Consider the following 123503-nt stretch of genomic DNA (forward strand, 5'->3'; position numbering starts at 1 on the left):
GAAACTTAGGATAGCAGTGCCATTAATCAGTGCAAATCCTGAAGCAGATGACATGGTTCTTAGGCCTCCCTCTCCCTCCCCAACCTTCCCCCTCAATCCCCCAGCTCCTGTGTTATCCGAAGTCTGTGCCAAATAGTTCAAAAAGACAGGAGACTCATTGTCTGCCCCGGATGAGCAGGAACACCCATTTCACAAGGAGCTGCGAGCACTGACTGTACACGGCAAGAGGGTGGCCCAGACTGCACGGTTCCCAGCAGCCTCAGAGCACTGAAAGCGCCAAGAGGAGCTGCGATTTTTGTGACAGTCACACGGGGTCTTCCTGAGGACCTGCAGACAACAGCAGAATACACCTTGTGTGGAGATGCATCTCCTTATGTGGGGATGTCCCTGCCCGTGGAGGAAGCTTGGACACCTTAACTTTACTCCCTGTATGTGACACGGCAGGTCAGGGGTTATCAGCGAATCAGAATGGTTTGGGTTGGAAGGAACCTTAATGATCATTTAGATTTCCAAGCCCCCCTGCCCTGGGCAGGGTCACCTCCCACTAGACCAGGACGCTGAGAGCCCCATCCAGCCTGGCCTTGAACACCACCAGGAACGGGGCATCCACAACTTGACGCGTTATGGGCAGATTATGAGGGTGGCATGTTCTGAAACTTCTTCACGGTCTGTCACGAACAGCGACCCGCGCACTTACCGGGCAAGAGCAGGCTCAGAGAGCTCCAGCTCAGCCGGGGGGCGGCACCTCTGGGCATGTCCGCGGAGCTGGGCGCCCGGACACACACCTGGGGCAACCCCGCCAGCCCCGAGACCCTTCCCCGGTCCCGTCCCGTCCCGCCCCGTCCAGCGCACCCTCACGCCCCGGGGGACGGGGCTGCGCCTCGTCCCGCCCCAGCCCGCAGAGCGCAGCGCAGGCGGGACGCGAGAGAGGTGCAGCAGCCCCCAGCCTGCTCCTTCTCCTCCTCCTCAGTCGCCGTTCCTTCTCCTGCCCGCTGCCGCCCGCCCTTCGCCGCGGCAGTGCCCGGGGGCAGCGCCCGGCGCGGGATGGCCGCGCCGCCGGGCTCCGGGGCGCTCTGGGCGCTGCTGCCGCCGCTCCTCGCCCTCTGCGCCGCGCAGCCGGGCCCTGCCGGGGCTCAGCCGGGGCTCAGCCTCCACCCGCCCTACTTCAACCTGGCGGCGGCCGCCCGCATCTGGGCCACGGCCACCTGCGGGGAGGCGGCGGGCGGCGGCGGGCGGCCGCAGCTCTTCTGCAAGCTGGTGGGGGGCCCGGCCGCCGCCCCGCTGGGACGCGCCATCCAGGTAACCGGGCGGCGGGACCCCTTCCCCGCCAGCACTTCCCCATCCCCGGGGTGTGCGTGGGAGTGTGTGGCTTTTTGGGGGGGTCTGATGTGACCCTGCTGTGCGCTGTCTCGTTTCCTCCTCGCTGAGCGTGTGCCACGGGCATAGGAAGGGGAGTGTGGAGCGGCGGGAGCCCAGGCAGGGAAGCGCCGGGAAGGATGGGTGGCAGCGGGCAGCGGCGCCTCCGCCCGCGCACCTGCCCTCCCTCAGGTGTCCCGGCGCCTCCCGGAGCCGCGCAGCGGCACACCGCCCCCGCCGCGGGGAGCGCAGCCGGCCCTCGGCCGCGGGGCTGCGGCTGCTGCCGGGCGGGTGTGAGCTGCTCCTGGAGTGCCTCGGGGCGGTGTTTCGTGGCCTCAGCGCCTCGCCCGGGTCTGCGGTGGGCAGCGAGATACTGCTGGGGGTAAACCAGCGAGCTTGGGGGAGTGCATGGGACCGGGCTTCACTGGCAGCTGCTGACTGGGCAGCGGGCATCTCTCTGCAGGCGGTGGGAAAAGAGTCCTGGCTTTAGTCAAGTATTTTGTGGTGTTTTAGAAGTACTAAATGTGAGGCTTATCGTTTGTGCCTTGCATTGCTTGTGGGAGGAAGCCAGAGACTTCTTGGGACTCCGACAGGGAGTATAAGTGCAGAGGGCAGCAAGGATCATGCTGTTCTTTCCTAGCATAGCTCAAGATTACTACACACGTTTTGTGCCAGTCACAAGAAAGATAAACTGCAAAACTTCTGAAAAAGGATTAATGGAAGTATATCTTTCCTTTAGAAGAAACATGTATTTCCACATTCGTTAGAGGATAAGGGAGGAGTAACAAATGCACCAAACTGTTGTACTGCGATAGATGCTTGATATCTGTTTGATCAGAGCTTTGTTAAAAGAAGGGACTTTCCTGAAGCCTCAGACCTTCCAAAGTTATTTTAATTGTGTTCTCTCTTGGTGGGAGGAGAACCAGAAAGAAACTGCAATTTGAAAGGGATTTTGAAAGTTTAAAGGTCCACTGTCTGACTTTAGGCAATACAGAGAGCATACAAGTAAATTTTTAGCATCTTGGAAGAGCTAGTGTTTCAAAGTCTTATGTAAGTTTTATAGTGAAATAATCCTTAAGATATGGTTTCAGAAGGGGTTGCAATGGATAACAGAGTTGTTCCTCTCATTTTTTAATGAGCATAGGCACTCAAGAGAGGGGGAGAGGACGAAGAAGGTGCAGCATGTGTATTGCCGTGTGCCAGAAGGGAGCGTGCACCGTCATGCAACCTGTCCTCACAGTTCATTGGGCAGCCACAGACAGCAGTGTGCTTTGCTCTGGACTTCCCTCTGCCATAATTGCCTGCTTCACAATGAAATCTTCTTATATCTCTCTCTCTCTCTTTATATTACCTTATAATCTCTGTAGTGCTTTCAGTCATAAAAAAAGCTCAAAGTACTTTGGAGATGGCTGAGTAGTATACAATTCTGGGACACACGTATTACATGCTTAAACTGAGGTTACAAAAAAAGGTTGTGGTGATGAGGAAACTGCTTGGTTTGCTGTTTCTAACACACCTCTAAAGTTTAGGCTCCCATCCTTCCATACTGAATGCAATACCCATGTTTAAAGTTGCCTGGGACAATCGTGCCACCAGGTAAAATTGTAAACCCAGCAATCTCTCAGCAACTCGCTACAGCCCACTGCTACAAAAAAATCTCAAACCAACATGCCTTGAAATATCAGAAATCACAGGGTAATAAAAATCAGCCAAAGCAAACATCAGATAAACTTGTCAAGCAAGCGGAACGAAGCCTGCGTGCTGCCTCTGATGGTTTTTGTAGTTGTTTCCTTTATATACTAACACTCAACTGGAAATGAGGGTTTGCTGTGTAAAGGAAGAGGGAGTCTAGAAAGGGGGGGGTGTTTCTTCTTAAATGTTTGAATTGCAGGTCCTAGGTTAGAGGGCTGTTATGGTTCGTGCCTGACTAAAGTTCCCAGAAGGACTGCTGATAGCTCCGCCCTGGCACGAGGAAGCGTGTTGTGCCTCTCAGAGCATTTGTGTAAAGACAGATACTGCAGCAGCTCTTTCCACTTTTAACAAAGCCCCATTGAGATACATAACATGAGTGCTTCTGTGGTTTACCAGTAGTTGTTGTGTTTCAAGAAGTGCTGGAAAGTCTTTCAAAAGGCCAGGGAAATCCAGACAAATCCAGACATGGAAAACGCACAATGTGTGTACTCTCAAACCACTTCACCTCTCAAATTAAAAGACACTGTAAGTAAGAGAATTTCTTCTTTCATGGAAAATTGGAGAGAATTGCATTAAACTTTTACAGAACATGAGCTTACATAGAAGGATTTTAAATCAGCAATTTAAAATCAAATGGTGTTTCTTGAGAGTCGTGAGGGAAGGTCATGTGGCTTTTACAGTGATAGGTGTAATAGCCATTGTGTTGTGCTGGTTCAAGTTCAAGTGATACCACACACTTGAGTCACGCTCTTTTGGACTCTCTACCATGCTGGATTGCAGGAGTTGGTCTATGAAGAGGGAAATTGGAAAGGAGGAGCAGAATGTAATCCTCATTCTGGCAAAGGGAGCAGACAGCTCTGTTGCCAGTGCTATCTGAAAATAAGGCAAAGAGGAAGAGCAGCCCCAGCATAATTTCCATTGCTCTGCCTTTGCTTGTTCTCATTCAGCTTGTCATTTAGTGATGTGTCTTTTAATGAAGCCTGTAATATCCAGCAAATCCAGAAAGAGCATTTGGATGTTGTTTAAAGGTGGTCAGTGGGGTGGCCAGTCCCTTTGTGGGCAACTCAACCAAGGCTCTTAAGGCAGTGCTGGACATACACTGTGGAAAGAGGTGGGTTTCCCTTAGGTACCACGCTGGCATGTAGGAAATGACTTAATGAGAACAGTGTTGAGTGAAGAAATGCACAACAGTATAAAATATTTCAGCAGCTGATAGATAAGTGGCATGCCTGGTTTTGCCTGCCAGTCTGTCCACAGTGGTGTGCGGGCGTGAGTTAAGGTCTAACTGCATACCTGTCCTGCCCTGCCAGTGGCACAGAGCTGCTGGGTATGAAAGAGTGAACAAATCCTTCATTGTTGTCACTTTCTATAACTTGCAGGCAAGACATTTTCATCCCCGTGTGTCCCTGGTCCACACTAGCATATTTCAGCAAACTCTTTCATGCAGTTCCAGGTCTCTCTTTTGCTCAGGAGAAGCAGGGGAAAGGAGGGTAACAAGGTCACCAGCAAATGCACACCTGCCTGTCTGATGAATTGCAGCCAAAATCAAACCAAGTTTCAAGGCCCAGTCTTCTAGAATGGAGACGTGTCCTGTAACAACCAGGCTGAGCACAATGTGCCTGAGATACTGCCAGAGAGAAGGAAGGAAGGCTGCTCTGTCCAATAATTTTTTTTCTTTCATTTTTGTTTTGCTGCCTAGTTGGCAGGGTTGCTGGAATGTAATTTAAATAACTGAAACTCCAGCTGTTGCAATGAAATTCTTTGAATTATGTGCCCAAAAAGAGAAAGATGGTATCTTGAGTTCAGATCAAGTGATCTGGTATACTGAAATCACATAAGTGCATGTAAATTAAACTCTTGTGTTTAATACTCCCCATTGTTTTCTTCTCATTCAACCTTTCTTTGAGGTTGTTTCCAGATCAGAGCTGAAACTGCTGTAACAGCAACTGTTTCCTGTGTACTTCCAGCCTGATCATTGTGAATGTAATTTAGATCTAAAGACTATGTTTCAAGCCCATTATAAAGCTATTTAGGGAAGCTTGCCCTGTTGTAACATATATGTCAGAACTCAGGTATGCATTTGTCAGGGAGGATGCTCTGATGTGGTAGTAACTGCAGTTGCCAGTGCATAGACTGATTTCTCAGGGTATGGATTTTTGCAGATAGTGACATGATGTTCTTTGTCATCGCTGCAGAAACTGGCAGCGTTGCCTGTAGCTAACATGGGCTGATGTGTATCTGCTGCAGCAAACCACCTGAATCAGAGTCCTGGCCTGTTGTAGTTTGTATTAAAGTCAGCCAAACCATCTTCTCTAACAGAGCTGGAGGAGAATCGTGTTATAACATGACCCCAGCTGTAGTTAACCAACTTGTGTGTGTGAGTATTTAGTCTCTTTGAATTGAGTTAACCCCCAGCCAGACTGGCCCTGGCTGTGCTAAATCAGAACAGCTAATGGTAGCCATGTCTTCTGGAAACTGCATCATATTCTGGGCTTTCTGGAAGGACAGGATGAGGATGCAACTACTGCTAGATGCAGATGCTGGAATCACTGCTATTGATGCAGAAATATTCAATTCAGTCAACATCTATTTCAGTTTCAAATATGAATTTTCTATTCAGTGACACAGGATGGTCTATTCATATCACATGAGATTGATGAAGTATTTTCCAATCCGTTAGTTACTGTGGTGGATGTTAAATACATTCTGCTAAACATCTTAAACTCACCAAGCTCGCAAGACTGCACCCAGCAAGAGTGAGAGAGCTCTTCTGTTACTTCTCTGTAAAAAGTGGACAAGTGTGATTGCTCCAGTTACTTTGCACTGGTTAGTCTGACAGGAGAGACAAACAAAACAGTGCCGCTTATGTGGGAGTCTGTTAATTCTTAAAAGGTAGGAATGTGCTTCATGCCCAGCAGTGCAGATTGTGGAAACAACAAAAGGTTTGTCACATGCTTTTGATGATAACATGCGCTTAGTTGACAAGGTAACGTTTGCCCCGTTCCCTTTATTTTAAACAGGAGTCCAACACAGTGTCAGCAACTCACAGACTGATGGATTAAGCAACTGTCCTACTGAAGTAGCCATGGGGGGTGTACTGCCATTCAATGAAAATGTTATTTTTCTACAGAGACATGTAGCTGGCACAGTTTAGCATTTCACTGATTATCTCCACCTAGTGCTGGAATAAGAAGTGAATGGGACGCTGAAAAGATCCCTTAATAACTAACTTCAGCAGTTCAGCACTAATCTTAGTCGACTGTAAAATGTGTTTTCTTGGAGATAAAAATAGCTTGTGGGGCAAGCCAAGATATGAAATCAAAAGACAATTAATTTTCCTGAAGTTGATTCATCATTATTGTACAAAGATCTTAAGAGACTCTCAAAGGGCATCTCTGGATTGTGGCTTTAGTTGTGGACTGGAAATTGGGCAGTAACTTCTTGAAATGAAGGTACAATGCCATTCTTTAAAGGGAAGCTTCAAGGGAACAGTCTGATTCATTTTCCACCAGTACATATTGTTTAGAAAACTCGGGTTCAGAATGTATTTTCATGGCACGAAAAAAATGAAAACAGTGTTATAAAATTCTAATACCAAACTTAGAGCCAAGTAACAGAGCTTTTTTTGTTATGGTTTTATTTATATCAGGTTATGTGCATATGTGGATATTTAATGGTGTTTTAGAAGAATTGAGGATATTTTGTTTGTCGTTCCTAATGCAGTTCTAAGACTCTTTATTTCACCAATTTTCTGCAGATTTCTGCAGACACCACTGTAAAAGTAATATAGGTAATTTCATCAAAATGTCAATAAGTTAATAAAGATTTACAGTAGCTCCCTTATTGAGATTTCTGAAGTTTAATTTGTAACATAAAAGTTAGTGTGTTTCAGTTGGTAATTTAATTACCAAAGAATTTATACATTAAAAGTTATGGTGTATAAAGGAACAAAATTTACCCACATTTTTAGTCAACACCCTAGTTCAGAATCTCCATTAACAACTACGTATTATCAATCTGTAAGGTGTTGTCTGAGACCATGTTTTTGATTGATTGTGTTTCAGGGCCAGTTTTGTGATTACTGCAATGCTGCTGATCCCAGCAAAGCTCATCCCATAACCAATGCCATTGATGGCACTGAGAGCTGGTGGCAAAGTCCCCCTCTTTCCATGGGCTTGAAGTACAACGAAGTCAATGTCACCTTAGATCTGGGACAGGTGAGTGCCTGAGCTATGGGGTGAGGTGTGGTCATTTCTTACATTTGTGCATATGCTTTGCAGTTGGGAGAGATGTTTGAGCTGTTGATTTTTATTTCCTGATGTCACTTCCAGCTTTTTTGTCTCGTTTATGTTCTTGCATTATTTGACTGTATACTGTATGAAGTGATTGTTTTCCTTTAGGAATTTTGATGATGGAGGTTCTTGCCACTGGGATCATACAGATGTAGTGATGGTGTACTTTTTTTCACAGACACTGTAACTGATTCATTTGAAATGGCATGGGGGGACCTCTCAGTTGAAACTCAAGCTCTGCCTTCTGTTTAATATTCCCCTTTTTCATGAGCTCAGAGACAGAGGCTTCATGATCTCTGTGCACATATTTTGATAATGTTGGGAGTCTGCTTTTGCCTCAGGGGTCCTTCTGGTTTCTCTGTCATCCAGCAAGATCTTCAAGATAGACAGAAAAATACTCATAAGGTGGTCTAAAAGGGAAGGGACAGCAAAACCAGTGTAATATGAATTAGTAATGAGACAGTAACAAGAACACCCTTATTTCCCCTGCAAGCGATAGGCAAGTAGCTAAGAGTGAAGCCTCTGTATCTGTTTTTTAAGTCACAGGGATGAATTCTCAGCTGCCATGATTGGGTGCTGATCCAGTTAAATTAGTTACACTTTGCAACTTCACACAATGTGAAAACACATGTTTATAAATATATGTGTGGGCCTGCAAAATATATGTATCCACATGCATATGTATTTTGGACTGCAGTAATTGTTTATTGACTGATTATATAGGACAGGATTTTTTGAGTAGACTTTCAGTTTAGTTGACAGCAAGGTGGGGGATAACTGAGAAAGTATTTCTCTGTGACTCTTAGCTGCCATTTTGCTGGGGATTCAGGTGCAACTTATTTTACATCTTGTCTTACGTGGTGTTCTAATACTCTTGTATTCCGTGGGTGGAATGGTTCTCATTTTGAGGCTATCCTCAGTGTTTCTGTATCCAGCAGAGCTGCCATGCGGAAAGGCCATACTAAGCTTATTTTCCTGCTGTGTGCTTTTTACCTTCCTTGGAGGACCTCCTGACAGACACCTTACTTTTTATGTGCTGAATAAAGTTCTGAGAAACCTCTTTCCTTGAGAGGAGAGATATGAGTCTTTTCATGGGACTCCTTAGACACCAGTAGCTATGTGCTAAGATTTCTGTAGCTGTTAAAGGATTTCTTAGTGAGGTTGCATGTTTCTGATTACTCTGGTACTACTTGGAAATGAAGGTAATCAAAGGCAAAAGTGAAAATCACTCCATGTCCTGTGATCAGGAATGAATAATTTTAGCTGGTGGATGGTACTTGGAAAGATGACTCTGAATCCCATGTCTTGGAAATGAAGGTAATCAAAGGCAAAAATGAAAATCACTCCATGTCCTGTGATCAGGAATGAATCATTTTAGCTGGTGGATGGATGAGGGTTTGGTAAGATTCATATGATTTTTTTTTCCCCACTTCACAGACTTTCATCATTTAACTGCTTTCATCCCATTAAACCTTAACCTCAGGATTTGTTTAAACTTGAGATTCACTTTTGACATTTTGTTTAGTATTTTTACTCCCAAATTTATACAGTAGCACACAGTACTGATAATGAAGAGCATTAAGTACTGTCACAGAGTAAGTCTGCTCAAGTGAACAGGTAAGCACTGAGACCCCAATTCACCTTACCTTATTTCCTGGTCCTAAATATTAAGAGCTTGGTGTGTCTTAATGATGCAGGCTTTCTTAGTAATTGACAATTTTTCAGAGCGCAATTCCCCCTCAGCTGAGCTGAGATGGAGGTTTTGGGTTTTAAGGAAAAATACACCTTAAAGTTAGATATGTATCTAAATACATAACCACATACTGTAATATTAAAAAGATAACATGGATGTAGTTTTCCTCATAATTATTTGTCCTTTTTGTTTGTTTGTTTGTTTTGTTGTTTTGTTTCTTTTTAATACAAATTACTTTTTTCTGCAAACAAAAAATGGAAAAGTTTTTTGGTACTCAGAACGTGACAAAGCGTAAGGTACAAATGCGTGCAGGGAAGCAATGACTGAGTGTGAGCTGCTCATCAAGTATCCACAATTAGAGGAAGCAGGACATAGTGCGAAGTCAAAAGCTTTTATTTTCTGCATTCCTGCCATTATACCTTTATGACTGAGAGCAGAGTCCCAGTGGAGCCTCCTGCCATGGTCTCACGACATTATTTAATTGAATAGTTGCACCATGATGGAAGTCTTAGTGCTCACTACAGTGAAGTTGGAACGAACACCCACCTGGTGCTGCTTCTGTTTCACAAGGGCTTGGGTGATTTTGAAAGTCAAAATGCCTTCAGGCTGTTCAATCTGTTTGCAAGAAGAATGATCATTTTGCTGTACTTCGTAACATGAGAAAAAGCAAAAACCTGAAAGCAAAACCCCTGCTCTACTTCCCTTTCTGACTTTCTGTACTATAGTTACATTTCTAATCAATCACGGTCCTTCCAAATAATAATTAAAATGTTGACTCCTGAGGCAGTCTCTCCGTTCTGTTAACTTACCTGCTTACACTGTGGCTATTCCTGACTTGTTTGAAATATTTGGATCAAATGAAGTCTCAGTTATTCCTCTAATTGGTTATGTTTTTCCCAATATAGTTTTCAACAACTTTTAAACTTCTGAATCCAGTAGGTCTGAATTTCATTGCCCTTCCCCTGACTCTTTGGATTGCCTAATTTCAGCAGGTGTGTCTTCATCTTTGGCTTGCTTAATGCTCTGCAGATATTACTGTAACACTGCCCCAGGTATTTTTCTGAACTCTCTCTTAAGAAGAAATGAAAGTTCAGGATAGCATGATAGCGTATGATGAAAAAGAAATGTCCAACTACAAAAAGTAGTTCAAAGAAGTATAGCCCATATCTTTTATTGTTGCTTTTAGTTATGTATTTTTTTTTGTTGTTGTTGTACATTTTGGCAAAAATATAGTGCTGAAAGAATCAGATTCAGTCTTGTGCACTAATATATTGAATAGTTTTTATGTAGTGATACTGTTAGTCACTGTTGTAAATTAAAAGTACACAGTGGAATGCAGTGTCCAAGTTAGTACTTTTACAAGGGAGGGAGGACAACTCAACCATAAATTTAAGCTAAGTTGTGGAGGACTTTATGCTTTTATGTTTTCTACTAGTTAAAGCATAGAAACATTTTGTAAATAGCCTCACAGTTTGGCAAATCTTCTGAGTTGCTTTTATATGGTAGAGGTCTAACTTTTATATTTGGTAGCAGTCCTTTGATTTACAAACAATATTTGTTGCTTGGAATATTATTCAGCTTTGGATAAATTGTTGAGAACTAAAACCAATTGTTCTTAACTTACAAAAGACTGACATGGTAACTTAAAATGTTTCTGAAGTTACAGTTAATTTAATTGTCATTCTGTAAAATAGTGTCCTGTACTCACTACTTCTGTAGGGAGATTTATCACAAACTGCATTGAACTGAGCTCCCAAAAATAGCCATTGCACTCATTGTGCTTGGCTTTTGAATACTTTGTATTATCACTGACCCTGAAATCAGACCCAGCTCTAGCCTGAAGTTGCATAACCTCTATGATAACACTGGGAAGTCCTACAGATTAGGGCATGAGAGCCACTGCACGAGGCTTCTGCAGTGCTACAGAGCTGTGCCTGCAGCGAGACAAAGCCCTTCCTCTGGAACCCCTCCACAGCTCTGAATCCACAGCAGCACCAAGCCCTCCTCTGCTATTCGGGCTCACACCGGGGAGAAGAGGGGCTCTTAAGCCTGGGAAGGTGCGATACTGTCCCTACAGTATGCAAAGATGGGATGCTAGCAGCACAGAAGTGTTCCTTTGTATTAGACAACTCTGTTTCTGAGTGTTTCAGTTTGTGCAGGAAGCTGATTTGGGATCGTGCTGTAGAACAGTATGCTTTGAAGTTGGTTGTGATTTTTGGCTCATACCACAGGAAGATGCATCTAGTTGTGAACTCTAGGGTAACACAACTTCATCTGATGAAGTTTCGTCTGTCTGACAGAATCATCTTAAAGTTGGATCACATAATACATGTTTCATTTATTCCTAGGTCACACTACAAGCGACTCATCCAGAGTTGAACTACCAGCCATAATAAGGGAAATACCTTAAAATACATTCTTTCTTGCTCATATGTTTTCTTTAAAGTTGTAGTGAAGGTGTTGTATTTTTTTTAAAGTTTTAATTAAGGACCTCTTCAATGGCTCAGCATTTTTTTCTTATGTTTGCATTAGTTGCACATCACTGTTTTAAAATGCATTTCTGATACTAATTTGATATTAGTCTGAAAATATACAGGAGAAAACCTCACAAGTCTTGTTCTCCTGTCCTTTTCTGACTCTGTCTTCCTTTGGCTCTTCTTCAGCATCCCTTTAGGAAGGTCTTGGTTTCCACTCTCTGATCTCACTTCCCTCTCTTCATGTCTATACTTCTGCTTCACCCATCTTCCTTTCCATGCTCATTCCTATATGTAACTTGAATTTTGTGATATGTTGTTCTAAATACCTCAGTTTTAACCCAGCTTAGTAAAAGCAGAACCTCTGCTGGTTGCCTCTAATCCTTTGCACTTCCCTGGGTTTCTTCCCAGTGTTGACAGTCCTACTGTGTTCCTTCTACTTTGGACTGCAGCCCTCATAAGGAGACATTTTTCTTCTGGACAACTGAGGGCTGAATCGTACAAGTCCTTTCCCGTATCAATAGCTTCAGTGTTCTGTGAAGAAATAGGCCATATGTAAGAAATAATTATAAGCATTGAGTTGGTCTTTGTCCAAATCCTAATGGAAAAGTGGCTGCATGAAAAATGTCAGGAAAATAACCAAGACTCATTGATGTAGGAGCCTGCAGCCTTGGCAAAAAGACCAAAGACTGGTTGGATGTGGAGAAAGGACTATCGTTTTGTCTCTGGATGCAGTTCTTCCTTCTAGAGCCCTTGCTATTTAGGGAGAGCTTCTCCCTTCTGGTCCTGCCATCAACTGGGTCGGAACAAAGAACTCCAGATGTGTCTATGAGGCCTTTTCAGAGGCACTGACTCACCTAACTAAAGACATTTTTCAGCATCAGTGGCTGGTTAAAGGAAAGCATGATGTGAATGCAGTATGGCCAGGGATAACTGAACAACATTGGAAATCCTGTGCTTATTCCTGGCTTCTGCACCCCAGACTAGGAAGCTGGAACACAGGGAATGACTTCAGCATGCTGTGCAGTGGGAGCCTCTGCAGCCACTGTCACTGTTTGTGCAGTGTAGTCATTGCTGTGTCTATGTGCACTCAGTTAAGCTGCATGGAACACACTCAGGAGGTCTGACGCCTCTCAGGTACTAGCCACACATGATTTTCTCTGCCCCTCTGCCACAGCTATTTTTCCACATACCCTGAAGAGTAGCTGGCAACTCCAGAAATGCTGGCTCATCTCTCTCTAGTTGGCATGTTTTTGTATTACCATCTATGTTACAAAATACGTGGTTGGGCATGGATGAATACTGACTGTCAGGAGTGTTTTATACAGTACCTGAATTTGCCACGGTGCCTCAAGTCCTACTGAGATGTTTGAATGAAAGGACTGCTTCCCTCTTTGCAGCATCAAGAAATCAAAGCCTTTACTTTTAGCCAGAGTTTGCAGGATTTTATTTCATTTGGACAGATTGATGCTTCTGTGGCTTGGTCTCTGAGAGGAAACAATGCTCAAGACCTTATGGCTTCGTTACAGCAGAAAACCAGTGGGCATGGACACACCAACCCTATGCAGTCAGTGACACTAAGGTGTGTTCTGGAGCAGGTGCTGAGCACAGTTCACACCCCTTGAATCCCTCTCCTGCATCAGCCTCCCTTTGAAAAGTTTAATTTTTGTACTGAGTCATATTGGATTTCTGTCTCTTCTAAGCAGTCTGCAACACCGACCACATTATTCAAGACAATGAAAGAAACGTACAATGACAACCATACCAAGCTGAGGGAAGTTTTGGTCGTGCAGCTGTATCTGCCAATAATAGTCTGAGGAAATTTCACCCTGCTGGAAATAGATTCAAATTACATGAAGAAAGATTGCTGTGGTATCTTCTTGAATGCATCTAAAGATCCACACAATGCCTCAGATAGACCTAAATCTAGGTCTACCTAGATTTTGTTGGATTCTTGCTACTGCCACATTCCAGGACATTTTATTCTTTATGAGCCAAAAAGGAAGAACAATCTCTTCCTACAGAAGCAACACACAACATCATGATTGTTTGGAACATAGTGTATTTTCTTCTTTTGTGCTAGTTTATGTCCAGCACTCATCTAACAAGTCATCTCAGTGTTTTAGTATTCTGGTTTGAGTTTGTGTCAGGAATGGAGGAAAATGTGCTATACCTTTATATATGCATATCTAGCTTTTATCCATTTTTTATGCTTTCTAGAATTCAAAAATATCTTGGAAATTTTGCTATGTAAAGAGTTGTTTAAACTTTTAAGAAGAAAATAGAGAAAACATTTTAAACTAATATTATTGAGAATTTTAGCATTCTCATGAGAATGCAGTGGGTAACCGGAAGCTTTCTTTCTGTTGGTTTAAAATAAGCAGTGTGTATCATATATTGTATCATTAACAATAATGGTACAATGTAGCTCTCAATCAATTTAAATGACCTTTTTTAATATCATCTTAAGGTCACCTGAAAAAGCTTTTATAGAAATCTCTCTCTTTATAATATAATATTGTTAATGCATAATAATGAATTTTAATTTTCATTCTCAGATGAGGAGGGCATTTTGTTCGTTCTACTTGATGAGTTTTAAAAAAAATTTCTGGGTTTTTGTGATTCTTTAAGACCATTGGCTTCTAGAACATTTTAAATCTGAACAAACCTGAGTGAACAGAAAAAAGGTCACAACAATGTGGAATTGATTAAATTCCAGCTGCTGATAATCCATCAGGTTTGACCTGTGGTGCTGGATTACAGCAGGATGTGATGCTGGACTCTTACAGTATTACATCCTCTTTTGAGCATGCCTTTCCAGAGTGCATTGTTTCCATTACTGGAAATAAAATGCTGTTTCCACTTTTAAATTCAGTTCTTTATTAATATAAGAAAATGGTCAGAATTTTGATTGTCATATTTCTGGGACTTTTTCTGAAATTTTTTTACTATTATATAACTATACCAAAATGTTGACTTACAGTTTTAACATTCCTTTTGAGAGATTGTTGTTGTTTATGAAGCAAATTTGGCTTAAAAGCAACCAAATAAACTTTTTTTACAAAAATTAAGGCACTTTATTTTTTTTTCTGAAGGAGAACATTACTTTGAGTTTAGTCTGCCTTTTTTCAGGGTAGGTCTTCGGTCAGGACCAAGATTTAAAGTATTGAAATGCTAGCTTAGAATATGTGATTAAAATTGGCTTTAATCGTTGTTTTTCTAGGTCTTATGTCAGCAAGGTTACTCTTTTATCTTCAGATGGGGTTTATTTGCTAAGCCAAGGATTATTTTTCTTCTGTTGTTCTCTCATCAGATCTGGAGAGAGACCATTCATCAGCTGGGTCAGTATTTAATCTTAGTGGAAGTTTAGATGTTCAAGTGCCATTCTACATCCTTGATCCAGGCCAAAACCAGATCATAGACACTCATGTCAAGTCAGAAGCAGGGCAGGTGATAGGTGTGGTGACTATGTTTTGCTGCTATGTTGTCATTCACTGACACTAATTTAATTTTTATCAGACCTGTCCCTTTTCCCTTTCTGAATGTGCCTGTAGAGACCTGAGCAGTGTTTCAAACTGAGAGATGTAAGGAGAGCATAATGCAAATAGAAGGTTTTCATATACAGCATGTACTGTGAAGTTGCCATACTTCTTTTTTTTCCTTCCATTTTTTATTTGCATGGAAATATGGAAGGAGTGGTGCTGGGTAGCAGTTCTTTAAGCATTGGCTGACTTGCAGAGTTCCTGATATAATACACATTTTGATAAATAGGTATAAGGCCATTGTTGTAATTGCTCCACAATGTGACTACAAGCAGTGGAGCTCTGGAAAAGGCAGGACATTGTCTATATGCTTCCTTTATTTCCTCTTGAGCTTTCTAAACCACTTGTCTTGGCTGAATCTGTATCAGTCAACACACGGAATGTTACCAGCACTTGCTAAACGCATGACAAGATGGGACTTCCAAGGATCTTAAGACATAGGGGAAGAAAGACAATGTATTAATGTTGTCTGCCAGTGCAAACCTGGTTTGAACAGGTAAATGACCCTTGAGAGATTCAGCTGAACAAAAGTGAGAACAGGAAGCACTTTTTTTTTTTTTTTTTTAGGAGTTTCAGAACTATTATGCTTTTCTAGAAGGATACTAATCTTTGCACTGAGTGGCCATACCAGATGTGATACATGTAATGTCTGTATGGCCAATATCTCTACTCTGGAACTTGACAGTGAAGTAGCAGGAGTTACTCAGACAAAGAGTATCAGAAACTCAGTAAGAGCAAATCTTGCCACTGTCCCCAAAGTATTCACCTATTTCTGACAATGGCTAAAATCAGACTTTCTATCAGCATTTTGAGGGCGCTACTCCCCATGTGCAGTCATAGAGCATAGGTCTGGGTTTTTCCCTGGCTCTGTCAACAGAATGTTGACTGTGCTCAGTGTTGTTGTCTAATAAGTAATTTTTCCTATGGAGATAATGTCTGTTCGCTAATTTAATATCTCCAGAGGTAAAGCTGGTGCTTTTCAGGCTGTGTTAAACAGTGGGTGAAATTTCAGCACTAACAGAAAAGTTGAGTTATTTTCCTGCTGGTTCTCTCTGCACTGATCTAAGTCAGCATCATTCAGCAAAGCAAAAGTTTCTGAAATAGGTTGCAAGGTGCAATACCTGCTGCAGTGATGCCTTGGTGTGTGTAGAACAGGGGCTAGCCCTGGAAAGTAGTTGTACATACTACATAAATGAATGCACAACAAAAAATTTTCATTTTTTTTCTTCTGTGATGTGAGTTATTATCATGAGAACATGCTCCATGAAGTGCCTGAATTCCTCCCATTTCTCCTTGAGGTTTTACTTTCTACTGTGAATACAGTACACAGGTATTCAGAAACTGATGTCTGAAATAGATGTGTGAGCATGGAGGCTGCGTGTAGCCGTGGGATTGTCATGTGCAGAGCTGCTTAGGGACAAGTGTTTCCAGGTATCTGTTTCACTGCATTATTCGCCATTTGCATCTGCCTCTTGGTGGTCCCAGTTGGTGTGACAGCCATTGAATTGCTCCTGGCTGACAGCTGAATGGGCCAGGCATGCCAAAAGATGCTGTTCCCAGTTCATGGTTGAGAGCTTGTAAGCACTTGCGGTTTGGAGTCTAATAAACTTTGCAAAGTATTAGCTTCAGGGTTATGACATTTATGAGGTATGAGCAAAGATAAACTGCTTGGGTGTATTTGATGTGGGGGCTCTGGCAGCAGTTCCTTGACAAACTGCTGACTGCAGTCTCCCCCATCAAAGTGAGAATCTCCTGCCAGCAGATGATTCTCAGTTGAGGTTGTTGAGGGGGAAATTCCAGCGCAGCTTCACTTTAATATTGAGTGTACCTCAGTATTGGTTCACTTTTATTGACAGCTCCATCCACGGTTTAATTTTTAAATGGCCTTTAGAATCAATCTGTGTTTAGCTGTTTGTGTAAAGGTAATTTTTATTGATGTTCTGGTTTTCAGACAGACTGTGAACTATTCCAAGATGCACACAGTAAGACTTCCTGTCTTTTAAGACCCATTTCTTCTCCAGTGTTTGGGAGCCCTCTGTGTGGTACACAATGAGCACCTAAAGAAGCCAGATGAAACTCTTGGCCTTGGGAACCTTGAGCTGATGGAGCTCTTTGAGCTGTTTCAGACACTGAATGAGCTACCAGTTACAACAATCTCTCCTGTGCTATTTGATCCCCACAAACTCTGGGGTGGCTTGCTTCCATTACTTGGAAGGTCTGTCAAGTAGTAAATTCATCTGGAAATAATCCTAAATGAGGGAGTGGGTGGCTGGGATTATTATCAGCCATTGGAGTCCCAGTGTAAAGGTATTTGCATTTTCTTTTCCATGATTTTTATATACCTTAGCTACATGTTTGGAATGCATCATCAATATACCAGGGTGCTGCAAAAGCAGCTTAGTTGAGTGATACAACTTTTCCATGTTGAGTACTGTACCCTTAACACACCCAGGCAGTCAATCAGCTGCACAACAGACCTGTTCTGAAATGTGGGAGATGGCATTTAACACAGTCCTCTTGCAGATGTCTTAATGTTCTTGAGCACATTGCCAGGTGAAGTAGCCAGCTGAGAATCTGGCCTCTGATTTTAGTGGGAATGAAACTGCAGAGAATAACCTTTTCCGTGTTCACTACAGAAAAAATGTTTATTTGTATTAGTTTTTTTATTGCTGTGCTTTTATAGAGTTCACAAAAAAAGCTCCTGACAAGGTCTATGTATATTCTGTTACCAGCTCTTCCATGTTGCCTATATCCTTATCAAGTTTGCAAATTCTCCTCGTCCAGATCTCTGGGTCTTGGAAAGATCTGTGGACTTTGGAAAAACTTACACTCCCTGGCAATATTTTGCTTGTAAGTATCAATCCTTGTGTCGCTGGTCTTTTGGGGCAGGTTTCTTTAATCATTTCCTCAGTAGCAGCAAATCAAACCATCAGGCTTACTGAAGATTTCACCTGCAGAGAAGACAGTGAATGTTAAATCGTTTATCTTTTCTTATTTAGCCACAATAAATTAGTGGTAGGAGTATATGAGTATGATATTTTGAAAGTGTATCTCAGTGCATGGATATCTTTCACTTTCTTATAAGTTTCTGATTTGTTTTGTTTCTTTTGAGTTTTGGGAATGTCAGAACTTCAGTGTCCTTCGTCCCTTGGGACCCTGGGATTTCCTGCAAAAATCAAAGTGAAATACAAATGCAAAATCTTGGAGTAGCTTTTTTTTTTTCTGGTGATGATATGAGAAATACTGTGCCATGTCTTGTCAGGCACCACTGAATTGCTTAGGAAGACAGATTATTGTTTTGAGAAATGTCTGTTACTTTGTGCTGAGTGACACAATCACTGTTATTACTCTATTATTGGGAGAATTTACCTGAAAGCATAGGGGACGCCTCTCTGGTAATTTAAATTAGAACAATAGTGTCTATTTTATATAAAATTAATTTTGTTCTTGCTTGGCTAGACTCGAGAGCAGATTGCTTGGAGCGCTTTGGAAAGGAAGCAAATCTTCCCGTGAGGAGGGACAGCGATGTCCTGTGCACCACCGAGTACTCTCGCATTCTGCCTCTTGAAAATGGAGAGGTGGGTGCTTTCAGGAAAGCATGTGTGATGCTGTAAGCAAACATCACTGGTTTCAGAAGTTCGTAGTGCTTCAGTTGGAAGCAAATTTTTAGCTATGGCTGCTTGAATCTCCATCAATAAGTCCATAACCTAAACCTCAGTGAGATTTTGGAAGCGTGACCTGACTCCTAATTTTCACCATTCCCTGTGGGGTTAGGGGCTGCTCAGGGAAACCTGTGTTGATATTTTTCATAATTTGTGTACCTTACTATGGCCATGTGCATTTGAAGGTGTTGACTGCATTTTCTGGGTTTTCCAATGTGCATGGCCAAACTTGGTACAGCAGAATTGCTCATGTGAGTAAAGGCTGTAGAAACAGCTATTTACCATTCAAGAAATAGTAGCTGTTAAAAAAAAAAGTGTTTATATATATATATATATGAAATCTACATGTTTATAATATAATAAAAGTATTTGGAAAACATTGCTTTGATTTTAGCCATTGTTCCTTGCTAGGCAGAACTGTGACTTGTATTCTTGCGTTGCTTGAATGAATGTTAAACTCCTGAATTTGCTATGGCTCCTCCTGCATTCTGCTCTAATGCCTAATGTTGTTAGAATCCAGATCTGAACTCCTCAAGAGTTATTCAGAGTTTTGAGCAGATGGATTTAGAGTTTCCTATTAAAATAGAACTTATTTGTTAAAGTATCTGTAAAATTTTCCTAATCAGATGTTGTAAAGAATAATTTCCACAGAAGAACACTGCTGGTGCCATTCCCTATTACATGCTCTATGATTTTTCCTAAAGGAATTGTGCTGCAATTGGAACAATCATCATACCCTTGTTATGTGCTTCAGAATATAGGAGCCATTTGAAAATAGAAATCTGTTATCTGGATGGTTATTAATGAATTCAAGTCTTTTACTGAGCCCTGTACATACAAACTAGGTTTTTCATTCAGTAGAGATTCATGACTGCTGAGCTGCTGGCAGCTGTATCTTTAAAAAATAAAAAAAGTATTGGATCCCTTGTTTTGGAAGTCAGAGAAACCTGCTTTCATGTGAGGGGATTTTCTAAAGCAGCACTGTGTACTTTCTTCCAGAAGACCATTAATATCCTTGCAGGCACTGGACCTGTTAACAATAATATTTTCCAGGAATGTTTATGCCTTGACCCAAAAATAAATGTGCTTTGGGAAAGAGCCAAAATCTGATGTTTTTAATCAGGGTAAACTTCCATTGACACTGTCAACTGTTGAAACAACTACTTGCAACTATTCCTATTGTTTTTTCCTATTAAAATGTACTTTTTGCATGCTGTACCTGCTGTTTTCAAAACAGATAGAGGCACTTTTTTTTTTTTCTGATTTGTTATATATATAGTAAGAATACAGGAGTCTCTAATGCTAACACTATTTTTCCCAATATCCTGACTTCAGTATGAAATGCCTAATTGTTATTGCAAATATGTTCAGAAACAATAGTAAGTTTTTGGATTCTTCTATTAAGTCTTCTTTATGCTGCTATTGGCACTTGGAGTTGATATATTTTAACAAGAATGTGCTTACTTCTTTTTTAGATTGTAGTATCTTTGGTAAATGGCCGCCCAGGAGCAAAAAACTTCACTTATTCCCCTGGCCTTCAAGAATTCACAAAGGCAACAAACATCCGCCTGCGTTTTCTCAGAACTAATACTCTTCTTGGACACTTGATATCCAAAGCTCAGCGGGACCCCACTGTAACTCGCAGAGTAAGTGCTGTTGCCACTGAGGTGTAAATACCCAACAATCATACCCAGCGTGCTAGGGACCAAAAAATGGTCTGAATGTTTTAAGTTTGCATCATCCAGACAATGAGATTTGCGTTGACCCACCTTGAAATCCCCGTATTTTTCTTCAGGTTTGTTTGAGACAAGAAGGTAACTGGGCCAGCGTGGATTTATGGAGGGGCAGTAATGATTAATGATTTTGTAACAGACCATTTTCATTCCCTGCTTTCCAGTGTGGGAGGAACCTGAGTGCATCATGGGAGCTATAAAGAGCCAAAGCGAAATTATTCTAAACTATCTTATGCAGAACTGAGGAACTAAATCTCTTCAACTTTATTTGGCACTACTTTCTGATATTTATTCACAGAAGGTTTTCAAAAAATAGTACCTGAGTTTATGAGGGAATGGAAATCAAAGGCTGTGCTTGAAAGTTGCTCTCTTTCCACAAATCATTTGAGATGCCTAGGTGTTTTCCATGCATTTTGGGCTATCCAAGAGCTTGAAGGCCAGAGTTCCACTCCCATTCAGTGGGTAAATATAAGGAAATACAGGGAACACCACACAGAAATTCATATACTCACAGAGATTTCAGACTTCATATTGTATTGCTATTTTTAACATTTTCATTTAAAATGAAGATTCAGTAACAATTGGAGGAAACCCTGGGGTGAGGCACCACACAAATGCCTGCACTGAAAAACATAAAGCTATTCCAGTTATGTGACAGCACTCCCGTCAAGCACCCTTGCTGCCTTAAGTAAATTTTAAGACGTTGCTCACAGGCAGAGGTGAATGCAGAAGGCAGTTTACTTGGCAAGCAGCACAGCTTTAGTGTGAGGAACTTCTGGTGTTATCCTGGCCATGGGCTGTAGAATAGATGAATGAAATCTCAAGTGTTTTATTAAATTCCTAAAGGAGAGTGCAAATTTTTGAGACCTTCCAAATCTAGCAAACCTGATGTTGATATTTCTGACAAAATATAAGCAAGGAAAGATCTCTAGATATTTCTTGTGTTTGTTCCACAGTATTACTACAGTATAAAGGACATCAGTATTGGTGGTCGATGTGTTTGTCATGGCCATGCTGAAGTATGTAATGCAAAGAGTGCTGAAAATCAATACCAGTAAGTAAATGGAGCCTGACATTTATCTGAGAAAAACAATACATGAGTGCTTTCAAATGACCTTTTCTTATTATAGAATTACGTAGTTTTACAGGGATTTTTGTTTTTATATTAAAAAAAAATAGAACCTGTTAATGATTAGCAAGAGAACATGTCAAGAGTGATTGTATGTGAAAGATAATAATAGAAAATTTTTAGGTTTTTTTTTTTTTAGGTTAGGTTTTTCATTTTAATTGAAATACAAGTTCCGCAGATTGAATAATTTCTTAGAAATCCCTAGTTCTTTGAGTTGAACATCACCTTCTGATGATGATATCATCAGACATGAGTTGATGGCACCTTCTTACATCAGGAATTAGAAATTCAACTCAGGAACAAAATTGTGGGGGGATAGAATGTAAGAGAATAGAGACAGTGCAGAAGGCAATCTCACCCCTGAGGAGTTGCAGCTGGGCCAATTACCAAAGATTAGGAACAGGCCTGCCCTTAACAGGCCACAGCTGTGTCCAATAAGGATGAGTGCTATAAAAATAGTGGGCTCGCTGGGTGAGAGGAGAGCGGGAATGTGTTGGCTGTGCTGCGAGGAAGAAGGAGTCAGTGCTGCAAGGAGCTGCCCATGAGAAATCACTGAGAAGGTATGGAAGTAAATGATAAGATAACAACACAAAATCAGTTGACTTTGTGGAGATATTGAGCACTATAACTGAGCTCATGCAAAATCCAATGGCTTTAGGTCACTACTGTAAAAACATCAAAGCAAACTGAATGGGGTATTCCCTTTCCCTGTCAAGTTTGTGACCTTTATGTTGATTTCACAAGGAGTTAGATCAGGCTTCTTGGCTTGCCTGCTGCAGGGAAGTAGCTATGAATAAGCACCCTGTTTCATACATATTTTAAAAACCTGCTTTAAACCAGCTGTTGCTCTTATCTGTGATGGCATTAAAACAAAGTTTTATCAGGATGATGCCATATTTTCAGTTATGTTTTAATGAAGATTAAGTGGGGGAGATGGGTGCTTCCATTCCATGTGTCTGTGCTACAGAAAAATAAGTAAAGAAAGTGAGAAATCTATGCAAATAGGATGATTATGCTGGAAAGTTTTATTGCCCTTGTGTTACATACATACGTAAAACATGTGTTATTACATACATAAAACAAGAATGTTGTAAAAGGCCTTCTGAGTCCCAAGGCCTTTGTTCCTCCTGGTATTCAGTTACTGTGCAGGAGGATGGTAAGACCTAGCTCATAATTAGACCCTGCCTTTTAAGTAGGCTATTCAGCTAAATAAATCAAAAATCTTCCTACATTTTGTTGGTGAATTGTGTGCACTGTCTTAAAAATAACAAGATCAAGTTATAATCTTGGTTTACAAAAAACACTGATAATATTATTGTAAGTGAAGCATAATGGAAAAATTAGGAAGGTATGCATTTAAAGGTGATAAATATTTTGATTACTGTAGGCCAACAAGCTTGAGCCTTGGAACAAAGTTAAAACAAGATACATCCTAAACTATTGTGTGTCAACTTGCTTTAATATTCTACAATAGTTTCATAACCAAGTCTATGGAATCCAATTATAAACATTTTCTATAAGTAATGTGTTCTAATAAAGTCATAATCACATTATTAAAGTAATCAATCTTGAAGAATTTTAGGAAAATTCCAAAGCATTCTAGTCTTACTGATTGACTTCTCTGCATGTGAGGTTTATGTCCTATCTTTTTCCTACTCTATGTAAGTCTTGGACTGCAGTAAAATGAAGAAAAAGTTATTTTTTATTTAGAAACTTAAGAGATAAATTTTAAGCCCAGCTTCATTAAGAGGCTTTTATTTCTGTAGGTTTCAATGTGAATGTCAGCATAATACTTGTGGGGAAACCTGTGATCACTGCTGCCCTGGATATAATCAGAAACAGTGGCAACCTGCAACAGCTGGGAGCACAAACATATGTGAACGTGAGTAGCCAAAAAGATGGTGGCTTAAAAGAGATACTGACAAGAGCGTGGGAATTAGGTGTAGCACACATGTTCATGGAACATAACCAGCATGCTTTAACACTTTTTTATTTGTGTAGAGAAAATGCTTTCCACACAGGAATAAAGAATCAAAAATGCAGTGAATATTATTTATGTTCTTCTTTCTTATTAAACAGTGAAAGTAATAAGTTGTGTGAGAATATGACCTGAGAAAAGTAGAAGACTTTTTGTGGAGCACTGAGTCAACGTTTCTCCCCAGTCATACCTGTCTGGTGACAGACTCCAGGTCTCCAAGCAGAGCAGAGACTGTAGGCACCTTGTAAAGCTCCAAAATGTTCCTTTACATCACCTGGCCTCTTGGTGTTTGGATTGCAGAGAGGTTGCTTGAGGCTGCCACTGCTTATGCGTGCTTGAGCTGCCCTCCCTTCTCAGGGCGAGAGCTGCCCCTCACTGTGCCAGTGGCACAAAGGTGTTTGTAGTGGGGGATCCTGGTGGTTCCACAATTGTACGTCTTCCCATCCTTGTGTTTGGGCGTTTGGAGGACGTTAGCCCTACAGACTGAGTAGTCAAGCTGGAGAAGCCCATTCGTTTGCCTTTCTCCCACTCTCCCTGTGTTTCATTCTTAAAGGAAGTGACAACAGGGACCCTGTTTTGGTGATGGGTTTGTACTGTCACATGTGGGCATTTTTTATCCCCTGGGTAGAAGCCAGGTGTGGCGGTGCAGAGCATTGCAATCTCTGTGCACAACCATTCCCTTTGTGTCTGGCCTGATGTATTTTTCTCATCTGCCTTTCCTGAGAGCAGTATAGCCAGTGGGTACAAACTCTTTAACAGGAGAACCTTATTTGAAAGCCAGAGATGTACCTATATAATTACTCTGAGGGATAAAGAGATGACTTGTTTAATTAAAACTGCAGTACTACGACTTGGGAGGGGGGAAGGGGGTTTTGTGTGATTAAAATGCTTGATAGGAGGTAGGCATGTTGGGACACAGTTTTTGAAAACCTCATTCAAGTCCCCTTCTTTAGAAGGAAAACTTTTTTTGCCAGAAAAGAGACAAAGAGCATAAATAATGTCATGGTTTTTGAAGAATGAGTGTATAGAAGATCACCTACAAGATTCTGAGCCAAAACCGCTTCATTTCTAACAATCTCTGAAAAAAAAATCCTTTTTAGTATGGATTGCTCCTAGCGGTTTGAGGTGATTTGTTGAGAGCATTTGCCAGGTGCAGGCCTCTTCAGCTGGCAGCCAGAAGTGAAGGAATTAAAACAACCTTATTCAACTTTCCAGAGGCCTGAGGTTCTGTGAGAGAAACTGGTAAAAGAGGTTGGTGGGAGCTTTTAGGGATCAGCCCAGCATTTTGCTGTGAGCTTCCCAGTACATATGGATCAGCAAATGGCTCAAAGAGGTGAAAAGGTGTTTTATGAGGTAGAAGAGGTTTCTATTCCCATATAAGTGAAAGTGCCGCTACTGTAATCAGAGCAAATAATTTCCCATTGCTGTTAGAAGACATAGCTGAGCTGTAGCTCACAGGTGGTTTGACCCTAGAGGCAAGGGAGGTTTTATTTACATTGCAATTATACATATATATATATATATAATATTATCCTTTTTTTCCTTTTCTGACTTAATATCTTGAGCCGGCATCTAATTTGTGTAATGTTTTATTTTCTTGAGGAATTTTATGGTTAAGAAAACCCAAAGATCTTCATAGGCTGTTGCATCCTGGCTAGGGAACCCAGTCTTGAAACCTGTCCAGGTCTTGTCAACAGACCATAAGGGAGCCTGATGGCAGGGCACCTCCTCAACTGTGTGGTGGGTAATTTCTGGGAAAAGTCTTCCTTCTCCACAACTCTTCTGATAAAAAGGCACAGGGAGAATGCAGAGAATGATCCAGTTTCTCTTTTCTTGTCTGTATGATTGTGTAGCAAGACACAGAAAATCCCTGAATTATGCTCCCAGTTGTGCCAGGAACTTGGAATAGAGTTTGGAAGGATTGCCTCCCATGTGCTTCCCTCATCCTGAAGAAGGGGCAGAGCCCTTAGCTTCTGTAACTCGTTGTCTTCCAGAGTATTGTGTCCCCTGGTCCAGATGAAGGGAGGGTTTCCCTAAGCATGAAGTAATAGCTTTATCAAGTCATATCTTCAGGAATTTCCTGTAATTAAAAGATCACCTAGCACCCAGATGCTTGGGGAAGCCTGTTTTTGCTACCTGCATTCTTTCAAAATTATTCCCATTTGCCTCTCCAGCAAAGAAGGAAGATCAAATCAGAAAAAAAAAAAAAAAAGAGGACACTGAATGAATTTATGGCCCTTTGGTTTATTCTGTTTGTTTGTTGTTATGGTTGGTTTCTACTCAGAATTATATTGGAGCCAAGTTTGCTGGTGTATCTTTGGCTACAGCTGAATATGAGAGTTCTTTGGTGTGTCTTTTTTATTGAAATGTGTGTATCTTATCTATAATTGTTAATTTTAAATAAAGGTTGAGTGCACATAGCATTGGTCCAGATGTATTTTTGAGACATGGCAAAATAAACATTTGCGTATGTTTTTGGTAATTAAAAAAACTGCTGTGGCCATTCTTCTAGAGCTTCCTAGTTCTGCATTTATGCATTGCTATATAGTTTTGAGGTGGTACAACTGTTGCCTTCTCTGGTAAGACTAGCTGCACAGTTTCTTCATGTCCATATCATTGTACTATATTTCTGATATGAAAATCCAGTTGTTTATAGGGAAATATGCACATTTGGGTGTACTCTAGCATGCCTGAGTGTATGTACACATTAAAAAAAAATCTAATCCACTTTTACACCTCTGCTGGAGGTAAATGCTGGAGATTGCTAAATTCCAGCGTTATAAAGAAAGCTGACTTGGAACATTACTTTTTCAGCCTGCAATTGCCATGGACATGCCACTGATTGCTACTATGATGCTGATGTTGATTGGCGCCGAGCAAGCTTAAACATCCATGGGCGTTATGAAGGTGGAGGAGTCTGCATTAACTGCCAGGTAAAAAGGTCATTTTGATCAGTTCAAAAAAATGTTCACACCAGTAGTTTTGGGTCTGACCAGTCCAGATAGGCCCATTTCTCTGATGGTGTTACTACTTGTACTCCAAGTGTGGAAAAAGGTGTGTGAAAATAATCTACCTTGTTCAACATTGCTTGGTAATGTGTAAAAGGCAAATAAAAATTATATTTATACTCAGTCCTGTGTGATCAAAATAAAACCACACAATCAAAGCAAACAATTTTATCAGCTATAAAGATTCTCTTTTCCTGTTGTTACAAAGTCTGCCATTTCCCTCCTTAACAGAAGGAAGTAAAATTAACCAAATAAAATGCCAGCTCAAGCCAGCTGGTTCCTTACTGCAGCAAAACACAGAGGACTCTCTCTCATCAGCAGAAATAAAGGAGGATCTAGACTACACCAAGGTGGAAAATTATAGATATTGGGAAATCACAGAATCATAGAAGTGCCCTCTGGAATCCTTTTGGACTAGTGCTCCGCTCAAACCAAGGCTGGATGCAAATTGTATCCAGTTGCACTGAGAAACACACAGTTGAATTCTGCTAGTTTCTGAGAATGCACTTTACACACACTCTGGGTAATCTTTAACAGCACTTAATCACGCTCCTGTTCAGCAGGAATTTTCCCAATTGCAGCTTGTGATAGTTGGCTTTTGGGCTTGTGCTGTGCTGATGTGAGAAGAGTTGGTTCTGTCTTTTGTGTAGAGGAAAACTCCATTAGGCACCTTCCCCCTCTGTGCCAACCAAAGTCATTCCCTCAGTTTCCCCTGAATACTGAGGGGATGAGTTCCATAACTATCTTAGAGGCTCCACTGGATTGAATCAAAAGTTGTAAATTTGGAATCAGAGACTTTACACTGTGTCTGTCACAAATAGATAACGCATTCTTGGAAAGAACAAGAATTTCTTTCGTTCTGATTTTGTTCTACTCTGGCAACATCTATGAGGAAAGATCAAATAAGACTCTGATAAAGATCTAATCTTGGCCTTGTCTCTGCAGGACTGAGCTACTTGACCTCCTGAGGTCCCTTACAACCTGAGTCATTCATTGGTTCAGTGATCTCATGGTTAAATAAATCCAGACTTACGTGGGAGTCTGTCTTCCTTTTGTTGTCAAGTCATCTGATATATGACAAGCAGCTGACCAGAATTTTGCATTGCAGGAAAATTATCATCAGTTCTATGTTCCTGTGAAATGCATGCATCATGATTTATGTATTACCATGTTGTGCATTTTAAAATACAGCTGTATTCAAGCAACAAAAAAGGAAAATATCCAGAGTAGATTGTATTGTGGCAAGAATATGGAAAACAATCAGATATTGTCCAAAAGGCAGACAGAAGATTAGCATTATTTTTACTAACATGAGTAGAAGAAATGCTCTTTGTCTTCCCATTAACATTTCTGTGCAGGACTTTGTTCATACAGTCTAGATGATTTGCCATGTTGGTCCTTTCTATCAGCTCTTTGTTCATGAAAGAACATTTCTTTTAATACTGCTTCAAAGATAGAAAATAGCAAAATTACTCTAAATCTACAAATCCTTGTTATATGACTGATATGAATTGTTTGTAATTAATTTTGTGGAAGTTAAGTTGGATTAAATGAGTTTAAATCCAATTATAGCTTTCTTTTTTTTTTTTTTTTTTTGTTGACAATGGGCATGAATTCTAGTTTGCTTTTTCTGTTTCTGTCAGGGAAAAGCAAAGTCTTAGGAATGGATGCCTGCATGAAGAAGTGATATACATGAAGTGTTGCATACAGAGAGAGAATCAGTTTCTTTAGAGTATGATGACAAAGGAGCTCTGAAAACCCCACAATCCTACTCAGAGTAGGTCTAATTAGATTAGGTTGCTCAGGAACTCGTTCCTCCAAGCTTTGAACACCTCTAAAGATTGGAATGCCACAGTTAATCATGGCAACCTGTTTCAGTGTTTGACTGCCTGCGTGACATATTTTGTCCCTAAAATCTAATTGAAATTTTCCATGTTCCAATCTGTGCCTGTTGCCTCTCATCCTTTTTCTGTGCACCTCTGATAGGGGTCTGGGTCCGCCCCCTCTGTATTCTCTGATCCAGTAGTAGTAGGTAGCAATAAATTCACCCTTCTCTGCTAAAGAAGCCCAACCATCTTCTTGGACGTCATGTGCGTCAGTCCCTCACCATCTGTGTGGGTCTGCCCACAGCACCTCTTGTATCACAGAGGTCCATGAGGTTGATTTGGGAATATTTTGCCCTGTGTAAATGATGCTGGTTATGTCACATCACCTTCCTGTCCTTTGTGTGTTCTAAATTTTTTCACTGGCTCTCCTTCCCCTTCTGAACAATGGGCCTGTACGCTCATTGGCTTTTCTTTTGCTACTCCTCTACTCTTGGAGTCTTTCTTTTTGCACTTCACCTTCCTTGCTAGTTTTAACTCTGCTAAGCTTTGGCTTTCTTAACTCCATTACTGCATATTTGGGCAATGTCTTTGTGTTGCCACCAAGTAGCCTGCCCTGCTTCTACTTTCCATGCACTTTCTTTTTGAGTTTGAGATGTGTTTATCAGTGCTGACCTTCTGCCATGCTTGCATGTTGGAAAGAACTGTTCTAGTTCTAAGGAGGCTGTCCATGAGAATCAATTCTCTTGGTCCCCTTTCCCACCCAGGACACTTTCACACAGGATCTTGTCAAGCAGCTCTCTGAGCAAGGACAAATCTGCTTTTCAGAAGCCTAGAACTGTAATTCTGCTGTTTGACTTGTTTGCTTGTCTTTCATACATTGAATATAACTTCTGGATTACTTGCATCCTGCTGCATTGTCCTTCTGGCATCTTCCCAAAGCTCTGTCTGGGCTGGGGCCGCTGATGTGCCACTGGAGTGAGTTCCAGTAGCCACTGAAGAACATGCAGAGTCCTGAGTGCCCTGCTCATGGGCTGCTCACCAGTCCATCCAGGAAATGCTGTGTCCCTGCTCAGTCCTGAATTGCAACACCCCCTAATGAGGAACTAAACAGAGAGTGGGAGCTGGGGGAAATGTTTTGGTTGCTCCAGGGCAGAGCTTCCTGTTCTGGTTCCCTGGCTCTTATGTCTGTGAACTCATCAGTGTGCCTTGTGACCATGATTTACTCAACTTCCACTTGCCATCACTGTTCTAGTTCAAATTACTTAGGATTTTTTGTTGTTGGTTGGTTGGGGTTTTTTTGTTTGTTTTTTTTTTTTTTGTTGTTTGGTTTGGTTTTTTTTTTTTTTTTTTGGTTGTTTTTTTTTTTTTTTTTTTTTGTTTGGTTTGGTTTTTTTTTCTTCTTCTGGTGTGCCTAAACCACATATTTATAGGGACATATACTTTTCTAGTGGAAAATTTATTTTGTGCTGGCTGGACTGTTCAGTTTTTGGTTTCTTCTGGTCTTGCTGATCTTTGACACAAGATATTCAGAAAATTAATACGTAGTATAAGAAAAAATTAATGTTGCAGTTTCTTAAACAATATATACATGGTGAAAAGAAAGTAGCCTAAAAAGAGATATTTTATGATGTAAAGAGATGTTTTTTCAAAGGTTTTTTTTTTAGTTGGAGGAGGGATTTATAGTGCTTTAAATAAAAGATTCAGCTGCTGTATGTGAGAATACCATGATCCAGAACCCTGTAGAGAACAGGTGGTTAAAGAACACTACATGATGATTGATTCTTTATTGCAGTCATACTCAATTTCTTCCCCTTCTTAGCTGTATGTAGAAACAGTATAAAGGATGTTGTTGTTTCTTACTTCTTCCAGGTTCCTCTCTTTATCTTGTACTATCCTTTTGTTTTGTTTGGCACAGCATAACACAGCTGGGATTAACTGTGAGAAGTGTGCAAAAGGTTACTATCGTCCTTACGGTGTTCCAGTGAGAGCTCCCGATGGTTGCATACGTGAGTCCTTCTCTGTGGAGTATCTTCTCCTGGTGGCTTGAGGGCTTTGGGCTGTAATCAAGGCACAAGATGTGTCTTTTAGGGAAGAAAAAATGAAAGGGTGGGCAAAAGATGTTGGAGAAGAGCTACAAATGAGTTTCTGTGTTGCTTTCAACCTTTTAAATTATATTCTTATCAACTTATGTGTCATATGAGCATATTGAGAACAGCAGAAAGATAGAAAATAGGCCATAAAAGGGTACAGAGGAGACAGGATCATGGAAACCTGGGATGCTGCTACACACCCCAGAGGGAGAGGATCTCAGGACCCCTGGGAAGCCGTTTCTCATCTGCCGTTCTCGTGATCGTGTTTCGCTTAGCTCTCTGCCGTACCCATGAGCTAGCCTTTGACCCTTGGTCACTTGAAAATTTTATTCTATAGCTCAAAAGGTCACAAGGATCACTACTCTGATCTCACGCAGTGCTTATCGACTAATAAGTGGTGCAATAGGGTAATTACTCATAGAACATTTGAAAAAGAGCTGAGTATAGGTAAGTGGAAAGTGCTGGATTACAAAGAGGCTGAAGGAGACATGAGACAGGCAGGAGGAAACTACAGTTAAGTTGTGTTTGAGGATTGAAAGGAGTGCAAAGTCAGCAGAGCTGTGGTAATGGTGTTGCATGTAGTGTGTAAATGAAGGTGAATAGTGTGGTCCTTAGCCGAGACCATGGAGAGAGATGAGTGGTTGCCACAGAAAAATTGCTGTGGAGGAACAACATGCAGCTTTTGGAATTAAAAACTCCTGAACGCTCTAAGAAAATAATATGGGTTTTGCTTTTAAGGGATACATTGGAGATATGCAAGTACTTGGGAAATGTTAACTCTTTAAATAATGAGTCATTCACATCTGCAGGTTTGTTGTTCCAATGCCGTTGTGCACTGCTGTAAAAGGCAAATTGATTGTTTTCCAAAGAATGCCTAATTGCTGGTACTTTTACTTAGCCTGCAGCTGTAACTTGGAGCATGCAGATGGCTGCGAGGAAGGGTCTGGCCGCTGCTTCTGTAAGCAGAATTTCCAGGGAGACCACTGTGAACTCTGTGCTGATGGATTCTATGGTTACCCATTTTGTGTCTGTAAGTATACAAGTAAAATTGCCGCTTTTTCTGTATTTTAAATGTGCATTAAAGAACTAATGGTGTTCATTGCTCTGAACTTGGTTAAAAAGCATCTGGTATTGCAGCTTCACGTATTTGTGTTCTGATAAATCAGTTGTTACAATAATGAAGAGAGTTGGGTTATTTAACAAAAAGACAGTGACTTGAAAAACAGAGATTGTGCTGTATTCTCATAATTCTGAGGTCTGATTAGAAGAAAGGTACCACAATAGAAGCACAAGAAGAGGGAAAACAATACAAAACACAGGAAAAAAAAGCCCTATGAAAATAGAATGTTGTTTGAATTGAATGGCTGTGATAGAACCCTCTCTGTACACTGCATTCTAGATTATCACATCTCATACATCTTGATTGAAATCTGACATTTTAAAATTAGTTCAGCTCAGGGAGATATTGATCTGAGTCCCACTGATATGTGTAGCTCATTGACTTTGGATCCCATCTCAATGCAAGAAAATTTAAGAATGGGAAAGACAGTCTGGAGGACTCTCAAATAAAAGCTCCTAAGAAGTACACATCACAAATTATGGCAGTTCGTGTAGCAGGTGGTAATGCCACCTGGAAGGAGATGGACCTTCAGCTAGAAGCAGGAAATGTGAAATAAATACGAACATCTTTAGATAATTCTCAATGATGTCTAGTGTAACAAAGACTGCACAAAAGGATAAGGAGCAGGAAAACAACCCAGTGGCATTTCCAAATGGAGTCTGGCCTTTCATACTGCTTTTTTGAGAAGGGAACCTTTTATCTGGATTGGGAATCAAATTGCAATGTTTTTTACCTCTTTCCTAAGAAAACTAAGCTGAAGTTGGTTACTAGAGTTATATGAATATCATGCTCTCTGTATCAATGGTAGATAACTTTATTGTTTGTCGAGATTTTTAATTAATTTAATGTGTTTGTTTCCAATGATCCTTGTTGTTTCTTTTGTTTTAAAGATACTCCTGTGTATCCTTCTACTTCTTCAATTCCAAGTGATGCTGTGGCTGGTGACATAATAGGCAAGTTCTTCGTAGTTTTTCCCCAGTTTTTCCCCCATGTTGCTATTTTTCACTGTTTCAGTGGTGCCTGCTCTTTTGTAGAATAATAGAATTATTTAGTTGATTTGTAGTTAGTAATTTTGCCTCTTGGTATTTATCTTTCGAGACAACCTTTGTTCTTGCCAAAAGTTTATCATACTGTCATGTTTATACCAAACAGTTAGGTGGGCTAGCTCCAGAAGGAGTTATGGATCAAAATAACTTTGGCAAGCCTCTGGCCAACATCTGCAGGAGGAGCTGACCATCTTGTTTGACGCACTTAAGAATAGATCCATCAAGACTTTCTGACACGTACAACTTTCTGACATGACAACCACTGCTTTGTGGTGTAAATCTCTTTTTTGAGGTTGGCTAGCCTTGTTGTCTCACACCTGGCAAATAGTACGTTGCCCTTGGCAGTGAAGGACTTTGATTTCTAAGAAAGCTTTGTATTTCTTGTTAGCCCTGCTGCCTGAAATCCATAGAATGGTTCTCTTGGTGGGCTTATGTTTTTTAACCTATATTATCATTCTGCACAACAGAGACATCATCACAGCTAGTGCTTAATCACTAGCACACATATAATGCATTTTGCCTTGGTACAGCATCCAAAATAATTGCCCTGGTAGGCCTCTGGGTATTCTTTGTTGCATATCCCCTTCTCACACAAATTTTTTAAAGGATGAGGAAAAATATCCCAAGGCAAGTGAATAAATATAACAGGAGAAAACGGATCTTGAGCTCTTTACCCTTTCAATGAGCAGCATCTGAATTTGAAGGCATAAGAAAGGCAGCTGCCTCTAAGTGGAAGTTTTAGTAGAAGTTGTAAATTTTTGCTTTCAGACTAAGCACAATCACAGATTGTGAGTTTTTTGAATGAGATTTTGCATGTAAGACTCATACAAATAGAGTATTTTTGTTCAAGAGTAATATTTACTAAGTACTGATTTATTTTTCTCTGCAAAATGACAAGGAATTCTGGGATTATATGCACTCACTTCATTGTTTTTTCTTTTCCTTTCCTGTTTGAACTAGAAGGAGGCTGCAAACCAGGGTATTTTGGCCCCCAGTGTCTAAGTGGCGTAGTTTCTTTGACACTTGGAGCCTGGAGTACTCCAGGATAAATGCCAACATTTGGCTTCCAAGGGAAATAAGAACTTTAAGATCATAATACTGCAAATGTTTTCTTTACAAATGTGTTCTTCAGCATGCCAGTGCCACGGTGCAGGAGTGCTGGGCAGTGACTGCGATAGAAGTACTGGGCAGTGCAGATGTCGAACTGGATTTGGGGGTTTTTCCTGTGATACCTGTGCAGCTGGCTATTTTCAGTATCCCTTCTGCCAGGGTAAGCCAAACATTCCCTTCTGGCAAGCATATCCAAACCACCAAGTTTTATACTGAAGGATGAAGTTATTTTGCCATGGAGATGTATTCATAACAGGCTCTCCCAAAACTCACAAAAGTCAAAGAAGAATAATGTGATGAGGGGAGATTTTCATCTAAAAATTCCCGTTTCCTTGGTTGCTGTCTGCTGTTTGATGCAGCTGCCAGACTCTAGTTTGTGTTTGGATTTAGTAACATTAATTAAACTTAGAATGAATTTGGAAATATTTCTGTTACATATCCTTGGAGGTTTTTTTTTAAAAAAAAATGTGCTTAATATGAGTTTGCAACCTCGCTTTGATGCACAAAGCTACCCTATCTAATCAATACTATAAAACTGACTGGGTTCAGAACTTTAATAGCTGTCTCTGTACTATCTTTTTAGACCATTTATTGACCACTCCCACCCGAGATTGTAAATCTAAACCATGAATTGTTTCGCTTCAGTCCCAGAAGTGATGGAACTACTCTCAATTGTTGGCAAACCACTTGGAATTGATAAATCAGACTCTCAGTGGAGCCAGTCCAAATGTAGTGCTTTGACACCGATAATTGAACTTTGAGCCACCTTCCTTGCTCTTTCATTAATGTTTTCCTTGTTCCTGAATTGTTATAGATGTGAGCAGTCAATAAAAGCTGTTATGAATCCATATAAATCTGATGGGAAAATTGTCATCCTGTTGAGCATCAGGGAACAGGAAGTTGCTTTTACTGCTATTTTTTTCAAATGTGTTTTTATTTCAAGAAATATGAAAGGAGAGCCTGTGCAGAGGCTGCCTCTGAAATATCTTTTCTCATTGGCAGTGTGTGAATGTAACTTGATGGGTACCGAGCCTGAAGTCTGTGATTTTCTTGGGAGGTGTCTTTGTCGCTCAGGGGTCGCTGGACTTCAGTGTGACAGCTGCCAGCCTGGCCACCACTCGTTCCCTGCCTGTCAAGGTAAGGCTGCTGATTGCAGGTACAGCATCAAGCAGGGCCCTGAAAAGGCAGACAGCAGTCCTTTCCAGGACAGCAGCCACAGCAGCATTCACAGCAGCAAATGGGCAACTCCCTCTTGCACTCTACAGTGAAATCCTCATATATTTTAATTTCCTAATTTCAGGCCTTTTTTTTTTGCCTTGTAGTCAGACTGAAGTACCCTCAGTCAGCATAGCTGTCTTACTAATAACCAAAGCTTTTGAGAGTTGTTCTCACGTGGAGGCCCACAGCAACAGGGCAGAGTTGACTGCTGAGGAACAAGCATAGCAGAACTGTGAAGCACTGATCTGCTTTTGCAGAGAGTCTTTGGGACCTTGTTTGGCATCCAAGTTTGGTACCTTGTAAAAGGTGTGTTCTGTAAATCTGAAGCTCTCATTTTGCCCGTCATGGTGGTTTCTCACTCGTTTTAAGATCATCTGACAGGAGCTAACCCAACCTGTGTCCATGTAGCCATGAAACATGAAAGATCTCTATGGAGTTTCCCACCAAGCACTAGCCTGCTTTTTTACAAGACAGGGAAATTAATGGAGTATAACTTTCGAGTGTTGTAATGGTCTTGTGTGTGTAAGAAGACTCCCATCACTGGGTCCTACTTGGCCCTAAGTTTTGTCTGTCTTTAAAGTGAATGAGAGAGGGGGCCCTTAATCCTTAGTGATTTTTCCATTGAGAAGGAATTTAGAATATTGCAGAGTTCTGGTATGTGTTTGCCTGTGATGATTAACAAGATTTATGTATAAAATTATGATTCGCTTTCTTCTCTCATTTTTGGCTGTTGACTTTGACAGTCTTCTTCCTTTGGGCTTATAGAGTTGTTTGTCTCCTATAAAGGGACAGCAGAATTCTTTATGCCTTCATGCCCTGGTTTCAGCTAGGGTAGAGTTAATTTCACTCCTAGTGCTGTGTACGGTGCTATGTTTTACCTTTTTTCCCAATTCTTCTCCCCATCCCATGGGTGGGTGTGAGTGGCTGTGTGTACCTATTTGCCAGCTGGAGTTAAACTGTGGCACCTTGGAAAGATGGACTGTGTTGTGTTACCAAATACAATGGGTGGAATAAAGAAACACCATGTGACTGTGGGTTTTATGGTTTGGAGTAGATGAACATTTTTAATGAAAAACATAAAATCAGAATTCTGCATTGGTACACACTGTTCAGTGGTTTTAAAATAACCTTTTTTATTTTCCTAGAGCAAAATCAAGTAGCGATCTTAAAGCAAATCAAACCCATATTGAATGTGTTTGATCTTTGAACACCAAAAGCTGAAAAGAGACATAAAAGCTTAAAAGAGCATGCAAAAACAAATTGTAAAAGACAGATAAAAATAGTTGAAAACACAATCAGTGCGATTACTCAGAACTGCTGCAGTTCACAGTTTGTTGAGTTAAAATGAGCTGCCATGGGTTTAAACATAAATTAACACAGTATGCTGCAAGCTGTGGGGGAAAGTGAGCAGCCCAGCCTGCTATTCCTGTAAGGAATTGCCATCTTCAAAAGAGAGACAGATCTATATTTTTTGGGCTGCTGTGACTAGAACTAATCTTTCTGGTTGTGACTTGTTGAACTCAATAGAAGCTTTATTCAAATAAAGTGATATCAAAACAAAGCCTTTAAGCAAAACACTAATATTTAAAATTACGAGAGAATGCAATATGATAGTCAAATGATGGAGGACTCTAGTGCAGGTATTGTTCTTGGAAGCTTCAGTGTTTGTATTTCTCTTACACTAACTTCCTAGCAAGCCCTGTGTCTTTCCAAGCATCTTTAAAGTAAATACAGCCAAGTCAGATGTCTTTGACTGCAGCAGAAAGAGGAACCAAAAGGGGGAACCAGAAACATGAACATGTAACAGGAAGACAATGTTTGCTTTGTATTTCTGTCAGCCAGCCATTTCTGGCAGTTATAACATCCAAGTGGTGAACTGTAGCACTTCATCTTTTACCTGGGACAACTGGGATGCCCAAATGGGGTCCCATTCCTGTACCTGTGAAGTGTGACCGTGTGGAACATTCCAGCATCCACTCAAGAAAATAGCAGGTCTTGTCTTTAGCTGTTAGCCCAAAATGGTGGTAACTCCATGAGAAGTTTGCTGTTACGGTTGACAACATGCTTTGAATATATTTTTAAAAGATTTTTTAATGTCTTTCTTTCATGGGACATTCTTCCCAAATATAAGATGGATTCATGTCCCTTACATGTGTTTTGCAAGGCATCAAACCAAATCTCTCAGCTGTGAGTTACAGAACTGCACGAACCAAGATTATCAGTGGTTGAGGACACAATTGCAGAATAACCATCTGTTTTGGGATATTTATTTTTGCTGGTAAAATTATGGTTTGTCTGGTTTCCTGAATGTAAATTATTGATTTACATTCAAATATAAGTTTCTTGGCAAATTCTAGATTTTGATGTGTATCTGTTATTTTTTTTTTCTCCTCTGTGCAGCATGCAATTGTGATGGTGTTGGCTCATTGGGGAATACCTGTGGTCCTGGAGGGCAGTGTCTGTGCCGTGGTAACTATGCTGGGCTGAGATGTGACCAGTGTGCTCCAGGATATTACAGCTACCCCAACTGCTTGCGTGAGTAAAAGCCTTCCCTACTTTTACTGGGCTTTTCCTTCTTATTTCTGCAACATGGAAGAAAATAAATCTTCTCAAATATATTTCCATTTAAAAGATTTCCATTTTGATGGCACAGGAATTTTAAGAAAATATCTGTCAGTTCCATAGGTTAGGGCTCTATTTTTCCAAGTGACTGCTTTGCATACAAACCCAAATACTATAAATCAGGCTAGATACACATTTAAAAAATCATTATTAAAGGCTTCTGCTGTCTTGGAGTTTAAAGTATTTGAGTCTCTTCAAGGTAACTGTATTAAAAAGCCCTTTGGAGTTCACACCGGCTACATTGTGCTTCTGCACTACTACATTCCACAGCCTCTGTTTTCAAAAGATCTTTCAATGTGTTTGTTTTATAAAGGTGTCAGCAGCGAGTGTGACCCTGCAGGTAGCGTTGGTTCTCACTTTGTAAGTATTCTGCCACTGCAGCTAACAGTGCATGTTAATCATTCATGTGTCTTTGCTGAACGCATCCAGCTCATTGCTCAAGCCCTGAAGCCTGCTCTTAGGCTCTAAAAGAATTGCAGGAGCTTGTCTGAAGAGTAGGAGTAGAAATAAACTTTGTGTTTTGCTCTTTGATCATACCAGTGCAAAACCTTGTCAAGGATGGGGGTTTTTTATCTTTTATTTATAGAATATGCAATCTGTTTGTCTTTTTGATATACTCTTAACACTAACATATGCATGAAGATATAAGTTTGCATGTCTCAAAGAGCTTCTGGGTCTGGGTTGCAACAGGCCTTTCAGCATCAAATTATTCTTGAAAAACCATTACATCTTTGTTGCCATTCCACTATTATTGTTATTGATACAATGATGGTCATTAGTAATTGCATATTACCAGAAATCACAGGCATTGTTAAATGTGTGGCAAAGACCACCTAGAGGGTGAGTCTGATGGGTGTAGGGGTACCTATGTAGGCTTTTGCATAGAGCTCTGTGTGTCTTCCACCAATAAAGAAAAGATTAAATATGAAAATGAATTAGTATTTTTAAGGAAATATGGGGGTTTATTCTTTGTACAAACCAGTTAATACTTTAGAGCAGTTATAATAAAGCTATGAAAGAATTGGAAAGTATGTCCTTTGGGACCCTTAGAATAAATTAGATACATAAAAAATACGCTGGGTGGAACAATCCTGTGCTGGTAGTATGAGACAGAAAAATCTAAGATGTCTGAACCAGCCTGAGGTCCATGTGTCTGTAAAAGTCAGTGAACTGCATGAGCTCTTAACAATAATAGGTTTTTCTTAGTACTAGAGATCAGTAAGTTTTTTATGAAGCAGGTGAACCCATATTAGCTCCTTTCTGTTGTTAGGGATATTGTCAATGTCTCCAGCATGTTGAAGGTCCTACCTGCAGTAAATGCAAACCCTTGTACTGGAACCTGGCCAAAGAAAACCCCGAGGGATGCACAGGTGTGGCTTCGTGGCGTATTTCTTTGGCTTTTGAAATGTAGGCATCTCTATTCTCTGACACTGTCTGTGGTGCTCTTTGTGACTTTCACAACTTTTGTTAACAGCATGTTTCTCATGCAGCTTCATTGTGACACCAAACTACCCATGATACCAGCAGTTACCTTCAGAAACCAAGCCATAATTCCATGGGTGTTTGCCTAGTGCTGAACCAGGGTGTGCTCTGAAGTTCCAGTGATGTCCAATTCATGTGGCCCTATGGCAGGTCTACTGGAGCAAGACAGGATTTTTACCTGTAAACCCTGCAATCAGAATTTGGCTCATTGTTTTGAGAAAAAAAGTGCTTTTTCTCTTTGTTATTTCCTAGCCTTTTTGTGGCTTCAGGGTGTGACAGATCTCTTATGGTTTATATCTGTATAATAACCTGTGATTGTCAATGTTTTCCAACAGGGAGTGTGTGTTTTTAAGGCAGAATAATAATAATTAATGAAGATTAAAAAGGGTAAAGATAAAATCTTTAAAGTTTTCTCCAGCTGTTTCCTCTGGAACAGATTCCACCACAACAGCCACTTAGGATGAGTACATTTAGACCTGATAATAGCATCATTACATTTTTTACTTTAGATCTCTAAATACTAAACAACTCCTCAAATATTAAGTACTGCACTTTGCATGTAATTTTCTGCTTTCAGTCACAAAGTCGATCCTGGGTTTGTCGAAACTTCTGGCTCGTCATAGTTCCTCCCTGCACTATATTCTCCATTTCTATTTCATGTGAAGAGTTGATTTGATCCCAGAGTAGCATTGCAGAATAGAAGGTGCCAGTCAGGCTGGAAGACACTGTTTTGTATCAATTGTCTGAATGTTTCTGAGAAAGAAAACAATTGAAATTCAAACTCATTACTGTGTTTTGTCAAATACAAGTTAAATCACTTTAAAACATACCAGTAATCCACACATACTTAGAAGTCCTCATTCTTTCCCCTTTTTCTTCTCACCTCATACCAGTTCTCAATCTTCCAGAATAAAATTCACCTTGTGGCACATTGACTCAAAATTGCAGATTCTGGGTGGTGGGGGTTTTCCCTGTAAAGTATCATGAAAAGATGAAATGCAGGTGTCTTTTTTTTTTTTAATCTGTGCAGCATGTCAGTGTGATGTGAGTGGAACACTAAGTGGAGTTGCAGAATGTCAGCAGGTAAAGAGAAATTAAAAGAAAGATATTAATTCAATTGGTTATTGTTAAGATAGGTTATTGTAACATTTGCTAAAGTAGAAATCCCAGCACTGTTTATTGCTTTTGAAGATAAAATACCTAGTTTTAGACATCAAAGGATCAATTTTATGCATCCTAGGGATGTATCAAGTTTTAAATTTTTTTTTTTCTTCTTGAGTTTATATATTTTGTAGTCTATTTATGAAGATAATAAATGACAGATAATGTCCAGATAATGTTTTGGGGTTTTTTGTTTTGTGTTTGGGGTTTTTTTGCTTTGTTTGGTTGATGGTTTTTTGTTTTGCTTTTTGAGATTAGAAATTTTTTCCTCTTAAGAAGTAGAGGGAATTCAGATTATTGAGAGACTGAAGTTCTGGAAAGGTACTGAAACATTTTTGATGAAATTTATTTTCTTCACAGGAAAATGGGCAATGCTACTGCAAATCTAATGTTTGTGGAGATTCCTGTGACACTTGTGAAGCTGGTTATTATGCTCTTGAAAAAAAGAATTATTTTGGCTGCCAAGGTAAAAAGAATAAAGGACATCTATAGTGGAACATTTGCACTTAGCACTGAGATCTTTAGAATTCCCTAGGCTGTACTTTTAGAAAGGGGATGTTTGAATTACTCATGTGCACAGCATTTTGTGCTGGTGCTGTAACCTTGCTTGTGTCTCTTCTTTTGCCTTTCAGCAGGAGAAGGAGCAAGGCCTGTGTTACCACCGTGCTTCCCAGTCATTTTGTGCATGTCTTAGAAAACAGGGTGCATAAATTTATGCATGGCATAAATCTTGTTTAGGAACACTTATCCTTTCAATCCAGCTTGAAAGTTTTAGCCTTGACATGCTTGTTCCTTAGTGCAGCATTTTATACTTCATTACTACAGGTGTCCTTTAGTTTGTGCCACAAGTCCTGTCTCCTCTAGAAAGTAATTCAATATTGTTGTCCAGTGTCTGTTGAAAATATGTATATTATATGAACACATACACTGCAATTTTGTCAGATTAAATATTGGGGTACCAGGCTTCAAAAAATTAACATCTTGCAATTTTTTTAAGTTAGGTTTTAGATTTTGTTGTTAGTGGTTTTTTTTAACATAATTAGTCTTTGTGATATTGCTGCAGAAATTCTGACTTGCTAGGAAAACATTTGAATAGCAAATAGGGCTGCAAAACTGCAGCCCTGCATTTAGCAACGTGCCAGGTAGTATTATTTGAGGTTTTTTGAAAAGTGGCTTTTTTCACATTCTGAGGAGAAATTAAAAAGGAAACAGGCACAAACACAGGAAGCTCAAAATAATTGCAGCTTATGCACGTGTATTAAGTTGATTTTGAAAGAGTCTAAAAGGCTCTGGGAGGGGGAAGCAAGTCATTAATGGTGTTTAATTAGGTGAAGCCATGGTGTGTTTGCTGATAACTTTCATCTCTCTTTTTTCTGGTTGGCTTCTGCTCTTGGCGTGCCAGGCTGCAGGTGTGATGTTGGAGGATCCCTCAGCCCAGCCTGCTCCCAGCCCTGGGGCAGCTGCCGGTGCAGGGCGCACGTCGTGGGCACCACCTGTGGGGAGTGAGTCCAGCTGGGCTCCTGGCACAGCTTCAGCACCGTCCCTTGTTAGGCTTTCATGTGACATTCTGGGTTTGTTGGTTAATTAACTTGGTAAATTGCACTGGTTATTGATATTAATTTTTTCCTGGGAAGTTTCCTTCTTATGTTTTGCTAAGATTTTCTGACTTGTTTCCTTAAATAACCAATACCAGTTTTGCAGTTATCTAATCTGTACCAGTTGTCTATCAAGAGTTGTATAGGAAAATGTATGGAAGCTGTAAAAGCTTCTGGAAAGAAAATTCTCATGGCATCCCTCTAACCAGCTGTCTTGAATCTCTGAGCTGGTGTCAGAATTCCTCAGTTGCCAGTAGAGCACCTCCCTCCCACTGCTTTTTGCCCTTAGATGTAGATGATAAATGACTGGTAACTCTTTGCTGATTTGTTGCGGGATTTTTCCCTTCTTGAAAGGCCTGAAGAAAACTATTTTTTTCCTGATCTGCACCACATGAAGTTTGAGATTGAAGATGGTGCTACTGTCCAAGGAGAGAAAATTCAGTTTGGCTATGATCCTCAGGAATTTCCTAGCTTCAGTTGGAGAGGATATGTGCAGATGTCCTCTATACAAGTAAGCTGGTATTTCACTCAAGACTTTGGGGTGGAAATGAAAACAAAAGTGCATTGCACATATGTTTTGTAATACTCCTATGTGTGTGGAAGGTCGTGGAAAAAAAGACAAAAAAGGACAGGATCTGACTAATCCAAACCCTTTGGCACTATGTTGCTGTTTGGGTTAGTGAGTGTTGGTATTTTTGTCAGGTCATTTGCATGTTGCTTGTGCAAATACACCTTCTCAGAAATGTTCTTTGAGGTTGGTTTTTTTGTGAGGCAGCTGTAAAGAGGGAACTTATGGCTTTAAAATATATAATACTAGGTGCAGAAATTCATGTCATGCCAAGAACAGTGGGTACAGCAGAAGATTAATGCTTGGCTAAGTAATTTGAATTGCACAGGTCCATGACAGTCTGTATCCACAAGATTTTCAGGAAAATTCTTAAGTGCTGTCACTGAAGTCATCTTACACTTGAACTCTACGTTGGGTAGAGAAGAGAGAGGTGCCAGCTTTTATTACGAATGATACCTTCACAATACAGCAAACAGGAAAATGTGTGGTTCAGTAAAGAAGCTGTGAGCAGGGACATATTGGCAACATTTATTTTAGTTTCATGACAGACTGTGAATAAACTAAACAACAGCTGAGGGAATAAGTAAACCACAGGTAGAAAGTCACCATAATTTCTCTGAGGAGGACCCTTCTGACTTTGAAATGAACTGCTGATCAAATGAAGCACAAATTTAAAACAGTAAATTTGAGCAATAAATGGGATTTGTTCACTCATCTTGAAAGTAGTTCTTTGGTATAGTCCAGCATTTGTTTGTCCAGGGACTAATGAATCACTATAGCATGGGACAAAAGCACATAATCATTGATAACCATTGCACAATGATTTCCTTTGTTTTTCATTTTTCAGTCTTTCTTCCTTTGTTGTTTTGGTCTTAGGTTTTTTAAATCCCAGATAATTGCTGAATTTTCAGTATTATTCCACATTTGTAAATGAAGGCAACTCTTTGGTATCTGTGATTTCTTAATGCCTGCTTTCTAATTCACCTGCTTTTTGCATTTCTTTTCCGTGGGCATTTTGTACAAACTTTTTGTTCTGTTCTCAGATGTGGGAAACAGAAAAAACATTTGCATTTGAGAAAGCAGAGTGGACCACAGTGGTGGGGAGGTCACTGTACACCAAGTAGCTTGGAAAGGGACAGCAGGTGGATTGAGATGGGTGAACGGGTGGGAACTGGATAGCGAGGGGAGCTTTAGGATTTTGGATGGAAATAAAGAAGTCAAACCCCTGAGATTGCACCAATCCTGTTTTTTCCTAATCCACCACTGACTCTTAATGTCTCTTAGTTTTTCTGAAAACTAAATAATGGGGCTGTGTGAATGCAGAGAATTCTGTGGGTTTGAGAGGTGTCAGTTCGGCCCCAGGTCAAGGACAGCATTCCTGGTATTGCAGCTCTAAGCAACTGTAGGATCTGGTAGAGGATCAGCAGTTTCAGTGACAGTCTAAGGTGTCTGCATGCTGTGGGATCTCAGACTAGGATCAATGATTGTGGCCTGTTCCTTGGAAAGGCAGGGATATCAACAGCCATATGCCTCCTTTATGGCATGAGTGGGGAGAATAACAGTAAAGTACTGTTGCTATATCACACTAGCACACATGTTAGTTGAGCCATTCTGTGTCCTTCTGGATCAGCTGGTATTCAACAAGAGTTTTATTTCACAGGAGATTTTGTTCTATGCTCTTTTGTAAGCTGCCCATGCCTTTTTGTCTTTGCCAAGTGGTTTTTCTTTCTCTGGGTGATAGTAACAAGTAATGTACTTTCCATTCCTCCTTTTTCCCTTTCTTTTTTATTTTTCCCAGCCAGAGGTGGTTATGCCTATCACTGTGGCTTCCCCTAAGCTCTTCCACCTAGTCCTCCACTATGTCAGCCTGGGCTCAAAAAGCTCTAAAGGGAAGATCTCAGTTGCTGAGGGAAAACATATTGGCACTAATTATACTTGTAAGTGAATTAATTTTCTCACTAGGCTTCCCTGTCTTCCTCTGTCATACGCCAGCATTGCCATTCCAGTATATACTTTTCTGCATGCGCCTCTTTCTTGTAGGACTTTAGTCTGGTGCTTGCATGGCTTCTGACTGTTCCTCAATTGAGCACTTTATGGCTGTTTTTGTTTATTAACTTCCATTTTTCAGAGTGAAGTGAGGATAACTTTGAATGTGGAAAAATCAAACTTGTATCGCATTATCCTGAGGTACATTAACCCTGGAGGGGAAACATTATCTGCTCGCATATCTGCTTGTCAATCTCAGCCTGGAGCAGGTAGGTGTAACTCAGCAGTGCAACAGCTCAGGTGAATGCTAGATCAGAGAAGGCTTTCCAAGGTGCACTCAAGTCAAATCTTTAATGTTGCTTAAAAGGCATCACTTTTAACAGAGTCAGTGCTTTTGGGCTTCTCCTCGTACATTTTGGCTGTGTAATTGATGTGGCTGTGTTTGCATGAAACTCCTGCTTGCAGTAGTAATCAGCACTTGTTTCTTCAAATGTTTGCCACACTTAGTACTTTCAGTCCTGTACTTGGAAGCTCTGAACTGTGGGTTTTATTAAACTTTTAAAGAAGAGGTAACAACACCTTTGTTACAAACAACAATATTGTTTGTTTTACTTGCCTTTAATATTCAAGTTTTAAATGTGGCTTTTGCCTTCATTCAGTGATTAGGGTTTGTTTAAAATTGAGCCCAGTCTACCAAGTTAGTTCTGATTACAGGGCTCAAAGACACGTGATGCCTTTCAGGCCCTGATGAAAGGTAATTACTCTATATCCTTTGAATGGTAGGGGCATACCACACTGATGTGCAGAATTATGTTTTACTTTTCCTGCCTTATTGAGAGGAGTAAAATTAGAGATCCTTTTAGAAATTCAAGACAAAACTCAAGATTTCACAGACACCATTCAGCAGAGTGGCAGAAATTTGTGATCATCACTGGCTTCTAATGGCTGGGAGACAGATTCTGTGTCCAGGGTCTTCAAAGAGGAAACCTTTAATATTCATAACAGCTGATCCTTATGACTTCTATTTGACAAAGCATACCACAGCTTTATTTCTGTAGTACATAGAATCACAGAATTATCTGGGTAGAAGGGGTCTTAAAAATCATCCAGTTCCAGCCCCCTACCACGGGCAGGGACACCTTCCACTAGACCACACTGCTCAGAGCCCCATCCAACTTGGCCTTGAACACTGCCAAGGATGGGGCATCCACAACTGGCCCATCATCTCTGCCTAGAAGTTATCTGTCTGTAAGTAAACATTTTAGATGGTGCTGAGAACCTCCAACACCTGAAGTATTTGACTTAAAGTCACACAAGAATATGGAATGTGTCAGTTGAATATATTGGGAGTCAGTGCAGAGAGAGGTTGAATGGAAAATTATGGAAGGGGAAACTGAAAAACTGACCATTTCAGATATTGCTAAATTGGCCATTGCAGGGGCAGAACTCTGCTTTTCTGTACCAGTTTGCTCAAGAGTAATAAGAATGAAAACAACGACCACTGCATAGCTCTGTGTCTGGTCAAGTGCATTGCTAATGCATGTTGACTGAAAATCATTGATCAACTCCTGTCAAACAAAGTTTAATGGATCAAATTATCAGTCCAGCCCACTAAGTAAGTAGAGACATTTTACACAGTCATGTATGTTTTTTGCTTGATTTTTTTTTTTTTTTCTGGCAGGGGCTGCTCAGAGCAAAGAGTTTGTCTTCCCACCCAGCAAGGAGCCAGCTTTTATCACAATCCCAGGAAAAAGCTCCACAGAGCCTTTCTCACTGGCTCCAGGCACGTGGACTGTCAATATAATTGCAGAGGAAGTCCTCTTGGTAAGAAAACAATTGAGGAAAACAACTGCTTGAAGGTTGTCATGAAGTTACTGCTGTGGAGCTGTGTGCTGGGAAGAACCCTGCAAGCAAGTGACAGCACTAGTGAAAGGAACAGAATACAATTACAAAAATTTACACTTCTGCCTCTTATTTCTTCTTTCTCCTGCTCTAATATTTCTTCTCCTTACAGACTTTAAGTCTGTCTGGAATCTGTACCTTCAAATGATAAGGTATTATTAATATACAGCACAAAGCATAACTGCTCATAAAAATTAGTAATATCAGATTGTGTCTAGAGCTTAGCTCAGACAAGGCTTTAGTTTCTTGACAAAAAATGTTCATAAGAATATTGTAAGATGGGCTGCATTATGAGCAGGTCAATTTCTGACTGCTTTTATCCTCCTGTCTTTTCTCTGCTTTCATTCACTGAAAAACTGAAAAATTTTCTAGCAGCAGTTCTAAGAAATTGCTAAAGAAAGAGGAATTGTTTGAGATGATCATTTATGAAGAACCTTAAATATGTATGATCACCAAGGTGGCATACTGAAATTCTTACGTATTTTGTGCAGGGATTAAAAAGCAGTGTCTCTAGTCATTAAGCCTGGGGCTGTGTTAAATTTGTGGAATACCACATGAAGTGTTAGTAAAGAGCTTGCAAACATATTTCTTGCTGCAAATGACAGTGTTATCGTGCTGGGTTTTTTCACTAATACCTTTGAAAAGGTACAGGTTAATAATCTTAGCCCATTATGTTCTCACACTAACAGTTGTTGTACTTAAGCTCTAATATATTAATTTAAGTAAGCAAGGCAGAACAAAAACTCACCCAGAGTTCAATTGTGTGCTTGTGGGTTGCACTCATGGATGAAAATTGCAGGGATCTGGCTGTGTGTTACTGAGCTTCAGTGCACTGTCTTGTACAGCACATGAGGGGAGAGTGGATTCAGAGTTTCCCTGATCACAGGGCAGCTGCCTTCATGCCATCTTTCTGCAACCACAGAGAAACACATTCTGATGTTATTGGCCCAAGCAGTAACAGAAAACTCCCACCCTGTTGTGCAGATACCTGCTGTACGAATTGTTTACGTGATTGGTTTCATTCATTGTTACATTGTGAAAGCCTGGAGATGTTCTTTTTACCGTTGTTTGAATGCTTTGGCATTTGTTGTGTTCTTTGTTCTTAGGATTATCTGGTGCTGTTACCTAGTGATTACTACGAGGCATCCCTGTTGCAGATCCGCGTTACGGAGCCTTGCATGCATCCCGGGCCTGCATCAGCAGAACAGTCAGTAGATATGCTACAGCCTAAACCAGTGCCTTGGTTTATTTTGGTATTATCCTGCTGCACTTGAAAACAATAATAATCCTGTGTTTTGTTTGGTTTTTTGTTCGTTTTTTTGGTGTAAGCTGCTTGCTCTATCAGCATTTGCCCCTGGGCAGATTTTCCTGTGTCCTTGGTTCAGAGGCAGTGCATTTCAGACACGGGGGAGAATCCAGAGGAATACCTGTGCGACAGCCAGCTCCCAGTCAGCCTGTGATGGCCCACATCAGTGGAAGAGAGGTCAGATTCCTGCCTGCTAATTACAGTCCCGTCTACCAGACTGAAATGGTTGCAGATTTTCAGATCTTAACACATCCCTAAAACTGACTCGGCACTAAGCTCTGCATTTTACGCAAAACTATGTGAAAATATCAGTGTAGGCAGATTTATAACTGTGATTGGAGTGGACATTCCACTCTGGTAAAAACATTTCATTAAACAAAAATCCTTCTCCTTTAGGCATACTGGGATTGTTCAGAAGAAATGACATAATGTTTTGTCAGCAGAAATTGTGTACATACATCACTCTAAATTAATCTTTTTTTCTTAAATAGCTGCAGTTAGGTAGAATGTTTACTTTACTGAAAAACAAGCAGAAGCAATTATGCCACTGCTGTAGGTCCTTTGAAAGCAAAACATGTTTTATGAAATAAGAAGATCTACTAGAAGTGTGTTTGGGAAAAAGTAAGGTATTTTACCAGTATGTAATAATAATGCAAAATGGTTATGGCCTCTATTGCTGTGCTTCGGTAGTTCTTTTAAAAATATCAAGTACAGCAAGAATACTCACATGCCACAGGCTCTGGTGCTTCATCACTGATGCATGTGCGAAATTTACTGGTATGAATAATTGCAGTGAAGTCAAGAGGGCTGTTGACAGAATTATTTACATGTTTAAGTGTTTGTAGCCTAAGGAAATACTGAGAAAAATTTGAAAATAATTATATAGTCAACTGAAGCAAAACCGTTGTAACCACAGCACTTAACTACTTAGAAGTATTTTGCATCAAATATTGTGTTAACCACTTTGTGTAAGAAATCTAAAAGAAAAACTTGATGCTTCAAAGTGTTATTGTTTGCTGGAGAAGATGCTTTCACTCTTCAGGGAGTAGGGAATCAAAATACAGCATTGTTATAGTAGGAATTTTGTGTTCCTGGAAATATTTTTTCAGTGGAGAAGTAAACTCAGTTTTTGTATGTTGTTAAGGATAGCTTAGAGATGATGGTGACAATTGTTTAGCATCATAACATTTTTTCCCTTTCTGCTAGGGAGAAGAGAAATAATAATATGGCAGTTTCCCAGGGTTATTTTACAGCTTTCCTAGAGCTGTTATAATGGCAGCTGCTTCTTGAACTTGTTTGACTCTTGTTAGAGGACAAAGTGATATTTATAAGCATTGCTTGCATTCTGATGGATGTCCTCTGTTGAGGCACTGCAGGACTGACTCTGGGCTATTGCTGACCAGTCAAAAGAGCAGGAAATGAGAGCTTCCTGCAAGAAATGGGAGTGACAAATTTAACTCCTTTTTTGTTCTTCAATTCTTTTGACCCAGGTCAATTTAGAGATGACCATAAATGTTCCTCAAGTGGGTCGCTATGTTCTGGTTTTTGAATATGCCAACGAGGAGGATGAGATAAACACTGCAGAGGTAACAGTGCATAGCCCTGGACCAGTCACTGAAGGGAGAGTAAGAATATACAGTTGTAAATACAGGTAAGAATTTCAGAAGTAATCACTAAATGGTTAAATAAGCATTTGGAATGTAATTATATTTTTATGGATTTGAATCCATTTTACGATGTAGATTGTTAAAATTCTAGGGTGATTTAAAAGCAAGTGCAGGATTGTGGATTTTGTAGAGGTTTTTAATTCTCTTCATGCAGTAAGCTCATTAAATATTGCTACTGCTTCAATTAATTGTTTTCCTATTCAAAGGGTTACTTTTTGATAGATGTTTTTGAATCCTTATAAACTACTAATCTCCAAGTCCAGTGGAAGAGCATCGGTGTTGGCTGCAGATGCCTGCACTGATTTTCTTCAGTTAAAATTGTGTCCAAGGGCTTTGGCTATAAAAAATGCAGCAGCCTCTTTTACAAGAGTATTCCCATAATTTCTAACAGGGTTTGCTGAGGCAGAAGTATAAAGGTCTCTGAAATTCTGCCTGTAGTCATCCTCTGGCTGTTAGGCTGCAGGCAAGGTCTTCAGCCAAATGCTTCTTTATCCTTGCTGACTGATGAGGTTACTGCAGATGTTTCTGCACAAGAGATTTTACCTGTCCTGAGTGAGATTGTCCTTAACACTTGAGCACCTCCGCTTATTTTGACCCCTTGGGGAGAGCTACCCAGTGCCAGGGGACTACAGACATGCAGCCCTTACTCCCATGAGCCAACTGTTTGGCAGAATGGAGGCTTAGGGATATTCAGGATGAAATTGTTCAGTAAAAAAAATCCTTTTCATCAGCATACAGAGCACAGCCATGTGGAGCAGTGACCTTGTCAGGTTATTGCTGGGGAAAGCTCTTGTTTTAGCCTGTTATATAACACTTTGTGCCCCAAAACTTCTTGCTATAAATCTTCCATTTTATTGGTGTTTTGGTGGTTTTTTTCCCCAAACACCCACATTTTATGGGCTGATTTTGAACATACTTGTTTTTTTATATGATGCATTAGAAATGTATTCATGGAAATACCAACAAAGCCCTTGCTGCTTTAATGTAGCAATGCAGCAAATTCCTTCTGCAGATATTCTGCAAGAACTGAGTGGTCACATTGTGAGTGAGGTGCTGTGTCATCTTTCCCAAACAGGAAGGTGCAAGACTCTTCTGATAAAAAATAAATCAAGCAATGGCATAGTGAGGTACATGTAGATAACAGTAACTTGTAGAATTTGTAGTATACTGTGCCAGACTTTCTTGCAGCTCAGTAAGCTTGAGTATTCTGAATAAAACCTGGTAAGACAATAAAACATCACAGGCTTTGAGCAAATCATGAGTAAGGGACCTATATTTCTCTACTTTTACATGTCCCTAGCCCTAAGCTGACCTTTTTTTCTGATCTATGCTTTAAACAAGAGCAAAACTGCCACATTTTTTGGTTTGTAGAGGAGGCAAAACTTTTTTTTCACTTGCATTAAGGAGTATGTCAGTGTATAGAATAGCTTCCTAAGATCAGGCCTTACCCAGTGTGTGTGCAAAAGTCACTGATTCACATCCTCAGTGGCATATGGCAGTAGTGGACAGGAGCAACTGGTGTGTGCTGACACCCCAAGGAGCACAGCCCAGGCAGGAGAATATTATTTACACACATTAAACAGTGTGAAAATGTCTGCAGGTAGCATCTGTGTGTGGCTGTCTGTCCACATCCTACTTAAGCCAGGAGCTCAAATGGATGTCTCAGCTGAGATCTGGAGGCTTCAGCTCTAACCCACCCGGGATAAGCAGTGTTTTATACGTGGTAGATCCTGTGTCTCACTGGCGAGGGCAGTGCATGTTCCACAGTGACCTCAGGCAGGTTAGTTATGGTCCAGCAGGAGGGCCAGGTGCTGTGGCTAGCCAACAGCCAGGCAGTGAAGCTAGGTGACAGCCTAAACAACGTGGAAATGCCAGCAGGCTCATCCCTAATCCTGCTTTCTGTCTCAGTTTCCTCTGTCGCAGCATTGTAGTTGATGACAGGAATCGCGTTGCAGCCTATGACCTTCTAGCAGACACAAAGATACGTCTGAAGGCATCATCAAGTAATTTTCTTCTGGTAAGTTGACATTTCCTTTTCCCTTTGGTAATACTTGTTCCTTGTTGGGGTAAACAAAGATATTTGTCTCCCTATGCTCACATTCTGTAAGGTAACGTGTGAAATTAAGTATGTTAGATGCTTGACTAGACATGCTTTATATACACCCCAGAGTGCTGAGGCACACTTGTCACTTTGAAAGACAAACAGAACTTTGCCTTTATTGGCAAAGTTTTTTCCAGCTTTCTTGTGCTTTTTTTCAGTTCCCCTTTCTCTTCTACAAGTAAATTTCAGAGGAAACATATTCTGGTAGCTTTTATACACAATCTTTTGTCTTTTTTCATCTTTCATTTTTTCTAAATCCTCAAAACCCATGTAGGAGTTACCTGTGTCTCTTAAAAAATTCAGGTAATAAATACATTCATTAATCATATAGCTTTTAGGTATTTTAAATAAAAAGCCTTCACTGACCTCTTTTGGCCACATTAGGAATATACTTTTCTGGAGACTGAATTTTGTGTCTGCTTTGTTTTACAAACACAAGAGCTGTTAAAATCTTGAGCTTCAACCCAGCTAGGAACAACTACTAGGACTAACAGCTGATACATACTTTCTTCACTTCATGAGTCAGTGTAAACTAATACCTTTTACATTTTCTGTTAGCTTCCTGCAGCAACTGCTGAGCTAACAAGATCCGACCTTCACAATCTTAAATTGTAGAGTCTGCACTTAGCAAAAGATGGGAAAGGGGAAAAGAAGTGCTTCTGGTATGTAGACACTGATCGTGAAGTCAATGGCAGCAGTTTTGGGGTTAAAGACTCTTGTGTGTTCCCTTCATGCAGAGTAGAGAGGCAAATGGGAGCCACCTCCAGTGCTGTCCCTTATGTCCTTGCCACCATGGATACAGCAGGACTACCACAGATTCATTTGTCCATGTCTACTTTTAGTTCAAATAAAAAAATGCAATATGAGGTCTTGCTTCTTTTGAAATGCATTCTGGATCCTGGGAGAGAAGTCCTGGTGTCACTGAAACTCAGTCCCATGGACTTTGCACGAGCAAGTGTTTGTGCCTTTATTTGAGAAAGTCTGGGAGTTCCCCTAGGGTCCAAAAGTCTCCAAGGACTTTTCCCTCCTACCTCCCTACATTCCTTGCCTTGCTTCTCAGCCTTTGAGCTGGTCTTCTGTCTTTCCTTTTACCACATATATATGCTTATCTTTTAGTTGTTTCCCTCCTGAACAGCCAATATTCCTTGACAAGGACAGAAAAATGCTGTTTAACCCTGAGGCACTGAGGTGCAGGGAGGTAAAGGGATCCAAAGTCTTGTGGGAGGTCCATGACAGAACATGGCTTTGGGCTCATATCTCCCTATGCTAAAATTAGGCTTCATCCTTCCTGTTCAGGCCTGGCCCTGTTATTCATGATATTAATTGTGCCTTGTGCTTGTTTTTCAGCACAAGGTCTGCATTATATCAGCTGAAGAATTTTCTCCAGAGTATGTGGATCCTAAAGTGCAGTGCATAGCTGCTTACAGGAGTAACAGTGATGGAAGGTAACTTGCTTGGTTTTATCCTTCCTATTATCTGAGGACAACCTTGAAAGGTAGAATAAATGGTGTTTTGATTCTTTTGAGTGAAGCTTTACTCAGTGACTCACAGGTGATTTGTAGGCCACTTCTGTAAAGTAGTCTTGGTAAAGAAGCTGAAATGTTAATGTTAATCTAGACAGTCTTTGAACAGAATTTTGTTGATAACAGCTTTTTCCTGGCCCATCTGAACTTCCCAGTGCTGATGTGTGAGAAAACATGCATCTTTCACATGCTATCCAGTATGATGTGTCCAAGCTGGAAAATCACTCCTACCTTAGTGGCCTGAAATGTTCCCTCTGGAGTTTTCTTTATGTTACTGCTTCAGCTGTCCCGAAATGCCTTTAGTTTGTCGCTAGGTGTGGGATGTGACTGCCCTTTGAGGCACAACTTGTCAGCCTCAAATTACTCAACCCTGCTTCCCAAACAAGCCATTCCCTTTTCCCTGTCATCGTGGGGCCCTTAGGGTACGTGTGCCCTCATCTTTCACCTCACACAGTAAAGCCAGCTGATCCTTCTCCTCCATCATGCTTTATAGGACCAGTAATTAGGGGACTCATGTACCGCTTGGTTGATCCAGGCTGGCAGCTCTTCTCTTGCTGTGACGATCTGAACCTGAACCTTGCCTTCCCCAGTGGTCAGGTTTGGGTTCTGCAGAGCATCTCCTCTGTTGAAGCTCTTCCCCTCCCCATCTTTTGTTCTTTGGGACAGAGAGGAACTGTCACTGCAGCTTCCAAATTAGGGACCTCCACATTTCAGTGCCTGCTGCACTCCCCAGGATGTGCCTCGTGATGCCTACTCCTAAAGCTTTCTTCCTACTGATCTAGCAGTGGGAAGGTTCTCAAAATAAAAGTGAATGTCATTTGCAGGACTTCAGAGGCAAAAAGAGTGGGTGATTTGCTCTAATAGTTTTCCAAATGGTAGCTTCTAATATAATGGTTGAATTAAAACAGAAAGCAGAAAAATCTGGGTAGTGAATTGGATAAAAACATGTGACTGTGCTTGGTTTCCAAGCATGCATTGCATTGAATCACAGCTTTAATTGTCCCGCTCAGTGTTACCACTGAGAGCAGCTTTCTAAGACTGAAAATACTTGTCCTTGCACCAAAGTTATTTTGCAAATACAGGCATTTATATTTTGAGTGAAAAAGGGAAAGAGGATGGGTGAAAAATATGATTCAAAATAAAACCTATGTAGAAACATACATATTTTATTTAGTTTTGTGTTGGATATTTTTTAAAACTCTTGTTACATTTGCATTGTTTACTGTAGGTTTTTGTTTTGCCTTTATTGTTATCTGGTAGCATTTTTGCTTTCCTGAAAGTGTTTAAGTTCATCAAGTTGAAAGATGCAGAGGCTTGGCTCAGCTTAATATTATTGTAAGTGGATGCTGCATGATTTTTCACACAGGCCTGGCAAATACATCTCAGTTCTGGCCCTGAAACATACTTGCCATTCCAGTTGTGGGCCTGTCTTGAGCAAAGATTAATCATTGTCCGTTGAGTGCTTACTAGAAGTGAACAAATACAACCAGGAAACCCCCAAAAATATTTTATCCTGCCGTTTTGGAAAATTCTTCTCTCAATCCCAGATTTAAATATGCCAAGGAAGAAATAGTTAAACACAGCAGTGAATGAATAAGGATGCTTTCAAGGAGTACTGTTATTTATTTTGGCTCCAGTTTTACAAATATTTGAGTATGTACTTAATGGGACTACTTAAGTATTTAGAAGTTGACTTCAGTGGGAAAACTTGCATGTTTAAAGGATACACCTATGTAAATATTTGTAGAACTGAGAATTCAATATTAGTACAGATTCTGGTGAATGTAACAAACTGGATTAACTAAAATGTATTTAATTTTTAGTGCTCCTGATTCCCTTAAGTTTCCTCTTCCTTAGCAAATTCTTTCCACTGAAACTTAGTTATGGAGATTTGGTGTGAATAAAATCCATTAATACATTAAAAGTGTACGCACTTTCCCCTTCTTATGGAAGTTAAATCCATATCTCTTGTTTTCGTTAACTTTCTGATCATTCACAAAGAATCCAAATAGGTACAGGAGTTATTATTGCATTATCAATTACAATACAGTCTAGTACACAGCCTTTCCTGTCATGATTAAAACTTTCTCCTGGCCCCAAGGATGATTACTGTGGTTCTGTGTTTAGTGCAGCATGCATTCCCTCAGTTTTTGAGACTCCACCAAGAGCTTTGGTTTTGGATGCATTGCAAGATGGGACAATTTCCGAAGTACAGGAGAACGTACTCCATGATCCATTGAGTGCCACTTTACCTGCTGGTTCAGTTCATGGAGTCACCCTGACACCATTACAGGTACCTCATATTTTGAAAACTTTGTTTTGCAAGTCACAGGATATGTTCTTAGTAAAGTTAAATAGATGAAATTCTGTAAGATAATCAAAACTGGATGATGTGATATGATGAAAGTGTTGCAAACTGAGTAAGCCACAGACACAATATTAGGAATGGGGAGAGGGGGAAAGCTCCAAACACCAGCTTCTTTCTGAACTACACAGAGTCTTACAGACTGCAGAAGAATGTTAAATGTGCTTGGCAGGCAAACAGAGCCTGCAGTTGTAATGCCATTTTCCTTGAGGAAATTGAACTTGCTGAGACATGCTAAGCCCCCTCTCTTTCACTGCAGGTAGGGGGCACTAAGCACAGCTGATAAGCAATAATGTTTCACAAAACAAATCTATTTTGTGATTCTGTGTTTTAATACTAGAGCTGTTCTTGTTTCTCCAGAACCAGATCACCTTGAGTGGCAGAGTGCCCCACTTGGGCAGATATGTATTTGTGGTACATTTTTATCAGCCGGCACACCCAGTGTTCTCTGTGCAAGTCCATGTGAATGCAGGACATGTATGGTCAGGTAGGCATCTGAATTTGACTTATCCCAAAATGCTAAGAAAGGAAAGGGGTTATGGGTCTGTGTTGGGTTGACCCTGGATGGACACCAGGTACCCGAAGCTTTACTTTCATTCCAATTTTCCTTTTTTCCTGGGCTCAGCTTTACTCCCAAATTTCTCCAACTCCTCCCACTGAGTGGCATACGGGTACAGAGAATGTGGGCTGTACTCAGTTCATCACAGGTTGTCTCTGTTCCTTCCTCCTCAGCGAGGGACTGATCACACTCTTCCCATGCTTTGGTGTGGGATCCCTCGCATGGGAGACAGTCCTCCACCAACTTCTCCAACATGAATCATTCTCCTGGGCTGCAATTCTTCACTAACTTCTCCAGTGTGGGTGCCTTCCATGGGGTCACAAGGCCTGCTAGGAGACTGCTCCAGTGTAGTGTTCACAGACCCTATTTGGACATCCACCTGCTCTTGAGGGGGTCTCCTCCATGGGCTGCAGGCGGATCTCTGGTCCAGCACCTGGAGCCCTCCTCCTTCACTGGCCTTGGTGACTGCAGAGTTGTTTCTCTTGCATGTTCTCACTCTTCTCTCTGGCTGCACCTGCTGTTGAGCTGGGTTTTTTCCCCTTTCTTAAATATGTTATTCCAGAGGCACTACCATGGTCAGATGCAGCCTTGGACAGTGTTGGGTCTGCCTTGGAGCCGACTGGGATTGGCTCTGTGGGACATTGAAAATCTGTAAAAAGATTCTTCCTAGAACCCACCCCAGTAGCCTGCTGCAACCAAAACCTTCTCACATAAACCCAATGTACTTTTTCTTTTAGGTACTTTCAATGCTTCATTCTGCCCTCATACTTCTGGCTGTCGGGTTCAGGTGGTTGCAGCAAACCAAATTGAACTTGACATTTCTGAAGCCATGGTCTCTGTTACAGTGATGATACCGAATGGAAAAACACTGGTTCTGGTATGTGTGTTACGTAAATGTACTTGAAAATGTTATTCTCAGTTTCACCATTCATTTAGAGATAGATGCAAAGATAAAAGCCAAAAAGAATAAGTTTCTTAATGTTGTGTTTCAGATTTTTCATGCACTTTTGCACTGCTTTTGGTTTTATTTTAAATTTTTAAGATACTTTGCACTGTTTTTGTTGTACACTGCTTGTAGCATCACAACTTTGAGGGCAAGTATGCAAAGTTTATTTTCTTTGGTTAAAATTTTAAAGGTTTTGAAAAAATACAGCATGTATAATGAAGCAACATTTAAATATGTAAATGCCTTAGCTTGTATCTTTTTGTTTTTCTCTGAAATGTACAATTTAGCTTTCTTATTGTTTTAAGGAAAATATCTTAGTTGTTCCAGCAGACACCTACAGTTACACAATTCTTGACCAAAAGACAGTGGACAAGTCATTTGATTTTATCAGCCAATGTGGAGGAAACAGTTTTTATATTGAGTAAGCATCACTTTCTAAAAAACTGAACATTGACAACAAACTGGGAATAATATTACTTTTACTCTGTGTTAAAGAGCTGTCTTAAATCCCTGTAATTGTGCTACATTAAAATGCTTTTCGTGGCTTATGCTAGCCCATTGAATTTCCATGAGTCATTTTTCCATGACTTTCTATTGCAAATCCAATAGAAAGGTAGAGCTTTATTGCTCACAGTACAAAAGAGGAAAATCCATGTCAGCTTCCTGTCTTTGGTATTTCCATCTTAGGTATTTGGTATTCTGCTTGGCATGTCTGAACTGATACAACTAATACGCACTTGCTATGATAAAACCTCTTACCTGCATGTTCAAAGCTGTTCACCCCCATTTAATTAAAGTATTTCCTTGCATGTGTGCTGATGCCATCCTTATGTCAAACTGTTTGAAAGACAGAACCTTAATTTTCTGAACCACTGCAAAACACTCTCATAACAATTCTGAATGCCAGCACTTACATGATTTATATTTCAATTTAAATAGCCCAGAGCGATCATCGGCCTTCTGTAAGGACTCTGTGAGGTCGCTGGTGGCTTTCTACAACAACGGAGCCCTGCCATGTGATTGCCACAGCGCGGGTGCCACCAGCCCCACGTGCAGCCCCCTGGGAGGGCAGTGTGCTTGCAGACCCAACGTCATCGGTCGCCGGTGCAGCCGATGCCGAACCGGCTACTATGGATTCCCGTTTTGCAAGTGTAAGTATGTGCTTGCACTCCTGCAGCTCCTGACCACATGCTTACTCCTCTGAATTTACTGCAGACGTACCGCAGCCTGGCTTTTCTTTGTAGAGCCTGATGCTGTGAGAGACTAGTCAGGCTGTTTTAGCTTCGCCATATATAGCTTCCAGTTCAAGACAGAAGAAATCCCATTCCCCTGAAGCACACCATGGTGAAGTGAGCCTTTGCATGTGTTGTCTGATCAGGTGTAGTAGGCTGGACTGGTCGGGCTGTTTTAGCTTCGCCATAGTGTAGCTTCCAGTTTAAGACAGAAGAAACCCCATTCCCCTGAAGCACACCATGGTGAAGTGAGCCTTTGCATGTGTTGTCTGATCAGTTGTAGTAGGCTTACAGCTGAACTGGTTAAAATCCATATTGCCACAGTGACATTGATTTTTTTCTGCACTGACTACTGATTAATTTCCAAGTTGTTAATGTTTAATCCCATTTTACACCTTCAAGCTTTTCCATAGATAATCAGAGACACAGCATTCCTAATTCCTCATATTCTGATGTTAATAATAACAACAGATCTATAGATTACACCAACAGTCCTCAACTGCTTTCATAGGTACTATACTTGATGTTTATAAACATTGCTTTATAAAAGTGAGGCTCTTGACACCAAAACTAATCCTTGGCAGTTCTGGCAAGTGATAAACAATGTCTGTGGTGAAGTTAAGCAACCAATCAGTGGAAAAGAGCCAAGCACTAAACCTGCTCTTTGAAACAGTCACATAGTTGGTTTCTGTGACCCTGAACTTTAAACTAGTGAGAGAAAAGTCATGTTTTCTATACGTAAGAGTTGTGTGTATTTGTTGCGTATTCAGTAAGAGTTGATTGTTGTGAGATGAGATGTGATTGATTTGTAGAACAATTTCTTTGATCTAGTGTGCAACTGTGGGCAGCGTCTTTGTGATGACGTGACTGGTAAATGCATTTGCCCTCCACGAACGGTGAAGCCAAAATGTGAAGTGTGTGAGAAATATTACTTCAGCTATCATCCCCTTGCTGGCTGCAAGAGCTGCAACTGCTCAGAAAAAGGAATTGTTGATGTGGCAAACCCAGAATGTGATAAAACCAGTGGGCAATGCAAGTAAGTTTGGGTTATGTGTGTTAAAAACAATGCACGAATGGTTTGCTTCAATGCTCTTTTCAGGTGTTTGGAGAGGTTATGGAAAATTTAAATTATTCACTCTTCAGTGTGAGCAAAATGGATTTTATCCACTGTGAACAGTTATGAACTAACCCAAGCTTTGATTGAGGTCACTGTAATTATTCATATGCTTGCAATTCCCTATTTTTCTGTTATGAGGTGCATGCCTTGAGTAATGCCCAGGCATATTTTGCAGCTATAAATCTTCTTCCTGCTCTGCTTACCTATATTCAACATCTATGTTTTACACCTTGGTGTACAGAGAGAATAGTTCTGCACTGTGAGCCCTGAACAGCTGCAGAAGTCTAATTCTATTGTGAGCATTTTTATCCTTCAAAGTCAAATCCATTCCTACTCAGTTCTGTGGCCATTTAAAACATCACACAATTCAAAATTTGAGAACAATACTAACCTCCTGCTTTTTCTTTGTGGAAGTCATAAAGTCGTGTGATAGCCATGCAATCCCTTTGAAGATCCACCTACCTGTTGTTTTATTTTCCCTTCCCTGCTCCATTCCTACCTCCCTTATTGACTCTCTCCTCTGTGTTTGTTGATAAAGGTGCAAACCAGGAATAAAAGGACGTCAGTGTGATCAGTGTGCTCCTGGAACTTATGGCTTCCCTAACTGTGTGCCATGTAGCTGTAACAGAGATGGAACAGAGCCAGATGTTTGCGATCCCCAGACAGGAATTTGTCTTTGCAAGGTCAGATACATCAAATTACTTCTGCTCTCATAAGCATCATTTGCATGCCCATGACTATTTCATATATAATGGGGTGAATAAAATGAGTTTATCATTAAACTTTCAGTAAAAATTAAATGAAGCTGTATGAAGCCGTCACACTTTGCAGTATGTGTACAAATTATTATGGTAACATTAAATACCATTTTATAATGGCTTCAATATCTGTCAGTTGTACAGGTGGTCATAGTTTCTGCAGGATGTTAGAGAGCTGCAGAGTCAATGCCCATTGAATCACTGGAGCAGCCTGTACCCTGCACAGATCCACTTTATCCATCTGCATCTTGCCTTTTGGATGTTAACCAAGTCCCATGCTTTTTTTAGCCATATTATGTCAGTTGACATTTTACCACATCATTATAGCTAGGAAATCTTCTTTTGTTCTTATCTGCATAATTAAATGTGAACTTTCACAAGTGACCTTTTATATTGTGGGTTTGCAAAAGCCAGCAGGAGGGTTTTGGCAGGGAAGTTACCAGCTGTCTCTGACTAATATTTATTACTCAGTGATGCTTCACATTTCAGATTATAAACTGGAAAGAAAGCTTATGAGAGAGCCTCAAAGACCGTTTTATTTGCATTTGTAATATAGCCTATCCAGACAACCATGTATTTTCATTCATTTGTTTCTATACATTTAAATATATATTCTTTCAGAAGATTTGTTTTGTGTGCAGGAAATTTTGGAGACCTCAGAAAAGCAAAAAAAAAAAAAAGCACTGAAATTTCTTTGAACTATGCCTTAACAGGAGAATGTTGAAGGTGCAGCATGTGACACTTGCAGACCAGGATCCTTTTATCTGAACCCTTCTAACCCCAGGGGATGCACACCTTGCTTTTGTTTTGGGGCAACCAGCAGTTGTCGCAGCACGGATCGTCGTAGAACCAAGGTGTACCAAAAATCTTTTTTCTTTTCTATCATGAGCTTACACTTGTTCCATTAAGGACATTCCAGATTTCTTCCAAAGTTGAAAAGATATTTTATTAGCTTCTAAGGATGAGAAATATTCTTCAAACAATTCTCCAAGTGAGGATTTAGTGCAGCCTTTTTAAGATTAGGAGTAGTCTGAAAGTGCTCTTCAGCAGAAATGGTCCTTTTCACCTGTTTGTTTACAAGTCAATAGTTGGACTGAAGTTGAGCTGGCCTTTATCTTGCTTGCTTTATCTTTTAACTCTGTCATCACTGAAGTCAATGATCTCCTTCAGGATGCTTTGATAAGCACGCATCATTTTACATGTCTATATTATAGATAAATTTTTAAGAATTGTGTAACAGATTCTACAGAGATTGTGGAAATTGTCTTTCTTCCCTCCCTGAAAAAGAGACATGACATCAAGTGTGAGAAGCAAAGATTTTAGTAGCATAAATGAACAGTGAAATGGCTGAGGACTGGAAAAAAAAAAAAAAGGCAATAGCTGCTTGAAAAAAGGCAAGAGAAAGGAAAAGAGAGGAGAGCTAGAATGGTGGATGAGGAGTTTAGTTAAGGTTTGGACATAGACTAGATGCAATGCAGATTGTGCCCTTTACTGTTTGCAAGCAAAAGGTGAAAATGTGGCCTAAGTGAAATCAGTAAAAAATTTCCTCTAGTCATTACTTGTCCTCACCAAAAACTGTTTATGAAAACATGTCCTTTTTTTTTGTTTTTTGCTCTGGCCAGTCAAAGGCAATCCACCAGAGCCCAAAACTATTCTGGTACATCATACATATTATGCTCTCTTTCCTCCAGAATAATGATAAAAAAGAGGCATGGTCTCTCATGAAACAACAGCCATAAACATAAAATGTGCATTAAAGAGGCAGAATATTAGGCTACATGGCCTGCCTCTCTAAAATGTCATGTCATGTCCCCTTCCTTACAGTTAACCTGTTCCAAACTCTGTCTTTGAGAGACAAAGATTTGATTTTGGAATGGACTTGAAAAAGCATCTCCAAATTATATCCTTGGGTTTGTGTTCTCAGTTCCTAGTCACCCCCAGAAGGCTATGTCTTTCTGTGGCTGAAGACAAAATTTAGTTTCCAGGTGACAAACCAAATGCCTGCATCCCAAGGAGCTTTAGCACATCTTCACATTTTCATTCTCTTTTGAAGTCCATGAAATATCCATTGTTCAAACACTTTAGGCTGGCTCTGAAGGGGTTGGATCTCATGCTGAGGAATTTACAGAGGCTAAACAATTTCTTCTCAATACTTGGTGCTGGTAAAGTTTTAATAAGGGATGAGGCAAACTTTTGTTTTCCTTTATCTTTTTCATTAGTTTGTGGATATGAGGAACTGGCACCTGGAGGCAGTAGATGAAAATATGGACATTCCAGTCACTTTCAATCCAGTCAGTAACAGTGTGGTGGCTGATGTTCAAGAATTGCCAGCTTCTGTGCATAATTTGTACTGGAAAGCACCACCATCCTACCTGGGAGAGAAGGTAAATGCCACCTAACTCTTCTATTTTAGTAACATGTAATAATTTTTTTACCAACATCATTGATAAAGAGTCTCATTGTTTTTGTTAGATAAGTTTCTCTTCACTTGGTTTAGTAACATGTAATTTTTTTACCAGCATCATTGATAGAGTCTCATTGTTTTTGTTAGATAAGTTTTTCTCTCTTCACTTGTCTCTCTTACCTGTCATGCCAGGAATTACAACATTTTACTTCTGAGTATGGTTTTGAAATTAAGCGATAACACAGAATTAATGATATTGCTTTCTCTCTTCACTTGTCTCTCTTACCTGTCATGCCAGGAATTACATTTTACTTCTGAGTTTGGTTTTGAAATTAAGCGATAACACAGAATTAATGATATTGCTTGGTGCCAGACAGGTCCTAATGTGGACAGCATGATCAAGAGCTCAATGGCTCCAATGGCTCAAGCAGCTGGTACCTTCAGCTGCTTTTCTGAAGCCCAGAACATGTAGAACTTGCCAGTGATGCCAGACAGGTCTTAATGTGAACAGCATGATCAAGAGCTCAATGGCTCAAGCAGCTGCTTTTCTGAAGCCCAGAACATGTAGAACTTGCCAGTGTGGCTGCTCTGAAACCCAGAATGCGTAGGGCTTGTCAATTCTGTAGATTCTCTAGAGTATGTCCTGGGCAGATTTCCAAAAGAATAAAAGCTGATTATGTGCACAGTGGCACACCAAAGCCCCCAGCCTTTTGCTTTGGATATATTGCTTGGGAAGAGCATAAACTGGTTTTCTGCCCTTTGTGTTCTTGGGGCTGCTTGCTGTTCTGTCGACCCATGCATGGGAGCAGCCTTCTGCTCATAGTTAGTGCCATCAGCTTCTCAGCCAAAAGCCCTCAGCCTTTTGCTTTGGATATATTGCCTGGGAAGAGCATCAACTGGTTTTCTACCCTTTGTGTTCTTGTGGCTGCTTGCTGTTCGACCCAGGGAGCAGCCTTCTGCTCATAGTTAGTGCCATCAGCTTCTCAGCCTGAGGGTCACACCGACCAGGGGACTTTGCTAATGGTGACATCCAGGCCCAGAGCCCCCTCTTTGGAGCTCTGGCAGTGCCAGTAGTTACCAGCCCATTGCAGGACACACAGGCTTTTCAGATCCTACTGACACACAAGAGAAAAGATATGGTGTAGACACCAAGACATGAAAGATGGTTCAATTTTTGAAGTTTCTCCTAGTCCTTGAAGACTAGAGCATTATTTTTCCTCCTGCTTTCTTGTGTCAGAGATGTGTGTATATATATATACATTTTCAAGACTAGAGCATTATTTTTCCTCCTGCTTTCTTGTGTCAGAGATGTGAGTATATATATATATATATCTCAGGCAAATAGCACATTTAGTTTGGGTGCTTTTTCTTGATGTTATAAAAGTTCTTATTTCAGTGCCCACAAATTATTTTTGAAAGAAATTTCATGTTAAAGCAGATGTTATCATCTGTACTGTTAAACCAAAAGTACTTTTGTTCCATAACAAGGTATAAAGCAGGCAATAATCCTTTTTAAACACAGCTATTAAGATCAGTGCTGACTTATGTTGCATGTTGCAGTATCTACCTAGGTCCTAGGCCTGCCAATACATGCTGTTATTTACAGTGACAGCACTGCAAATAAAATACTTCTAATTTGGGTTCTGCTTTTGCTTTACACTGTGTATGAGTGTATATTTTAGCACAGGCAATACTGCAGTAATGAAAGTCCCCCAAAATGCTATCTAGTGGTGAGTTTACAAGTTCATAAATTTACCAGTTATTCGTGTTATTGTGTTTCGAAAATGTCAGGGTTTGGTCTGCTTCCAGTGATAGTATCTCTTTTGGAAAATATGAACAAGATCACTTCAGCTATTTTTCTTTATGATGAGGGCATAAATACTGTTTTTCATTTATGAAGCCCTTAAACTGGTTCCACTGGAACATTTATATTTAGCAGTGTATATTTTCTTTCCTCTCTGTCTTTTGTTTATGAAGTTAAAAGGGAATCAAATATAAGATGTGTAGCAGTGCAGAAACTAAGAGTAATTGAGAAATTTGGATCATGTTGTCCCCATTTTCTTTCATGTTTTAACATTCTATTTAAGAAACCGCTTTTGACATTAGAAAATAGATACTGTACTAGAGAATACAGAGGTTAGTTCATAACATCAATATTGTCCTGTAAAAAAACAATTGAAAAAGTAATTTAACAGCCTCTCAAATGGTGCAATTCTGAAACATGTTGAAGAGGAAATAAACTCTAATTTGAATTTTCTTATTTTTTAAAGAATTCATTTGTAGAGGATGATTTGATTGTGTTGGCAAACTATAGCCAGTGTTCCAAATGATACTTTTGAAAATGCAGTCGGGTAAGGAGAATATCATTAATTATGGACCTGTGATCCACAGAACAAATTTAGTATTGAGATGTCAGTATTTTGTTTTTAATTAATCAGAGATATGCAGAGGGGTAAATCAAAGGCTGGTGCTTCCCTTTAGAAGAGCAGAAGCTGACAAAACTATTCTTCCATGGCATAATCAAGGATAAGATGTAAGGGCAAATGAGCAAGGTGCAAACCAAAGTAGAACTTCCGTGGCAAAATGCCTGATTTCACCTGGTGCCCACAAACCTTCCTTTGAGGCTCTTCTTGGAACAAAAGCTATCTAGGCTGTGCCTGGAGCTTCCTTTGCTCTCAGGGTGTTCTGCACTGAGTCCCTCACCCAGCACCCAGGGGCGTGCTGTGTTTGTTGGGTGGTTCAACCACACTGCCTGTGTCTGTTCTGGGCAGCAGCCCCGTGTTCAGTTGGGTTTGAGGCCACCTCTGGTCACCTGTAGCTGCTTTCAGTCAGCCTACAGGCACAGTCTGCTTACAACAGAGCTGATACCAGCAGAAATCCTGTCCTGAAGGTAGAGCAAAGGAATCCTGACAGGGTTCATGTTTGCAGTAAGTTTAGAAAATGCCGGCTTTAAGCATGCTTGGTCTGCTTTCTTTTCATCCGTGGTTATTCATGAGGTTCACCACCACTTTCACTGTCAGTCTGATGTCTGTTCTTCATGCACCAAATCTGCTCTGTACAGTCAGGGGAGGAACAATATTCATGTAACTGTGGGATTTCTTCATGACACAGGTGGTGTGAACCCAAGTATGAAAAAACCCCAAACATGATGCAGGTAACCTTTCAGAAAACAGTATCTGCTCATCTGTCAGATACACACAGTAACCAAAATAGAAAGTAACTTCTTCCAAACGGCAATATTTTCATATTTTTTCTGAAGAACAAAGAGTAAATGTGTTATTTATAGTGCTGGAAGATGAGATGAACTGGAATTAAAATTTACATTAATATCAAGCAATAGTACAGTAAAGTATATCTGGTCTTGTGTGTTTTGTTTCAGCTTTCTTCATATGGTGGCTTCCTAAGTTACCAAGTGAAATCTTTTGGCTTACCCAGTGAGGGCATGGTTCTTCTGGATAAGAAACCTGATATACGACTAACAGTAAGCTTTAAAATACTATTCTTTCTTATAAGCAATACAAATACTATGACTTTTATCATACTTAACAACTATGGAAAATTTTGCTCTTATAGTGTACTAAACTATTAAAACCATTAGCTTAACTATTAAAACCATTAACTATTTTTATAAAAGTGATTTTACTTCATTTTGCTCAAAGCCATCAATGTATCCGTCTCTGTTGCCAAAGTAATATATTATTAAGCATGACTGATTTGCGGAGCAAGTAAAAAGATAAACCAGGATTTTCTCTGTAGAATATGCCTGTGGAAAAAAAGTAATCAATGCATTGCACATTTGTCAACAAGTGTGGCCTCATCTCTGCAAAAAATGCCCTGGATTTCATGAGTAATTAATCTCATTTTCTGTGATTTTTTTTTTTCAGCATAAAACTAAGCATAATTATAAGACTTCAAGGGACTGAAATGAAAATGCAATTTAGGTTGACAGTTTTTTAATTTAACCACTTTAGAGCCAAAATTGAAATCTTTAACTGTTTGTTGAGATTCTCAAGGGGGGGGTGTTTTGCTTCCTTACACCATCAGAAATACCAGTTGAATGCTCTAGGATTCCTATTGGGAAATGTACCTCATAAACTGCTACCATAATACCCATAGTTCTGGTGCACCAGGATGCAAAGAAGCATTTCAAAATGCAAAACCATTTGTATTTTAAGGTAATAACTAGTTCCTCTGACAGTTGATCAGTATTAATTTTATTATCTTGATGTTTTACTCGAAAACAAGGTTATTAGTAGGCAAAAGCAGTGAAAACCTTGCTGGCACCAGAACACAGTGCTCACTAAACCACTTTACTGAGAAAAAGACAGTTTTCCTAGTATTACTCAAACAACAGGATTAATGTGCTTCACCAAATTTTATTGCATCTGAACACTTTCCCATAACAAGTAGTGAAATAGCAGTGTTATATCCTCATTCTCACACAGGGCCAACAAATGGACATTGTTTATATGGATCCTAACAACCCACTGCCTGATCGGCAGTATTACGGCCGAGTGCAGCTGGTAGAGGTAAGAACTGAAAAAGGAATAGCCTTCTCTTTTCCTTCCAGAGTTACATAAAAATACACACATAGATGCAGAGTATGTGCAGAAATACCAAATACCTGGTAATGGTGAGGAATATAAACTTAAACCCTGTAGACCTTAAATATAAAGAATATTTTTTATCTCTCTTTACTGCCACTGGGTTCTGGTTCATGACACCTAATTTTAGCACCTCTGGGTTGGGCATCTTGTCCAAAGTAGCCCTTAGCATTCCCTCCAGGGCAATGGAGTAATGCTGAATCAGTCCTCAATAGAAGGTGATTCATTGCAGCCACAGACTGTACTTAATAGGGATGGAATGAATTATCTGTTTTCCTTGGTGTCTAGGTACTAGTTTAGAATGGGCTGTCCAACATTCAGGCAGGTGAATTCACCAGGGATTATTCCTACCTTAAACCTGTGCTCAGAAGGTTGAACTGGGTAATTTATTTCATATGCAGGCAAAGATGTTTCTTCAAGCCAAATTCCATTTTCAACAATGCTGTGTTTATTAGCAGAAAAGAAAGGATTCAGTTTCTAGGACTTCACTTACTCTTAAAAATAAAGCCATGTTTTATGGTTTGATGGGTGAGATCTCAAAGAAATTTGGATGACTAAAGAATAAGCTACAGGCTTCTTCACTTTTGAATGCCTTGAAGCCATACTTACCTTGCACAGTCAAAGCTACATACCTTTCTTTATGCTCATTATTCTTTTTTGCACCCATTGTGTGTCTACTCTCCTGGGCACTATTACCCCTCACCAGCTGGCACGAGACAGGTCTGCTCCATGGGCGTTTTGTCCCTTTTTTTGTCCTCTGGTCTTCTTTGAAGCTACTCTTTCAAGCAGCTGCAGCGCTGTGCTCATTTTGTACCCCTTGATGTGCAGGGCAGCTTCAGGCACGCCGGCAGCGCTGAGCTGGTATCCCGAGAAGAGCTGATGACCATCCTGTCCAGGCTGGATGGCTTGCACATCCGGGCGCTGTACTTCACGGAGACTCAGCGCCTGACGCTTGGCGAGGTCGGGCTGGAGGAGGCCACCAGCGAGGGCAGCGGCAGCGTCGCGCAAAGCGTGGAGACGTGCGCCTGCCCGCCGGAGTACGCCGGTGACTCCTGCCAGGTGGGAAATGTTCACCTCCATACTGTGCCATTACCTTCTGTCTTTTGCCTGCAGCTATACATACTGGGTTAGTTAGAGGAGCAGGATGGTTGTTAAAGTAATTAAGTGTGCTTCCTGTAAGCCTGTGCGCTTTCAATGGCTTGAGTGCTTTCGCCATCTGAGAAGCACTGTGGGGTTATTCTACTTATGATTGCTTTTATGGAGCTGCAAATGTAATTTTGCATGTGTAAGGCACGATAATGAGGGATTCATCTATGATGCTCTCCGAGAGGCTGAATAATCTCTTACTTCACTGGAGAGAAGGTCAGAATATACTTAATGTAAGGCACTATGAGGGATTCTTCTATGATGCTCTCCAAGAGGCTGAATAATCTCTTACTTCACTGGAGAGAAGGTCAGAATATACTTAATCAAAGTCTGTGAGACCATACACAGTAGAGAAGATTCCTGGTGTTTCTTATTTTAGCAGGGTCCAAGGGAAGTAGCTTGAATCCAGACAATTCAGGATACTATTTGTGTAGAAAAACCTGTGAAATCTGAAATTAACGTATTTGCAAAAAATATTTGGAGATATGTTTATGATGTGAAATCTGCAATTAACTGTATTTGCAAAAAATATTTGCAAATCTGTATTTGCAAAAAATATTTGGAGATATGTTTATGAAAGGTAGTGTAGGCTTTGCAAAATAATACTGTTAGCTGAAGACTGGCACTATAGCTGTATATCCTGTCCCTGATGCAGTTCCTGTAGCTGTAATTCTTTTGCTTCTCGCTTTGCTTAGCTTAGAGCTTGGCTGTTGCTGTGTGTAAGCACCCAGTGTAGCAGAATAAAGCACCAGAGAGATAAGCAGTGTACAAAGTGCACAAAATGTGAGGAATTACTCTCAGAAAATGGTTGAGCATTACCATAAAGTAGCAATTGCTGTACTAACCTTGCAAAAGGTTTTTGAATTGAGAATGAATGAATAATGTCTAGGCTGGAGCAACTGCAGAGAGACTGAACAAAATCATGTATGGCTGGCTTACATTTTGTGTATGTATCCACTGCTCAGGACAGCGAATTCATCATCTGCAGAATAACCATTTTGGAAATATTTTTGATTTTTTAACTCTTCCATTGCTCTGTGCCACACACAAATTGATGAGCCTTGACTGAGAATTCTACTGCCATCCCGTTGCTTTCAACGCACTGCCTTGGTTAAACTAGCTGTTGGGGGTTTTTTAATGTAACCTGGTGAAAATACATAGCCAAAGGAAGTGATCAAGACACTCACGGGGAAGTTAGTAAGCCCTGTATATTTATGCAGCATTACTCAGGCAGTGATTTACTGCTCTAATCACCAAGCTCTGTCTGGCTGCCTTAGGTGGGGAGGAGGTGATGCCTGCCACACCCTGACTTAGGTATATATTGAGCTACAGGAACTGCGGAGTTACTTGTTAACCTCAGGAGCGGTGCTGTGTGCTGAGCGACTTGACTCACGGATAAAGTTTAAAGGTGGGGCCCATCCCGGCCCAGAACCTCATTAATCTGAGTCAGAAGCTGGAGGAGAAGCAGGCGTAATAAGGGAAAGAGCAGTGAGCACTGAAGGGAGAGCAGCGAATGGTCTCAGGGGAGGCAAGGTGAAATGATGGCCCAAGCACAGAGGCCAAGAAATGCAGGATGGCTGGTTGTCACTTTAGTGTCCCTTGGGCGGTGTCTAGCACAAGATATGCAGCAGAGGCTCTCCTATCCCCACCTTCAGGAGAGGAGTCAGTGGCAACAAGTTCAAATGGATTTTTATCCAAGAGAGGTAATTTGCTCATTTTTTCTTCCTCGCTTCCTTCCTGCTTTCACTTTGTTTTTAAACGAACTGATTTGGTAACAACTTCTACATTACTTAGTATAGAAGTAATGAGAAGATTAACCTTTTGTTTCCAAGTCCTTTACTAACAAAACTGTGTACAAGAGGTTTGTTTTAAATTGCTGTTTAGTTGAAAACAGTGATCCTGAAAAGCACTTGAAAGTGCCTGGAGCTTTGTCTTCATGTGGAATCAGTTTATCATTTGTGTGGAATCACAAATGCTGCTTCAAAAACAAAGTGCCCACGTACTCCAAATGTGTCATTTTAAAGACAGCATAAATAGAAAAACAAAAGGCTGTACAGATTTTTTTTCCCAAATGCAATTAGATGTATTTTTTAAATGTCTGATTTATTTTTCTCTCCAAAAAGAGACTTTAAGTAAATAAAATAGATATGCATTAGAGCATGTATTTTACTTAGTCATGCTCTTAAAGTATTTCAGGCCCTGGTTTCTTCTGAAGCTGTGTATATTAGCTCCCTGTTTTTCAGGGAAAATATTCATCCTTTAAAAAATGTTGAAAAACTTCAACTGTCTATTCTAAATTTAGTCTTTGCTCACACTGAAGTCAGTATTCAAAGCTGTTGATGGTGTTAGTATTCTGCATACTTCTTTTTTTTCCCACAATTATCCTACATGTAGAAAAGGGAGAGATGCCAGTAGTGATTGCTGTTTCAACGGCAGTAATTCAATATTCCTTTTGGGATCTGCTTGTGAGAGATGAGTATTTTTTTTCCCTGTCATAGTTCTATCATTGAAAAATTCTCCGGTTAATCCTGCTTCTGCATGAATACCTACGTCTCCAACCACTGGAATATGATTTGTGACACAATCCCACAGACCCTTTGCTCTTCAGTTTGGTTCCATCAGTCTTGGTGGTGCACTTACTGTGAGGAAAGATTTATGGCTTTAGGGTTCAGCTGTCACTTGTTTTCTGCGTGTTGCTGGGGCCAGCCCCTGCCCGCGAGGCAGAGGCAAGTCGTAGGTGCAGCTCACAAGAACATTGCTGGAGGCAGGAACCTGGGAGGTGCTGGCTTCGTGGGGAGCACAGCTTTCTCCCTGCTTCCATAAGCCTTTGATCCTGCTTGCGCCACACCAGCTTACTTCCTAGGGGAAAAGAGCTACAGAATGGGATGGACAGACTGATACCCTGTAATTTTTATTGTGGTTGGTGTACCCAGAGTATTCCAGGAGAAGATGGGCGTGAATTTTTGATCTGTATGCAGGACTTCATTCCCATGAGGAATTCCTTGTGATTTCTATGCTCATGCCAAGCAAGAGCCTGGTTTTAACATATTGGTTACTACCTCCCTGCTGTAGGCAAACAAGCTTTATGTCTCTTCTTTCATTCAGAGCGTCCCCCAGGTTCAACTCCCTGTTGAAATCCAACTGTGATCTGACAGGCTGTGCTCCTGCTCCTGTGCCCTCAACAGTTGGAACATTCTTCTCGTGCTTCCCCAGTCTCCAGGGCAAGCCTGTACTTAGAAACTAGACCACTGTATATTTTGTTACATCACCTAGCTATGTCTAGGTGTGGCTTTAGCTCCTGGTAGACTAAACTGTGGAAGTCATGATGAATGTATGTAAAATGTATCCAGAATTGTTTCCAAGGAATACACTGTAGTGAAATTATTATCAACATATAACCACTAATTAGTATGTGAGATTTCCAGGTGCTCTTCTTTAGAGTCACACTACAGTGTTCTCATACTCAAATATTTTTCTGTGTTTAGAAATCATATTCTACAGCTTTGTACATAGCCAGAGGAAGTGTATTTTTCTCCAAGGTTAGAGTCAGAATTATTAAATCATCACTGCCAAAGTGTTTAAAGCACAGGGTTCAGGTGAAACATTATCTCCATTAATTGCTATTTACTGCATTAAAAAATTTAAGTAATATTATGAACTTAGGAGAGCTTAAAAGGAAATTCATGCCTTCACTACTCCTTGGAAATGGAAAACATTTTCAAAATACACTTCCTGTAACACATAAAATTTCCTACCAATGCTCACCATTATTTTTTGTTCTTTCTTCTTGATATCCAGGAGTGCGGCGTTGGATTTTATCGTGAGAATAAAGGAATATTTGCTGGACGCTGTGTGCCCTGCAACTGCAATGGAAATTCAAATAGATGTCAAGATGGTACTGGAAAATGTATTGTAAGTAATTAGTAACATTCAGTAAATTAATGGGAAGAAAAGGAGGAAAAATACCTTTCTCTTACTGCTGTATGGACCATACAGTATTGTTAATTTCCAAGCAACTAAGAATAATCCTTGTATGTCCCATTCTGTTAATTTTATATTGTTAATGAGCATAAGATGTGTACACTTAAATGTACATTTAATGTAACTGTGGTTGATTGGAATAATTTGCGTCCTTGTCTTCCTTATTTTCTTTCCCCTGTAATTTTTGCTAGCTCGTGGTTACAAAAAAAGTCAGCCAACTTGTACATAAGGAAACATGTGCAGTTATTTATACTAGACATGGATCTTATCCTGGCATATGCAGTCCTGAGCTTTATACAGATGTACTAGGATATGTTTGGATAATGATGACAAACAGCACAATCATGGGTAGCATAGGGCTTTGCAGAATCTTGTTTAATCGGCTTCAGTGCATCTCCACTAATCACAGTCTATAGCCAGATGGGTTAAAAAGTATTGAATTGAATAAGATGAAATCAAAGTAATACAAATTAGATAAATTACAAGATTTCAGCTTTTACAGAAGGTGTGGTGGGGCAGATTTTGCTCCCTGGCACACTGTATTAAACCCCACGCAGCCCCATGGGAGTGGATGAGCCCTCAGCAATGGAAGTGTGACACTTGGCTGACTGTGCTTCTCCAGTGTATATCCATGATGCTTCTTTGAATAGTTTGTCCTGAAAAATTCCCCCTTAAAAAAACTTTTACTAATTTTTCATTTACTGTGCAAACAAGAACCTTGCCAACATCTTTCACGGTCTGTCTTTTCTGTTACTTCTTCTCATTCGCAGTGCATCCATTCTTCCTGCAGCGCATTCCTGCGCGTTATGTCATTCTCCCCGTCTTTGTTTCAACCAACCGTGTTGCTTTAATGGAAACTATAAACCAATTCAGCACATTGTGGGAGATGACTTACAGGCTGCTGCTTTGGAGGGGCAGGGCAGGCTGTGACAGGAAAGTGCTACGGCACAGCAAGAAAGATCAAGAATCTTCAGATTAGAGTTATGAAGGCAAATTTCACTTTCACCTCATGAAGTATGTGATCTAGGTTTTTCTTCATCCCGTCCTTCTCACAGCTGGATTAACTTTCAGATAGGTAGAGCTAAATCAGCCCTTAGTCCTGGGCAGGCAAAGTCATCCAGAATAATGTGGTGAAAAATGAAATCCCTGAGGGCCTTTATTTCCATCATGAACTTCTGCCTAACCAAGAGCAAATTAGTCTCTCTCTAGAGGAGCCATGGGTCAAAAACCTGACATGGTGCAGCGAAGACAAGGAGGCTTCCCATTGTGGAGCCATCAAGTTCCACATCCAAAGTGCAAAGCTTGTTCACTTGGCTTCCTGCTCCTCACTGGAGCCCCAGACACGAGTACCTACATTTGTCAGCATCTCTCCACTGACAGCTCCAAAGGCAGCTTTGTGAGGGAGGCAAAGCCCAGGCTGGTCCTTCCCCTGTGCAGCAGCACAGCCCTCCCTGGCTCAGGCAGTCACTCTGCTGCTGCTGCATGCTGCTGGAAGGAGAGGAGTGCACTGCTAGAAAAGGGGGACAATGGAGGGCAGGGGGAGGTAGAGAAGAATGAAGACCTTGATTCTCATGTGAAGGGGAAAAGCATTTCTCTGCCATTAATCAGGCTTTGTGTCCCCGTGGTCCCTGCCCTTCCTCCTGGAAGGCACATTCCCTCAGCAGCAGCATGGTGCCGAGACTTGCTGATCCCACAGCATGTTGCTTCATGTCATGGAGCTCCACGTGTTTGATGTAACCTCGTGGCTCTGCTGTGGCCCTGACACACTGCTCTGACTGCCTGGTGGCATGTGGGTGCATACAGAGTCAGACGGAAGCTCTCCTTTAGGGTTTGTGATACCTGATGGTTGGGAGATGCTGTGACTCCAGGGGTATCTCTGACCCATGAGGGAGTTGCTGCTCTGGCTTCATTGCACTGTGCCTAGGGAGCTCCAACCTTTATGTGCCATGTGGCTAGAGGAGCAGCATGGCACATTTAGGCTGGCTTATATGTGAAATAGATGAAATCTTCTTTGCAATTACAGAACTGCTTCAGTTTCTATAGACAGAGTGAGCAAAACAAAAAACCAGGAGATAAACTTGTGGGAGGAGGTTGCTCTAAGATGAAACCAGTACACATATTTTAAATACATCTTTTTTACTCTTTCTGCAGTTGAATTTATTATTCAGGATTATGAAAATTGACAGTAATTTTCAGAAAGAGTCTGAATTTTCCATTAGGCTTTTGCAGAAACATATGCACCAGCTTTTATAGAGGCCACATTTTGAAATGGTTTCTTTTGCAAACATGGTGCCTTTGTGGTACTTGATGTTTAACTTCATGTCAAATGTCTCATATGAGAACTGGAGCTTCTCCTGTTCTTTCCCAGAACCAGAACCTTTTATCAATGAGCCACAGATACAGTTCTTTAACCAAAATGAAAGCAAATTAGGGGTTACCACCTGAAGGAAGGGCTTGTGGTTGAGGCAATCTGGTGTGAAGAAACGTGAACGAGAATGGAGTTTTAGAGGAGATGGGAGAGACAGAGCTGTTTCTCATTTGTGGGGAAAAACGCCCCTCTTCTGCCAGTCATGGTAAGTAGGTCTTCAAACATCGCCCTGAGCCGCTGAGGTCACTGAAATGGAAGCACAGTTTGCTCAGTGACTGCTTCCAGCTGATTTCCCGCTTTCTATTTTCCATCTTTTGCTGCTCTGTGGGACATTTGATCAGTCTGTTGAACAGAAGACAAGCAGTTGTAGAACTTGGGAGTGTGAATGCCTCTTGACTGTTAGTCATTTGATATTTTTCTTTTGGCTGCTTATGTATATTTCTGCTGCTTATGTATTTGAATTATTTCTATTTTAAATTAGAAACACTTTAGATAATGCAGAGGCAACTTCCTTATTCTGCATCCATAAAATATGAACGTGTGACAGTTAGGCAACACTAGAATTAAGAATGTTTCTAAACCAAGATAAAATTCCCTACAGTTTTATCAAGGGAAAAGGGGTCAGCTGCATCAGTTTCAATTGTATTCTTAGCTTTTGCTTTCTGTTATTTATTCCAGTTACTACAGAAAAATACAATTAACACACACACACTGGAGAAACTACGTGAAACACTATTCTGTTCAGAATCTACTAAGAGAAACAATTGTTGTATTTATTTAATGAGATTTTTAAAGTAATGCACTTGGGCTCAATTGATTGCATGCTTTTACATGGTATCTGCCTTCTAAGTAGTGTTAAGATGCAAATTTGAAAATTTTATTTATATATATGTGTATATACATATAAACATAGTGATTTTCAACTGTAATATGAAGACAGAAGATTAATGGAATGCTCCTTTACTAACTATGCATCTGGTTGAGTTTCTTTAAAAATATGTTGAATTCAACTTGTTTATCTGTTGCTTTTCCACAAGAGGGAGGAAATTGGGCTTTGTACAGTTAGAAAATGGACTGAAACTGTTCTATCCTGGTTGTGAAGGCAGTTTGGCAATAAATGCTTGCTTATATGGAAGAAAAAGAACATATTCTCTGAGTAAATAGGCTGTATTTTTTTAAATAACAGTAGAGCCATATTGAGTGATAAAGCCCTGCTAAATATCTTGCTCATTTCCTTTCCAAGGACTGTCAGTACAATTCTGCTGGGGAGAAATGTGAGCACTGTAAAGATGGTTATTTTGGAGATGCCACTCAAGGTTCCTGCCGGGAATGTCCTTGCCCATATACAAACAGGTACAGTAAAAGCTTGCAAGAAGAGTCAAGCGGGGGGGGAAGAAGAAAAAGGAAAAAGAAAAAAAGAAAAAAAAAATAGAGGATGAGATAAAGAAAATCCCAAAGCCCAAACTCCGCTACCATAGGAATATAATGATCTTCTCCTCTTCTCATATTGAGAGCTTGGTGGTCTGTCTCACAGCATTGCCTTTTTAAATAAACAGAGTATTCCAATTCTCGTCCAGATCCTGATCTTCAAAGACACACTGCTCATAGCCTTGGGGAGACTCAGAGAGTAGAAGTGGGCTTTTTTTCAAAACCACCAGAACTTCCTTCATCTTGAGAAATATACAATGAGGTCTTTTCCCTTACTGGGCATATCCAGAATCCTTTTTTTTTTTACTGGAATGCAAGATGTTAAGCACCATTACTCTGGCTAGAAAATAAGCGAAAACAGTGAGACAAGCCTTTTTATGGGAATTCAGAAAAATCATTAAGATGCAAAGATAATATAAAAACATTTAAGGTCTTAAGCACATATCTAGAGCTCTGAAAGTGTGTGATTGCTTTTCCTGTCAAAGTTCTGTTTGAAGTGCAAACATACTGAGATGAAAAGCGAAAAAATGAAACTCACTTGTATCTAATAAGGTTGCCAGGCTTTTAAAACTGAGCAGTTAATTGCATTTTAAATGCATGGTATATTTAGCCAGATTGTCATCGTTGGTCACTTCTAAACCATGGTGAATAAAATCAAATTTAAAAAAAACCAAACAAACCCTATGCTATAAATTGCTAAAGGCACCACATGGTATTTGCCAGGTGCATTAGCACACACCACGTAACCTAAAGTAGGAGATTTACACCATCAGACAATAGACAGGTTTATCATTTATCAGAGAACTCTCTGATAGATCTGGTTTTGACAGCCTCTTCTGCAGGTGCTTGCCTGAGGCTGACTGAACATGTTTTTAGTCATCATTTGCTTTCAGAGTTCTGAAATATCTAGGGAGACCATAAACCTGTGCAGTTTCATAACTGCAGATTAGGGTGGTGAATATCATTCTTGACATAGGAAATGCACCTCACCTGGCATTACTGGAGTTGACAATTTTTCATCCAGTTAATTCCAGTAATTCTTAGTGCAGACCTCTGACTTTGATACACAGACTTGCTTTATCCAACTGTTCATAGATTAAAAAATGAAAATAGCAAACATGGCCCTGCTTCGCCTCCTGCCTTCTCCTTCACAAACATTGAACTTTGAATCTAGACAAATCTGCTTGAAAGAGCAGAGAAGAAAGTTCATTGTGTTAACCAGATCCTTGGGATTTCAAAAACTATGCACAACTCTACTTTGCCTTGGTTAAAAAAAAACCTAAATAACATTAGCTACGTAGAAATATCCTTTAATGTTCTCATCCATTGAAAAGGAAAAGAAAAAAAAAAAAAGATGCATAAACATGAGGAAATGATAGAAATATCCTTTGATGTTCTCATCCATTGAAAAGGAAAAAAAAAAAAAAGATGCATAAACATGTGGAAATGTCTGTCTACACAGGCTATTGGTTCTTGCCTACTAAGATAAAATAGCTACCCAGACTTGTTTTATGACATCACTATTAAGGTTTATTTTAGGGATTCCTTTGGGTAGTGAACCATTATACTTAGTCCACAGGGCCAGGAAATTATAATTTTTTGAGTTCTGAGGAAATGATTTGCACAAAAAAAAATGAAACTTCAAAGAATTAGCCACAATAAATTATCTAGAGGCAATTAAATTAGCTGAGAAGTAATTTGGTGGTGTAAAAACTTCTTAATCTGAAAGTCATTAAACTGAACCTCTAGAGTGTAAAACCTATTTGATCATGTGCTCACAATGATATTTTTTCTTCTTCTCAAAGATTTGCAGCTGGCTGTGTGGCAAATGGTGAAGAAATCCAGTGTCTCTGCAAAGAAGGCTACACTGGAGCTCGTTGTGAACGGTGAGTTAGCTGTTTCTCAAAACCAAGAGTTTTGAGAGACACAAAAGGAGGGGTGTCTGCATGGGGACAGACACACGTGGACATATGGACCTGCACCTGTGCACAGTATGCATGTACATAAGGAGCAGCTATTTATATGAACAGCTGCTGAAGAGTGGTGCCGTGGGGTAATTCCAGTCACAATCCCAATTCTCCCTGGGGAAATGTAAGCAATTCTCCACAGACTACTGACTGCACCATTTTTACCTAAAAGAGGTTTCTGCCTCTTTGCTGAAGTGCCCTATGCCTTGCTTCATCCTGCACTCTAGTAATAATGACTCTCTTTTATTCCACCCTTTTTTAAGTTAAAAACATTTTCCCTTTTCCTCCAGTGTATATGATGGTGCCTCAACGGTCTTATCCAGCAGCAACCATGTACCATTTAGCACCATACCCTTCATCCCAAATCATTCTGGTGTGCTCCACGGTTGGAGCTTACACACACCAGGCTGAAGCCATCTCTTTTGCTGGAACATTGCAGCAGTCTGGCAAAGCAAGAGAGGAAACAGCATGACAGTTTCAGGCAGGCAGAGAAGCCAATTTCACTGAGTTTCAAATCCAGAGAGAACTGAAGTGTGATGGAGTGGTGTTGTCTGGTTTGTGAATTTGAAGCTAATAAGTCATGACGTCACATCTGAAGACAGGACCTGCAGTAGGACATGGTCTTGTCCTCCAAGACTGGTGCCTTTGACCCTGTCTAATTTGTGGGTTATAGGTATTTTGTGTTCCAGGTGTAGCTGTACCTCAGCTGCTCATCATGGCCCTTTGATCGTTATCACCCTTATAGGTCTTACCACAGAGTGACTTCTAGGAATGTTAGCTATCCAGTGTAAACAATATATAAACAATATAAGCAATATATTTTACCTTCAAGAGGGGGTATCACACAGCAGAAGGGTGATGATGTCATTCAGTGCTGTTGCTGTTTGAAATATCAGCTGTGCATGCAGTGTGATCCCCCTCAGTATGTGTTTTCTGGTGGGATCACAGGCCAGAATGGTACGGTTTGCTTGGTTAAGCCTTGTCAAATTCTTGTCAGATTAAGTGAATTATTCCTGCAAGAGCACTGTGGAAGTTCTTTTATTTTTAGAAAAAAATCCTGCAGCACTCTCAAAGATATTTTTAGCGTAGTGCAGAGAATACTGTAAATCAAAAATATATTTTTTCTGTTTAAGTCAAGACATGAAATCAAAAGTTCTTGAAAGTTTCTTCAGGCAAACTGGGTTTTTATCTCAAGGGAAAGTATATTTCACAAAATTAACTTGAACTACTTAATAAAAATTACTTGTATTTCTTTATCTAGCTGTGCTCCTGGGTATTTTGGAAATCCACAGAAATATGGAGGCTTCTGTCAGAAATGTAACTGTAATAATAATGGACAGCTGGCTAGCTGTGACCACCTGACTGGAGGTATGTGAGGGCCTGTGAATGTAGCATAGTTCTGAATGGAAGAGAGCATTGTTTTCTGTTTGGGAAGCAATTAAGGAAGCTACTTGGATAAGATGAACTGCAGGAAAGATCTGGACTTACAAGAAATGTAGATAATTTTTTATAAAATTTAAGATTTCCTGAAATGCAACACAATGGTAATAGAAGGGCTGTCCCTGAGTCCTCAGGTTTACCCTTCTGAATGGTTTTGTCCTGTATTTCCCTTCAAAAATACTGCCAACTTTTTGTTTTTGTTTCACGGCAGTGTTTTTAAATATATCATGGTTCCTTTGTTGACAGGGTTAAATAATATCCTGCCAGTCTGTCTTACGGATTTAGGAAACTGAGCATCCTCAAAATGCCTTTTTAAAATGTATTTGGCACAGTTTAGTAAAATCTACAGAGTCTGCTTCAGGCACTGCATTTAGGTATCCAAGCTGCCTGCATTTGCAGTGGAAGTTAGAACCTGACTCAGGAGACTCTTTTATAAATCCTGCTACGCTGCTCTTCCAGCTAAAACATTAATGATTTCCCAGAATCAGTCACACATGTATTTCACTACTAGTAAGCTCTTACATAGTGTCATGGGCATATGTTTGCTTTATCTATTAGAATTCTGAAGTGAAGGGCCTGATCTTACATTTCTCAGAGTGTCTTTACCTCAATCCACCTCAGTCCCTTGTGATACTCCTTTATATTCAGAAACACAGAGGCCACTTCTCCTGAAATGTCCTTGATTCTCCCGTATTTTCATTCACCAATAACATTTCGCTCTTTCTTCCCTGTAGACAGATTTTCTTCTTCTTATGTTAGTGAAGTTTCCAGCTAATAACTCCAAATATTTCTGTCCTCTTCATTTCTCTGCACTGCTGTTCATCCTGCAGTCTAGTAACTGCAAGGAACCCATTGTCTTTCCTTGGCCACAGAAACCAGAAAAACAGCAGGTGATGTGAACTGCTGTTGGCAGCTGGTGCAATTTTTCAATAGCTTGCTCTCATTTCATATTTCATCATTGAAGTAATACATCTCTATGATACCTTGTATGGAACAGATCCAAGCAGTGTTTGATGTTTTATCATTCCTTTCTTTTTGAAGCAACAGTTTGCTAGGACAAACTAATCCGTAGGACAATATTCAACAAGCCAGCTTGTTTTCCTTCTGATCAGCATTAGTCCCTTTCTCTGTATTAGGAATAAGCCCCTCTGTGATCATTGGCACAGCATGTTCTAGCAGGTTCCTTTTGCATGATGTTCGGCACTTGGCCACCACGTCACCATTTCTTGGCTGATGTTGTTGGTGCACAAGCTGTAATAATAGTTTTATTTAGTTGGTGCTTCATGGTGACAGCTGAAATGTGCCTGCTGTTAGCTGAACTACACAACAGCAGAACTGCACGGATGTTTGAATTTCAGGGGAATTTCCTTCATTCTTTTAAAAATATATTCTTTATGGTTTGTCTACTTTCGGCAGCAGTGATCACCACCAATCCCATTTAACTTCCCGATCACTTAATGTGCGAGTACCAAAGGAAATGGCACAGCTAGGCAGTTTGTTCCAGGCTGTTCCATGCTGCTGGTAAAGTTCAGGTCCAGTCTTATCACTGTATCCTCTCACAAGTTGCAAACTGTTCATGACACTTGACTCTATACTGAGTGCATCCTTTTCTCTTAGAGTAAATGACATGGAGTCATTAAGGTTGGAAAAGACTTTCAGGATCATCAGGTTCAATCTTTGACCAAGATGCATGGCCCTTTTCATTTTCAAGAGGAGATGAGAGCTTGGCAGTGGGACCAAACCTGTAAAAGGAACTTGGGCATCAAGATGGAGAGATTCCTGTCCTATGATGACATTTTTAGGAGACAGTTCCTCTCCTGCATCCTAGAAGTTAGTATCCGAGGATGTTACTCCATGTGCACCTGGAGACTGTTAAGCTTCTTATAACAGGCCAAACAAAAGAGTGCATTGGACAGGAAGTCACCTGTGCTGACTTGTTTGAAAGTCTGAGGGCAGTGTTTGTTATATATGACCTGCATCTGTGGTCCAAGCTGCTTGCCTTGTCTTACATACAGTGCCTCCATCTATGCACACACACTGTGGATTTCTCTCAAGATTGATTAATACCATAATCTTGCAAGCTGTGGCAGGCATGAAGGAAGGCCATAAATATTTCTTAGTTCCTTGTGGGTAAGACATTCTTTGGGGAATCAGAACCTGTGGTTTGAACCTGGATACTGAAGTAAATAAAGGTGTTTGAACCTATGTCCTGAGTGAAGTTCTATAACAGTATAATCTTGTCTCCAATCCTAGACAAATTCTAGCAATGCACTTTGTGTGAGAGGGTCTCCTGCTCCTATCCAAGTAGCATATATTGTGGGATTACAGTAGGTTTTCTCTGTGGGATGGAAAAGGTGTTGCTTTTATCAAGGCATTAGCAGGAATTGAATGTTCTGGCCTATTCAAGCCTTCTGAGCATTTCAGCTCATTCACAGTGGGTGTGGATTTATGAAAGGGCAGCATCATGTTTTAATGGCTGCCAAACATGAAAAGTGGGGGAAAAAATGCAGTAGTATTTCCATAAGAAGACTTTGGTTACTAATGACTCATCTTGTGATTTCAGAATGTTTCAATAATGAACCAAAAGATGTGGATCCTAATGAAGATTGTGACTGTAAGTGATAAAATCAAACCGCACTTGGATTACTTTCGGCTGGCTCTGAATACATCATACATCAGCTTTTAGGGGTGACATAATTTAAAAAGGACTGAGATACCCTGTAATGAATGTTTTAAAAGCAAGCATTCAACCAGATACTTGGAAAAATGATTAAAGAGGTACTCATCTAGTCAGGTGTAAATGTAACCTCCTCCTTACTTCTGACTTAAGTCACTTTCCTTAATGCTGCAGGCTTTGTTGTTGCCTTTGTTCTTCTGACTACACCAGGTGACAAGCTTCAAAGCTTTTGCACCATGACTAATGTGTTCAGTGAAATGTTCTCTGTGTTAAATATCAATGATATGTATTGATTTCCACTGCTCCCTCCAGCCTGCGACAGCTGTGTGATTACACTGCTGCAGGATTTGAGCACAATGGGTGACGAGCTTCAGCTCATCAAGTCTCAGCTGCAAAACGTCCATGCAAGTACCCACACTCTGGAGCAGATGAGAGACCTGGAAACACGCATCAAGGACTTAAAGGTAGGCACACAGAAACACAGAAAAGTGGATAGGCAATGAACCCAGGAACCTTTGCCATAGTCTTGTCACTTACAAGAAGACATGCATCTACCGTGGATTCCAAATACCAGATGCTGTCAGCACTGGGCTTCACCTGTTAGAAAGCAGCTGTGGTTACTGTGTCATGCTCTGAAACAGAATCAGTATCTCTGCTTTTTCTGAGGCCTGCTCACCTTGGAAGTTATACCTCTGCGGTGTCCCTCTAGCTGTGTCTTTTCCAAGCACTTCCTGTCTTTGCATTACTGAAAACCCCCAACATTCCACTTGTCATTACCAAAACTCATTCTAAAAATAGTTCTTTGGCTGGAGTAGCAGTTGCTATACTTACAGATAAAACCCTCAGGTTTTGGGAAGGAATTGTTCAGTTTTCATATCAGTAATTCTGCTTTTATTTAACTTGGGTAAAGATTTAATCCAGTGAAATTTTAGCTTTTTGTCTGCTGTGCAGTGGATGATTTATTGGATTAATTTTTTCCTTTCTTTTCAGGTCTTATTGAACAATTACCATTCTGTTGTTCATAATCAAGGTTCCAAGGTAGATGAGTTGGAGACAGAATTCATTAACCTAAATCGTGATGTAAATGCTCTCCAGGAAAAGGTGATTTACCAAATCAGTTTAAAAGTACATGTCTCCTGACTATGTATTAGCATGCTGTATCCAGATACTTTTAATCTAATAGTCTTTTTCCTTGCTAGGCTGAAATGAACTACAAAGAAGCTGAGAGATTATTTAACAATTTTGGCCAAACTCATCAGAAAGGAAAGGATTTGGTTTCACAAATACAAGTAGTGGTAAACAATATACGAGGTAAAAAAAAAAATCTAACTCATGTTTTGTTATATAGCATCTTTAAGCTTTTTTTATAGCTTATTTACAATGTTCTTAATTACAAATAAGAGGTTTTCTTAGAAAACAACTTTGTAAACCAGAATTTAGTCACAGCTGTAGTATTCACTCTTCCTATTAGAAATCTAATATATAATGTTAGTTTAGGAACCTACTTTCCCTATGAAATGAAAAGGGACAGAGAAGCTTCACTACAGAGATATTTCAAGCAACAAATTTGGCTATCGACTCAAGTCTAATTTTGTTCTGGGTTGTTATCATGGGCTCTTTAAAGTTAGAAACTTAAAATTACTGCAGTGAACTTGGTCATTTGGGACAAATTTCAAGGCCAATGCCATCTTGCTCTCTCTGGTTGTGTGTCATAGGATACTTTTCATCTTAATAGAATTAATGGAACATGAATTGTTTCATTAAGGAAAAGATAAGACATGCCTGCCTATTCCTGAATTCATTAGTGAAGCAGATCCATCTCAGATGTTGGCTCCATCATTTGGGAATTTTGAATAGGCTTAAGCACATCCTGTTTTTAACTTTGACAGTGTTTTTTTCCAGCACTCTTGGAACAGGTAGCTGGCACGAACGCAGAAGGCAACAACCTGCCCCTGGGAGATGCCTCTGAAGAGCTGGCCGAAGCTCAGCGCATGATGGCCGAGATGCGGAGCCGCAACTTTGGCCAGCTTCAAGCTGAGGCAGAGAAGGAGCGGACGGAAGCTCAGCGGTGTAAGTGCTTGTTCTCTCAGCTTCTGACTTTCTAGAAAGATCAGTCTTAAATCTGAAGAATTATTGATTGGATTGGAGTAGGGGGAGCAACCTTTTGCAGTGTATCCCTGAGATTTGAAGCTGTTCTTAGTCAGCAGGAAAGTGGTCATTCTGGAGGGGATTTAAAGGCATTTTTAGTGTGTTATGGAAGAAAATGGGTTGAGCTGGGGGAGAAACCCAGTAGAGCCTTCTTTTGTAACTAGGTCAATCTCAATAAAATAAAGATGTAGCTAATCCTAACACACCTATGCAATACTTCTGTGTATTTTGAGAGATAGGCAGTGGTACATAGTTATTTTAGAGCAATTGCATGTTTAATTAACAACAGATCTTCAGAAGCTGCTAGAGTAGTCCAAGGGCCAGGTCATACAAGGACAAGGAAGTTCAGGAGTTCTAGTTGCACTAGTTGTACTCCCTGTCATGTTCTCTGCAAGTGTTTGACTGGGACATTCAGAAACTTGTTTCCAGACAGTGGAGACATCAAGAAAAGTTGCAGGCTTATCTCCTAATCAGGGGCATAGTGGAAGAATGTGAAATGTGAATGTCATCCATATGAGTGACAGATAATTTCAACGAACCTTGAACATTGATACCTCCCTCTGAGTGACTCTTCTGTATCCTATTTTGTCAGCAGTGAAATGGGCATGCTAAAGAGTGTGATAATTTGACATCTTTTATGTTCCTATATTCTTTGAAATTAAATGTGCTCATGTCTCTCTATTGATTACAGAGGAGGCTTTGATAACTAGCACAGTTGTAGATGTCTACATTGTAGATGAAATTGTTGATGAAATTATGTTATTTCCATATAAAAAAGAAAATTAATGTTTTCAGATAAGTGTCATCCTTAATTAAGAGAACATCTTTATCTGTGTTCTGTCTGTAGCAGCAAACTAGTGAGCAGATTTGATCCAGAGAGATGCTGAATAGTGTCTTTGCTATAGTAGCACTGAAATTAGCATTGCAGAAGATGCTCAGTTCACATAAGTACAGCTTTATAATCCTAAATGCCAAGGCCTTTTTAACAAAGTTTGTTGTGGCTCCCTCCTTCTCTGAACAAAACTTTTCTTTCTGGTCCTGATACTGCAGTACTGGCACGCATTAAGAATGAACTACAGAAGTACCACCAAGAGAATCGTGGGCTTATTAAAGTTGTGAGGGATGCGCTGAATGAATATGAATCCAAAATCACTGACCTTCGTGAAGCTCTGAATGATGCGACAGCTCAAATCAAGCAGGCTGAAGGCTTAAACAGAGACAACACGGTTCTGTTAGAAGACATTAAGGTAGTGTTGGGCATCGGGAGAAAAATAAAAATATCCTCAGAAGATAAAAAGTGGTTTTGGTTGCTGCTTTTGACCTCACAAAGTCAAGCAGCACTAATTCTTTCTAGACTTTCTTCAGGGTCTCTTTCCATCTTCTGTTGGGTGTGTGGACAGGTGTAAATGAGGTGTACGGCTGCTCATGGCCTCTTTGTGTGACCAGAACAGTGTGACAAAGACATAGCTCTGATGAGGGCAGGGAAGGACAGTCTCTTCCCAGCACTTCTTTCCAGCTGCCACTAGTGCTTTTCTTTCCTTTTCTAGACGAAATTTGTGCTGCTGATGTACTTTACATAGTAAGTTCTTTAAAGTATTTAGCCTTAACAGCCATGAAAGATGGGAGAAGAATGGCTGCAATACTTAAATGATCTGGGCTTAGTGTTCTACAGAACAGCTTCTGCGGTCTCATCAGGACAAGGAACAGCTGTTATTACTGAGCAGTGTTTGAATTTTAGAGCTGGTGAAATAGTACAAGGAATAAATGTGTGCTGCAGGACACATTCTCTTAATTGTGGTCTTGTTGAAATGTATCTCTGGTTTAGCACACTCATGTCCATATTTAAGAAAAAAAAAGTGACTGTACCCTTGGTAAATCCTACTGCCAGCTAGATTAGGTTTGGGTTTGTTGTTTTGTTTCTGCGCTTTTTTTTTTTTGTTTCAAGATATGGCTTTTCATGTCCCTTTTCTTAACTCAATCACATGTTGATCAACTTCTCATTTTTTCCTCAGAAACGGATTGAGGAGACAACTGTGCAACAGAATGGTGTCTTGAATATTCTGAGCTCAGCCCGCTCTTCCCTGACACAAGCTAAGAGTGTTCTTGGATTATTGCAAGAGAGCAAAGAGGTAAATTTAAGAGGAGGTTAAAAACCCCAATATCTTGTTGGAGATGAGGCTTATCTGAGCCCGTCAAGAAAGAAAGGGTCCCGCAGCCCATCCTGGATGCATAAGGAGTCTGCCTGCCTGTACAGGTTTCTGTAAGAGAAGCTTGTTGAGGGTTGTGATGTGTCTGAGAAAGACACTGAGCTGAAGATATCAGAATTTGGGAGAACATCTGTGAGAAGTTACCATAAAGTTACCATAAACAATCGTGCTGTTCTTGTATTTCTTTCTGGTTAATTGCTTTTAGCCACTGTCCAAGGGGCAAGATACTAGGCTAGAAGGGTCTTTGCTCTGACTCAGCTTTTATGTAATGGGTCTGGAAGCATAATGTAATGACTCCAGTAGCCTGCAGAATAAGTTGGAAGGGAATGTTTTTCCCTTTGGTCTCCTCAGGTGCAAGGTATGTGTAACACTGAAGTATACGTGGACAAAATGAAACATGTATGAATACAAATAAAGTTATATCTTTTTAAAACCATAGGAATATGAAAGCCTGGCTGCTCAGCTGGATGGAGCAAGGAAGGACATGAATGAAAAAGTGGCAAATCTCTCATCAGCAAGCAAAGAACCACTGGTGGTGAGGGCCGAGGAACACGCCAAATCTTTGCAAGATTTGGCAAAACAACTGGAAGAGTATGTTGCCATTCCTGTAAATGAGTAATTTTTGTACAGAACAAAAAAAAGTCGTTGTAATGCTCTGTAATTTTGCTTGCTTTTATAATCATTTGCAAAGCTAGAGGGAAATTAAGTTGGTCTCTTTCTGCTTCTTGACCATGTATGGAAGTTTTCTTTTTCTCCAAAAACCAGATCTTCCTGTATTTTTACTGTTTTCTCCCCCCTTAGAAGTGTGAACTCACATAATACTGTTTTATACTACTGTACTAACACTTCATTAACATCTTACTAGAAGAGAAAATCCTCATGTACAGAGTGGGAAGATGTTTAGCATATTTTTGTAGAGTTATTTCAGGTACTTCTACTCAGGGATGCTTATATGGTATCAAAGAATTGAGGCAAATAATTGGAGTAAATGGCTGTCTTGCAAGTCTTCATGCCTGCTCAGCACTATGGAGGAAAAAACCTCCACTGGTTTTCTCATCCTTCAAGGAATCTTCTAGAAAGGCAGAAATATTATAAATTTGATAGGAATAGAGTGTTTCTTTCTCCATTATTTGTACTTTGCATTGGAATTATGAGAGGGGGTTTGGAGGCCTTCTGTGATACATCAGAACAAAATGGAAAAAAAAAAAGTGAAATCCTGATTTACTTTTCCCTGTACAAATTGTTTACATTTTGTTGTTGCACCAACTGAAAAGTCTCAAGGTTAAATTCCAAAATAGCTAAAGTGGCTGGAAAAGTCTTGGGTAAAAAACACACTTTAATTAATTTGTTTTCAATGTGATTTTTTTCATTTAAGAAGGCACTGTTCTTACAAATACAAAGCAGCTAGTACTAGACAGGTGTATATTCACAGGGAGTGGGTAGAAGAGATTTTTTTTCTGTTGTTTCTGATTCCAGAGCTGCTGTGCTGGTTCTTGGGGAAAACACAAAAGGTCTTGTAGTTGCTCGATGATCTGGCGCCTACAGTTCTCAGAATTCCTCTTAACTGAATTGTGTTTGGAGGGCTGGGATTGAGGTGCCTTATTATTGACCATATGCTTTGGTGAATTCTCTAGTCTTAATCATTTGAAGGCTGCATTGGAGTCTCACAGATGTGCTTTTCCATATGCCTGAACTTGTCCTGTCTTCTGAAGAGTCTTTCCATGTTGGTCTATCTCCAAATTTGATATTTTTGTAGAATGAAGTTACAGATCTAATTGAAAAACCTTTTCTCTATTGGCGTTACTTAGAAAATCCCAAGTTCAGATCTGTTTGGAATCCATCTCACAGCCTTGGAAGAAGGCTGCATTTTTCACCCTGTTTCCCACAGAATAAAGAACAGTGCCCGGAAGGACGAATTGGTGGGCTGTGCTGTGGAAGCTTCTACTGCCTATGACAATATTATTGGTGCCATCAAGGCAGCAGAGGAGGCAGCCAACCAAGCTGGGAAAGCAGCTGACTCAGCTTTATCGGTAAGTATCAGTGAGTGGCCAAGTCATGGTAAACTTGTTACAAATGGAGTTCTATTTTATTTAACTATCACAGAGGCCCCAAAATAAAGCAGCTGTGTGTCTTGGCATGCTTTATTTTTCTGTGACCTTTTATATGAGCTGCTGTTCTGCATGTTGATTAATTAGTCTTGGCTCAGCACTAACCAGGCCAATTAGTGCCTTTCTGATGGGACTGCCCATATGAGTACTGACTGTTGCTTTCAGTGCAAAATAAAGAGATCTGACAAGGCAAGCCTGGTAATCACTGCAGGTGATTTCAGGTATTCTCTTTTACTCTGTACTACTAATACCCACAAGCTCTTCAGCAGAGATATATCATCCAACAGCTGTATGCTAGCAATTTCCTCCTAATGCCCTAAAATCCCTCTGAAGATTGCTAAAGACCAAGGCTGTAGTATGCTTGAATTAATCTGTGTAATTGTTGATAAAGGTTATGTTCTTCATATGAGATCTCAGTAGAGTTGGGGGTTCTTTAAATTGGATTGGCCTCTCTCTTTTACTCTTTAAATTTTAATGTAATTATCAAGTGATCTTGCAAGTACCATGCTTCTATTGTCAGACTGTGAAGAGAGAAGACCTATCAGGAAAAGCTTCAAGGTTAAAAACTGAGAGCAGTGCACTCATGGATCAAGCACAAGAGACTAAAAGGACTTTGCAAGGTACTGGAAATGTTGGCACAGCATGATGAGAGCAGTGCACTCATGGATCAAGCACAGGAGACTAAAAGGACTTTGCAAGGTACTAAGAAAGTGGTACTGGAAATGTTGGCACAGCATGAGAAACTTTCCTTGAACCATAAATTTTCACATCTCAGCAAAACCGTTCAGTACTTGTTCAATGAAACAATGCGAGTTCCATTACAGTGGGACTTTTTGTCATAGTTATTTCCTGTAGTAAAAAGGCAAGAATGTAGATTTCTGGTTTCTGCTATGCTATATGCCTTTACATTCCTCCTGTCCAGCAAATTCTTTGCCTTGTACTTGTTTTATAGTGGACTTAATGCTCAGTGGTAGCACAAGCCGGGTAAGAGTGTAGACAAGAGCTGCAACACCACCTGCCCAACAGAAAATTGATATTTTTCTTTAAAATTCTCATGGGGCTTTCACTGTTTTGCAGCTCTTGGTCCTAACCTTGAAGACCTAAAGCAAAGACTTGATGTCGCTGATGGAAAGACGAATTCACTGAAAATTGATCTTGTCACTGCTCAAAACAATCTCAATGGGATAAACAGAGGTTTGTTACTTAGGGATCGCTTCTGGCCTGCCACTTTCATCTGTTACTGTAAGAAGCTGCATGTTCATTTCTGTGTGTTTCAGGTGACATCGACAGCATCATCAGCAGTGCAAGGAACATGGCAGAAAATGCCAACTCTGTCACCAATAGTGTGTTGGGGGAACTGGTCCCAATTGAAGCAGAAGTGGAAAGAATTAAGAGTAACTATGGAAGCACACAGAGTGCCAGCTTCAATAAAGCACTGATGGAGGCAAACAACTCAGGTATTGCAGGTGCTGTGTATGTGTGTGACCTGCCAAATCACTGTAAGGGTGAACATGGACAGTTTGCAGCAGAAGCTTTGATTGCTCAAGAGTTAGGCATGTACCCTAAGCTAGTATTCTGAACTTCTTTTATGGCCAGTAGAAAGGGACAGGCACAGCAGAAAGTGGCTCAGGCCATTCTGTGGTATGTGTTAAAAGCTAGTGCCATGATATAAAAGCTAGCGCCATAACTGGTCTCTGAAGATTTGTGGGCCAGTGACTAATGGGGAACCTCAGGGGTCCATACTGATCCTGTTCAACATCTTTATTAATGATCTGGATGATGAGGCAGAGTGTGCCTCAGCACGTTTTCTCCTGACACTAAACTGGAAGGGGTGGCTGATACACCAGAGGGTCGTGCTGCCATCCAAACCTCAACAGGCTATGGAAATAAGCTGCCAGGAACCTCTTGAAGTCCAACATGGAGTAGTCCTGCACCTGAGAAGAAATAAACCCATGTACCAGTAAAGGCTGAGCAGGTGGCAAAGCTGGAAAAAAGCTTTGTAGGAAAGGACCTCAGGGTCTTGGTGGGCACAGAGTTGAAGATACGCCTGCAATGTACCCCTGGAGTAAAAGGTTTAAGCACAGGAGATTCCATCTGAGCATGACAAAAGTTATTTTGCTGTGAGGGTGACTGAGTACTGGCACAGGTTGCCCAGAGAGGTTGTGTCATCTCATCCTCAGGAATATTCAGAAGCCTGCCTAATTCTGCACAATTCTGGGCCACTGGACCTAGGTGGCCCTGCTTGAACACAGGGGTTGGACACTGTGACCTCCAGAGGTTCCTTCTAACCTCAGCTGCTCTGTTATTATGTGATTTTCTACTACATTGCCTAGAGAAGGGCCCTAGACAATTACCTTAAGCTACATGTCTGTTAGCTGAAATTAAGTGAAAAGGATTGCACAGAGCCAGTGCTGAATACAAAATAAGGGACAACCACATTCCCAATCAACTTCATTTTATGTCATTTCAGCAGCTTTATCTGATAAAGTCAAGTAAGAGAAAAACATTTTAAATAATATAAATAGAAGAGCTAGTCCTGCATGGTGTTGCAGGGTTGTAAGTCATCCCTGCAGTTACAAAACTGGTTTATAAGTCATATTTAGAAATACAAAAGGTCAGGATTTCATTTTGTTTGCTTTCTGCATCATTGGGTTGGAGATGAGAAATTGTTTCCTATTATAACAAAAGCTGAAATTCTCATCATATTTCCTTTTCTCTTAAATAAACCTGGCCAGATACTGTGAGACACTGCTAAACTGTAATGATTAGCAACCTTGACATAAGAATATAATTCATGCCCTATTCAGTCAGGCCAGAAGTTGCCTACCCCATTATTCACTCTCTGACAGTGGCAGTAGGAGATGCTACAAACCTGAGTCCTATCTGCTCTCCTTTATCCTCATTCTCCCCTAGCATGCACCACCATAGCATTATGGGAAATAATATCAGAGACCACATAGCTGTTCTAATTAATACTTTTTTCTTTACCTAAAACATTTTTGGAAGTGCTGATTCTGACTGCTTCTGCAAATACCCTTGGCCAAAAATTTCAGGAGTACGATAACCTCTTATAAACTGCTACTTTTAGTGAGAGCTTCCTAATATTGTAGGACCAGTCAAAACTGTTTTGTCATTACCCTGTCCACTGCTTTTCTGATACTTGTGTAGTGATACCATATTTTTGCATCTTGTTTTCCTCCTCCTTTTTAATATGAATTATTTTCTTTCTTTCATTGCAGTAAAAAATTTGACAAACCAACTTCCAGATCTGTTCAGCAAGATCAAGAGTATCAACCAACAGCTGATGCCAATCAGCAACATCTCTGAGAACATAAATCGCATAAGAGAGCTGATTCAGCAGGCAAGAGATGCTGCAAATAAGGTCTGTCCTGAGCATTGCAATAATTCGTGGCCTCAGTGGTTTGGATACACAACAGTACTTTCATTCCTCTTTCTAAATAATTTTATTTAAATGTGTGTGAAGGACCAGACATAAGTTTTATTCAACAGCACTACCCAGAAACTGAAGTAACTGTGGTGATGGGAAGCATGATAAGTCATACATAAAAATGACAGGATGCAGTAGCATCCTGCTACATCTTTCTCCCATTAGTTGTTTTCCCCAGGGCATTTCCATAATACTTATTTGTACAGCAGCCTCTTGTCTTCCAAGGTACATTGTGGTGGCTTTGGCAGCAGGGACAGAGTTGGCTCTGCTGCTTAGAGACAGAGCTCTCCACCCATGCGTGGTCAATTGAAAGCTGATGCTGCCAAAGAAGTTGTGCAACCCGGTTACTCCAGCTGCTCCAAAATGTTAGAAATTGGCTACTGGCACCTTATTAGACTGTCCTTTCTCATTTAAGGAACTGCTGTAGTTGCTGAAGTGATAGTGTGGTCTCAGGTACTAAGAAGCATTCCTGAGATCATCATGAATAGCCTAGAGTTACAGTGAATAAGAGGAATCCGTGATCATGGCGTATTTAGCTGTAATAGGATGTGTCTTTATGATACCAGAGGTGCATTGTAATTCCCAGCAGACAGTCAAGTCCAGCTAAGTGAAGTACCAGGATGTGTTTGTAGACATCTGAATAATTCATAGACTTGCTCTTCAGAGCTGCAGGGCACATCCTTCCCTGTTGGTGTATTGAAGGTAACAGTTACTTGACAGAGGCACAGTAAGGGTTGATTAATTGATGTCTGGAACAAAAAAGTGCTTGTGTTAAGTATTGATAATACAGACTAGTGCATTATCCACTCTGTTTCCTAATTATTTTGTTTGGTAGGATGAGAGTCCAAATCTGTGGTTTGATTTGAATTAATGGCTGAAACATGACTAGGATGTGTAATGGGTCACTTTGCAATTAAACACACCAGTGAAACAGGAGTGGTAGCAATAGTTAATTGTAACATACTCAACTCTGGTTTTCTTAACAGGTTTCTATTCCCATGAGGTTCAATGGCAGCTCTGGTGTAGAAGTTCGACCTCCAAGCAACCTTGAAGATCTGAAGGGCTATACTTCTCTTTCCTTGTTTATTCAAAGACCTCAGCAAAGATCAGATACCCAGCAGAGGGCGAATAGGTTTGTCCTGTACCTGGGTAATAAAAATGTAGGTACATTTTGATATTTAATCTGATTTTAAGACCAGACATCATGTTTTGAGAAAAGGATGGGAAGTGACCTGTTCTGACTGAAAGTTGTAGCTACTGTTGGCCTATTTCTTTAAAATTGCATATAAGTCATGGTAGAAGTGTTATGTTCATTCTTTCCCTGGCAAAGTAACTAACAAGTGTCTGAGCCTTGTCCTTTGATGCTTTGCTCTTTTGCTCCTTTGGAAGTTACTTGTCCATCATGGATACCATCACACATTCTTATCAGACCTGTCCGTTTCTGCAGCAGCCAGCACAAACTCAACCCAACTCCTGCCTCAGAGCTTTGACTCTTTTCACAATATAAGTCACTCTGAGTTTCTCTGTTGGTTAAAAAAAAAGTGATCATTCCACTTTTAAAATTCATCCCCTCAGCTCTTAATTTTTTTGTCTTCTGAATATGCAGAATAATGCAGACCTGCTTGTGCATTCAGGTTTGCTCCATCACTATCAAATATTTAAAAATTTTCCTGCATGTGGTTTCTAATCTTGTTATTTGACAGGAGCTGTATCTGTAGTAAGCCTTGTGCTTACACAGAAAGCTGTTTAGAGGTATTTGTTCTACACTGGATTTCATGTTTTTGCCCTCTGAACAACTAGCCAGGATATCAATTGAAAGCATTTTAATGGTTACTTCTGAAATACACTGACAACAGTCAAGAGACTCTTGAACAAATAAAAAGTGATTTTTGGGGGAAAATGACTGCTCCCAGTCACCTCAGTAGGAACCATTGTCCTTCACTGAGTGTTGTTCTGAACATCTTTTTTATGTCACAGATATTGAGTCTAATTCTTAGTAAAGGTGTCATGTTTTCATAGCTTTAGCTGGGAGATGTTACAAGTGAGAAAAATATTTTAGATACTGTTGTTACAAAAATAACAAGTCACACATTACTTTTCAGTTAATTTATAACTATATTCATTGAATCAGTGCAACATATAGGATTACAATTTTTTCTTCCCAGAACTGATAAACTTAATTCTCATCATTAGGTGGGTGGATTTCTTATGATTCATGCACAGCATGATGATGTCTCTGAGGAAGTGCTGCTGTATTTTACCTTAATTATAATTAATCATTTCTTAATTATTATTTACTTGCTATTTTTAGGCTTCCAAGGACTACATTGGTATGGCTGTGAAAGATGGTTACCTTACTTGTGTCTATAACCTGGGAGGTGGTGATGGAGAGGTGAGAGTGCAGTCACTGGTGACTCTAAGCAACACTGAGGAAGCTGTTATGGATCAAGTTACATTTGAAAGGTATAAGGCCCACAGTGTACAACAATCTTCTTGAAAACCTGCTCAGAACATCTTTTATCAGTGTGATGTGATATTCTGCCTGTTTTGGTTTTAGGATTTACCAGTATGCAAAGCTGAAGTACATCAAAGCAGCAACATCAATTTCTCCTGTTCATGAAAGCCCTAGGAGTGCAAGCAGTGGAGATAGTGATATGCTCCTCAATCTTGATCCCAGCAGTGTTGTCTTTTATGTTGGCGGATACCCACCAGATTTTACGGTACAGAGTTTCTTACTATTAAAGAGATGTTGTGTTAATCATCCCATCGTTCTCACAAGTAAAGACTGGATCTAGCAGTCTTTCAAAAGTATGTGTAAAAGTTTACCTCTGTCAGTAGGAATAGATGAGATGCAAGGATATGCTACTTCCTACAGAATCTGCCTGGCTTGTACCATTCTAGAGCTCAAATAAGGGAGCATGATGATATTTCACTTGCAAAGGAAAGCATGAAACCTGTCCGGCCCTGCTAAATACTGTTCCCAATCTATGTGACTCTACTTTAAATTGTGCTGCAGTACACCTAGGGTCGTATCAGATGGTTTGGATGTTGTATATAAGCATGTAGTATCTTTTTTTACGTATTTATAATATCATGTTCTGTGTCTTAATAATATTTGCAGTAACTCTTAGTAGTTAGATAGCGATGTAAAATTTTGTTAGCTGACGTTGATGAAATGGTTTTAATGACACTGTTTTGCAGCCTCCAGATAATCTCAACTATCCTCGTTATGAAGGTTGCATTGAGTTAAACAGCCTAAATGAGCATATCATCAGCCTTTACAACTTCAAGAGGACTTTTAATCTCAACACCACTGAAGTGCAACCCTGCAGAAGGTATGATATCAACACAGAAGTGTTTCACAGTTCTGTGATTTTATCATTATGATTTCTTGTCTTTCACATCTAGGAGAATAACCACTGTAGCTAAATTGGTGATTTTTTCTAACTCTTGGTCATTATTACATTTCTTAGAGAATCGTCATTAAATGACATGATTCACATCTATGGCAATTTCAATCTGCTTAAATTTAAGTGTTATAAATCCAGACACAATTTTTAGACTAATGTGTTCATCTACTTTATAAAATAAATATTACATTAAGTTCAAAAAAGTCAGTCATTAATGATTTCCTCTCTAAAGACTATTTGTGAATCTGACAGAAGCCAGTGGAAGGTTTTCTCTCTGCCTGGGTTAGATCAGAATTTGGCCCGATACCAAATGCTTTAACTTAAGCTTTTTTTAAATTATAATGGCTGTAAGTCCACATGGTAGAAGTTTTTGCTGACATATATTCACATCTGTGACATTGAATTATTACAGGTATAAAGAGGAGACTGACCAAAGCTATTTTGAGGGCACTGGTTATGCCAGTGTCACAGCAGGAGAAAGAAGTGCCCAACAAGTACGGTACGAGCAGGCAATTGAGACAACTGCAGACGAAGGCATGGTGTTCTTTGCAGCAAATGGGGTAATGTGTGGAATGCTTCTGTCTGTTCTGTAGTGCAAGAACATCTTAAAAATCTTGCTTATTAAAGAACATGTTAGATATAGTAACAACTGTAAGGAAATAAAAGTGTTAAGTGTTAATAGAAGTGTTATTTTCATCTGTGTGAGAAATTAGTAGATATTGCTGTATGTTTAATGTCATATGGTTTAGTCTTAAGTAGTTGTGCAAGAAACAGGGAGTTGGACTTATGGGTCCCTTCCAGCTTGAGATATTCACCATGATTCTGCCATGGTTGCCAAATACTCACTTTGTCAAGGCTGAGTAAAAAATCATTCGAAGAAGCTCCTCCCTTGGGCCATGCAGAGAATTCAGAAATGGGAGCAGGAAGGCAGGAATGTGGTCGGGATCAAACCAACACTGGAATATTGAAATCCTCCAAAATTGGAAGTACGCTCTTCCCAAATCTGGATATGTGTGGAAACAGAGTAAAAAGGAATATAGGAAGTAACATGATGACTTATACCTGTAAAGATTCTCAAAACAACAGTGCTGCTATTTATGTAATAATCTTGTAGGCATATTTGCAATCACTGGGGCATATTCTGGATAATTTTTCAATGTGTAAAAAGTCAGTGGACATTTGAAATGACACAAAGTCCTCTAGAGATTTGGAGCTGACACCAGACCTGTTTATAATAGTTTAACAAGTAATTATGATTGATTAGTATAAGTTTTAGGCCTTGTGTTATCTTTTCCCCAAAAAGCTTTCTAGAAGCATCTCGATAGCTTCATTAAAATAATTCATTTGACAGTGAAATATATATCTGAAATTGTGGCAGTTTAATTATGTTGGAGGTTTGTTTTTTTTTTTATTTTTATTGCAGGATCAATTCATCAGTGTGCTTATTAGAAATGGTCATACAGTTCTTAGATACAAACTTCACTCTGAAACTCCAAAAGAAGTAGAAGACAAAAAGACTGTAAATGATGGAACATATCAACAAGTATGTAATTTTAAAGAAGCAAGGGATCACTATTTGTAAAAATACACATTAACTGAAACTGTCCTGTTGTAAAGTTTAGTTGTGGAATTTTCCTTTTGTGTGAGGAGATCAAGTCACTAGAGACTAGTTTGGAGATGTGAAAATTAATCTTTCTGTTTTCCTGCTTCAATGTGAATAGTTAAGTTTTAACAGTGAAACCACCTAAGGAAAAATTTTGTCAGAACAATGCTTTACATAAAGATAGCTGTGTACTTGCAGTTATTTGCATTAGTTTCATACTTTGATTACTGTTTTCACCAGCTAAGGTTTTATTTCTTCAGAGTGGGCTGATCTTTTTAGAGATTACTCTTTTGCAGTCTTTGTTGCTGCTTGTCTCCTTAGCTTCAGTCCAGCTCTTTTGTAGCGCTACCAGAGTGAAAACATAAAGATATTGTTAAAAAACTTTGTTTTTCTAGTTGATTGGTTCTCCCTTTTTCCCTTAATATATTTCCAACTAAATAGTGTAAGCTGCAGGGTCTGCTGCAAGGAATCTTTATGCTCTGCTGGGTTAAGTTACCTTCAGAGAGCTGACTGGCTTAGTTTTTGTATCAGGCAGCAGCTTCTGAATCTTCAGCTGCAAAGACAAGACATCATCTGAATCTTAGGTGAGGTGTGTTTTTAGAGAAATCTTTCAGATGAAAATAAAACCTCACCATGTATTTGGAGAGTTGAACATTTTCCTTGCTATGACTAAATGCCCAAAGCTTGCAACCTACCTTTGAACTACTGCAGTTATCCTTGATTAAGTTACTAGTAAACAAGAGGAGGGGCGAAAAAACCATCACTGTGTCCTGCTCTGTGGGGTACTTTTAATCGGGTAAATTATTTTTGTTTCTGCCAAGTGAAATGTTCTCATTATTCATGTATTTCAGATTAATTTGGTGTTTGACCGAAGAAACAAAGTTGTGTATGTCAGTCCTGATATTAGAGCCAACGTACAAGTCTTCAAGTTCACTGAGTACTACCTAGGTGGAGTTCCATCTTGGCTGCGGGAACGGTGAGCAACTATAAAAGGACTGTAATATACAGGCTTTGTAGGGAAACCTCATCTAAAATCTTTCCTTACATAATTTCTTTCATGCTCTGTATTGACTGCCTCGTGTGACAAAAAAAACAAGTGTGTAATACATTATCATAATCCGTGACTTTTGGCTAATGGTGAGATCTTTGTTGTAGCTCATCCTAAAGATTTGGTTTGATTAGCATGAATATATGTACACGAGAGAAGATTGCTCTTGTTCTCTTTTTCTGTTTCATATATTGTCAGCATTTATAGGTTACTATAGTGGAGTGTGCTTTGAAATGCTGGGCTACTGAACTCTTTTTCCTTTCCTTCCCTGAAACCAGTTTTAATATATCCACACCTGCATTCCGGGGCTGCATGAAGAATGTGAAAAACCCAAGTACTGCATCTGTTGTTTTTGATAAGACTTTTGGTGTCAGCAAGAAATGTTCAGATGACTGGAAGGTAACTAATACATTTCCTCAAAAACTTCTGCTGGAGGTCACAGACTCTGGTTTGTCTATAAGTCCTGGGCCATTATGTTTTGCTTAGGTCAAAAATTATATTTGGTTAACATGCACTGGCAGTAAAAGAACCTGGATTGGGTGTGAAGATGCGGAAATAAAAGAGAAACCAGCCCTGTTGTGGTAGCTTGTTACAGCACGTAGTCCACCCTCTTATTTAATACTGTTTACAATTAAATATTCATATTTACCATATAATCTTGTTGGCTTCCAGTTGCTTTTTTGATTAGGCTGGAATACATAATACTACTCTGTATCTTTCCTCTTGGCAAGGTGTTTACGCTTCCTAATTAAATGACCTCTCAGCCTTTTTTCTTAAGAGATCTTAACAGACTCCTTCCATCAAAGTCTCTTATTCTAAGGCTCCACTCATCTGATTGTTTTGTAATTATTTTCTGTGCATCCTTGAGTTTTACCATGTTCTTCTTAAAATGGGACATGACATTTCAGTGCTGACTTAACTAGTGCCACATGGAGAGATGAAAACTATCCTTCTGCTTCTACTTACTGCTGCTTACATGGTAGATGATCTCATTTGCCCTTTTTACTACAGTATTGCACTGAAAGTTTGTGTTTATTTACTTGTGGCACCTAAACCTTTCACTGACCAATTTCTTCACAGACTATCTTTGCAGAGGATCTAATCTTCATTCTCTGTATCTGTGTAACTTGTCATGATTAAAAAGTGACCTGTGACTCACACAGTTTCAATTGTGTAGCTCATCTGCACAGCTTCATAGTTACAATCTATTCCTCCAGCTACTCAGTTGTGTCCTCAAATGTGAAAACTTTCAAAGCCACAATAGCTAGAGATGAGCAGCTCATTATTCTCAGCAAGTCTCCTCTCTCCTTTTAGAGTTTCTCAGACAATAGTTAATGCTGGCAAAGCCAATTCTGACAGTCTGTTCTGTACTGAAATAATGGTTTTTGAGGTTTGCCTTGTGCTTGGTTTTGACTGGAGCTGATCACAATTATGTTGAGTAGGGCAGCTGTTGTCTCATATTGGCATTTCTTCTGATTAAAAGGAAAATCACTGAAATAATTTTCTCTCTTTCAGCTTGTTAGATCTGCAGCTTTCTCCAAGGATGGGACACTGAGCCTGAGTGCAGCAGATTTCCCATTTCCAAAGGATTTCCAAGTTGGCTTTGGCTTTCAGACAACAGCTTCTTCTGGAACACTCTTAAATTACAATCTACGGGTATGAAACACATTCAACTTAGCATATGTGATGGGTTTTATCTCTGAATCAGTCATTTCAGTTGTGTCATAAGTCTCATCTAGATTCCTGTATTTTAAGGTAAGAAATGCCTTTTTTTTTTTTTGAGTGTGGCATTGTTCATGTCACAGGTCTGAGAAATGCATTCTGGCAATTTCTCCACATGGCCAACAATTAGTTTGATGAGTAACTGAGCTTTGAATTCAAGCCTTCTGGAGAGCAGCTCACGCACCTGACAACATCCCAGGAAAAAAAACTGTTGCTTAATTGGCTGGAAATTTTCTCAAGGACAATTCCCCACACAGAAATGTTACCATGTCTGAATAGGCAGAGGAAAGGGACTAGTTCTAGCTATGATCCCTCAAAAAGCAGGGAAGTTTAAGTAGAGCCCCATTCTGGCTGGCTGGAGGAGCTAAGAAGTGGGTGCACACCAGGTATTTGCTAAGTGGAGAACTGGCTCTTCTGCTTTTTGTAAAAGTAAGAAAGTATTTTAATTAAATGTTTGCTATTCAGAGTACAGCAGTATTTTGAAATGGAAGCTAGGCTCGTCATGCAGAATTCGGTACACATCTGGTGCTAGATGACTGAGAAATGCAGCTCTAGTGTAAGAAAATTTGTTGCCGACTGGCACCCACTGAGAGCTCTATTAATGGCAGTAGCAAGAACTAAAGGCTTTTGTATTTATTTAGTTGATCATTTTGTGGGATTCTTTTGTAGCCTGATGTTCTTTCCATCTTTCTGAGTCCTGGCTCTGTAACTGCAAAGATACGAGATAAGGAAATTAAACTGGAAAAGAAATATGAAGATGGGTCAATGCATTATGTGACAGTAATAAAAACAGGCAACAGGTGAGTCCAGTTCTTCATCTAGTTCTTATATGTTGTGGTTGGAGAAAGAAAATTCAAATTTTGTGGCACTAATTCTTTGAATAAGCAGCTTAAAATGGTCTCTTCTAGCAGAGGATACCTAAATAATTAAGGGAAAGGAGATTTTTGTTCTATGAATATGCATGTGGGTACCTGTGGTGTTTCAGCTGTGCTCTACTATGCATTTCTTCTATAGGTTGTGTGAGTTTTGACTGCTTGTCTAGCTGGAGCTTTGGAGTCTTTGGAGCTCTTCTTCCTATAACCTTCCTGTGTGTCCCCTGTGAAGGACAAGGGAAGAAGCAGATGCTGTGTCTGTTTTTTCAGTAATGATCTGTTATGCAGATATTAGATACTAGAAGAGACAATTTACTGAAAAGCTCCTAAATCATACTGATTGCTGTGTAATGCATGAAATTACATAAGTGTTAGTTGAAGTGGAAAGTTTTGCATGGTTGGCTATAACTTTGAGTTATTATAAGTTAATACTGTCCATTTCATTTTTACACAAAGACTTAAATCCTGTCCCATAGTTGACAATGAGAGCTTTTTCATGAATTTCAATTGCACCAGGATTTCACTGTAGGATTGAGGTAGGAACTTCAACTCTTGCTCATTATCTAATATGGAAAAGCAGTGCAATTTCACAGCAGTCAATAAGTGCATACTGAAAAAGTCCCAGAGCTAAGCTAATGAAGCTCTTGCATAATCACAATGTAACAAGGAAACACATCTGTCAAATGGTTATTTTATATATATATATATTGTTTAGTTTCCTGACTGCTTCTTTATACATCATGCTTAATTTCATTTACTTTTTTCAGAGTACAGCTGATGGTTGATGATGAGTCAAAAGCAGTTGACTCTCCCAGGTCATCATACTCACAGCAATCAAACAGACCTATAAAGTTTGGTGGAGATAATTTTGAAGGTTGCATCTCAAACATCTTTATTGAAAGGTATTTGGCCTAGAAAGAATTATGTTTCATGCATTTTGGCCTGTTCTTCTTAAATCATACTAAACTTACATTTTGCTTAAATGCTTTTCTTATACATGTGTAGTTTCATGCATTTTGGCCTGTTCTCCTTCTTAAATCATACTAAATTTACATTTTGCTTAAATGCTTTTCTTATACATGTGTGAAGCCTTTATGAATGCATAACTTTGCTGCCTTCAAATACTCTTTCGTTCAGGTATATTATGCATGGGATCCAGTTATAATTAAATCTGCTGTTCAGATGTAAAGGAATTTTAGTCTCAATCATACCTGTTTAGCAGTCTGTTAGCCAAAGAATGAACTCTGCAGAGTAAGTTGGATATGTCCCAACAAGGCATCCAAAAAGATTTGCTAAATTGTCTAGTTATAGCTCCCCAGGGAGCCAGGTGGTGAAAGGACCAAAGCTACTGACAGAATCAAAACAGTTACACAAACAAGTGAGACCATATGTGTAGAAATCATCTGCCTCATTTAGGCTGTCTCTTCTTTTCATGTGTTTGTCTGATTATTAGAGAATTATTAGAGGATTTGCCTTTACAGGCAAAATTTAGGAGAAAAAATATGCATAAATATGTTTCTAGAAAACAAGCATTCCATGAGCCATAAGTCATGTCCCAGTGGGACTTTGTGTTAGCTAAGTTTTGGTGAGCATTTATATACGTGTAGAGTTTTCAAAAACAGTGTATTTTGATCCATTTGTCATACCACCACAGAATGGGAAAGGCTGGAAGGCACCTTTAAAGATCCTCTAGTTTTATCCCCCTGCAATGGGCAGGGACAACTTCCACTAGACCAGGCTGCTGAAATTATGTCTTCATTTAAAGCACTACAAGGCGTTCAAGTGATGCCAAGATGATTTTTTCTCCTTTTCTTTTATATACCTTTTATGTATCCTTAGTATTCCTAGCATGCATACTTGTAATTCCTTAAGTCTGATAACTCAGCTTAGCCCTAGTAGTCTGTTAAACCAGGAGACCAAACATCCTAAATGCCTCATAGTAGGAGGCTGGAAAGCCCAATGCTGTTTTGAGAAACCAAGGACCCCTCTAGAACACATCCTGTCAACTAAGATTCTGCCCGTCCAGGGGGGAATTCCTCAGATGGGGTAATATCATACTCTTCATGCAAGCCTCCCACTGGGGTATCCTTGTTAGATATCCCAGTTTGTAAGGTTTATGAATTGTGTATGTGATTGCATCATGTGTGTGCATTGCGGTGCGTCCCACCTTGGTGAAGTGGTGGACCATAAGGATCCTTATTAAAATATCAAGGTGAAAACCCCTTATCCCTTGACCTTGTCTGGCTCTCAATTTTTTTAAGACCAGGAAAAGGCATCGGAAGTAACCTATATATTAAATTTGCCATCAGAAAACAAATTTGTTAAGTTTTTTGTGCCAAACTAGATGATGAAAAAATACTGTAGCTGGTCTGATGGAGTGAATGGAGAATGACCAGCATTAAAGTCCAGGTTCTACTCACAAATCTACCACTCTTCTCATAGAAAACCGCAAGCAAGGAGCTTTGTAGCTTTTTTGTAGTTGTAAAGTTTTTTGTAATTTACTGATTACAGATGCTTGGTACAACTTAGAAAATTGTAGTCTTATTTAATATTATTCTTTATACACAGGAATTTAAATTGGCTTTGACAGTCTTTCTGATAATTTGGTTATACTACTAGAGGTACATGTGAAATTGTGACAGGCTTTGTCCCGTGAAAAACCTCATTAGAGCATCTTATTTAAGGAGAGAGTGAAGCAGAACCTGATGATGTTATATTTTCTTGATTTGAAACTGGTTATGTATAATTACCAATCAAAGTTTCGTAGTCTGATTCAGAAATCTTAATCAAGGCTGCTGTCATTTTTTTCTATTTTTTCAAGGGCCATATATGTTTGTGTTTTTTTAATAGCTTTTAGCAAAAATTACTTTGTTTAGAAAAGATGAGAACAGAACATCAGAGTTTTTCTATACCTCGAAAGAAATGAGCAGAGCCAGGGAAAAGATGATTTACGGCATTGAATATACATTTTTTGTTGAAAAATGAAAATTGATACTTTACTATCATGTCACTGGGGAATATATTTTATGCAGAACACATTTTTACAATATGTTTGTTGTTGATTACACTAAAGAAAAGGAATGCTGAGTCACAACACTTGCTGCTTTCATCATGACAGGGCTGGTCAGCTCCCTGAGGTTCAAAATCTTGTTGCTAATACTGGGAAGACTGGTGTATCTCTCGGAGCTTGCCAGGAATATGAAAACCTTGAACCAATGCTGCTGCAGGAATTTAAAAATCCTCTTAGGCTTAAGATGCTCAAGGTATGCTTATTGTTACTGTAATCTTTGCTCCATATTGATGCCCAGGCTTTCCATCATTTCTGGAACTGAGATTCAGATGTTCTTTCTTTTCTTCCATCTTACATCTCCAACACGGTGATGAAGCAAGTTTTCACCGTGTTGGAGTTTCATGCTAAACCCACACCTATCTAGAATGACAACAGCTTTTCTGTCTTTTAGGGAAGGATGTTGACTGCCATGGCTGGGAGCTCTTAAATGTGTCGATTAAAATGTTTCTATTTATGTGCACATATAATAAATGTTTCAATTCTATCTTATATGCACAGAATGAAAAATACCTTGATTATTTGAAAGCTGCTAATGTGCAAAACCACACTATACCAGCTCCATTACATGACAGCAGTGAAGCATATCTCCTTGGAAGCACCCCCAACAGTTTCATATCCTACATGTTTTCTCCATTGTTATCTACAGACAGGTAATAAAAACATTCTCTGTTCTCCTCCTAGTACTTGAATTGTCGAAGATGCTTGACACTTAGGGTGCTGATTGTAAGGATTTTCTTCTTGTTTATATCTTGGTCCATAACAAAAGGTGGTTCTAAAAGTTCAGGCGCTTTTTTTTTTTTGCTGTGCAAACATTTACCTGAACTGAGTCGATTGAATGGGATGTGGTGAACAATTACAGTGTATGTTAATGCCAGTTCCTAAGCCTGAATGTGTCAAGTTTCATTCACATTCAGCAATGCAGTGTATAATGCCCTGATTCCACCCAAATGCTACTGTGCATTTCCCAAATGGAGTTTCAGTGGAGAATAGAAAAGATACAAAAACCAACAAAACAGACCTATACTGGAATATGCTTACTTTCCATTACAGGTTACATTTCTCTGTAGATGTACGGACTCGATCATCGAGAGGATTAATAGTTTTCATGGAGGAAAGCTCTGAGGACTCTTATGTGGCTCTCCACATTTCAAAAGGACGTTTTGTCTTTTCACTTGGCTCTGGAGAAAAACAAATCAAAGTCAAAACCAGTATTAAATACAATGATGGGCAGTGGCACACTGTAAGTAGTATGGAACCACAGTGATAGCATAACTAGCATTCAGCAGGCATAGCTTATTGCTTTTTTAAGAGAACAGGAACTCAGTTTTGGTCATCGGAAATTAATTCCTAGGCCTGAAAGTTCATGTGGTTGACAGGTCTCTGAGAGACCTTATTGAGACTGATGGCCCCAGGATGTTATTTTCAGTTTAAATATTTTAACAACATGATGTTTAATTTAAAGACAAAGAAAATCTGCAGTGGCTTTCATTGGCTTTTGGGTTTTTTATTCTGTTTTCCTTACCTCCTGGAAAGGTGGTCTTCAGCACAGATGGGAAGAACGCCCGCCTTGTTGTTGATGGTCTAAGGGCCCAGCACAGAAAATTGGCAACAAATTCTGCCATCAGCATTAAGCCACCAGTCTACATGGGAGGGCTGCCACCACTGAAGAGACAGGTAAATAATTGACCAATCCACCCACACACACTCCCCGTGCTGCACTAATTATATAGGAAAGTCTTTAATACGCAGGATTTCCATGCTGAAAAGCTTTGGGGAGGATTTCCAAGGACCATGTGAGCACCATCTGTGACTGGTGTTTGCAGTGGTTCATTACAGATCTTTTTCCTCACCTGTTCACACAGCCTTCACCTGGACCCATATTTTCAATATGTTGCTGAGACACTGATGACAACCATGTACTCTTTTCATTTTTATTCCTTAAAAATAGCGAAGACCAAAGTCACATTTTTAATTCCAGAAATACCATCTTTCTGCAGAACATTTACCTCAGTGGACTAAGCAATAATCAGTAGACAAGCAAAAGAATAATTCTCATTAAGGAATTATGGATGTAGAACTGAATTTTAATCTGAAATACATGTGATTGCTATTTAAAAAAGGGGACAGTTAATGATCCAGGGTATTTTATAAAATCAGATTTAAATAAACATATTTAGGAAGGGAAGGGCTGCTTGGGATTCACAATTCCTCTTGCATTGTCTTTTTGATACAGCATTGGGAAATGTCTGTTTTACAAGCAGGAGTCACATTAATACAAAATCAACTCTTACTGGGTTTCAAGAACTTTGTTTAGGATTTTGGAATACCTGTTCACTGCATCAAAGATGTTTTAGGTGCCTTTAGGCTTTCTATAGTCCAACAGTCCAAAAGAATCAATGTTTAGTATTATTGCGAAAAAAACCCCATAATGCTTCAATAGTCATCTTTTGAAATACGCTTTCAGAATATGCCAATGAAGAGTTTCAAGGGTTGCCTAAGGAATTTTAAGATTAATGGAAAAGCCATGAATGCACCTCAACAAAAAAATGGCGTACTTCCATGTCTGGATGTTCCCATGGACACAGGGATTTACTTCTTTAATGAAGGAGGATATATCACCATTGGTAAGCTGTGTGGAGATTATGGTATATGGAATTGTCTGAAGCATGTTGGTGTATGGGTTACTTATTTTTACGTGATTTTCCAATTATCGCCACCTATGATCATCCCTCTCCCCACTGCTTAATTCTCCACAGGTAATTTGCTGATGGGTTTGGATTTCAGGATTGTATTTACCATTCGACCAAGGAGTTCCATAGGTGTACTCCTCCATGCTGGAAGCAAGCAAGACAACTACTTGACTGTTTACATGAAGGGAGGGAAGGTGGGTACAGACTGTGTCCATTCCAGCTGTATGGCCCTCGTTCAGCAGGGGGAATTCTGACCTCCCCCTGTTGATCCTGTTCTTTGTCACAGTAACTTAACAGGTAACGTCTTTACAGGTGGTTGCTGCTGGAAATAGTGATGCTGGAGAATTCCAGGCATCAGTCACACCTAAGAAACCTCTGTCTGATGGGCTTTGGCATACCATTTCAGGTACATTGTACATACCATTTCTTCTGAAGCTTTGAAGGGATGGTGAGCACAGAGCACTGCAGCTCCAGATTTTTATTGATCATTTCACTTCTGTTTCGTCTGAGAGTACTCTTTAGAACAATGTGTCTTGTGTTAATTAAAGGCTTTACATAAGATTTTTTGGTAGGCTCTGTTAAGCTCCAGATGACCTAGGTTTGTCAGTCTGGCTCTGAATTAAAATAAAATCTGGGGGTTTTTTGTGCTTTAAATTTCAAGAAAGATGCTATTTAAAAATAGTGCCATATCTACCTGATTCTGTAATATGGTTGAAAAAGAGTTCTTATTTACCTGCTTTTGCAGTGTCTCAGAAGGAGAACACAGTGCAGCTAGAGGTGGGCACACAGAGTAACTATACCACTGTACTTCAACTCTCTCCTCCTAGACGTGTTTATCAGCCACTCTACTTCGGCAAAATTCCAGGTAATATTATTGCTTCTTATTTTTTCATGTTTTTTCATTTCCAAAACAAAGGTCCCATCCATTTATGTTCTCCTATATAATTTCCCCTCTTTTGAAAGACCTGTCATAATTGATGTTCTTTAAAATAATTCTTATTAACTTGGTCTTTCCGCCTTGGTTTTGTAGCAAATTTGGACACCCCATGGCTTCCAGTTGAAGACCCGTTTTTTGGCTGTCTTCGGAGTATTACCATCAATGACAAACATGTCTCCACCAGGAGAATTTCAGAGGTTCATGGTGCAGTGAACTTGCACGGATGCCCAGAGAAGTAACTCTGCTGTTACAGTCGTCATACACACACCAGGCTGGCTCTGCTGAAGAGCTGTGTGGATTCCCCTTTGCTGATCAGCATCAGGCTGCTTCTTCTGAACAGCCGGTGAGGAAATGCATCCTCTGGATGTGGACTGTGCCAAAGCAAGCAAAATGTATTTGCTTTGACAAACTCCCTTTTAAATGTTATTGATTTCCAAGGTAATCCGTTGTGCCTTTGGAGATATATGCAGAAATGTAATTGCATATACCCTACTGGGCCAAATTCTGCTCTCATCCACAACAGCAGAGACTTGAGCAACTCCAGTGTCTTAATTTTGGTAATTTTCCTTATCGTTGGCCATCTTGAGAGCAAATTTGATCCATTAATATAAAGAATTTTATAAAAAATATAAATCTCTTTGGATTGTTGCTTATACAGAAATGTACATTGATGTCAAAAGTAATAATAATAATATAAATGGAGTTTGAAGCACTTTAAGGAGTGAAACTCTGGGGGTTTGTTACAAAGTTAGGAATTGTGGGACCAAATAAATGCAGTATGTTCCTAAGACCTTTCATTTTCTTTTTTGGTTGTTTTAACCTGGTAGCTTTTTAATGTTCTTTTTAGAAGCTGCTAAATCCTCCTTGTTTTGTGCAAATATTTCTGCAGGTTTAAGATGTTGATTTGCCTGAATAAGCAGGTATCCATCATCTCTGCATCTCTGCTCATCACAATTTGATTATCTAAAAATCTCAAAAAGAGAGTCATTTTTTTGCAATCTTCAGAGACAGAGAGTCTCTTCCATAGGCAGATTTTTTCCTAATGAAATGAAGAATAGTTTTATCAAGAATAGCAGCTGCATCTGCTACAACTGTGTAGCACAAACTACAGGACTAACCCAGCAAAACTGTTTTCTTCAACATTCAAATCTTTGTTTTGTACCTGACTGTGACCCACAGTGGAGGGCAGGGAACCCAGTTTGTTTTATTCTTCTGAGAAGAGGGCTGGACTGTATAGGCTTGACATGGCTTCTTTTTCCACTGTCATTCAGAATCAGCATTTTGATAATGGTTTTTTTTTTTATCCCCAATCCCTGATGCTAACCCTCTTTTGCAAAATGAAAAAATGAAAAAAAAAAAACAAAAAAAACCCTCAGAATCCGCATTTTGACAATGGTTTTTTTTATCCCCAATCCCTGATGCTAACCCTCTTTTGCAAAATGAAAAAATGGAAAAAAAAACCAAAAAAAAACCATTTTCTTAGGCTGGTCCTCGATGTAGGAAGGCATGCAGACAAATTCTCCTTCACTCCTAATGCTCCTTACTTTCCACTGCCTTGTTCTCAATGTACAGTAGCCTGTCCTCGGTGTGTTTGAAATGAGGGGCAAGCTGGACTAATAGAAGCAGATGCCAGATCAATAGCCCTTATGACTTTGGTCATTAACCCCTTTGCGGCTTTGCAGGGTAGCAAAAGTGTCAGAAAGCTGTTCACACCAAATCTTGTGTTGCTTTCTCTTTTATGGCAACTCTTTCACTGCCGAAATCTGTGTCCATGATAATGGTTTTTTTTTTTATCCCCAATCCCTGATGCTAACCCTCTTTTGCAAAATGAAAAAATGAAAAAAAAAAAACAAAAAAAACCCCATTTTCTTAGGCTGGTCCTCTATGTAGGAAGGCATGCAGACAAATTCTCCTTCACTCCTAATGCTCCTTACTTTCCACTGCCTTGTTCTCAATGTACAGTAGCCTGTCCTCGGTGTGTTTGAAATGAGGGGCAAGCTGGACTAATAGAAGCAGATGCCAGATCAATAGCCCTTATGACTTTGGTCATTAACCCCTTTGCGGCTTTGCAGGGTAGCAAAAGTGTCAGAAAGCTGTTCACACCAAATCTTGTGTTGCTTTCTCTTTTATGGCAACTCTTTCACTGCCGAAATCTGTGTCCATGAAGACGTTTCTGTCATGTAATGCCAGTTTTGGTGGGCATGGGATGCATGCCGGAGCTCAGGGGGAGGAGGATTGAAATGTAATGGCAGAGCACACTCCTTATTTTACACATATTCTCCTGTACAGCAACCTGCCATATGGGACAGCAACACCCATCAGACTGGAGGTGATGGGTTCAGGAATAATCTCTTGTGATAGCAACAACTGAATCCTTCCTACTTAGAAAAGCTCAGATACTGCTCACGTACTCAGTTGACCGAAACTGTGAAAATACTCCATTTACTGGCCTGAATTGACACTAATACTTTCCAGAAGGAGAAAGGAAGAACAATTAAATTTTATGATGCAAATCTCTAGTAACCTTCCCTATCTCATTCTCATCAGGTGGCTCTGTGAGGCAGATTTTCCCAAATCACAAGAAAAGCACCTTTTCATTCTTCTCTTAACCCACTCAGTGAAACAAAGACAAAAGCCGTGGCAAAGATTTTTGCATCACAACCTGGAGCCAGTCCTGGATTCCAATTCCCTTCCATTTGATTTGGTTTTATCAGAAGTAGTTTTAATGCTCACAAAATGAAATGAAAAATGTATATAGACTTGAGTAAATATAAGATATATATTGATCAGGAAGTATTAGTTCCAATACAATACTACTTTTGCACAACAAAAAAATAAAAAAGTCTGTTTGCTTTTAAGATTCTTTGTGGTTGTTTGGGGGTTTTTTCCCCACAATTTTTTCAGTTGTATTGCTTCCACAGTCAGGCTGTCATACATTGTTGGGACAATGAATAAAACCCAACTAGAGTTTCAGGTTCTGTACTTTCACATAGGTAAATCTATATCTAGGTGAGGAACACTTAATAAAAAGCTTTTTCACAGAATAATTTGAGTTGGAAGGAACCCTCAAGGATCATCAAGTCAGTGGATGATCTTAACCTGAGGGAAGAAGTTATCATGTTTCAGTCAATGAAGAATTGTTATTGTTGAAGAAATCCACGTGGACACTGTTATGGAATTTTTTTAAATTGTTTGAAGTAGTAGTTCCAAGACTTTCATCATCATTGTTGCCATTTGACAATAACTTGCATGAATTATTTGCCTCTTTTGGCTGTAGCATTTCAGGTGTGCCCCCAAAACTGGCAATTCCCATGTTAAAATAAAATACTCACGAGAGGCTTTCCCTGGAACATTTTATTCTATAGTCATTTTACTAATCAAATACTGTGTTCTGTACAATGCGAGCTCATGGCTAAAAAAATGCCACACTCTCTAACAGCATGTTGGAGTTCTTCTGAATCCCAAATCAGTTACAGAAGGAGAGCAGATTTCCACTCTATACTAAACCACATTGGTATTGTTAGTATCAAATCTCTCTCTTGTCCATATAAGTATCAAGGGCAAAGGGTTCTCATCCAGTTAATTTGGATTAGATTTAATAGGATCATGTTATCTGAGGTGGATGACACCAAGGTCTGTGAGTTTCCATTTGTTATAACTACAAACCACAGTCAGGTTATTGGCAGCTTAAAGACAGAAAGCCTAACACTGAGAACTGAGAAAAATAAGATGAAATAGATCGCAGGGCACTGTAGAAGGAAATACACATTTATTGTAGGAAAAAAAAGTATATATACGCTAATATACAAAAAAGGAAAACATACTGCCTTTTCACTGCTTATAAATGACTGTGACTTAAGCTTCTAATAACAAAAGCTTCCAACTAAAACTTCCAACATTCTTTCTGCACTTGAGCTAAGGGTCTGTGCTTTTGTTTCTGTGGAGCTTTCATTTAAAACATAGAGCCACTGACCTTTTACACTGTCACCAGCAACATAAATTGTGCAAGCTAGCTTTCTGTGGTTTGGTAACCACTTCTTTGAGTCACCTGTGAGCCAATTCATTTTAGCTTTCCATCCTCTTCATAAGTCCTCCATGGGTATTTTTCTTATATGTTTGTTGATTTGGTTTTTTTGTTGTGTGGTTTTTTTTTTTTTGGGGGGGGGGGGGGTATTTTTTCCTTTCTGATTCCTTTCTGTCCTTCATAAAATAGCCTTGAAAATGCAGTCATAGTGAAAACACTATAAATGTGTCATGGTTTTGTAATGGACTCTTCCCGTGCTTTTTGCCTCTTACCATTCTCTTTGTGGTTTCCTCATTTAAAAAAACCCAAAAACCTCTTGCATCTTTCTCTAATGATGTAAGGAAATTTTACCTTCTGTAAGTCTGTCTACATTTTCTAAAAATACATTAAATGGACATCCCTGGCAAAAGGGATGTTAAAGGCGGTGGTGCTATAATGCAATATTATAGCTTCACTGGAGACATTAAGGCTGCAAGGCAGAAACATAAACATCCTTTGTGCAGCTGACCCAGACATTTTAAAATTGCAAGAGGGTGGTCATTGCCTGAGCTGCAACGAAGCACCCTCTGAGTATAAAGAATTGTAAGTGAAGTAACCAATGAGCTTTTATGTTCTGTCAGTTTAGGGGATCCTCTGTAGCAAAAAAACCAAACTGTGACCTGTTGGTCATACTGTACTGTGTCTCCTGTTTTGCAGGTCATAGCATAAGATCTTTTTTAAACACACTTCTATCTTTACTTTACACCTCAGTTACTATGTTTCCTGCAGGTTGTTCCAAATGTGAAGCACGTGTGAAATGTTCCATGAGAAACAGTTTCTTTGTTGAGGTGTCACTCGCTCCTCGAGAAAGATGGAACACTGTTGCACTGTCACTCAGAATAAAAGGAAAGATAGTTGGCATCATGGACTTTTGTCTCTGTTCAGTTATATTTAAATTGGAAGCAACAACAGATTTCTCCATTGTGTGGGAGCCTGTGTCTAAGATTTTTGTCAAAGGAGGACTATGCACTGGTAAGAATGAATAATTACATTTATAGTTGTGTCAGTAAGTTATGAAATAATATGTATTACGGTTTAGGAATGGTGCTTCACAGTTCAGTGCACTCACTGAGTCTCTTCCAAACCACACTGACACTTGCCCACTCTTCATTTCCCCTGCCCCTTCCTTGTCTGGCAGAGGAAATTGAGAATTAGGGCACAAAAGGTGAAGATCACAGGTTAAGAAAAGAACAATTTACTGGAAACAGCAATGAGATAAGAAAATGAACAGTAATAGCAACAATATGAATAATGACAGTATTATTCAAATAATACAGAGAGAGGGTGATTCATGCACAAAGATGCTCACCAGGCACCCCCAAGACAATGAACTGTGGCAGACAATGGTGCCATGTTTTTTTTTTAACCAGAAGCCCTGTCCTCACCCACAGAAGCCAGAGTCCCTTACCCCTGCTCCTGGCACTGACATGAGGTCGTATGGAATAACCTCTTGCCATGCCCCTTCAGCCATGCTCCTTCAGCTACTGAAAAAAATTAACTCTGTCCTGGCCAAAACTAAGGCAATATGGAAAGGAACTGTTAGAATTTCCATCCAGAAAGAATTTTTCAGATCGTTTTCTGCCATGCCCCTTCAGCCCTGCTCCTTCAGCTACTGCAAAAAATTAACTCTGTCCTGGCCAAAACTAAGGCAATATGGAAAGGAACTGTTAGAATTTCCATCCAGAAAGAATTTTTCAGATCGTTTTTTGATGCCTGAAGACATAAAAAAGAAAAGCATTTTAAAGGATAGAGAAATAAATTATTTTGTGTCCAACCAGCTCTTGCTGACACAGTTTTAATTAACAAGGTTAATTATTAGTATAATAAACCAAAATCTATCAGCATGAGATATTACTTAATAGAGGAGCTGTATAGTCAGGTAACAGCACCTAGAATCTTAATTCTAGATCCTGATTACTTTCTGTTCAGAAATACTGTCCTGATACTGCAAACCTAGACAACCAGTCATATGCCCAGACACTGACTAACTACTGTGGCAAAGTCAAGGGCTTCAGCTAATAAAATTTACCTGAGAACAAGGTGTCAGATCAGTAATAAGTTCTAACTTTCCCTTTTCTGCACTCATTTAAATCAAAGGTAGTGACACGTCCCCAGGGCGATTAATCTAAGCAGTAAAGAAGCTAAAAACACTCTGAGCAATTCTCCAGGGAAACACATAGGCATAATCCAAAGTTCAGTGGCTTAGTGGAAAGATTGAACCAGTTCACAGGACTTTGGTTCATACACCTTATTAAAACATGCAGTAAATCTTACCTACTGTTTATAAAAAATTTATTCTAAAATATTGCCAAGGTTTATAGAGAATTGTTACTGCAGATTAAATCTGTTTGTTATGTAATAAAGGGCAGGACACAGTCTCCATAAAACCTAAGATAATCCACCTAATGCAAATATACATAAATGGAAACTTTACACAAAGACAAAGGCTATTTCCATCAGCGAGAAGAGTGGAAGCAAGGACACCAGGCAGATAAACCGTGCTCCCTGAGGAGTGTCAGTGGTGAAGGCAACGCTGGGAGGTCTCAGAATGCCTGCTGTGAGCCATTCCACCTGGATGCCTAAGACCCCACTGTGGCTCAGCCGTTTCCTATGCTGCTCAAAATCAAAAGTAACTGCAGTCATCCCACTATGCCTTTACCAGGCCAAAAGGAAAGAAAACTCTTCCAGCAATTTCATTATTCCTGCATGCAGAAGAGTAGTACCAAATTTCTGGCTGATCCTTGTATTTAGTCAGATCCTTGTTACTTGATATTGGCATGTTAAAGGAAGGTAATGTTCCCAAAACAGAGCCACTTAAGAGGACATTTGATCCCTGAATCTATGTATATCACATTTATCATAAAAGATGAAAACGAATCAACATGCCATACATGCTCAGCACAAATTTAATTCGAAACAGACACCACAAAACCACTACTGGTCATTACCGTTATTTAATTAAAATGGAATGAAAAGGTTAAATTTTTCAAAGAGACACTGCATGCCATCAAACAGAATAAAGGCCAGGTGCCTGATCAGGATAAATCAACATTACTCTGTTGTTCCTGGATTTGGGCAGATAGGAGAAGAGGATCTAGTTGTGTTTGTCTAGCTTTGTGTATTTTAAATTTTGGGGATGTAATGCAGAAACCTTATAAAAAGGACTTTGCTACAAAGAGTTAAAACTAGGGATGTTGCAGTTAACTTTCTGTGAAAAAATATAAGGGTTTTTTTATCAGTGCAAAAAAAAAAAAAAAGCTTAAAAATTAAATACAAGCCTGGAGGATGGATAAAAAGATCTTATAGTTGAAGAAGAAAAGTAATGCAGGTAAAAGCAAGTCTTGGTACTGCTCAGAGAGTACTTACCCCTGCCAAGGGAAGTGTCTACAGCAGAGAAGCTGTTAGAAATTGTTTTTAATTTGACTGGTCAATTTCATTGTGGTTTAGTGTGGACACTTTATGTGGTTATGACAAGGAACACAGGACCTGACCCCTTGAACCCTATACTCAGTACTGCCCTCCTGGGCTGCTTCTGTGTGGCGTCCAGGGTGTCCCAACCTCTTCTCAGCCCAGGGGAGGGCTGTGGGGCTGAGTGGCTGCCTGCACCCCTTCCCCCGTGCTGAGGGGAAAGGCTTTTCTCAGGCTTCCCCTCTCTCCTGACCGATGCTCAGTCTGTGAGCTTACAAATCTCTGTCCCGATAGGGAGTTCAGAAAAATGGTCAGCCAGGCCGAGTATATGACAGGAAGGAAAACATCACGAAGCTGCCACTCCTGACCCTTTTTATTTTGCTCCCTGTCTGACCCTTTTTCTTTTGTTGTACTCAGTATAATGGAAGAGAACATCTGGACTCTAGTGACAGCAACTCTAGTGATGCAAATTTGCATGCATATAGCAGATAATTAAGCACGTGTCTATCTGCAGCTGCAAACAGCAATTAGTCTTAAGATAGCTTTGCACACCCCTTCCTGCCTATTCTTCTGTTCCCCTCACAGGGCCCTCTCACGTGTGCATCTCTGAGAGGCACTGAGTGCTGGCCTCCTTTTTATTTGTGAAGACAGTCATGCAGCTGAGCTTAAACCCTTCAATATAACTTTGAATAGGATGAACTTCCTCTGATCTATCAATTTCCAGTAGAAACGGCTTTCTGCATAAGACATGATGCGGTGACCCAAATCAAAACATCCGTGCTTACATCCCAGCGTTGCTGAGACTATAAGCAGATTTCATTCCTAGTTCTTCCTGTTAGATCTGAGGAGACCGAGCTCTAGAGAGTCACTTCTGACTGCTGAGGTTTTGTGTGGCTGACTCTTGCCTCTCTGCAGTTGCTCACAGCAAATACTGCCTTCCCTGCTTCTTGCAGCTAGGAAGAAGTTTACCTTTGCCCTATAGCCCCCACTCCAGGGCCATGAAGGGCATTTTATAACATCTTGTCCTACCAAGTAAATACATTTATCCTATGCCTGTCTTTTCAGTTGTAGAGTCCCCTGGCAATGAAACCATAGATAGCATTTTGTTGCCTCAAACAGGTGTCCTCATTTCTCCTGTGATAGAGTCAAATTTTCTAAACAGGTAAAATAGAAGCTGCTCAGTGCTGCAACTAAGAGACGCAGTTTAGAGTAATTTAAAAAGCACAGCAATTTTCTAGTTTTTTGAAAACCAAAGACTGCATTGCAAATTCCTAAATTTCAGGCTCTGGCATCATATCTTTTAATTTATCTGTATGCTAAAATGGAGTGTATTAATAGGGTGGGCTTCAGCTGGGGCAGGCTCAAGCTGGAGAAGAAAGGGCTGGAACATGATCAAAGAGACCCCTGTGCCTTAAGCAGGGATTAGATTCAATGGAGTGGCTTCACAGTCTGGACAACAGTGATTATTCCATGTGGCTCATTGTATGACCCAGCTGCCTCATCAAGGCTTTTGTTGAGGTAAGAGTCTACATCATGCTCTCTGCTGGGGAATTCCTGTGCATGTTTGAACTCTTAGGTATAATGTGCTAAGTTTCCAATGGATTTACTTCTGTGTAAAGAAAATGTAGGCATTCCTAGCTGTAACAAGTTCACAAAAATTGCAGAAAGTGTTTGCATCAAGTAGTCATTTGAAAACAAAACTGCGGTTTCAAAAACTTATTAAGGCCTAGAGATCTAGGTAGAGAGCAAACAAAAGTTTGCTTCTATATAGGTAACATGAATCTCCTGTGTTTCAGTGGACAACACCAGCAAGGTTTTTTGTGAATGCCCTGTAACAGCAATGAACAACCCTGGTTGGCACCAACAAGCACTGTAACACTGTCACATGCATCCGCATTTCATGCATAGCTGTGCTTACAGGAGCACATTCCACCACCAAATCCAGACAAAAATGTTAAGACTTTTACAATAAGGATAGGTGAACTCATTATTTTTCATTTGGGAACCCACAGAAAGTTACAAAATACATGGACCTATTTGATTTTAAGGAAATGGAATGGTTGGACAGACTTGGGTGCATACGAAATCAGCCAGCAGCACTGGTAATAACACCCACTTAACTTGAGCAAGACCCATAGCATTTGTGGAGCAGTGTGGTTACTCATCTCACAACTTCAGGTGGACAAAAATTAGTTGTCTACTCAAGGCTATCTTTCTGTAATCAGTGGAGGAGGGTTAGTTATCCCCAAACAAAAACACACCGAGACACCATCTCAAACATATGCTGTAAGAGCACATGGCAGCAGTCAACCTAGCTCTGGGCTCCAAGTAAGAAACCCCTGAAGATGGATGCAGCACTTGATTATACTTTAGTCCTCAGGAATACTCAGCCCACCTTATGACCCAACTATAAAAACAGCATTGTGTGGTATTGTCAGCAGGCCACAGAGAAGAAAAGAACAAGCCACAGGAAATTATCTCCTGCTTCCAATTACAGGGAAAATGTAACATTATAAATGCTTTTGTCACTCATCCGTTTCAATACTGAGTCACCCAGACATAGCATGGTTAGCTTCTGGCATCTCCATATGATGAACTACTTTTTTCTGTGCTTTGTATGATTTGAAGCTTGAGAATCTAAGAAGAAAACGTAGGTTGAACCCAAATGAAAGGCACATAAAGTAAAGAGATGTGAGATAGAAGGCGTATTTATGTGTGCTTGTATATGTACAACCCCTCTAAAAATAGGTGAGTGTAAGAGCTATCAAAATGAAAGGAATGAAAAGGAAAACAGAGGAATTCTTGCTGGATGAATTGCAGTAGAAAACAGCATTTGAGAAAAAATGCTGATGAACTGAAAAATGGGGAAGTGTACTGAAAAAATAGAAGATTGTTTCTCCTTGTGCTGTGCCTGGTAGATGAGCTCTGAAGAAATGGCCTGCAGTAAAAGCACAGCTTTTCACACTGTATTATCCTGGTTACTGCCATGCATAACTCATAATGGCTAAAATTAGGCAACTCAGTTTAAGGTTCTTGCCTCGTAGGTAGCTCTCAACCTCACAAAACATGTTTGTAGAACAATTAACTGTGAGTCAGTGCAAGATAAGTCACCCAATGTATGGTTTTAAAAGGCACTGTGCTTTCAGAAAGGCAAGAGTGCTTTCAGAATACAAATACACTTTTTAAAAGGAGGGTTATTAAATTTGATATTAAGCTGTTACTTTAATAAAAATCTTGTTGCAAGTTAGGATTTGTAAGTTACTCCTGTGGTTACCATTACACACACTCAGAATCTTGACTTTGATGTCTCCCTTTATCTGCAATGCAGTGTTTTCCTTGCAGAGCTTCCACTTCCTGTAAAGGGAACTGATTCTGGTAGTCACTACTTCGAGGAATCTGTAACTGTCAAGAGTGTTGTCCAACTCACGTACCTTGATTAACAAGTGCCCAAATAGGAACACATTAAAATTAATTTGTAAAGAATATGTATACCAAATAAATGGCCCAAGTTTCCAGAAGTGGAAGAATGGAAAACCTAATGGTAAGCAAAAAGAGAAATCACTTCTTATTGTAGTGAATAGGAACTCAGCTGCATGCTGCTTATTTCATTAAGTACCAGGAGGTTACACATTCCTGGGTTGCTAATTTCATTACAGAACTGTCAGCACAAAGTCTAGATGGTCAAGCAACAGCTCCCAGTCTCTTAAATTCTCTTTAAATGTTGGCTACAGAAAATAATCTTACCAAATGACAAGAGTATACTTTTTATATCTGCTGTACAGTTTTACACATCAAAATGTGAAGAATCTTCCATTCATATCAACTGGCATCCCATTCACTTAAATTAATGTTCATGACTGTAGAACAACAAATTAGGGCAAAGACTAGAATGAAGATTATTTAAGCATGTGGCTTTATTTAGCTGTTGTCTCCAGATAATGCTGGAACCTGAGTGTATCTAAATAAACATACTGCCTGAGTACACCATTAAAAGAAGATGAACCCTTCACTTCAGGTTTATACAAATAGACACAGTGGCTTTTCTTGCAAATTAAATTCTCTAAATTAAATGGTACAGCTAGTTATTGAGTGAGCAGCAAAAGTTGTCAGACCAAAACACATTTCACAGATGCAAAGCTAGTATCCAGAAATAAAAACTTTGATATCTGAGGTAGCATCTGTCTCTCAATATGGTTTCTAGGTTTTTTTATGACTTTTGATATGTGCTGCAGATCGTACTGTTTCTTTTAAAAGCCAGTTGCCACCTCTATGTGTGCAAGCCTCAGAGAAGAGTTTTGTAAAGAACAGAGCACTGTGCTCCAGAAGACATGATTAAACTCCCAAAACATAAGGAAGTGAAATAATTTGGGACAAAGGCATCAGTAGCTAAGTAGGTGTAAATGCAAAGGAAGGAGCTCACCATCTTTGTAGGTATGGTTTGTATGTACACTGCCAACAGAGCTGTTCCAATGAACACGTCCTGCTTGGTCTCTTCCAGTGACAGAAGGTAAAAATGCTTTAGTGTGAGGCAGTTGTAGGTCACCAAACATTTTGATGTAGCATATCCACTAATGTTGATGCACAAAATTATTGGGTATTACAAGCCCATCAACAGATATGAGATCCAATGCATGGACAATTTAAGCAGCTTGCTTAAAGGCACTGGTGAAGCAAGTTCCTTCATATGTGACTAACATATGACTGTCAGGGGACAGTGGTTTCTTAGACCATTAAGTAGTACTCCCATCTAAAAATGTACAGAAAATGTGAAAACATGCCAAAAGGGACATCTGCACAAGAATTCATTGTTTGCAGTTTTTACTAATGCCAGGAGTGGGAGATTCACAACTCTGCTGTGGCTGCTTCACAACCTCCCGCTGAGTTCTCGTCTGCCTTCATGGGTTGTACCTAACCATCAGCCCACCAGGCCTTTTTTCCCTCATGCCTTCCTTTCTGTTTACCTCAAGTACTGGACATTGCAGTTGTGATGATCTTTCAAAGCAAGGAGTGTAAAGCTAGGTCTTAGTCTCCTCTAAATGATTACCTGGACAGTCCGGCTTGTGTTTCATGTCAGGAAAAAAAACCTGTTGCCAGTGGGGTCTGCTGACATTTTTGTCACTAGAATTTTAAACTAAAGATTCCCCACTCTAAGTCTAGGAACAAAAAGAGGGGCAAGAAATGTAGATTTCAAAACTGAAAAGCAAACGTGATGCCTAACAGCCAAAATAAAACCTCTGTAGCTCAATTCTGCTGAATGGCCTTTCCATTTCTGTAGCAAAGGACTACAGAAAGAAGTGAAAACTGTTGAAATGCTACCTATAGAACACATATAATGCCAAAAGTCCCAAATGGAAGTAGAAAAGTACAAAATGTTGCAGACAAGTGTTCTTTAAATAGTCCCACTTGAAATCACATTATGCATCAAGCTGCTTGACACCTGTGGGAAAATATTTACTGCTAAAATAGTGAAAGAAAAATAAACCTTAGTAACACATTATCTTTATTATGTTCCAAACAATTCAAAATATGCTTTACAAGGGGTTTTGATTACTGCAAGGGACAAGGACTGGGGAGAGTACTAACACAAAGCGTGTTTATGGCCTTGCTGATTACTTGCTTCTCACCACAAGCTTGAAAGTACAAAGGCACATCCTCACTCTCTGGGTAAATGATTTGCTGACAAATGCTATACATACCCATGTATATAGAGGAACATATAGAAAAAAATCCTTCACAAATGCAGTTGGTCTGTAAAGTGGCTTCATGCACCAATGAACAATGCAGGAAAACTGGAGAGCCCCTCCAGCAGGGGGGCAAGTAGATCAGCAAAAATGATTAGAGGTGTAAAATGTATGACCTACTTGTGAAAGGCCAAAGCTGCTATTTCTTGTAAAAATTGACAGACTAACAGGGCTTCAATCAAGAGCCCCTAATGTAGAAACAAAGGACAAATAATGTTCATATGCTCCAGTTTGGGCAAGACATCCTACCTCACCTCCCATACACAAAACCATTAAGTTCACCTGTTTTAATTTTCCACTAACCCCCCACTTCTATAAAAAGGCACATACAAATGTTTTCCTTGTACACTGCAGCAAGAATGTGAGGGAAATAATCTACAGGCTCTCCATAGTCAAAGTATTTCAAGGACATTCAGAAAAAGATTTTTCTTTTACCATTTACATGAATTTGTTCTGACTCTCCAGAAAGGACTGGGCTAGAACTGGTGGATTTCTGGTGAACCCTTTGGGCTTTAAATTTCCTGCTGTGTGGCAATACAGAGCAGGTATTTTTATAACCAAATGTAGATCTGAACTCTGTAGGAAGTCATTCCTCTGAAAGTAAAACATTTTGAATTGGCTCTTAAAAATTCAAGTGGCATGATTATTTTGAGTGGAAGTCTTTCCAATTAATTTTTATAAAACAGGACAGCATGTGGCTGCTGCCTGAACAGAGCAGCTGTTAGTATTTAATACTTGTGTATTCCTTTGTTTTCTCCGGAACTGTGTGCATATGTTTGGCCATTAGCACATTCTGGGAAAAAAAATTCCAACGCTATAAAGCTCTGTTATTTATCATTCTTTATATAGCAAAAATTATACACCTTTATATGCTTCAGTAAAAATAGCTCTGTGTGACTGAACATAAGTTTATCCCAACATATGACTGATTATACATTGGGCCCAGAGCAACAATGTGTGGATAAAAATAAACATTATCCAATACAAGCAAATATGAAAAAAAAAATTACCCTTACTTGCTCTGTCTCATCTTTCATCCTCGTTTTTGAACTTCCAAAAACTTTACTGGCTCTGACCAAGGCATTTCTGTCATTGCTCTGTGCAGAAATGACACAGCACAGTCTGTCTTACAGACTAAATGAGAGCAGTCACAAATCAGTGCTCAAGAGACCAGGACTAAAAGATCAGTCACCTTCTATCCGATAGCTCACCATACACAAAAGGCTTCCTAAAAAAAAAAAAAAGGCAGAGAAAAGAGAAATCTTATGAGAGGAAGGAGTAGTTGATTCTGAAGTAAGGTCCACTGCAAAGAAATAGTGGTTATTCTTATTGTTATTATGGTAACTCTCTTTAATTAAAATAAAGGGTCAAAGGACTAATTTTCAGCATCCTTGGAGTACTTTGGATGAAGAGACTCACTGAGCCTGTTCTGTTTTCAGGTTATGTATGCATATTCCTTGTCTATTGACAGAACAGACAAATCGTTTCATGTGTGTGTCCTCAGGCAGGGTTTAGCCCTCAAAAGGACAATGCATATTAATCGGGAAATGTCAAGAGCCAGCTCTGAAGATTAGCTTGGCTTTGTAGTATTGCTTAGTTGCTGTGCTGTATGGAAAATGCATGGTGATAACCGATGCAGAGCTTGCCACTCATAAATATTTAAGTGACCAGACACAATAGACAGGCATCTTTATTGTTCAAGATCAGAGGTACAGTGTGAGGCACAAAGCACAGGAGTAAGTGACTTTAGCTACTTTAAAAGTACATTTCCTTGGAAATGTACTTGTGAACTTAATTTTTTTTTTCTTCCCATATTCAGAAAGGGAAGACCCCCTATTTATATATTCACTCACCACTACTGGCAGTCACTGACACAGACAAGCCCCCTCTGATGGTTTGGAGAAGATTGCTGTACTCTGGATTGCAACACCCCTTCACAGCCAACAATGGGACTGCATTTGATATTGTACTAGAATAGCAAATCCTCAAAAAGGAGTTCTAAATTACAGAAGCAGATTCTGCAGTTTATGTCTGAGATTCAAAAAGTGTGGGAGATGTCTTCCTGATTTTAATAATTATTTCCAGCATGTTACATTCACACACAGTCACATTTTCTGAAAAAAACAACAAAAATACAAAAAAAAAAAAAAAACAAACAAACAAACAAACAAACAAAAAAAAACAAAAAAAACCCAAACCAATTTCATCCTGAAGGATTTTTCTTTTCTCTATTGAAATGTGCAGTGATTAAAACTTAAATGCTGATTGTCCAGTATTCTAAATCAACTGCTGAAATTTCATTGCCGTCTTAAAAACTGCAAATTGTACCAGGCTTATTGAGGTATTCCAGGACAGAGGTAGAATTCTAGAACAATATAGGTAAAGGGAAACCCAGCAAAATCAGATTTAGGGCACTCTGGGACAGAAACAAGGGGTTAGATTGCTGCATCCAGACACAGCAGAGAAGAGCCCTGAGACAAGTGGGACCTAAATTACAAACTATGAAAATGATATTAAAGGAAATCCAAATGCAGGCCTGCCCTTGGTTTTAACTCTTTTCTCTCTGATGCTTTAGATAAATCAACATGCTTTTCTGTGATAATTTTTTTCCTGCTATTTCAACTTCTACTATTCTTTGTTGTTTATGAGTAGAGCTAAATTCCAGTTAGACTGTGGAGGAAAAATATCAATATTTTTTACTCAGGGACCAGTGTGTGATGACTAACAGGACTTCTCCCTGTCAGAAACTCAAAGACAGGGCAGAAGCTTGGAAAGCTTGTCAAAGGGAAGAGCAGTTGAGTATTCAAAGGTGCAGGCTACCTTGAACTACAACAGCAGCATTGTGCAAAGGGGCTGTAACGCCACCACAGTTCTGTATCCCATAGAGGTTGTGAATATCGTAACCACTTCCATTTATCTAACAGCTTCTGGGAAGCTAGAGTAAAGGTCTTGGAATTTTCAGGCCAGTTTATTTATTGAAAGTACAATTCTTGCTCACCAATAACTTCACTGTCCTTGAATAATTACAAATCAGTTGCCTCAGCCTTTTTTTTGAGAGGTAACAGGCCACAGCAGCACAGGTTATTCAACACTGCCCTGCAGGGAGCTGTGAGGTGAGGGAAAAGCTAGCCACCGACTGACCCCTCTGCTGAAA

General features: G+C 39.9%; 1 protein-coding gene across 1 annotated transcript; it reads left to right on the forward strand.

Annotated features, from left to right (window-relative positions):
* The first annotated feature begins 942 nt into the window (after window positions 1-942).
* On the forward strand, window positions 943-107908 carry LAMA3 (laminin subunit alpha 3). Its single transcript, XM_041399271.1, has 77 exons — window positions 943-1299; window positions 7113-7265; window positions 17782-17899; window positions 18509-18627; window positions 20187-20357; window positions 21401-21498; window positions 23340-23455; window positions 26366-26484; window positions 30301-30391; window positions 31374-31505; window positions 32486-32548; window positions 33602-33643; window positions 33774-33911; window positions 34754-34888; window positions 37370-37504; window positions 37905-37951; window positions 38862-38961; window positions 40104-40156; window positions 40595-40700; window positions 41637-41736; window positions 42184-42340; window positions 44196-44334; window positions 46065-46207; window positions 47392-47492; window positions 47615-47768; window positions 49082-49242; window positions 51167-51275; window positions 52707-52804; window positions 55010-55175; window positions 55608-55734; window positions 56544-56683; window positions 57058-57173; window positions 57692-57903; window positions 58816-59020; window positions 59640-59784; window positions 60573-60713; window positions 62079-62243; window positions 65643-65744; window positions 66709-66792; window positions 67696-67926; window positions 71812-71925; window positions 75606-75715; window positions 77596-77676; window positions 79019-79125; window positions 81761-81811; window positions 82187-82338; window positions 82865-82975; window positions 83074-83185; window positions 83777-83944; window positions 85073-85269; window positions 86035-86151; window positions 86669-86820; window positions 88118-88259; window positions 88858-88957; window positions 89415-89531; window positions 89615-89794; window positions 91577-91719; window positions 92772-92945; window positions 94097-94248; window positions 94343-94505; window positions 94987-95120; window positions 95608-95755; window positions 96619-96738; window positions 97650-97774; window positions 98125-98245; window positions 99362-99502; window positions 100238-100368; window positions 101208-101342; window positions 103559-103703; window positions 104009-104160; window positions 104561-104750; window positions 105044-105184; window positions 105975-106134; window positions 106267-106394; window positions 106513-106606; window positions 106946-107065; window positions 107231-107908. The coding sequence occupies exons 1-77, from the start codon at window positions 1045-1047 to the stop codon at window positions 107374-107376; spliced, it is 10161 nt and encodes a 3386-aa protein (XP_041255205.1). The 5' UTR covers window positions 943-1044; the 3' UTR covers window positions 107377-107908.
* Window positions 107909-123503: the final 15595 nt, after the last annotated feature.

Source organism: Onychostruthus taczanowskii, unplaced genomic scaffold, assembly GCF_017590055.1.
Source record: "Onychostruthus taczanowskii isolate IOZ18803 unplaced genomic scaffold, ASM1759005v1 scaffold16, whole genome shotgun sequence".
NCBI lineage: Eukaryota > Metazoa > Chordata > Aves > Passeriformes > Passeridae > Onychostruthus > Onychostruthus taczanowskii.

Excerpts from the sequence above, each read along its gene's own strand:
- LAMA3 (XM_041399271.1), top strand. The coding sequence starts at position 1,045 with ATGGCCGCGCCGCCGGGCTCCGGGGCGCTCTGGGCGCTGCTGCCGCCG. Across the intron at positions 71,926-75,605 it reads ATGGTACTGGAAAATGTATT|GACTGTCAGTACAATTCTGC; the intron begins GTAAGTAATTAG and ends TTCCTTTCCAAG. Across the intron at positions 94,249-94,342 it reads GATCAAGTTACATTTGAAAG|GATTTACCAGTATGCAAAGC; the intron begins GTATAAGGCCCA and ends TTTTGGTTTTAG.